Consider the following 144179-nt stretch of genomic DNA (forward strand, 5'->3'; position numbering starts at 1 on the left):
CGCCTCAAGTGAACAAATGTACAACTAAATGAAACTTTGTAGCTCCCTTAATTCGCCGACACATAGTGCTTAGCTCTGCCTTTTGTCGTTGCAGAGTTTTAAATTCCTAAAGTTGTGGTATTCTTTTTGAATCACCCTGTATAATGCACGCAGTTGTTTGATGATCTTCAGTTTTTGAATTTACAGGCTCCATAAATGCCAAGAGTGCAGTAGGTAAATATACATACCGCTGTAGGTTTGGATAATAAGTAACTATCTACGTATTCAGCCAGAACAATACAAACACCATCTTTCCAATTATATCCAGATAGGCATAATACCATACCTACCTTTCTCTACATTTTTATGAAAAAATTAAAAATTCTATACCACAGAACATGAGAGCTAAAATTACCATTGATCTGCCTCAGTATATTTTATCACTCACTCATATTTATCCTACAAATGTGTTTGTTCATTTCTGCGTTTCACTTTTTTCATCCTGGAATGTAACACACGTGTTCCACAGAAGTTACACAAGACTAAAAGTCTCTCATGCTCTACTGACTTCCATTTCCATTGTCAGAGATTATTCTCCTAGTGTGAACAGCTTGGGTCAAATTTTACAGCAGTCAAAAATTGTCAGTGCAAAAAATTTACATTAAAAATGTTGTATTTGTTTTCACACAGTTGGTGGGTGATGGTTCTGAAATCTTACAATGGGTGATTTGTTTCATTTGTGGGTGATACTGTTATCTGGGTCTAAATATATACTTGACACACAAGATTTTCAGAGGAAAAGTTGCCCCATGCCAACAAGATTCCAAAATTATGAGAAAGAATGCAACATTTGTTGTAAAAGCAAAATAGTTATATTTGAAGACTCCTGGCCATGTGTTTGTACAATAGATAATTATTTACAAGTAATAGTATGAGCAGTGTATATATTTACAAGTCAGTCATATGCAGACTTTCTGCCACAAAAAGTCGCAACATTTTGTTCAGATTGTCTACGGTGCTGAAGTCAATAGCATTGCGGTTATCACGGAATGTGTGCCAGACTTCAGGAAAGGCGCGTGGTATTATATGTAGTATGCGTACACCTGTAATAAAAAGTTATTTTTACTATACTGCAAATATTTGAAGAAAATGTAAAAAAAAAACAAAAAATATATATTTTAATGACTTAAAGCAAGATACATTTCAGTGACTTTTCAATGTATTTCTCTCTGGGAGGTGGTGTGGGAGAAAAACTGACTAATACCATATCTCAAGAAACCCAGTGATATTCACTATTTTGTCGTTGCGTTATTTAAAAATACAGATTTTAAATGTTACAATGGATAAATGATTTTGGACTGAAATTACGTTTTTTTTTATTGGCTGCAGAAAGCGCTGAGACTCTAAATACTCACAAAAATGTAACATTACTGTCATAAAAAAGCGTAATTTCTTGTTTATAGCAAAAGTTGAATCCAAGGAAGCTTTTTTGTATGCTCTGTTTTTCAATTCACAAATCAATTTTTCAACTTAAATGTAATTTTTATGAATAGTTTTAACTATAACTCTAGTAAATTAAAAATTCACAGAATTTCATACCTAACACATTTTACTTTTAGTCTTTAGCTCTGATAAATGGTTCACTACACCAAAAACATTTACAGTGTGTATTCAGACACACTCCAATTTCTGCACAGTATGTGTTACAAGTGTATTAATTATACTTATTTTTAAAGTATTATGTTAATAATGTGCTATAACTATCACACATTCAATGGCAGGCTATTAAGGAGTGCAGTTATCTGCAACAGAACTGAAAACCAAATTCTACAGATCATCTAAATTTGCACACAAACATTGAATAAATACAATGCCATGCAATGCCAGTATGGATGATATGCACAGATTACTTGAAGTTACAAGAGCCTAAAATTTACATTGAAGTAGTGCTGAAGATTCTTATGCTGGAAAATAATGAACATGTAGGACTGAACTGACTAATGATTGGTGTGAAGATTGCAATTGCTAAAAATTTGTTGCACAAAGCTTGAAGAAGAATTATGTGAATGGTCCTGAAAAATAATCATATTGCTAAAGGAGTCAATATACAATACGAGGCAGGTACAAGAAAATCACATTGGAACAATGTGGGAAGATGAATTGAAAATTCAGTAAGGGAAACTACTGAAAACAACAGTAGCATGAGGAGAAAAAACTAACACATTCCATAAGTTAAGATGGAAAATAGCACAGTAACTAATGACACAGAGTAAATTATATAAGCATTGCACAATTACTTGAAGTGAGTGTACAGTTCAATGGGTGAATAAAATACGCACGTAATGAATTATTAAACATCCGCAGCTCATGGTCGTGCAGTAGCGTTCTCGCTTCCCACGCCTGGGTTCGATTCCCGGTGGGGTCAGGGATTTTCTCTGCCTCGTGATGACTGGGTGTTGTGTGATGTCCTTAGGTTAGTTAGGTTTAAGTAGTTCTAAGTTCTAGGGGACTGATGACCATAGATGTTAAGTCCCATAGTGCTCAGAGCCATTTTTTTGAATTATTAATAACAACAACATTCTGAAGATAATGTCAGATGAGGTGCACAAAGGCAGTGAAAGTACGGAAAAAGGAAAGGCATGCTGTAATTATTCTACTTCACAAGAAGGGATGCAAACAAACAAATCAGGCCTTTCTCCTCCACATAACGTGCAAAACAATCACAACAATTTTATATAGCAGCACAGAACCACCATGTATTTTAATTAATCAAAGGAAAAAAAATGGCTTTTATGTAGACATAGTAAAATGATTATTTATAGGCTGAGAACTACATTAAAGACTAGAATGGAGTAAAGAATGTGAATTCTCATACTGCATGGGATTCAATGTGGGTTAAGCCCGTACCTACGTCTGTACTAGCAGCCCTGAAGAAAGAAGGTTTTCAAAAAAATATAGATAACATGGACACACCGCTACCAATGGATGCTTGAACATAAATGCAAATGCTAGCCAAGCATGCAGGTTGCAGCATGAATGACACTGTTCAATGTCATATACAATGGAAGTGCCAGATGTGGTCAGAAGAGTGTTCTGAGTAGTTGTGTGTGCTTTATGTAAGAGCTAAGTGAATTCAAATCTGCGTAAATTGTTGGTGCCCTTATGGTGTGTGGCTGCTTCCATAACCAAAGGAGACGAAGTGTTTGGTGTCTTAAGAGGCTCCTATCTAAGATTTATACCCAGTAGAGGGTAAACAGAAAAGCATTTGCTAAGTTACAATGTGAACAAAAGGGTGGCTCAAGTGATTTTGATAGACTGTCACTGAAGAAGACTATGACAAAGGATACACGGACAAAATCTGTGAAAGTCACTGCAGAACTGAATGTTGCACTCGTGAACCCTGTCAGCTTGATGCACCATGAAGGGAGCACTATAAACTGGGAATTCCAGGGTGAGCTGGAATTACAAAACCACTCAGCAGTGATATAAATACCAATAACAGAATACATGGTGCTGAAGCCATAAAACCTGGACAGTACAGCAATGGAAGGAAGTCACATGGTTGGATGAGGCTTCTTTCACATCGTTTCGAAATTCTGGTCGATTTTACTGAAACAAGGTGTGGGTTCGGTGACGACTGGGCAACCTTATTATGGTATTCCATGGGCCCCACTGTTACTCTGCAAGGTTGCATTACTGCTAAGGATGAGGTAACCGCTTTCACCCATCAGGTCCATCCCACGGTACAGTGTTTGTTCCTCAATGGTGATGCTGTGTTCCAAGATGACAGAGCCTAGTTCACTCAGGTCGCACTGTCCAGATCTGTTTTTGCTGGTACGAAGATGTACTGTCGCATCTCCCCTCACCTCCAGACCACAAAGACTCATCTCAATATTACTGAGCCTTTGTGGTCTAATTTGGAGAGAAGGCTGTGTAATCGCTATCTACCTCCACCACATTACCTGCACTTGCCACTATTTTATAGGTAGAATGGTATAAGGCAAAACCAAAAGAACCTGCATTTATCCGTTCTGAAATGTCAGAGCTGTTTTGAATGTCAACGAGTTTCCTACATCATATTAGGCACGACAATGTGTTGTGTTTATGGTGTTTTCATATTCTTGTCCAACCCATGCCTGTTTCAATGCTGCAGCTTCCATTAGACTCCATCAGGATAGTGGGAAATTCATGACAAAGGGGAGTGAGGCAAGGAGAATCCAAATCATCAACACTATTCACAGAATTCCTAGACAAAACTTTCACATTCTTAAAATAACAAATAATGGCTGAATTGAAGAGGATGCAAAGTGTAGACTGAATATAGCACAGAAAGCATTTCTGAAAAACAGGAATTTGTTAACATCTAATATAAATTTAACTGTTAGATGTCTTTTCTGAAGGTACTTCCGTGGAATGCAGCCTGGTACGGAAGTGACGTCAATAAGCATTTAAGACAAAAAGAGAATAGAGGTTTTCGAAATATAGTGCTACAGAAGAATGCTGAAGATTTGATGGGTACAACGTGTAATTAATGAGGATATAGAGAAAATAAATTTGTGACACATCTTGACCAAAAGACAGAATAGATTGATAGGACATATCATCAGACATCAAGGGAGCGAAAGAGAGGAATACAGCAAACAGGTTCAAAAGGATGGTGGTGGGAGTAGTTATTCAGAGATCAAAAGGTTGCACAGGATACGCTAGCATGGAGAGCTGCATCAATCTGTCTTTGGACTGAAGACAATGATTACTACTACTACTAAAACTACTACCACAAGCACCAGTTGTTTTCATTGCTAACATTAAGAATTTATATCTGCACATACAAACATACAACTATAATTAACTGTTTCAGTTATGACTCATTATTAACTGCAATGCTTTGGTACATTTTGTGTTGTTATATTAAATAATGCGTACATAAATAAATGTGAAGACACTGTTGTCCCCTGTGTTTATCAGATGATGGCTATGCTCTATTACCTCTTATTAAGAAAGGAATGTGGTCATCCTCAATCCCTGATGCAGTAGACATGAGTTGGAAATAACGTTGTTCAGGCTTCCCATTCGAGTATCTCTGTAGTTGTTTCAAAGCAGCTAGGCGTTCCTCTGTACTTGCAATGTGTCGGTAATACTGTTCGGTGTTCGAAAAATAACTGTAGAATACAGGATCAGGAGCACCCAATAAATCAAGCAAGACCAATACATCCTGTAAACAACAAAGCACACAATTAACAAAATCCACTATTATCGTCTCTGAGTTAGTTAGGTAAGTTTGTTTTACTTGTTACATAGATTACATACAAGACAAATATGGAACATGGAAGTTTCATAAGACTTCAGGTCAGTGTGAAAATTTCACTGAAGAGAAGTGAAGAGTATCACAGGAAGGAGATTTCTGCAATTGTGTTGCACATAAAATATTTACTTTTGATTGTCCTTATGATTATCCTTATTTGAGAAAGTGGTGGGAGATAAATTTTAATTTCTCTGTGCCATTCCTGCAGGGTACTGCTTAATTTTCTCTTCTAAATTACTAGCATTAATTTTCTCAACTTCTCTTAAAAGATGATTATTAAAAATGTCTCATGGCATGAAAGACTGAAACGAGATCTGAGGTGGTTTGTTCTGGTTTGAGCACATGGCCGTTCATCTGTGCAATGTTCTGGCATTTGCCAGCAGGCTGATGGGTGTGTCAATGGAATGTGGCGGTAGCAGCAGGACCCATATGCTTCTGTCAGATTTGCCAGCAACCAGGCATGATTGCTGAACTGCTGTTGAAATTGCTCGTCAATATTTTATAAAGTTTTAGTCTTCAGTTACTTATTTTAAAGTTTATTTGTGTTAATATTTGCTGCAAAAGTAACTTATTAGTGGATTTCCATTAATCTCAGTCTTCCTTCCTGTGTTATTGACTCGAGTGGTCTGTTATTCGTGAGTGTGCTTACATTGTTCATCCAAGCCTCACAACTCAGTAGTGTGTGTACATTATGCGGCGTGCAGCTGCAGCTGTAGCAGTTATAAAGCTAAGTACTGACAAGCTTATTTGTGCACTGTTATAGAGTTATTAAATTTAATAGTTTTCAGTGGCGTTTTGTGCTATTTGTGGCGAAATAACAATTTAATCAACTTTTGCAAACATTCACTCACTGCGTTTAAGAGTTTTCTGTGCATTGAAGTTGTTTAGTAAATTTCGCGCTTTAGTTTTCAGCTGACATTTATTATTGTTTCTAGTGAAATATTTCAGTAAAATTTTCATTCAGTGTTTTTAACTTCGCTGAGTGTTCCAGTGACTGCTTGAATTTTTGGTTTTAGCTAATAATTTTGTGAAGTTTTGTTGTATTGGTATTAGTTAATGTGTAGCAGTATTAATAGAAGTAGTTGCTTTCTTAGTAGACAGAGAATTTTGAGACCACTATTGTTAGTTCTGTAAATAGTTCTACTGGTGTAACTGAACTTTGGTAACATAGGCTTATAGTTTTTTTCATTAACTGTAAAATTTTACCACGAGTAAGAAGTGTGGGCTCTGTCGTAGGTTTGTGAGCAGTGGGTTATGGCGTGGGATTTGTTCAAGGTACTTTCATTGTGGAGAATGCAGTGGGGAAGCCATTGGGCATTCTAGCGAGATCCTCTCTTGGGAATGCAGAATTGTTGTTGTTGTGGTCTTCAGTCCTGAGACTGGTTTGATGCAGCTCTCCATGCTACCCTATCCTGTGCAAGTATCTTCATCTCCCAGTACCTACTGCAACCTACATCCTTCTGAATCTGCTTAGTGCATTCATCTCTTGGTCTCCCTCTACGATTTTTACCCCCCACGCTGCCCTCCAATGCTAAATTTGTGATCCCTTGATGCCTCAGAACATGTCCTACCAACCGGTCCCTTCTTCTCGTCAAGTTGTGCCACAAACTCCTCATTAGTTATGTGATCTACCCACCTAATCTTCAGCATTTCTCTGTAGCACCACATTTCGAAAGCTTCTATTCTCTTCCTGTCCAAACTATTTATTGTCCATGTTTCACTTCCATACATGGCTACACTCCATACAAATACTTTCAGAAACGACTTCCTGACACTTAAATCTATACTCGATGTTAACAAATTTCTCTTCTTCAGAAACACTTTCCTTGCCATTGCCAGTCTACATTTTATATCCTCTCTACTTCGACCATCATCAGTTATTTTGCTCCCCAAATAGCAAAACTCCTTTACTACTTTAAGTGTCTCATTTCCTAATCTAATCCCCTCAGCATCACCCGACTTAATTCGACTACATTCCATTATCCTCGTTTTGCTTTTGTTGATGTTCATCTTATATGTAGTAGAAATAAGTTGATAGAGGAGCAGGAGTGTAAGATCTGTGCCCTTCAGGTGCTATTACAATGTCTAAAGAAGGAACCAGGTAGGTTGAGGAGGGTGAAGGGTGGTGGGGAATGGGAACTGGAAATGGCAAGAAGGCAGCTACTAGGAGGAGGTATTCAGACAGTTACACTTTACGTATATGCAATAGATTTGACCACCTGTCAGAGTTGAGTGGAGAGAAGCCTCTTGTATTTGTAGATGTAGGGAGCATGCAGAAGACATCAGCAGTAAAGAGGCCTAGGTCAGCTGCAAAGTCTTAACAGAAAGAACAAGGTCACCAGCATTGTGAAGCCTAGTGCAGGGTTGGCTCAGGTGACTGAGAGCATAGGGGAGTTATGTAGGAATTTTCGGACGAGGATCAGGTAGTGATAGTGGGGAACAGTCTCGATAGGGACGAGGAATACGATGTAGGTGGTCATCTGGTAAAGATAGCTACTCCAATTGGTGGCTCTAATGTGCATTTCGTGCAACTGTTTCAGCGTCATGATGGGCCTCATCCTGATGCGACTGTTAGGTGCGTTAATATGGGGCTGGAGAAGGTGCTGATGGTAGAGGACATGGGTCACATTTAAGTGGTGCCAGTTGAGTCTATCAGTAGATCGGGTTTCACTAGGCATGGCCTGCACCTCCATAGGTATGGGTAGGGGAGGCTGGCAAAGCTTATAGGTGAGAGTGTGGTGGGTGGTGGTAGGATCACTCATGGAAAAATTTCTGTAGGAGTTGGTGTTAGAGCTGCACCTTTTCTGGATTGAAGTCAGCTGATAGGTATACCTGCTTAAAGGAAATCCCTCTAACAGGGCTCACCTTCAGTGGACATCATGTTTCCAAGTAGGGAAGGAACTAGCATATTTCATCAAAATATAAGAGGTTGTAGAGATAAAGTTAGTGAACTGCTTATAGATGTTGACTCTGAAATTATTGGTATATCGGAGCATTACTTAAATAATTTGACAATTCAGAGGCCTCCCTTACCAGGATACAGATCAGCTGGCTGTTTTTCAAGGAGTTTCTTGCGGGGTGAGGGAGTGGCTATGTACGTAAAAAAAGGTATTCCATTTGAGTCCACAGACATATCATGGCAGTACTGCACTGGACAGATATTTCAATGGTGTGCAGGGGCAGTTGAACTTAGTGAAAGTAAACTTCTAATTGTTGTTGTTTATAAGTCCCCTAACTCTGACTTCAGAGCATTTCTGCTCAAACTAGAGAGGGTTCTTGACTCACTTTGTAGGAAGTACCAGAAATTAGTTGTATGTGGTGACATCAACATCAATTTTGTATACGATGGTGCAAGAAAAACGATGTTGATAGATCTCCTAAAATCATATGATCTGATGCAGACTGTTTTTTTCCAACTAGGGTGCAGCCATAGACAATATTTTTACTCATTCTTCATTACTAGATGGCCTTTCAGACCATGATGCACAAATTTTAACACCAAAAGGCTTTTGTACTCAAACAAATGTCACATATAATTACAATCTATGTAGGAAAGTTAATCCAACAGCAATAGAGTTTTTTAAACCTTGTCAAGGAACAAGAGAGCAGGATGTTTATAGTGCCTATAACATAGATGATGAATATAATGCTTTCCTTAAACACATTTCTCATGCTCTTTGAGAGTTGCTTTCCATTAGAACATTCTGAACGGGGTACTAGCAGTAAAAGGCAGCCCGAGTGGCTGACTAGTGGGATGAGGATATCATGTAGAACAAAGTGGGAATTGTATCAAAATCAAGCTACAGTAGCCCATTAAAAACAGTACTGTAAGGTGCTTAAAAATGTTATTAGGAAGGCACAGAGTATGTGGTATGCAAACAGAATAGCTAATTCACAGGATAAAATTAAAACCATACAATCAGTTGGGAAGGATGTGTCTGGTCAGCAGCACAAGGCTGACAATATGTCAGTTCATAGTAAAAATATTTCTGTTTCTGATAAATCAGATATATGTACAGTATTTAACAATCATTGTCTGAGCGTTGCTGGTGAATTAAATAAAAAATTAGTTTCTACAGGGAATCATATAACTTTATTGGCAAATGCCTTTGAGAGATTGATGTCTCAAATACTCCTCTGTAATACAGACAAGGGGGAGATTGAGTCAATAATTAAATCACTGATGACTAAGGACTCTCATGGATATGATGGAGTGCCTAGCAGAATATTAAAGTACTGTGCTGCACATGTTAGCCCTGTGTTTAGCCATATTTGTAATTTTTCCTGTAGGAATGGCCAGTTTCCTGAGCGATTAAAGTACTCAGTAGTAAAGCCGCTTTATAAATGTGGAGAAAGAGATAATGTAGACAATTTTAGACCTATTGCTATGCCATCAGTGTTTGCTAAAGTTATTGAAAAGGCTGTGTATGTCAAGATAATTGATCATTTTATATCACACGATTTGCTATGAAATGTACAGTTCAGCTTTAGAAGTCGTTTAACAATTGAAAAAGCTATACTCTCTTTTCTCTGTGAGGTACTGGATAGGTTAAACAAAAGGTTTCAAATGCTAGGCATATTTTTTTATTTAACTAAAGTATTTGATTGTGGTTATTACAAAATATTGCCCCAGAAGTTGGACCAATATGGAATACAGGGAGTAGCTCACAATTGGTTCACCTCTTAGTTTAGCAACAGACAGCAAAAAGTCATTATTCACAGTGTTGAGAATGGCTGTCATGTAGGGTCTGAGTGAGGTATGGTCAAGTGGTGGGTGCCCCAGGGATCAGTGTTGGGTCCACTCCTGTCCCTCCCTTATTTATATAAATGATATGTTCTCTAGTCTTAGTGGTAGTTCTAAAATATTTCTGTTTGCTGATGACAGTAGCTTGGTAGTAAAGGATGTTGTGTGCAACAAAACCTGATATTTTAATTTCACAGAATGGGCATATGATGTGTGAAACTGAATGGTTCAAATTTCTAGGTGTTCAGATAGATAGTAAACTGTCGTGAAAAGCCCACATTCAGGATTTTGTTCAAAGACTTAATGCTGCCGTTTTTACTATTGAAGGGTATCTGAAGTGAGTGATCGTTCGACATGAAAATTAGTCTACTTTGCCTATTTTCATTCGCTTACATCATGTGGTATTATATTTTTGGATACCTATTCCCATTCTAAAACGATATTTTTGGCTCAGAAATGGGCAGTTTGGGTAATAAGTGGTGTAAGTTCACGAACCTCTTGTCGACCCCTGTTCACAAGTCTGGGTGTTTTACATCGGCCTCTCAATATATATATATTCCTTATGTCATTTCTTGTTAACAATATTAGCTTATTCCCAAGAATAAGCTTCTTTCATTCAGTTAACACTTGGCAGAAATCAAACCTGCATTTGGATTGGACTTCCTTAACTCTTGTGCAGAAAGGTGTGCAGTATACTGCTGCACCCATTTTCAATAATCTACCACTCGAACTCAAAAATCTTAGCAGTATCCACACACTTTCAAATCGAAACTGAAGAGTTTCTTCATGGGTCACTACTCCTACTCTGTTGAGGAGTTCCTTGAAAAATTAAGCTTATTCTTGTTGTGTTGTTGATTGCGTTTACTTAAACTTACGACTTGACTTTTTTCGGGTTCACAAACATTTTATTTTTATCTGTTTTACTTTTATGTTCCATAACCTTGGAGATTTGCTCCTCAATTTGATCCTACGGAACTTGACGTGTAAAAAAATAAATAAAAAAATAATATCACAAATGTCATTAGCAGTTAGCAAAAAGTTTTAGTAATACACAATTAAGCACTTGTGACACAAACAACTAAAAGTACAAGAAATTACAATCCGTCAAATTAAAAGAGCTTAATGAGACAATTATTTTAGTGTACAGTCTGCTTATGGATATGAAGTATTTAATTAATTAATTAATTAATGGAAAAGAAATTTGTAATGACTTATTGCAACAAATGTAATATCACTTAACCTGACTAAGCCACAAACAAGACCATCTGACCAAATGAAAGCACTTGTCAAGACAAGTCGATTGATCTACCCACATGTTTATTTATGCACTTAATTAGCTGATAAGAAACATTTGAACTAGTGCTTAATTAAAGTCTGCATAGATAATTATACAAAATATACAAAATAACACAAACAGATTGCATCGTGTGCTGGAGAATGCAACCACACATTATACGCAACATATAGATCGTAAATTTTGAGGGTTTAATTGCTGATTTGGTTAATTAAATAATTTTTTCAACACTTTTCCCATAACTTCAATCCCATTATAGCTACATAAATTTGGATGACATTAGTAGAAAGAGCAGCTGATTTTCTATGACACTGATGTGCCACATATATGTATTCAGTACATGTCCAAGGTACAATTCACTAAGACTAAATACAGTCATATTTACACAAAAATTGTTTTTAAAATATTCATCCTAAAATTTATTATAATTTATCATTTTAATCAGCATCTTGGTGTGCATATTTTATATCATTAGTTTTAAGACAGCACGTAAGTGTATTAAGTTGTAATTTGTACTGGTGAACAACTACACAAATTGCTTGTTACGATTAAGGAGAAAGCCAGATGTTATCTCTATAGAAGGCAGCCTTGGTTGGAATATGTTATTCGAGCACAGAGCTGGTTTGCTCTTTGAATTATTTCACAGAGTTAAACTTATATTTTTCAAGTTTCTTAATTCTGTGAACTTACAGATAGGTCAGTGGCACATTTACGAATAGTTTCCTTTAAATTTATAAACATTTTGCAACTCTATATGGGGGCTCGTGTCATATTCAGGTCAAAAATACAACAGCAATAGGTCATTCTTGACCAGTCCACTGCTGAATGTACATAATTCATTTACAAGTAGTGGCAATTTTTGTTTAATAATCACGTTGTCGGGGCACATCATTTGTACAGTATGTACCCAAACTAACAAACTTATTTTCCTGGTTTTGTATTTCAGTGAGATTTAATTTAATTGTTATTGAGAGGGACAGACAAGAATCGTAGTGACTATGACCCCTATGATCATATTGAGAAACACCACTGGCCAACTTCAACAGAGCAGGCCAAACCAGTAGCCAGCAACTTAGTAACATCGATACACCAGAAAGACAGTCCAACTGCAGCATCAGCCTGCCAGTTAGTACACCTCCAAGATGGGTTGTTTTGGCGTAAGTGGTTGGAAGCAGTGCTTTGGGAAAACAAGTAGACCCAAACCAACATAAATATCCATATTTAGCTGAAGAGATCTCAGTCTGGCAGCATCATCTATAACGGGAGTTCTACGCCAGGCAACATTGTTAGCTACAAGCAGCCAATACACGACTTTCCCTCCGTCACCAACAGGCTTACTGCTGGTTCGAAGTCCATCACAATGGACCCAGTGGCTTACAGCCGATCAGTCACTGCTGGGCTCACTCCAACTGAAACCGACCTTCTGCCCTGGAGGGCAGCAGCTGCTTGAGACCAGGGTGGTGCAGCTGTTTAACCATCTGTGACTGGGTTGACATAATGAAGCTGTACGCCTCCGCTCACAGTGGCAGACACCGCTGCTGAGGGCTGTCTTCCTCTACAAGAATCATGGCACGCCCTGCCTTGAGCTGCAGGGCCATGCCGAGACGGTAAATTTGCTGCCACAGACTCAACATCTCAGCATTCCTGCACAGCTACTGGCATCAAATAGTCCATTGCCCACTTGTTGCACCTCCGCCACTGCACTCGCTGTCGTCAGAATGCACACAGAGAGGCACTATCACTGCAGAGCATCACTATGAGTGATGTAGTTTGGTCTCCAATAAAATGCATGACTAATAATCACGATTACTCAGGCAACCATTGGTCATTATTCTGACAACCCACCAGCTCAACTCATCCCTGACACTATGTATACGTATTATCCACCCTGGGCCTCTAGAACTACGACACAGACGAGCCAAAGACTTTATTCAGTGGTTGCATTGAAACTCCCAAGAAAAATGAGTATTATTTAAAATTACACCACCCTATTATAGCCTGCAAGAAATGAACCACACTTTGTCATCTTCCCATTCTCCTTAATCTTCACGGTCTGCCTCTGTCATTCGTAACATTATTCCATATTGTTATCATTTTATTACCTGAACTGTCAATTAAAAATAACATGTTCTTTCTAAAAAATTTATTAATATTTTGTGTACCAATTATAGTGTGAAAGTGCTTCCACATCTTACTAATTTTTAAAGCTTTAGCTATTTTGAAGACATCTTTCTCTTGTTTTGGACACACACACACACACACACACACACACACACACACACACACACACAGAATAATTTTTTTCTCCTTGATTGGTACGTATTTATTTGATAAATGGTTTAAATAATTGAAAAGTAATCTATTGGGAAATGCTAGGAGTTGAGAAATTGTGTTCACTGTAAAGTCTAATAATGTTTTCTCACAATCTTTTTTTATTTGTTTTTCAGCAGAACATGGAGCAAGTAACATAATGAGGCTGACTGTGCATAATCATCTGACAAAATTCTCATGCTAGCATAACTTCAAGGTAGTTATATGAATACATCATCTATCAATATTCTACTAACCTGAGGTACTGAAGTAAGGAATTTGTCTATTAATACTACTTTATACGTGACTAATAGCATCTACAGACCACTTCTTTTTGTCACGCACATGTAACATCAAGTGTATATGCGGACAAAGAAAAAAATTCCCGTATTTCCTGGTTAAAAATACCCTTTCTCCTGGGGTGAAAATACACTTTTTCCGTGTTAAGTGACAGTATGCTTTTCCTCGGAACTGTAAAACTTATCAAACCATTGAATCGTTATGGTTCTACACCAGTGTAGAATTTCCCGGCACTTTACAAAACGAAACTTTGGGGAAAAAAACACGTTTTCGAGAGATCTGTGATGTGCAGCAACATGTAGGCTGCATTTTCGTATGACGAAAGTATAAATTCGAATTCCACGAAACACCGCATGTTACTACCTGAAGCAATGAAATCGAGATTGCGATGTGCAGCCAGTCATAGCTCATGTCACGTGATCTCGCCAGTCGATGACGGCGGATATTCAGAGCATAGGACACGTCATGTAGTCAGCCAATAGCAACATCATTTTTAAGTAGCGCGACCACACAAATAGGAAAAGTTAATGGTTTAAATTGATATACATGGTGTTGTTACAAGAAAAGCAAAGATTTCACGTATAATATTGGTCTCTAAGATTAATGAGCTGCAAGAGAACCTAAGTTTTCACATATAATTTTGATCTTTTTTGACATCATGCAAATGAGCCAGTAACATTTTTAATAACGACATAAATGTCTGATCGCCTGGGCTCGAAATTCTTCTAATAGTCGTCCACAAAGAGTTGATTTTTAATGAGAGTCAAACGCTCTGTGATTTAAGAAATTCATTGTACATTCTCGCACATAGTTCATCTTGCGTAAAAGCAAATTTGCTTTGAAAGTAACACTTTTCAAACCACCATTCGCAACATTTTCCAACAACTGTTAGAAATAGGTTCGTTTCAGCAGTTGCCACAGAGCGCCAGATAAAAGGCGCCACCTTGCTTACGCAGCTACGACGCCGCACGAAGCCCATATGTTTGTACACATCAGAGGGTACTCTAAGAGCATCGGAATTTCGTGAACCATACTAAAATGCACCATTTGGCTTAAAGTACACATTTGTATGTCCAGATTCGGATGTAAATTTTCTTTGAGTACCAGTACTGCATTATCATGTTAGGTATTTTATTATGGCATAATACCATACGTGCTAGAAAATGAAAATGTGCACGTGAAATGCAACGAACAGTTGAAACTAGCCAATGGTGTGGAATTAAACAATTCGTTTCAAATATACGGCCTGCCTCAGCAGAAATGGAGACTGCCCACCTCCCCACTACAACGCAAATTACTCTGTGTGTAAGTCCCGGATCTACGATATTTCCGAACCGGGGCAATACTAGATAGCGGCTCCCCCTCCCCCTCTCCAGCATTTGAGGTACAACGCCACAAATTTAACAGACTTTTCAAAAAATGTTCATTTTGTAGCGCACATGTCTCTGAAGAGTCTGATACATAAAACATATGTCTAGGAAGAAGTGTAAGACATATTATTTGGTCTTAAGTGTGCCAAAGTGCAGTGCCACGCATCATCACACATCACTGTATTTTGCTCTGTAATGGATGCCATCGAACTATATTCAGGACATTAGACATTAAAATGTCCTGTGGTGCCTCACCTGGTCCCAGTCAGTCGTTTTAACATCTTGTCCCTTTTTTTTTTTTCAAAAACCACCCCTCGCGATTAATAGTGGATGGGATTACTTGTAACCGGGAGAACAAGAACTCTTTACAAAATCTGCACTCTTTATTGTCTATTAGCTAATAACTTGCTGTTATGTGTGAGAAAATTAAACGTAGGATACATAAAACCACTAAAGACAAGACACAAACAAGACTACTCATTTCTTCAATCCTACGTCCTAGCAAATTGTTCTCCCTAATATTGCTACAGCTTTACATGGTGTGCTTTCCTTTCTGTGAAGGAACTATTACACCAAAGTTTGTCAAACATTTTGCAACACGAGAAAACGAAATGTCATTGTCTAATACTGAAAAAGCTGTTAATAAAAATAGTACCCAAGACTGGTGTGGTTTCTCGAGCTGATAACGTGTATTTTGTCACTGTGTGCTGGATAAAACAAAATAGACCTGTCTAATATTGCACAAGTTGTAATAGACACCAAATAAATGAGACTGTTTTGGAAGAAATGGTCATTTTTATGATACGACAGAATATAATTCACGAAGTACGAATATCAAATGTCTATTACGCCTACTACAAGCAAAAAGCTTTCTGTTAGGAAATAGTTTCACATTTCATTCATAGGCTCCAGCTTCTCAAGCTTGAGATTGAAAAGTAGTAGTACAAAATTTTTATACAAATTTGGAAGTGTCATATTCGTCTATAATTTGTGTGATGTCTCCGTTTCTTCTCCTTCCTTGTTCTAACAAACAATCTTGTCATCCCTAATTCTGTAACTATTCCTGCCAGTGTCAAAACTTATTCTTCGGTTAACTTCACTAACCCTGCCACAATCACCGGTTTAGTTACCCAGCATTTATTCTCCGGTTAGGTGTCATTACGTGTTCGTACAACGCCTTTTCCACGATACTCCCAGAATAGAACTTAAGCGCCTACTAGATGGGGAATGTACAACTGGCCCTCACTAGTGTACAGTCTGGTTGAAAACTTTCTGTCCAAATTTCATTTTCTTGCATACACTGAGAAGATAATATGTAATCTTTCTTACCTGTTATTAGTCGTTTATTTCCACTCTGGCTGTTTGAATCTATGGCTTTCGCTAGTAATTATAACAATGCTGATCATTCCAGACCCAGTCAACCACATAAACAGCAATTGGCATTCGCCCATTCGGCATTATTCCGCTCAGCTCGTATAGTCCACTGAAAAGTTTACTTTTAGATGCGACGAGGATTGCCCTGGCAGAGACATCATGTACACTGTGCACGCATTCAAAAATCAACTTAGAATGTGCAAAAATTAACAGGGATGCGTTTCAAAATCATATGAATAAACAATAGACCAATGTGTGCTGGATGCTTCGTGAAACAAGTTTTTTTTCCCCCACTCAAGAATATGAATTTGCTGCCCGGGGCAGATACCCCGGTTTTTCCTCCACCCCTTAGATCCGAGCCTGATGCACATACGTGAAGCTGGTAGCATCGGCAAACCAGTAAAATTTTTACGGGTAGCATCTAGCCACTTGATGTTACTGTTTATACAGTTAACAGCAACATATATGTAGCCAGAAGCAGGAATAGGTACTACAAATATGTGACTCAACTGCGCATGCACATGAGTCCGCTCGCAACTGCTCAAACAAATACAAACAGTTGTAACATCACACTCATCGGAGGCCACTTATTGTTCTGAAGCATTGCAAAGTGCTCTTAAAGCCTTTGACACTTTTTGCTCTTGGAAGACGCTTGTATGAGCACTGCTTTTGTCATTTTGTATATGATGCATTTCGTTTGCAACTTAAGTCCTATTTTCGTCTTTCTTCTCTCGTTCATGTTTTATTGCTGCAGTATTATTCTGCAGTACTGGGATACAGTAATATTCTTTGTTAGAATATTGGTCCTTACCAGTCAAAAATTACAAAAATCTAACTGAAAACTAAAACAATGAAAATTCCTGGAATTCGAAAAAATTCCCAGGTTTTTCCCCGATTTTCTTACGGATGAAAAAAATCCTGAGTTCTTCCCGAATCTCCCAGTTGTCCCGGGTCGCATGCGCCCTGAACATATTTACATCTTCACCATCACCAGAAATGGGGGTAAACAAGTGTTAACATTGCCATGAACAGTTCAGATTTTATGGTGTAGGGTTTGTACACTGTGAAACTAAGGTTGTCCTCAACCCAAAGGCTGGTCTGAAAATCAGTGCGTTGCTAGGTATCGTCCTATGGAAAAATGGTATGCCTGTGTCTTCCTCCAACCTTCGAACTTGCTTACTCCGCCATTTATAGGCGGCTAGTTTAACAGGCTGTAAACTAGTGTTTTCCACATACAAAAAATCACTGTCTGGGAGCAAAAGCTGCAATTACTGACAGAAAGGATCCTATGACTGATGGAGGAATCGACTCTATAAGTTTGGATTTGTGATCTCACACCTACCTGCACTTACATACTGTAATATAATTGTTAAATTTTCCAGTATTAACTCACAAGTACATTAAACTCAGCCTTTAAGCAGAATACAAATGGAAATGAACAGTTTTGACAAAAAGTTTTCCTTAATTTCCACCAATTAATATTCTGATGAGGGAAGTTTGTCACCAATCAGATTACATCTCTAAGTTGTCATTCTCTGCCAGTTTATTTTAATACTATCTGTTTGGACTGAATTTTTAAAAAGATTCTACATTACATAATGAATCTTATGGATCTGCCCTAGTATGATGGCAGGCTTCTTTATACTTCCTCCTAATTTGTCTTTGTCATTGCTATTCTGGTGTAAGCCATCTCCAAAGAGCACCCGCCAGAACAATAATAATAGAAGATCTCTCAGCCATGCAAGGAAGTCCACTAAAATGTGTAATCATAACAAACAATTCCCCCAGTCCAAGCTTCCATTTCATGATTTACCACATATGACTTCCCTGTCCACAACAGAAGGAGTTGCAGGTGCTGTATTCCTATTGCAATCCCCTGCTGCCACTTCCTCCCCTAACTATATAGCTGATAGTGTATGTGTGAAGATGTGTTCCGTTTGCTTCTTTGTCTGCACTGAGAACTGACATTTTCTAAATGCTTAGCTACAACTTCAACATTGTTTATGTGCCTGTCTACCGGTCAATGCCTTAACTACACAGCGAGTGGATGTATCTACATTCTTCCCACTGTTTTTATTCCACTCAGGAGTTATCAGTATCATGTTATCTCAATGTGTGGCATTTCGGTGTTTGTACGAGTTCTTGAAAACTGGAAACATGCATATTCCTTGGTGACAGGAAATCAGAAGATGTAATTCAATATTTTAGTATTACACAGTCAAGTGACATTAATGTGATCACCATCTAGGTTTGATGTCAACGTGCAGTAACCACTCACATAAGGCAGGCGGCAGCACTAACAGTACAGGGTATACAAAGCTTGTCAAGGGGACACAGAAAACAGTGTTGTCGTTATTGTAATGCAGAAATGGAGTGATTTATCTGATGTCCAAAAGCGCATGATCATTGGCTTTTGGGCCAAGGATAGAAACATTTTCAAAATGCCCAAGTGTGCACATTTTCACATGCCACTGTGGTTAAAGCATAGAGGGCACGACACAACCAGCACTGAGGTAACTACGGTGCACCACGGGCCACAGGTGACAGGGGTGAACAATGACTGCGGAGATGTGTACGGGCGAACAGTCGTGCAACTGACCACCGAGATGAACTGAGGGACTGCCAACGGCCTCTCCTCAATGACCATTCAGCAAACATTGCAGCGTACGGGCCTCCACGGCAGGCGCCCAGTTCACGCACCCGTGCCGAAACCTGTTCGTCGGTGATGAAGGTTGGAATTTGCACGCCACTACTGCAACTGGATGTTCACAGACTGGACACAGGTGACCTTTTCCGATGTATAGTGTCTTATGGTTCATCCGATTGATGGTGCGGATGGCATGAAACATCTGAAAGCAAAGAGTCCAGGCCGGAGGAGGGACAGTTATGGTCTGGGGAAAGTTTTCCTGGCATTTCCTGTAAGATTTCATCATTCTGGAAGGCACAGTCAATCAACACAAGTATGCATCTATCCTCAGGGATGATGTCCACCCCTCAGCATATCGTATCTACCAGCAGGACAAAGCAATATGTCACACAGCTTGCAGTGTACGTGCTTAGTTCAAAGATCACCAGGATGAGTTTACCGTTCTCCCTTTGCCATTTGCGATTTGCGAAGTCAGTCAAGAATCTGTGGGACCTCTTCAGTCAGACTGTTCGCACAATGGATCCTCAACTGAGAAACTTAGCACACTTGGCGACTGTGCTGGAGTCGGCACCACTTCACGTAGTCACATTATTGTGACTGGACAGTGTAGTGTGTTCTCCAGCATTTTATTGCCAGTGTGATCACCGTGTGAGAGCACAGGTGACTTCAATCAGGTTGTTGAGTTTACACAAGATAAAAGTTTTGGGAATTGTCCACCATATTAGCAGACAGACTTACTTTTGAATTCACGGAATGATTCTTTATTTTTGTTACACTTTCTTTTGCCTTTTTTTTGGCTGTTGAAATCTGAGATAAAGCTCTCTCTGATTTTGTAGCAACTTTTTGGCGAGGTTACTCAACTGGGTCTTCGCATGTAACTGTCTAAAGCATATATTTTGAATTTTAAATTTTTTTTTCTTTCATAAAATACAGAAATACAATTGTGAGCCATTTCCACCAATGCCTAATTAAGCACAGTAGTGTTCAAATGTACCTGCAGCTCGAAGAACAGTTGGTTTTGACTATTTATGACTTATTCAATAAGTGACAAATGTCAGCAGGTGCTGCCAGAATTATATTCTCATAAGATAAAAAAAGAAAGTATTGAACTGGACTGCCGTACCAAAGCGTATCAAGAGAAATTTTTATAAAACTGTAATCTGAAAAAATATATACGATTAGGATTACTCACAATTCTGTCCAGTTCTTTTGCACCACTTTTCCTTGGAGACCGTGTCTGTTCCCACTTTTGTGCCAAATGCCTTGCCCCATAAATTGAATCTGTAGGGCTCCAGTGACGGAAAGCTTCTTCTCCATCAAAGAAAATAAACATCAGACTCATGTCTTCCTAAATTACAAACAAAAAGAAAACTGTAAGTTACTTGCACATAAACAGATAAGAAAAAGTAATGTTGCATATCATAAATACATACATTTAATGAAACTTGCAGTAGTTAAAAGTTAATTTTATGTATGTTCACCCTACACTACTGACACTACTTTGGATGGATTCAATCAGCTTAGTGAACAGTTCCTACAGAATATTCCTTAGGTAAAGCTATACTCAGCTAAGAATGGCAACGGGGATGTTGATATAAATGGAAAGCATCTATTGTGTCATGGACAGGCACATTAAAAATGATTCAAGAGGAGCACACTGGCCGCGACATTTGAGTTCTACACTCAACATACTACACGTCGATAACAAACTGACCTCATAATGATGCACTATCAACCACAAAAAGAAGAAAACTACCAATAGCACTACCATATAACAAAACAGTAGTTGTAGGGATCTCTCACATGTACCTTTAACCCCACAAGGAAACCATTTTGGGTACACGGAAGTCAGAACACCTGTTAATGCCTTCAGTCAGTCCACCACCACTGTATTTTGGTGTTTTGCAGATTTATAGCTTATTTCATATTTCAGACCCACTAAAAATGTAAATACAGAGGTTTTCCTGCATTACACATTTGGGAACAGTGTAGTACTCCTATTAATATGCTCTAATCTAAAATGTTCTCCTATTCAATGTCTTTCTATTAATTGCATAAATCATGGTGGGCCAATATGCACAGAGTTTATCCTTGATTGAAACAAACCGTCAGTTTGAGAAAGAAATCAAACAGCATAATCCTGACACATTGGATCAGTGAACACAGCTGTTGGTTAAAAATTTACAGCAATCAGCAGAAATATTATTTCCACCTAATTTCATCTCGGTAAGTGTGAAATGCAAACTATCTTTAGTGCATCAAAATATTCGAGGGCTTAGAAGTAAAATTAATGAACTACTTATGTGCATTGATGAATTAGAGTCATCGAACCCAGTTGATATAATTTGCCCCTCTGAATATCATGTGACCACTGGTATAGACATGTTAAACCTTACTGAATTTAAGTTAGCCTCTTACTTCTGCAGACAAAATATGGAGAAAGGAGGAGTTGCCACATTTGTTAAAAACAGTTTTAAATTTAAGAATATTGACATTAATAAATTTTGCTAAGAGCAGCACTTAGAAGCATGTGCAACAGAGATAGGATTTCATAATATGTCCTTTATAATAATAGCCATATACAGACCATCTTCAGGAAATTTCAACCTGTCTATAAATGGTCTTGATGATTTATTATCTCATCTAAAATTAAAAAAAAACAAAGAACTAGTGGTTGCTGGTGATTTTAATATAGATATCCTGAAAAACACTGTCAGTGAACAGTTACTGAAATCAGTTACATTGTCATTCAATTTAATTTATACTGTAAATTTCCCAACTACGGTATACAAATGTTCTAAGACTGCCATTGATAATATCTTTATAGACAATTCTAGGCAACTAAGCCTCATTACAAAACCAGTAGTAAATCGGCTGTCTGACCATGACATGTAACACCTAACATTAAAGTTTGAAAATTGTCAGGGTAAAACATCTATCAGAACTGAGTACTGAAGGCCAATAAAACAGTCAAAAACTGAGAAGTTTAGGAGATTGCTCAAAGAAATTAATTGGATGGATGTTTACAGCATCTAAGACACAAATGGAAAATACAAAACATTCATTAATAAAGTTAGCACCTTATTTGAAAATTGTTTCCCCTGAAGGTAACTCAAATTAAGCAGAAGTCTAATAAGAAACCATGGATCACACAAGGGATAAAGATATCATGCGAGACAAAAAGGAAACTCTATCTGCTATGTAGAGACACCTTCGATACTAGCATTATAGCTCATTACAAAAATTACTGCAAAATATAGAAGAAGGTTATCCAGAAATCTAAACACCTGCATTATGAGAAGAAGATAAATACATCCAGCAATAAAATAAAAACAATATGGGATATAGTTAAGTCAGAGACAGGTAGGACCAGAAATTGGGAGGAACAAATAGCTCTAAAAATAAATGAAACCCTGGTAACAAACACGTTGTGTTGCAAACTATTTAAACAAGTATTTTGTCTCTGTTACTGATAGCATGGGGTTGTCAGGTTCAGTAAATAATGCAATGGAATATCTGAAACCAGTCAAGCAATCTCAGTAAAATGGAACTGACACTTACTTCACTCAAAGAAATAGAATCCATCATAAAGTCCTTGAGATCAAGCATTCTATTGGTTATGATAACATATAAACAAAGTTATAAAAGTGTGTTCATGTGAGCTTAGACATATCTTAAGTTATTTGTGTACTCAATCACTTACCACAAGAACATTCCCAGACTGGCTTAAATAGGCTGAAGTTATACCTCTCCACAAGAAAGGGGACAAAGAAATGCCGTCAAATTACCAACCAATCTCACTTTTACCAGCTCTTTCAAAAATCTTTGGAAAGGTTATGTTCAAGCATCTACTTAAGCATCTTTGTGAAAATACACTACTGGCCATTAAAATTGCTACACCACGAAGATGACGTGCTACAGGCGCAAAATTTAACCGACAGGAAGACGATGTTGTGATATGCAAATGATTAGCTTTTCAGAGCATTCACACAAGGCTGGAGCCGGTGGCGACATCTACAACGTCCTGACATGAGGAAAGTTTCCAACCGATTCCTCATACACAAACAGCAGTTGACCGACTTTGCCTGGTGAAACGTTGTTGTGATGCCTCATGTAAGGAGGAGAAATGTGTACCATCACGTTTCCGACTTTGATAAAGGTCGGATTGTATCCTATCGCGATTGCGGTTTATCGTATCGCGACATTGCTGCTCACGTTGGTCGAGATCCAATGACTGTCAGCAGAATATGGAATCAGTGGGTTCAGGAGGGTAATATGAAACGCCGTGCTGGATCCCAACGGCCTCGTATCACTAGCAGTCGAGATGAAAGGCATCTTATCTGCATGGCTGTAACGGATCCTGCAGCCACATCTCGATCCCTGAGTCAACAGATGGGGACGTTTGCAAGACAACAACCATCTGTACGAACAGTTCGATGACATTTGTAGCAGCGTGGACTATCAGCTCGGAGACCATGGCTGGGGTTACCCTTGACGCTGCATCACAGACAGGAGCGCCTGCAATTGTGTACTCAACGACGAACTTGGGTGCACGAATGGAACAACATCATTTTTTCGGATGAATCCAGGTTCTGTTTACACCACCATGATGGTCGCATCTGTGTTTGGCGACATCGTGGTGAGTGCACATTGGAAGCGTGTATTCGTCATCGCCATACTGGTGTATCACCCGGCATGATGGTATAAGGTGCCATTGGTTACACGTTTTGGTCACCTCTTGTTCGCATTGACGGTACTTTGAACAGTGGATGTTACATTTCAGATGTGTTACGACCCGTGGCTCTACCCTTCATTCAATCCCTGTGAAACCCTACATTTCAGCAGGATAATGCACGACCACATGTTGCACGTCCTGTACGGGCCTTTCTGGATATAGATAATGTTCGACTGCTGCCCTGGCCAGCACATTCTCCAGATCTCTCACCAACTGAAAATGCTGGTCAATAGTGGCCGAGCAACTGGCTCATCACAATGCGCCAGTCACTACTCTTGATGAACTGTGGTATTGTGTTGAAGCTGCATGGGCAGCTGTACCTGTACGCGCCATCCAAGTTCTGTTTGACTCAATGCCCAGGCGTATGAAGGCCGTTATTACGGCCAGAGTTGGTTGTTCTGGGTACTGATTTCTCAGGATCTATGCACCCAAATTGCGTGAAAATGTAATCACATGTCAGTTCTAGTATAATATATCTGTCCAATGAATACCCGTTTTCATCTGCTTTTCTTCTTAGTGTAGCAATTTTAATGGCCAGTAGTGTAACATACTGTCAAAGTCACAGTTTGGGTTTCTTACGGGTTCTGATATTGAGAAGGCTATTTACACTTACAGTGAAAATGTCCTTAATTCATTAGACAACAAATTAGAGGCAACAGGCATATTCTGTGACCTGTCAAGGACTTTTGACTGTGTGAATCACAGCATTCTTTTAAGTAAATTAAAATATTATGGCATCACTGGTAGTGCTGCAAAGTGGTTTCAGTCATATCTTACTAATACAAAACAAAGGGTGTCATTACGTAACACTTGAGCAGTAGGCAATCAGACATCATTTGACTGGGAAGAAATTAGATGTGGTGTTCCCAAGATTCCATACTAGGTCCACTACTCTTTTTTGTGTATATTAATGACCTGTCATCTGTTACATTACCAGATGCCAAGTTTGTCTTATTTGCAGATGACACAAACATTGCAATAAATAGTAAATCAAATATAAATTTAGAAAGGGCAGCTAATCAAATTTTTACTGACATTAATAAGTGGTTCATAGCCAATTCACTGTCATTAAACTTTAAAAAGGCCCTTATATGCAGTACAGGACTTCCAAGAGTTTTCCTTGTAGTGCGTGTATAAAATATGACGACATGGAAATAGAAGTTGAGAGTGTAAAATTCTTGGGATTACAACTTGATAATAAATTCAGTTGGGAGCGACATACTAACGAACTGCTAAAGTGCCTACACAAGTCTGTGTTTGCAATGTGAATGATGTCAGACATAGAAGATATAAATATTAAAATACTGGCATATTTTGCTTATTTTCACTCCATTATGTCATATTGTATCATATTTTGGGGAACTCCACAAACCGAGAAAACATTTTTTAGAGTACAGTAAGAGTAATGTGCAGTGTAAATCCAAGAACATCATGTCGAAACCTATTCAAAGAATTGGGCATACTAACCACAGCTTCTAAGTATATTTATTCCTTAATGAAGCTTGTTGTAAATAATACATCTCTTTTTCCTACTAACTGCTTAGTACACAGTATCAATACTAGGAATAAGAACAATATATATAAAGATTTAAAATCACTTACTCTTGCCCAGAAAGGTGTCCAGTATTCAGCAACATGTACTTTCAATAAGTTACCAGCAACCATTGAGAGTTTAGTTTCAGACAAGGCACAATTTAAACATAATTTAAAAGAATTTTTGGTGGCCAATTCCTTCTATTCCATCCATGAATTTCTCAACATCTGCAGTAGACCATTTTAATGAAAATTTATTGTACTTTAATTTTTGACAATACTTGGTTGTAACAGCGAAGTAACTACCTACTGTGTGAAAGATGGATGTATGGAAATCAGATGTAAGTTTTAAGTCTGTAAATAGTGGAAGTTTGATTTTAAATCTTGTACATAACTGTTCTTAACTGAGGATCATTGGAGTGAATAATTTACTTTTATTTTTGATAATACCTGGTTGTAATAGCCAAGTAACTAGCTACTGTGTGAATGATAGATTAAATGAAAGCAGATGTAAGTATTAAACCTGTAAATACTAGAAGGGTTTTTTGTCTTATTGAACATCCATGAGGACCATTTCATTTAGGATCTGTCTCAGGGATATTACCATGTCCCCCCTACCACCTTCTCTTTCTTTTTGATAATATATTTTCTTATTTTATGATATGTTCTACACTCTTGACAATCACTTCACTAGGATCTATCAAACAAGACATCCATCCAATCTAACCTAGACTTTTTTCTTCATAGCTTATGGCAAGGGGGTGGGCATGGATTGGATAGATGGGGTAAAGGGACCAAACTACGAACTCATCAGTCCTTCTATCCTACACGTCAAGCCAGGAAGTGTCTTCAGAGAGAAAGAACACTAAGAACAAATTCTGATGAACACGGTTGTAACAGAGACTCAATAAAAATGATACGAGCAAGTAGAATTGAGAGAGGGATAAGAGGGTAAAGGTGGGTGAGCTGCTCCACAGACAAGTTATAAAATCTCAGCAAAGAGAACAGGAACGACAACAATGACAGTAAATCAACAATGGATGTAACAGAATAAGAATAATTAAAAAGGTGTGAAGGGCAGGAGCCAGGCTGAACCAACGAACAAGGGCAGCCATAGGCCCCCAGCTCGGAGTAAGTGATGGGGGATCCTCCAATTCCTCCAGTGGTCAACGAGACCAATGTGCCCTACTTCACAGAGAAGAGCAGAAACCACATTCACAGGTAAAACATAAAACCAGATCAGCTGCTTTGACACCTTCTGCTAGTACCCAAGGTAGTGCATCAGCAAGCTTAAGATATTGTCATAAGGTGACCAAATCAGGGATGTGGACCACAGTCAGAAAGGCATCACACAAGCAAGCTGTGGGGCGGATCCTTACATTGTAGGATGTGGTCAAGAGTCAGTCAAGTGAAGCCAACAGAATGGTGCATTCCCTCTGAGAAGCACAAAGGGAAGACTGCCACATGGCTGTGATCCCCTTTATTGGTTGCAGTTTGTTGGGAGAAACCAGAGTACACCAAACCATGTTCAAAGCCACCAACTGATAGCACAGAGTCAATTGAAGGTCTGATTCCAATATCCCCCACCTCCAAAGTCGGCAATCTGTAGGTAACTTTGACAACTAGTCAGCATGCTCATTCCAACATGACCTTCAGTCCAGACACAGACGACCGTCCATCCAATTTACTGGAGGTCAGAGAGGTCATCCTGGATAGTTACAACCAATGACCAATGAGTGAAGAGAGCAGCACTGATTGATAGCCTGAAGATCACTCAAAGAGTCATTCCAATTTAAGAACGTCTCACCGGTGCACGAATTAACGTAACTGAGGGCTTGAGCAGTGGCCACCAATTCTGCAATGAATACATTGCATCCATTTGGCAAGGAGTGTAGTTCAATGCACTTTGCATGTTGTTGTTGTTGTTGTTGTTGTTGTGGTCTTCAGTCCTGAGACTGGTTTGATGCAGCTCTCCATGCTACACTATCCTGTGCAAGCTTCTTCATCTCCCAGTACCTACTGCAACCTACATCCTTCTGAATCTGCTTAGTGTATTCATCTCTTGGTCTCCCTCTACGATTTTTACCCTCCACGCTGCCCTCCAATACTAAATTGGTGATCCCTTGATGCCTCAGAACATGTCCTACCAACCGATCCCTTCTTCTGGTCAAGTTGTGCCACAAACTTCTCTTCTCCTCAATCCTATTCAATACTTCCTCATTAGTTATGTGATCTACCCATCTAATCTTCAGCATTCTTCTGTAGCACCACATTTCAAAAGCTTCTATTCTCTTCTTGTCCAAACTATTTATCGTCCAATGTTCACTTCCATACAAGGCTACACTCCATACAAATACTTTCAGAAATGACTTCCTGACACTTAAATCTATACTCGATGTTAACAAATTTCTCTTCTTCAGAAATGCTTTCCTTGCCATTGCCAGTCTACATTTTATATCCTCTCTACTTCGACCATCATCAGTTATTTTGCTCCCCAAATAGCAAAACTCCTTTACTACTTTAAGTGTCTCATTTCCTAATCTAATTTCCTCAGCATCACCTGACTTAATTCAACTACATTCCATTATCCTCATTTTGCTTTTGTTGATGTTCATCTTATATCCTCCTTTCAAGACACTATCCATTCCGTTCAACAGCTCTTCCAAGTCCTTTGCTGTCTCTGACAGAATTGCAATGTCATCGGCGAATCTCTAAGTTTTTATTTCTTCTCCATGGATTTTAATACCTACTCCGAATTTTTTTTTTTGTTTCCTTTACTGCTTGCTCAATATACAGATTGAATAACATCGGGGAGAGGCTACAACCCTGTCTCACTCCTTTCCCAACCACTGCTTCCCTTTCATGCCCCTCCACTATTATAACTGCCATCTGGTTTCTGTACAAATTGTAAATAGCCTTTCGCTCCCTGTATTTTACCCCTGCCACCTTCAGAATTTGAAAGAGAGTATTCCAGTTAACATTGTCAAAAGCTTTCTCTAAGTCTACAAATGCCAGAAACATAGGTTTGCCTTTTTTTAATCTTTCTTCTAAGATAAGTCGTAAGGTCAGTATTGCCTCACGTGTTCCAACATTTCTACGGAATCCAAACTGATCTTCCCCGAGGTCCGCTTCTACCAGTTTTTCCATTTGTCTGTAAAGAATTCGCGTTAGTATTTTGCAGCTGTGACTTATTAAACTGATAGTTCGGTAATTTTCACATCTGTCAACACCTGCTTTCTTTGGGATTGGAATTATTATATTCTTCTTGAAGTCTGAGGGTATTTTGCCTGTCTCATACATCTTGCTCACCAGATGGTAGAGTTTTGTCAGGACTGGCTCTCCCAAGGCTGTCAGTAGTTCTAATGGAATGTTGTCTACTCCAGGGGCCTTGTTTCGACTCAGGTCTTTCAGTGCTCTGTCAAACTCTTCACGCAGTATTGTATCTCCCATTTTATCCTCATCTACATCCTCTTCCATTTCCATAATATTGTCCTCAAGTACATCGCCCTTGTATAGACCTTCTATATACTCCTTCCACCTTCCTGCTTTCCCTTCTTTGCTTAGAACTGGGTTTCTATCTGAGCTCTTGATGTTTATACAAGTGGTTCTCTTTTCTCCAAAGGTCTCTCTAATTTTCCTGTAGGCAGTATCTATCTTACCCCTAGTAAGATAAGCCTCTACATCCTTACATTTGTCCTCTAGCCATCCCTGCTTAGCCATTGTGCACTTCCTGTCGATCTCATTTTTGAGACATTTGTATTCCTTTTTGCCTGCTTCATTTACTACATTTGTATATTTTCTCCTTTCATCAATTAAATTCAATATTTCTTCTGTTACCCAAGGATTTCTACTAGCCCTCGTCTTTTTACCTACTTGGTCCTCTGCTGCCTTCACTACTTCATCCCTCAAAGCTACCCATTCTTCGTCTACTGTATTTCTTTCCCCCATTCCTGTCAATTGTTCCCTTATGCTCTCCCAGAAACTCTGTACAACCTCTGGTTCTTTCAGTTTATCCAGCTCCCATCTCCTTAAATTCCCACCTTTTTGCAGTTTCGTCAGTTATAATCTACAGGTCATAACCAATAGATTGTGGTCAGAGTCCACATCTGCTCCTGGAAATGTCTTACAATTTAAAACCTGGTTCCTAAATCTCTGTCTTACCATTATATAATCTATCTCAAACCTGTCAGTATATCCAGGCTTCTTCCATGTATACAGCCTTCTTTTATGATTCTTGAACCAAGTGTTAGCTATGATTAAGTTGTGCTCTGTGCAAAATTCTACCAGGCGGCTTCCTCTTTAATTTCTTAGCCCCAATCCATATTCACCAACTACGTTTCCTTCTCTCCCTTTTCCTACTACCAAATTCCAGTCACCCATGACTATTAAATTTTCGTCACCCTTCACTAACTGAATAATTTCTTTTATTTCATCATACATTTCTTCAATTTCTTCGTCATCTGCAGAGCTTGTTGGCATATAAACTTGTACTACTGTAGTAGGTGTGGGCTTCGTATCTATCTTGGCCACAATAATGTGTTCACTATGCTGTTTGTAGTAGCTTACCCGTATTCCTATTTTCCTGTTCATTATTGAACCTACTCCTGCATTACCCCTATTTGATTTTGTGTTTATAACCCTGTAGTCACCTGACCAGAAGTCTTGTTCCTCCTGCCACCAAACTTCACTGATTCCCACTATATCTAACTTTAACCTATCCATTTCCCTTTTTAAATTTTCTAACCTACCTGCCCGATTAAGGGATCTGACATTCCACGCTCCGATCCATAGAACGCCAGTTTTCTTACTGCTGATAACGACATCCTCTTGAGTAGTCCCCACCCGGAGATCCGAATGGGGGACTATTTTACCTCCGGAATATTTTAACCAAGAGGACGCCATCATCATTTAATCATACAGTAAAGCTGCATGCCCTCGAGAAAAATTATGGCCGTAGTTTCCCCTTGCTTTCAGCCGTTCGCAGTACCAGCACAGCAAGGCCGTTTTGGTTATTGTTACAAGGCCAGATCAGTCAATCATCCAGACTGTTGCCCTTGCAACTACTGAAAAGGCTGCTGCCCCTCTTCAGGAACCACACGTTTGTCTGGCCTCTCAACAGATACCCCTCCTTTGTGGTTGCACCTACGGTAAGGCTATCTGTATCGCTGAGGCACGCAAGCCTCCCCACCAACGGCAAGGTCCATGGTTCATGGGGGGGGGGGGGGTCTTTGCATGTTGTTGTTGTTGTTGTTGTTGTGGTCTTCAGTCCTGAGACTGGTTTGATGCAGCTCTCCATGCTACTCTATCCTGTGCAAGCTTCTTCATCTCCCAGTACCTACTGCAACCTACATCCTTCTGAATCTGCTTAGTGTATTCATCTCTTGGTCTCCCTCTACGATTTTTACCCTCCACGGTGCCCTCCAATGCTAAATTTGTGATCCCTCGATGCCTCAAAACATGTCCTACCAACCGATCCCTTCTTCTAGTCAAGTTGTGCCACAAACTTCTCTTCTCCCCAATCCTATTCAATACCTCCTCATTAGTTACGTGATCTACCCACCTTATCTTCAGCATTCTTCTGTAGCACCACATTTCGAAAGCTTCTATTCTCTTCTTGTCCAAACTAGTTATCGTCCATGTTTCACTTCCATACATGGCTACACTCCATACAAACACTTTCAGAAACGACTTCCTGACACTTAAATCTATACTCCATGTTAACAAATTTCTCTTCTTGAGAAATGCTTTCCTTGCCATTGCCAGTCTACATTTTATATCCTCTCTACTTTGACCATCATCAGTTATTTTGCTCCCCAAATAGCAAAACTCATTTACTACTTTAAGTGTCTGATTTCCTAATCTAATTCCCTCAGCATCACCCGACTTAATTTGACTACATTCCATTATCCTCGTTTTGCTTTTGTTGATGTTCATCTTATATCCTCCTTTCAAGACACTGTCCATTCTGTTCAACTCCTCTTCCAAGTCCTTTGCTGTCTCTGACAGAATTACAATGTCATCGGCGAACCTCAAAGTTTTTATTTCTTCTCCATGAATTTTAATACCTACTCCAAATTTTTCTTTTGTTTCCTTTACTGCTTGCTCAATATACAGATTGAATAACATCGGGGAGAGGCTACAACCCTGTTTCACTCCTTTCCCAACCACTGCTTCCCTTTCATGCCCCTCAACTCTTATAACTGCCATCTGGTCTCTGTACAAATTGTAAATAGCCTTTCGCTCCCTGTGTTTTACCCCTGCCACCTTCAGAACTTGAAAGAGAGTATTCCAGTTAACATTGTCAAAAGCTTTCTCTAAGTCTACAAATGCTAGAAACGTAGGATTGCCTTTTCTTAATCTTTCTTCTAAGATAAGTCGTAAGGTCAGTATTGCCTCACGTGTTCCAACATTTCTACGGAATCCAAACTGATCTTCCCCGAGGTCGGCTTCTATCAGTTTTTCCATTTGTCTGTAAAGAACTCGCGTTAGCATTTTGCAGCTGTGACTTATTAAACTGATAGTTCGGTGTATGTAGTCAAAACTGATTTGTTTGTCGACTGTAGAGTTGTCAGTGTATACAACTCTTGAACCCAGATATTTATCAACGGCAACCTGTGTGAGGATCTTCGACTATCTTACATCTTCAGTGTACCAGATGTTGACTGGTTCTAGGCACAATACTTTTTTGCTTCATATCGCACTGCTCTACTAAAGAAGTAGCAACATTCCTCAAAAACGGAATAACAATTTATTATTTCTTCATAAACATAGACAAATACAGTAAAGTAGGACTGACCAACCTCGTTCTCACACGAGAAACAATTGAATTTTTTGTCGACATTCTGGTCAGCTCTACGTTCCAGTCTTCAGTGTTCTTTGGGAGCTGCACATGGCCTGGGGTCCCTTTGCTGCTACTTGCAATGACGTCAGGGGCAATCCGACTGCTCTCCGCACTGCAAGGAGCTTGAAAGGAATACCTCCAGGATACATGTCTTGGGGACATATGCAACCGCTGCCTGACAAGAGGTGACAGTGTGGGAAGTTGGGGTTCAGAACAGACACTGTGCGTGAACTGCTTTTGTGACTGAAGTCCTGGGTCTCTGTTCAGGGAGATGAATCTCTCTACCAGGAAAATGGACAAAGTAGTTCGGATGTTCACGGGAGGAGCTAATGTGTGTCAAATAGTTGAGCAACAGCCGTGCCTGACCTGCAGTGGAGGGATCCAGCCTTTGTGAGTGGGATGTATACCAGACCGGTCCGAAAGACTGCGTTAATCCGTGAAATTGTAGGGTGGTCTGCATCCCAGCTGGTGTTACTGAGACAGTGAAGAGTGTTAAGATGTGGCCAGCACATTCCCTTAAGTTGGCAAATATGGGGAAGACACATCAACAGGCCATTGAAGACCAGTTCCGAAAAACGATAAGGCTCCACCACATTGAGCAACTGGTCACTGACAAAGAGTTCTGGTTATGGATGGGCAATACAATGGCAAGAGAAGTGCATAACACATCTTGGTCACTGAAAACCAGAGGCCAAGGGCGGGATTAGGACTGTGCCTTTCGCAAGGCTTCCTGCAGTCTGCGTTCAACAATAACCACAGTGGAGGAGCAATAGTAAAAACAAAAATTGTCAGCAATCAGGGAGGGTGACACTGTAGACCCCACAGCTGCCACTAGACGATTTGTCATCACTAGAGAAAAGGCACACAAAATAAACAGCCCTGCAGAATCTCATTCTGTTGTATATGGGGGTACTGTGGGAAGCACTGACTCGAACCTGGAAAGTGCGGTATGACAAGAAGTTCTGGACAAAAATTGGGAGTGGGCTCCTGGGACCCCACTCAAGTATGGCAAGGAGGATGTGATGAAGCTATGTGGTGTCATAAGCCATTTGAAAATCAAAGGCAACAGTGATAAGGGTGTGGAAATCGGAAAAAGTTGACACAGTAACACACTCCAGGCAGACCAAGTTGTCAGCAGTAGAATGGCCTTGGCAAAAACCACCCTTGGATGGAGCTAAAAGACTCCGAGAATCGGTATCAATACAGCTGCTGGCCCACCATACAACTGAGCGACTTGCAAAGAACATTACTGAGACTAATCAGGTGACGGCTGTCCATCTCATGGGTGTGTTTACCCAGTTTCAGTAATGAGAATGACCACACTTTTTCACCACTGGGATGGGAACTTATCCTCACACCATATTTGGGTGAAAATAAGGACACGAGTTGGTAATCCACAGGTAGGTAACTGAGCATTTGACATGGAGTCACACCCGGGCAAAGGGCTAAGACACTGACGAACTGAATTCCCTCTCACTGAACAGGGCATTGTATGGCTCCAGGTGATGTGTAGTCAAAGGTAAGTAAATTCGCTCCACCTACTGTTTGAGGACATGAAATGCAGGCTGACGTTTCTCAGACACAGAGGCTCGAGAATAATAGACAGCTTCTGGGTCTATACAGACACCACCACTTAGGGAGACATCAGGTACACATGTGATGGGTTGATGTCCATAGAGGCATCAAACCCTTACCCAAACATTTGAGGAGGGGTAAGTGGTCCAATAGTCATTTTATTAGGTGGCAGAGCTGGACAAGGAGCCATTTAAAGGCAGTGAGGGCTCCATCGATGGATGTTGCTTATGGCATTGGAGAGCTATTGGCAATCTCTAATGGCCACAGTGATTTCTGAAGTCTACCAAGATACCCAAGATACTGACTTCGATCAGGAGGATCCCAAGGAATAGGGAATCACTAAATCTGATGCTGACAGAGTGGCTGCTGTTGTGCACTGGACAGACAGATGTATCAATACTTCCACATGGCAGGATATAAAGGGCAATGGAAGAGCCAAATGTATCCCAGTCAGCATTGTTGAATGCCCATCTGAGTGTAAACAGTTTTTCATTAATGTCATGCAGAGTAATGATCCAAACAGTGAAGGTGAGATATCTGTGAGTCTGGAGAATAAGGGTGGAAACTTTTTGAAGTTTGTATGGGACCAGATTGATGCTAACTTAGATAAAGGTGCATTCTGAAATAAATTAGCTGTGGTTAGTCAGAATTTGTATCCCAATTGGTGGAATGAAGTTGAAAGAAGATCTAACCAGGAAGCGTAATTTTGACGGCAATGTGTTTTGTGTTCCTTCTGTAACAAGTGATGTTAGTTGCGGCATGGAATCTATCCACTATGTTCAATCTGTACCTCACAACATGAGTAATCAAAGTAATATTATGATACTCGTAAAGTTGATAAAACTTTGTGAAGACTGTGAATGGAGCATTTGATGAAATTGAAAGTGATCTTTTGCATGAAGTGTCTGACAACAGAGACGATGATTTGGATTTTGAGTGTCCTTACATTAAAATTAAGATTTATCAGTGGGATGGCAACATTTTGATTGATACAGGTAGCCCGATTTGTGGTATATCTGAATAACTTAGTGACAAGGTCAGGTGTTGTAAGAATTTAGTGGAAATGCCCATTGTATGTGTAAAGAGATAAGAGGAGCTACAGGTAAGCAAAGCAAATTGGTAAAATCTCAGGTACTTTTAGTATAGAAGACAAGACCTTTAAACATGGATGCCTAGTGATCCCTAGTATGGAAGAAAATATAATTCTTGGTTTGGATTGGTTAGTGAAAGTCGAGGCTTGCTTTGCACAGAGTGCTAAAGAATTGCTTATTTTGAAACCTAAAAGTAATACTTGTGTGAGAACTAACTTCTTTATTTTAAACTGTGGGAAAAATTGTAACTATTTGCAAAACATTGTGAACCAAGGTGAGTACAAAATGTTTTGTGACAATATAAATTTTGATGAGACTGAGGATCAGGATTTTGAAAGTGTAGTAGATTCTAAATTGAGGGAAACTAAATCTCTTAATTACCACAAAAGGAACAACTTAGAAATTTGTTATAGGAGTTTAGAAATGTCTTCAGTGAACCAGGGAAAGTGAAAGGCTATCAGTGCATCATGCTTTCCCTTAGTGATCATCAACTTTCTTTCTCAAGCTATATAGTATACCATTTTCAAAAGGAAAGGCGTTGAGAAAGAAATTCAGAAAATGGAAACATGGGGAGTAAGTGAGAAAAGTAGGAGTGCTTACAATAATCCATTGGTTGTGGTAAGTAAGAGAAATGGTGGAGTGAGAATTATTTTGGACATCTTAATAAGTTTCTTATCAGAGAGAATGACCATCCTGAGAACATGGACGAGCTGTTACACAAATTTGATTATGTAAAATTCATGTGTAATTTCGACTTGACTTCTGGATTTCACCAGATTCCACTTGAAATTAATTGTAGAAAGTATACTGCATTTTTGTATGGAATTAAGTGTTTTCAATACTAAGTGATGTCATTTGGGCTAAATGTATCTGTAGCTGAATTCATAAGAGCTGGATTCTGTTTTGGGAAGTGAAGCAAGTCCAAAATTAATCATATATGTTGATGACATTCTGGTCACTGAAAGGACATAAGAACAACATTTGGATCCGTTTTTCCAAAAGTGAAATCAGGAGGTAAGGAGGTATGACTTTGAAAATAGGTAAGTGTAAATTTGGTGTGGAAGAAGTAAAATTTTTAGGACATGCGGCCAAGCTTTGAATGCTTCTTGCCTGTGTGAACTCTTGAAGAAGAATACTGTTCGGGATTGGAATCAGGAATCTCAGCATGCTTTTGATGAGATCAAAGGACAGTTGCATCAACGCCAGATATTGTTCAGACTGGATTTGTCTCTTCCTTTTTGTATTATGACATACGGTAGTGATGTTGGTTTGGGTGCTCATTTATTTCAGGAGGTTGAAGTTGAAGATGTTACTGAACATAGATCACGTGCATTTGCTAGTAGAGTATTGCAGAAGATTGAAAAGACATACACTGAGAAAGAACTTTCGGCTATACATTGGGCATTCAACAAGTTTAAGAATTATTTACTAGCTTACAAAGGCATCATCCATACTGATCAGAAAGCATTATGTTATTTCCAGGAATGTAAGCTGTATCATAACCGAATTATTCGCTGGGTCTTGTTTTTACAGCAATTCATTTATGAAATCAGATACATTATGGGTACAGACAACGTAGTTGCTGATGCTTTTGGGAGTGGATCATCTAACAATTTTGGAGAAGGAGAGAAAGAGTTTAAAATTATGTACTCGAGAAGTGTAAAAGAGGAAAAAAAAGTGAGCTTGAAAATTTGTAACGACATCCACAGGTATCAAAATCATGATTAAAATTGGAAACTGGTTAAGAGCATGTTGGGTAAGAAAGAAGGAGAAAAGTCTGAACAATATTATAAGGTACACAGGAGTATTTTATTCAGGAGACATAAGACTGACTCAGATGATTGGAAACTGTGATGGTCGGAACAATGTATTGATACTTTAATTACTTATACACATGAGAGTTTTGGTCATTGTGGATCAACCAAATGATCACAAAAGATTCAGGAAAACATCTATTTCCATAACACAGGAAGGAGAGTCAAGAAGATTGTCAGCTGTGACAGATGTCAAAGAGTGAAGGTAAGTAAACAAACAAAGTAGAGGTCAAATACAAAACACACTGCCTAATAGTAATCTAGGCCTCGTGTCTGTGGATGTCTATGGACCTTTGTCTAAGTCTAAGAATGGATTTTGTTATGTTTTTGTGGTGACTGATGTGTCTCCGAAGTTCATAAAGCAGTTTCCTCTTAAGAAAACTACGTTTGGAAACACTTATTTTTGTAAGGTAGGTATTCCTAAAACATCTTACAATGGCTTTCAGTACACATCACAAGCTTGGAAAGATTTTGTTGATCATGCAAAAATAAGGCATATTCTAACTTGTGTACCATCCATTGAGTAATCCTGCAGAAAGATATTTGAGAGAAATTGGAAGACTGATTAGAACATATTTTGGTAAGAATCATACCAGTTGGATAGATTATGTCAGTGATTTTGAGGATATAATAACAGCTTACAACATTTTTCAATGGGTGTTTCATCATTTGAAATCATGTTCAATCACAGACCAACTAACTTTATTTCTAAGAATATTGTCCACTATGTAAAATTCCATCACTGCAAGAGAGCGAAGAGTGTGCCATGGAGACAATGAAAAAGCAGGGCGATAGGAGAAAGCAGACACATGATGGTAGAGGCAGATTTTGTAATTTTGAGGTAGATCATTTTGTGTTTGGTGAAAGCCAAGGAGAGAAATCTAAACTGTTGACATCTGAGATAAAGAAATACGATCATTCGAAATTCTTGAAAATTCGCATCCTAATTCATACAGACTTGTGTATCCTAAATCTAAGATGTTGTTTGGATTATGCAATATCACTGAACTGGAAGCTTATAGACGTGATCCATATGTATCTTTTTCTTCCTTTCTCCATTGTCAGGAATGTAGTATGCAAGATGATGCGATTTCTTAAGTTCTGTTTTATCTATTGACTGAGTCTATCCCACACTATATTTGCAGGTTCAAAGAACATGTAATTCTGTTATGTAATAGATTTGTGCTTTAGATTTTGATACATATATGCCATATGATATGACTATTTTGGGTAGATCCTTCTACAATTTTGAAATGTGACAATGTCATTACATATATAGTGATAGATTTCTAATTTTAAAATGCTATTAGTGTTAAATATTATTATTATTCTTGTGTACTCCGCAGAAAATGATTTAATTTAATTGTCAGGAACAATTTTGCATGAAGTCATGGGTGTTGTGGTAAATTGAGGGAAGACTCGTTTTATTCATTTGTACTGTAAATATTAGGAATAGTATCTTGCAATTTCACACATGCAAACCAAACACATGTGTATGTTAAACACAGAATTCTTATGTCAGTACACTATGGACTATGGTCCATACCTCATGTTGTAGGTATTTGTCGGATGTTGTGTCAGTGCAGTCCAACTTGTCTTGCTTGTGTACATAATGTCTTTTAATCTGCTAATTGCTAAGTTAATGTTAGTTTGAGATATCTTTAGTATACACGTGTATAATACCTTACTAATTTTTTTTATTGCATTTAACTCTGTTTATTAATGTACCATGTGTGTGAACATTTTTGTAATCCATTCTGACATAAACCCCGAACACTAATTTTTTCAATATAAGATATGCAAAACATATGCCATGTGATGACAGGGTGGTATTGAATAGCACACTTAGTACATTAAACAATGTATCAGGATTCGACACGAAAGCTAGACAGGAAGTTACCTATCCACTGGAGTGTGTGATGGGAAATCTAGGGAAAAATCTAAAACACGTGGGTGGATCCATTCCCACACTCCTGTAAGGCTGCACCCTCATTGGTCCTGTTGAATTTCAAGAGGTCATAGGTGCTAGGCAATGTACACAAGCATTTGTCAACTACATCAGTCTTGTGACTGAAATTTGTAAATTGTTAGCCAAGAAATTGTTCTATATGCAAAATTCTTATATCTAATGAATTTCAAGGAACTATTTGTTTAGAAAAGAAGTCACTGCTATGGACAGTGTTATTCCATATACATGTAGGGATTACCTTCCGAATACAGTACCTAACTTTAAATCTTGTTTGACTTGAGTATAATGCTGTGAAAGGTTGATGTAATATGACTGATGATTTGTTATGTTCAACAAAGAAATGTGAAAACTTAAAAAGTTCAGGAGTACGTTCTATGAACCACACTCCAAATAATTATCAAAATCTGATAAAATTAGGCACTGTTAGATTATTAGTTATATATTTGAATGAATTTTCTTGTATCAACATTCAATACTTTTTTTAATCAATTTTAAACGAATCTTCTAGGTTTCTATGCACACTGGTTAGTTTGTATGAACAATTAGCAAATTGACATTTATGTTTGTGATCATGAATTGTGTATAGACTGTATAACAAGATGTATACACTGATTTTTTGTCCTCATGCTACTCAATTATGTCATCATTCCAAGCAATTGATGACTCTCATTATATGTATTTATCCTATGTACTGCATTATTGTATCTCATTGGAACTTAAGTTGTGTTCAAACCCATGCTTAAATCTGTTTTGGGTACCCCTGGTCATCGGGACTGTGTGCGTGTACTCAAGGAGAGTGAGCAACTACTGATTGAGGCTAGATGCTTCCTCTTATTATTCTTTACATATGATTGAACTTACTGATACATGATTATGAACATTATTCATTTTGCTGTATTTAGACATTTCTGCTGGTGTGTACCTGATGTGGTTTAGATTCATGGGTTGGTCCCCACATCGTAAACATAGGCCCTAATATTTTTCCATTATTTTCTCTTTTCATGAGTCAACATATCCTGACTGATTTTGTGCTATACGTCTACTTGTGACTGAGTGTATTCTTCTGGTCAGTACTCGTATTTGAGTTTTTCGAGTCGGCTCACTCATCGTACTCTTAGGCTCTGAATTTTTTTTCTTCTCTATTGGTGATTTTGAAGGTGTGACTTTATATATGTAAACTTGCAATTTGTAATTCTAGTACTTAACATTGCCTCTGCACTTATTTCTATAGTTTAGTGCTGTAATGTTGTAGTTTTGTCTTTGTATCATTTGTTTTTGGACAGAATGTTTCACAGATATGAAAATTTGAATGTCATGTACTCATATATGTATAGATTATGACTTGTATAGTAGATATTTTCTTACTTTTTCTATAATATTTTATGTATCAGATACTCCTATACATCTGAATTCTACTTTATGATTGTACTTGTGATATGTTCATTTACATTAGGTTGTTATGGTAACATTTTTCTATAGTACTTTATTATTCATTTTTACATGACATTAACAGACACTTAAACCTTATTCATTGCAATACTGAAAGAGACTTAAAGATTACACTAGATTAGACCATTCTGTACGAAGCTATGTTAGAGCAACTTAATGTCAGTTTTGTCTGTAATTTTGGAAATTGTTACCATATGTTAATTTTTCCATTTCAGGTTTCACACTTATTTGGCCTATAGACAAATTGTAAAGAAGAGCTCTGTCTGTTGTAATCAGAAATTTATCATATGCTATATATTTCCGTGTATACCTTTTGCAGTACTTCATAAGCCAACCTATACTTATGTTCATAGGGAAGTGATGATCATACAACCTAAAATTTTCTTGTTATTTCAGAATTTAACTTTGACAATCTGTATTCTATATTTTGGCATAATTTCGTACACCATTTGGCAAACCTTATAGTAGGTCACAAAATACTGTGAACACACTGTTTCCATATTATGTGAGGGGGATGTTGTAAGGGGACATCCTCCTCTAGCATTACTTTTCCTCAACAGCAGTTACCAATACCAGTATTATTTTTCATATTCTGGACAGATCAATATTATCTCACTTGCTTTTCTGAAAACTTTCGTATAAATTTATACGTAGTATGTTATATTTCAAGCTAATTTTTTTTTGAGAAAGTGTTGCTTTGTGGAATGTTTTAGTTTCGATGTTATAATCGATAAGTACTAGTTCTGATGTATAGTTAAAATTATTTTTTTAGAAACATTTGAAATTACAAATTATTGACACACTTAAAATTTTATTATTAATAGTGCAACAATGTAGTGTTTACTATGTTTATTTCTGGATTCATTTATGAAATAATAATCAAAATTATTAGGAATTCATTTGTTAAGAAAAACTGTAAATCCTTTGGAATATTGTTATTTCTGCAGTGTGGGAGAGTGGTAACCATGTCTCTGACGTGATCAGATTTATTTTTGCATTTTTGTGCGAACACTGTAATTTCGACTTCATTAACGTGAAAAATCAAAATACTGTATGATATACTAATATGTGAGAAAATATATCTACGTAAAAAAATGCTGCAACAATAATGTTAAAATTTATTTAGTTCAATCCAAACATGAGGACCAGATGTGACATTTTCAGCCTCAAGATTCAGACCCCGACACAAGAACTGGAGCCATCTCAACATGACAAGCTAAGTAAACTAGAATGATTATTGGAATCTTTGCTCCTCTCAAGTCTTCAGTCTTCATAAAAGACATTGTGTAATGTGGACTATAAATGGAAGTAGGGAGTAGGGCGTAGATTACAGGCCCCTGGGGGGAGGGGGCAGTGCGGTGCATCTCAAGATGGGAAGGAAGAGGAACAAGTGTTGAGGAGATGTTTTCCCACGCCCTCTGTTGCACTCACACCACCCTTCTATTTTTCTACTCCATGCCATGTTGTTCACAATAACCTTTATAGATTTTCTCATGTCAAAATTACTCCAAATTTTATTAACACAGCAAAACAGTAAGTTCTTGATAAAATATAAATATTTAAGGAGTACAGATAACATATCATCGAATACTTGACTACGGTACCAGTGAGCTCACTCTGGTTGCAGTCATGGTGTGTTTATTTAGGTAATTAACTGTTTATCTATCCACAAATTATTTTATTAAATTGATAATATCAAGCAGAGCCTCACAGCACATCTACAGAATGATAAAGATAATGTTGTTAGCAATCGACACAAACTTGAGAGTAACAGATGCATTCACAAAACAAAAATAGGATGAAAAATGAACTGCTCTACCCACTACTGAAACTAATTTATGCACAGAAAAAGATGAAATACGTAACTACAAAGTTTGACAATCTACGCATGAAAGCAAAATAACTGCCAGATAGCAACAGTGTTTTCAAGTGCAGGCTAAAGTTGTTTTTTCTTAAAACTCTTTCTGTGGCATAGAGGAATTCTTAAATGGAAATGAGTCAATAACAAACCTGGAATAAACATCGTCCACATAATCCCAAAAGTAGCAAGAGCTGGTAAAGTGAGAACTCTTGCATAATCAGCTTGATTGAGCTCTGTTAGATGACTATCAACTTGGATTTTGTGAAGGTAAGCCATCAGAAAACAGTTCTGACAATGGGACTGATAATGGAAGAAAGATTTTATAAAAATCAAGACACATTCATAGGATTCGCAGGAAAATCAAGACACATTGTTCAAGTTAGAAATGACATTCGACAATGTGAAATGGTGCAAGATGTCAAAATTCTGAGAAAAATAGAAGTAAGCTACAGGGAAAGGCAGATACTGTAAAATGCATAAAAACCAAGAGGGAACAATAAGAATGGATTAACGATGATGAAGTATTCAGATTAAAAAGAGTGTACAACAAGGATGTAGTCTTTTGCCCCTACATATACATCAACATAGCAATAAAGGGGGAAAAACCTCTCTCACCTGTTCACCTCCTGTCCCACCTTGGTCTACCACTACCCACCACCTCTACAACAACCTCCAAATCTCTCCCACCCCTCTCATACTTGATAAACCCTGCCCCACAGAACTACTACATTTACCCCACACTCAAAAGCTCCCTCTCACTACCATACGGAATCCAAAACCTTTCCTTCAAAAGCCTTAACCCCTCCCAAGTATCGGTCCTTTACAAAGGCCTCAACTTCTGCCCCACTCCCATATTCAATCATGCAGGTCTTGTTGAAGACTCTCTCCTTCTCCCTGTTCCTACACCCTGGCAATCAGATTCAACTAAACACCAATGCTGAACCCTGCCTGACTTCGTTCACTCCTCCATCTAAACCTGACCCATTCTCAACGCACCCAAATCACTCCCTGTTAACTTTCCGGAATTTCATAACTTTGGACCTTATCTCACCATCATCCCCCAAATCCCTCTACATGCAAACTAACCTTACAACCACAGAAAGAACCACAATCCACTGCCTAAAAACTGATCCCGATTTTATAATCCTACCTACTGACAAAGGCTCCACCACTTTTTTGAACCACGAGAATTACCTGGGACAAGGACTCTGCCCAGTGTCAGATTCATCCACCTACAAAACCCTGCCATAGTGACCCCATTCCAGAAATCCACCAGGATCATTAGTCTCTCCACAGATTCTTAGGCCCATCCTACAACCTCTCCCCAGATTTTCTCTCTCTCTCTCTCTCTCTCTCTCTCTCTCTCTCTCTCTCTCTCTCTCTCTCTCTCTCCCCCCCCCCCTATCCCTCACCTCTACCAATCCCTGCACTTCTACCTTCTACATGATTCCTAAAGTCCATAAACCCAATCACCCAGGGTGACCCATTGTTGCCGGTTACTGTGCCCTCACTGAGAGAACCTCTGCTCTCTTGTACCAACATCTTCAGCCTATTACCCGTAACCTACACTCCCACACAAAGGATACAAACCATTTTCTCAACTAACTCTCCACAGTTCCTTTTCCTTTACCACACGGTGCCACCTTCCTTTACACTAACATCCCTAATGCCCATAGCCTAGCCACAATCAAACAATCTTTCCCAATGACTGACCATTTCCAAAACTACAACCTCCTTCCTGCTGACCATGACTGATTATATTCTCACTCACAATTACTCCCCTTTTGAAGGCACCACACTTAAACAAATCTGAGATACAGCAATGGTCACCCACATGGCACCATCCTATGCCAAACTATTGATGGGGCCATCTACAGGAAACCTTTCTAACCACCCAGAATCCCAAACCATTCACATGGTTGAGATTCACTGATGATATCTTCATGAAATGGATTGAGGGTGAGGACACACTACCCTATTCACATTCCTTCAGAACATCATCTCCCCATTCGCTTCACCTGGTCCTTCTCAACCCAGAAGCCACCTTCCTCAATGTTGAACTCCACCTCAAAGACGGCTACATTAGTACCTTCCCATATCAAACCCACCAACCACCAGAAACACCTCCACTTTGACAGCTTCCACCCATTCCACACCAAGAAGCCCCTTCCATGCAGCCTAACCACCCATGGCCATCACCTCTGCAGTGATGAGCAGTGTCCCTCTAAATATACCAAGGGTCTCACTGAGGCCTTCACAAATGGTAATTACCCTCCCAACCTTGTACATAAACAGATCTTCCACACCTTATCTCTCCAGTCACCCCCCACCTCCCCAAGTCCCAACGTTTGGCTGCAAAGCATCCCCCTTGTGTCTCAGTACCACCCAGGACTGGAGCAATTCACATTCTCTGCCAGGGTTTTGACTACCTCTCTTTGTGTCATGAAATGAGGAATGTCCTACCCACTATCCTTCCCACCTCTCCCACAGTGGTAACTGGCCACCCACCAAAACTACACAATATCCTCCACCATTCCTACATAAACCCTGCTCCCAACCTCTTGCCTCATGGCTCATGTCCTGTAATAGACTTAGATGCAAGACCTGTCCCATATAACCTCCCACCACCACTTACTACCGTCCAGTCACAGGCGTCAGCGATCCTACCAAAGGCACGACTGCCCGTGAAACCAGTCATGTGAACTAAAAGCTAAGCTGCAACCACTGTGATGCGATCTATGTGGGCATGACTACAAACAAGCTGTCTATCAGCACAGATAGCCACCAACAAACTGTGTCCGAGAGACAGCTGGACCGCCCAGTTGCTAAGCACACCTACCAGCACAGTGTTCTTCACAGGGTGCCATTTGGACCCTTCCTACCAACACCAGTTTTTCTGAATTGCGTTAAGTGGGAACTCTCCCTGCAATATATATCCTATGTTCCGTAAACCTCTTGGCCTCAGACTTTGTTATTCATTGTCCATCACCCACCTATCCCATTCCCTGATCCCACTCCACCACTATGCAATCCTCTAACCCATCAACGAACCCAAAGCATTTTTACTTCTCTCCTTTTCCGCTGCCCCCCCCTTCCCACCTCCCCCTCCTTCCCCCGCACCCCATGGCCCTACCCACTGTCTAACCACCCAACTGCACCTAGCTGACGTACCCTCCCTCCACCTTGTCCCTGTATGCTCCCACAAGCAGCATTTTAGTGTCTCCCATCCTACCCAGCTATCCTACACCCTCTGCCCACCATAGACTCATCCTTATCCCCACCACCTAGATTGCTTCTCCAATCATGCGCAGCTCTCTGCAGTCTGGCATCGACACCCAGAGACAGTGGTTGTGGTTTCTTTGTGTGTGTGTGTGTGTGTGTGTGTGTGTGTGTGTGTGTGTGTGTGTGTTACTTGTTTGACAGTCATTTTGTTGTGCCGATCTATGATTCAACGTCTCCACTATCTTTTCCATAATACTGTCATTATTCCATCCTGAAGTTTCCATTGTTTGAAATGAAAGTGGGATTTAAAATACACGGTAAAAGGATATCAATGATAAGATTCCCTGATGACACTGCCGTCCTAAGTAAAAGTGGATAGGAATTACAGGACCTGTTCAATGGAGTGAACAACCTAATGAGTACAGAACATGAACTGAGAATAAACTGTAGGAAGACGAGAGTACTGAGGAGTATCAGAAATGAGATTAGTGGTAAACTTAACATAAAATGTCAAGGAATTCTGAAATCATGGAAGCATAACAACACACGGCAGACAAAGCAAGGCGAACCTAAAAAGCAGATAAGCACAGGCAAAAGGGCATTCCTGATCAAAAGAAGTCTGCTATGATCAAAAGAAGTCTGCTAGTATCAAACACCTGCCATAATTTGAGGAAGAAATTTCTGAGAATGTGTGTTTGAAGTACAGCACTGCTTGGTAGTGAATCATGGACAGTGAGAAAATCAGGAAAGAAGAAAATCGAAACATGTAAGGTGTGGTGCCTTAGAAGGATGTTGAAAATTAGGCAGAGGATAAGATATGGAATGAGGTGGTTCTCCACAGAGTGGCAAAAAAAGGAACATATGGGAAATACTAGCCAGAAGAGGGGGAGCATAATGAAACGTGTGAATGTTCCACCTACTTTTGAATGTGCCCTGTTGTTACCAACAAATCCTTGAGGGAGTATGTACTCTCAAACAGCAAACTTCTCATCCACAATGCTTGAACAATAGTGATGAAAAGTACCTTACCAAAAATTGTGCAATCACTGAGTACCTGCTCACCAGCGTCCATAAGTCATTTAAACATCCCATTTTCTGAGAAATTTTACTATCTCATAACCATAACACTTTCATTAAATCACTTCAACATTCATTGCACATTCCGCAGCTATCTAAAGTTACCATCATAATACAAAGTTACCACAATAACCGAGTAGGACCTATCTGTTTGTTTATTCAATGCAAAATAACAAATGTTGGTCACCTTATGGCTGGTTCGTTGGTTTAAAAGAGGGGGAAAGGGACCAAACTACGAGGTCATCGGTCCCTTGTTCCTAATAAAACAATGCCTCAAGTGTGAGAATAAAACAGACAAAACATATAACACAAAAAAAAGAAGACCACAAGAATGAAGGAAAGACAATGAACCCTAAAAGGATCAAAAGAGGAGAAAAAAATAACAGAGAGATGCAAGAAACAGTTAGAAGAGAGTTAAACAAGGAAGCAGATTACAGTGGCTCATTGACCACAGAAATAAAAAGGAAAAGCCAGCCATTCTGCAACACAATAAAAGCTCCACCCTAAAAGAGCTGGGGTGGAGGACATAGAGGGACAAAGGACATGCACTAAAACTCATTTGGTCACCTTACGTGTAAGAGCTCTGGTAATCACAATTATTTACGTTATGCTAAAATGGAGAGAAAGAGAGTTGTGCTGTCATTTTTATATCAAAACTATAAAAATGGCAGCACTGTGACAATGAAAGATTTCCAATATCAATATAACCCACACTGAAGAGGCAATGACAATATTAACTGCAAATAATAATAATAATCAAATCTAGCCTAGCTTATTGCAGCAAGTTTCATATAAAATTTATTTTTACTGGTATTATCACACAGAAATGAAGATGAAAACTAAAATCCTGTAACATGACTTAGATAAACAAAGCTTTTTTATTTAAACATTTTTATAGAACCTGGAAACATTGGAGAATAAAGATATTGACATCAATAGCATTTACATAGTGCTTTGCACTTCAACATCAAACTTACCTTATCTTTTAGTTTTGATAATTGTTTCTGCATGGTATACGCCAAATTTATCATCATCGCACATGGTACTGCTGAATCTGTGGCTCCCAAAAATTCTCCTTCACGAAAATATTTTGAATCATAATGGCATGCTAAAGTCAAGAAACTGTGAGCACTCGGATTCAATCTTGCAATTACATTTTCAAATGTAAGAGAGCCAAATACAGGCGTATTTGCTTTGAACTTATCAGTTTCTACATCCCAGCCTAGTTTTGTCATAGTCTGCACTAAAAACTGAAAAAGACACTCATTACTCATCAAATCTGTGAATAGGACCATATTACAGATTACATAGATTGAATCTACAAATTACAGCAAGCACTTAAAGACTATTAGGTACCTGCAAATGTGGATGTGCACAACCAAAGCATTTTTAACAGTGAAACACTTACAGTCATTACTTGAAACATAGGTAACCAGCCTCTGGCTGCTTTCAGTATTTCATCAATTAATTTAATCCACAGCCATGGAGCTCAGTCACCATTATCATCGATAAATTAAGTATTTTTTGTTTACTTCTTTTTTATGAATCAGTTCTGATACAAGAACAGTTAAATGGTCAGCACTTTAGAGCACTATTGCTAGATTAATAATAAATGCTGAATTTAAATTTAACAAAGATGGTGCTGCTGCCTGCTGGATTGAGATGGACAATCTTTGGCAGCATTCCCTTCTGGCAGTGTAATAACTACTCCCAACCATAATAATCTCTACTTCTGATGCCAGTATCTTTCCACAAATATCTATACCTTTTTCCATTCCCTGCCTCAACTTTCTAGTCATGCATAATTACACTATCAAAGCCCACACAGTATTTGTGACATTTAAAATTTTTCCAGGGTACTGATTAACCTAGACCTTATTTAATTGCCTCAGCTCCTTTTGCAAAATCCAATAACTCTGAAAATAACTTCCTGCATCCCATGTCTGAGAATGAGGCCCTTGCTCTTCTACAGTTTGAATAGCAGCTGCAACATCATCTGAGGATGCTACCCAGATATTAGTCCCAACTCTGAGAGCCCAAGAACCCATTATTGTCTTTCGTCTCCCACAACTTCTAACCAGTGTCTTCCAGTTCCACCATCATTGACTTACTCTGCCTCCAACAACCTCAAGAACCCATCTTCAGTCCCAATATAACAAACTATATGTGAACTCTCTACGTTTCACACATTATCTTCAACCTATCTACAAAAAACCTGACTCCCCTGGAATAACCATTGATATATTCGCTTCTTTGTACTTTCACTCATCTGAACAAAGAGTTCTTTTGCTCTCTTCCACTGCTTTTTATGACATATCACACAATACAATTTTGAAGAAAGCATATTGCATAAAAATGGAAAGAGCTGAGCAAAAGAGAAGTGCATCAGACATACTACGTAGGATTCTAATGCGTCATCTTCCTACAACATTAAAATTCCTTGACCCATAAGCCACGACAGCTCCAAACATCAAATCTTTGGTATGATGCAGCCATAACATGGCAGTTTTATGGGGGTTTCTGAATTGTGGTTCTCTTAGATACCAGAACATGCATGTCCTGCACTACCTCATTTATGGCATTGTGAATCTCAGCAAGCATTTGCAGCAGCCATTACCAAATGTTTTATGTACTCTGTTTTGCTTTGCGTTAAATGCTATGTGTTGTTTTCTTTTCTTATTTTAAAATGAGTGAAGAACTATCCCAGATCCTCCACGAGGTTCAAATACAACTCCTGCAAGACCAAAGAAGATCGCCTCAAACCAAGTTGCTCCAATTAACATGATTTAAGAAACTGTTAAGTTCCAATAGAAAGGCAACAAATCCAGATACTTCAAAACCATTGCAGTATTAAATTCCACAACAGAGTCTAAGTAATTCATATGAGTACGCCCAAGCTAGTTAAGATGGCAGATCTGTATGTAGGATGAATATATGAAATTCTGTACTGATGACACGTCTCTGCAGGCAGTGTTATATGTTCAAGTTTAAAAGAGCAACTACATAATTCAGCCCATATGCTGAGCTTGCTTTCTTCAAGGGTATATGGTAGCACAATAAGACTGCAAATAATGATACATTAAGGGCAAAAGATCCCTATTTTACACAAACATGTTACAGGTTAAATTGCTGCTAGTAGTTAATTTTAAAAGCATACAATCATTATTTTATTACAAAATATGGTATATATATATCGTGTGACTTGTTGTGTAATTAATTTATTCATAAGATGATTGCATTCCAGTTCCATAAAGCAAGGAAATAAAGAAAAATGCCACTGCTTACATTAGCACAGCTAGATGTAAAAAGAGAACATTTCTACTAACCTCCTCCCCCCCCCCCCCCCCCATTTTGGATCCAGTTTGTCATTTTTGCTAGACTGCAGTCCATCTCTGCCAGATGAATTATAAACCACAGCACCAGCATTGCACTGAGACAGAGCTGCACTGCTTCAAAATATTGAAATAGTTTCATACTGGACCACCACTAGCTGCTATAGGATATAATCTTTACTGAACGACTAATTTGGTCAGACAACTACTTGCTAGTAAACATGCATTGCAGAATAAAAGCCTCCTCTACAATGTTTCCTTACAACTTTGTGTGTTTCAACTGTGTTGTAAATTTTTTTGGTCCTATTGCATACAAAAGCAGCTTATGCGTAACACACTGGAGAGGTCAGTTTATATACATACAGGTAGAAAAGTGATTTCTATGCATACATTTTTAAAATTACAAATGGTACGCTTCACACATTTAAATATTTACGTAGTACACTTCATAAATATTACTTTAAAGCAAAATATTTGATCATGCAAATATCTGCGACTGAGGAACACATCCATAGAATAAAAATTCCACTTAAGGGTTGCCAGTGATTTCTTAATGTATTGCATGATCAATTTTGAAGCCTTTGAAGCCTAAAGCTTCACCTTCAGGTGCCACCACATAATGATGGGAACATAAATGTGGGGCAGTTGGGCCAGTCATGACACGAGAGTTCACACCCACATAAAGCAAACATATATGAGCATAAGACCAGCAACAACAGTGCACACCTGGACAGCACACCACTAAAGTGACAAAGAGAAAGAAGAAGAAGAAAGTTCAGACAATGATTTTCACGGATTTTAAAGGTCAGCTCAGTTTTATAAACTAACCATTTTTTTTAGGCTGGCTTTGGAATCTAATAATAAAAATGGTAAAAATGTTATTCTTTTAACAAACTGCTTAAAAATTGAGGTCAATCTTATAGTCAGTAGCATCATCTAGCCCATAAAATTTGGTAAATTTTCGATGGGATTCATGGTGGGTGATCAAAGATGGTCGAATCATTTGCTCGAATTTTCAAGAATGTTCTTCATACTAATTGCTAACAATTGTGGCCCAGTGACATGATATTGTTGTTTGGGAACATGAAGTCTATGAATGGCCGCCAATGGTCTCCACATAGCCAAACATAACTATTTCCAGTCTATGATCAGTTCAGTTGGACCACAGCATATTCCATGTGAACATAGCCTAAACCTTTAGCAAGCAACCACCAACTTGCGCAGTGCCTTGTTGGCAACTTTGGTTCGTGGCTTCACGGGGTCTGCGCCACACACAAACCCTACCATCAGCTCTTAGCAACTTAAATTGGGACTCACCTGACCAGGCCACAGTCTTCCATTCTTCTGTTCACTTACAGTCCAACTGATCTGGTCACAAGTCCAGGAGAGGCACTGCAGGTGATATTACGCTGTTAGCAAAAGCACTCTCATCAGTCACCTGCTGCTGTAGCGCATTAATGCCACACTGTCGTAACGGATATATTTGTCATACATTCCACGTTGATTTTTGTTGTTATTTCACACAGTGTTGCTTTCTGTTAGCACTGACAGCTCTAAACAAACCCTGCTGCTCTCTGTCGTTAAGTGCAGGCATGCACAGGAAAATTAACAGTTCAGACATACAAGGCAGTCATAACGACGGAAGCCCAGCTACAGCAATGGCGGATGCAACCACTGCCTTTTCCTTCATATGAAGGAATGGGATTTGTATGAAAAAATTATCTGCCAGCACTTTGCAGCTTTTAAGGTAAGAGATCCCGACACCATCAATTCACTTTTTCTCTCAAGGGTCATGCTTCAAATGTATAAACTGCTTGGTAAATTAGGACTGTTGAGAGAGACTAGAGCATTAACTTTTGACGAAATTTGTACAGTCCTCAGTGCATGTTAAAAGCAGCATTATCATATTGTTTTGGCACAGGCAGAATTTTATCAGTGTACAAAGTTTCCTAACTAGTCATACAGGGTGTGGGCAGCTGATCTCCACAGGCTTAGAAAATGCCATTTTGTGATGGCTAATCACAGAGTCTAACAATGAAAAATCCAGGATGGAAAGTAACAATATATGAAAAGGATAGTTGCTACTCACCATAAGTGGAGATGCTGAGTCTGAGAAAAGCACAACAAAAGGACTGCTGGAAAGTTAGCTATCGGTCAACAAGGCCTTTGTTAAAAGTAGACAACATACACACAAGCACACACACATTCTCACACAAACACAACTAACACACACATGACCACAGTCTCTGGCAGCTAGAGCCAGACTGCAAACAGCAGGGCATTATGGGGGAGTCAACCGTGTGGGGATAAGGAGAAGGCTGGGTCGGCGAAGGGGAGGAGTAGCAGAGTAGCGGTCGGGGACGGTAAAAGTGCTGCTGGAAGCGTGCGGGGACGAGGTGGAGAGTGGGGCAGCTAGGTGCAGACAGGAGGTTAGGCGGAGGTGGGGGAGAGGTGGTGGTGGTGGTGGTGGTGGTGGTGGTGGTGGGAGGGGGGTGTTAGAGGAAAAGGAGGGAAGTAAAAGACCGGGTGCGATGGTAGAATGAGGGCTGTGTAATGGGAACAGGGAAAGGGTTGGATGGGTGAGAACAATGACTAATGAAGACTGAGGTCAGGAGGGTTATGGGAACAGGTCCTGCAAAAATTGTAGTGGTGAATACCTGCAGAGCCTCTTCAAATTTAAAAGATTGGTCTTTGGCATTGTCACCCCACTGATGATATTCCAGCGTGTTTTGGAGCAGCTGCTTCAGAACTTGCCATCGTGCATACACTATTTGGACATTATCATGACTAGATCCACACTGGAAGAAAATTTAATGAACTTTGAAACCTTGTTCCAGGTCCTGCAGGTAAATGGGCTAGGCTGCAACTTACTGAAGTGCAACTTTTTAAAATCACAGATTGAATACTTGAGCCACATTATCTGCACCACAGGGGTTCAACCAACCTATGAACAAATAAAAGCTACAGCCACACTTCCCAGGCCAACTTAGGGCAAGTACCATACTACCGGAAGTTCTTGTGATCTGTGGCATATGCTATAAGGCCAATGCAACAGCTGTGTAAAAAAGGCACTTCATTCATCTGGTCTGATCAATGTGAACACGCTTGCCAGACAGTGAAACTATAATTACAGTCCACACCATGATTGGCCCGTTATCAGCCAGGGAAACCACTCTTAGGAGATGCCGACATCTCAGACCATGGCATGGGAGCAGTACTTGGCCACAAAAATTTGAACGGATCAGAACAGCTCATCACTTTTGTGTCCAAGTTATTGAATGCCACAAAGCAGAGATGTTTGCAAATACAGAAAGAAGCATTGGAAATTGTGTTTGCAGAAAAAAAAATCATTTATATCTCTACAAAAATACCTTTCAACATAACACTGACCACAAGCTGCTGGTCACACTGTTCAATGTGGCCGCCAAGATTCTGGACAAAACTCCTCATGGCCTCCAGAGGTATCCCAATATCACTATGCAAATGCTTCAGGAATACCTTCACCAATGCCAATGCTGATGATTTATTGCAACTGATCCCAATTTTGATCAGGACGAACACAAGATTTTTCAACTTGACGACGACTTGCAAATGACCTTAAATAACTTGCAATTGACCTTAAATAATTTTCCACTCACCAGTGAATTAATTGACAGGGACACTGAAGCAAACTCCATACTCTGGGTACTAAAAAAGTACATCTTACGAGGATCGCCAGAGTCGATGCTACGAAGAGGCAAATACTGAGCAATGTCAATCATAAGTCATAATCCCACCAACGCTTGACAGTGCACGCTGAAAATGCTCCATCAAGGACAATGGGGAGCTGCCAGAAAAAATGCTGTAGCCTGCAGTTTTGCTTACAGTCCGGGGATATGCTAGGACATCGAATGTATGATACAAATATGCTGTCACTGTAATGCGTCACGCAGCTTGGCGCCAGATGTTCGCCCCATGGCTGGCAGCTACACCCACCATGGGAATGAGTCCACATTGATCTAGCTGGGCCGTTTCTCAACATCATGTGGCTAATCATAATTGATGCATATTCTCACGTCCCTTACATTGTCAACTGTCGGTCTAGCATGACAGAACAAATGATCAATGCACTTTGCAAAGTTATTTTGAGGGTCTCCCTCACACTCCAGTTTCTGACAATGGACCACACTACTGGAGCCAAGCTTCCAAGGATTTCTGCACTCATAATTGGATCTGACGCATTTGGTCTCTCCTCTTCCACCACACTTGAATGAAGTGGTAGAGAGACTAGTATGCATTTTTAAAACCCAAAACAAAAAAATACATGGAAGAACAGTCAACCAAAGATGCGCTGCTTCTGTTCTTGAAAGAGTACAGGTCCATGTGTCCTTTACAGATGCCATCATCTGGTGGTGTCGCAGACCAACCATTCACCAGCCCTGCCGTCCAGCATATACCAGCTGGAAACACCAGTGTGGGCTTCGGGGTTTGGACAAAAGGCACCCTAGTTCCCAGCCACCACCATTCGTCAGCAAGGGCGGAGGTTTTCACCATCTAGGTGGGGGACCGAGAAGTCATCTGCGACTCCAATCAGCTCTACCTAAACCGTAGTGACATCCTTCAACAGATCTGATGATCTCACCCCCAGTTCCATGACTGGTGTACAGCTTCTCTTCTGCCTCAGCCCCTTCCACCTTGCCTCCACATCCATAATCCTATCACCCCCAACAACACCATGTCTCCTCTGGAGTTACACTATCCCTTGTTTTCAGTGGGAAATGCCCATCCCCATGTGAAGCACATACATGATCTGACATCACCATTTGCTGAGTCCCAGGAGCCATCTCCTATCAGCCAGCCTGCTGCCAAGCAGGGACTGACATCAGAGATGGCCACCGGCACCGTTTGGTGACACTGTCCCTGCACCCAGAGCTGCACATCGTAGGAGCTGTTGACGGTTCCCTCCCCAGGACACTTCTGGCTCTACATTCCTACTACAGCTAGCTGGCAGCTATTGCATGTGCACTGAATGCTATTTCACATCACAGCCATATATGAGAAGCAAGACAGACCAAGCAAGGAACTTTATCTAACTACTTCTACTTTGGCTGATCTGACAAAGAGATTAACAACAACACCACTAGGCACAGAATGCCGGGAAGATTCACTGGCTGGTCACAGAGGCCATCTTTGTTATGGGTGATAAAGTGTGAAACATCACAGCCTGGAAGCAGATCTCACCTTCAGCCACCACCACACACACACACACACACACACACACACACACACACACACACACACACACACACACAGGCGCAAATGTAAAGACTGCCCCTATTTAAATGAGCACTCACATGCTGCTACAGCCAGTTCACCTCCCTTCACTGTGCTATGCTATTACCGAAATCAGAAATCAAAAGTTTCGATCTTCACTGTCGATGCTTGGCCAGACTATCCAGACACTGTTTATCAGAACAGACTTTGGCTTATGAATTGGACTTCTATTTTTGTGGTGTGAGTAATAAAGATGTGTCAGGAACTACTTCTATGTTCTTTCAGTCATAACACAGAAAGTGGCAGTCTAATAATAGATTCAACTCATTTTGTTCAAATGATCCTCCAATAGATAACGGCACAGGAAAAGGAACCGATGAAGGCGCAAGCACAGACCTACAAAGTGATTATGGCTCAAATGCAAATCATGATGACTGAAGCCCTGTTACAGGAGGCCAACCACTGCCTTTCCCTTTGTGTGACGAAGCCAATGGGGAATGGGATTCATATTAAAAATCTATTTCCCAACACTTTGCAGCCTCCAAGGTAGGAGATGCTGACACCATCAAATCACTTTTTCTCTCTGGTAGTGCAAGCTCCAAACTTATGAACTGCTAAGTCTATTAGCATTGCTGACAGAGCCTACAGCATTAACTTTTGATGAAATGTATGCGTAGGCAATGCTTAAAACCAGAAGCAATGCCACGCTGTTTTGGCACAGGTAGAATTTTATCAGTGCAAGAAGTTTCATAGCCGCATATAACATGGTGCGAGATATGATCATTCAATCAGCGCCAGATAAACAATTCCAACATGACGCCCTGCAGTTAACTAATCCCATGTCAGAACAGGTGCTCGCGCTTGCCCATTCACACACAGTTTTGAATGTGTCAGGAAATGGTTAGAAACACGGGCACACACAGCAGCAGTCAACCATGACCTATAAAAGCTTTATATGTGGGACCATGAGGGAAGCGAACTTTCCAACCTAAGTCCAGAAACCGGTGACTACTTCCAACGACACCCTGATTGTTTTATTAAACATCAATTTGATGACTGCCTATACTGGTGGTACTTTTGTGATCTTTGCGACTGAGGAGAGCACATAGTGTCTGCCTGCAGAGCAAACATGCATCATCCCTTTTCCCAGCAAAGCACACCTACGGATGTTAAGAAGATTGAGGAAAGTAGTTCGTCACTGGCCAAACCTTTTTTTGATCTTACAATTAAGGGAATGGCATCTAACTACAGGTGGTCAATGGGGCTACAGACAGTCTGATTAGTTTGCCAATGCACATCCAATTGAGATTACCAAAGCTGACCCCCACACGGTGCCAAATTGTCAGCTACAACACACAGCAATTTCCATGAAAGTGCGAAGTCACTGTCTCGGCTTCTTACAGGAATATAATCTGATGGTTGGTTGGTTGGTTTGGGGTATAAAGGGACCAAACTACAGGGCCATCAGTCTTTTTTTTCCTTACGCAAGCAAGGCTCAAGGTACAAAAACACCCAACACCACACCTAAAAAGAAAATAAATGGAACGAACAAAAAATGGAGAAAACGTACACCACAAGGAAAAAGTAGAAGAAGGTATTAAAACCACAGAGCAGATGGTCTGGGCTGGCTGATCACAATAATAAAAGAGGATGAGTCAGCCACTCTGCAACACATTAAAATGTCCACCACAAAAAGACAAGGTGAGAGGAACATATGTAGGAAAAAGACGACCACCAAGACAAACAAATGCAAAGAAAGTGCAACAGAGTTAAAATGGAAAAAGGGTGGCGGCAGCAGAGAAGGCTAAATACCCACTCGTAGGTGGTACGATAAAAAGAGGGTAGGGTGCTGGGAAGGTTAAAAGTCTGCCACAGAGTGGCTAAAAGTGGGCAGTCCAACAAGATGTGGACGACAGTCATATATGAGCCACAGTGACACTGAGGTGGGTCCCCGTGATGCAGGAGGTAGCCACATACAGCCAATGCCGAGCCGGCAGAGGACCACAGAGTCCCTGAGACGCTCGCATGGAGGTCTTCCACACATTCGAAGACTCCTTAATGGCACACAGTTTGTTGTGTGTACTGAGATTATGCCATTCCATCTCCCAAAGCCGAAAAACCTTGCGGCATAATAAGGATCGCAGATCAGTTACAGGGATGCCAATCTCCAGAAGTGGTTTCCGCATAGCTTGTTCGGCCAGCCTGTCAGCAAGTTTGTTGCCTGGGAAGCCGACATGTCCTGAAGCCAAACAAACACCACTGAACGACGGGACCGGTCCAGGGCATAGATGGACTCCTGGATGGATGGTACCAAAGGATGGCGAGGGTAGCACTGGTTGATAGCTTGTAGGCTGCTCAAGAAGTCAGTACACAGAAGAAACGATTCCCCGGGGCATGAATGAATATACTGAAGTGCACGAGAGATGGCCACCAGCTCTGTAGTGGATCCACTGCAACCATCGGGCAAGGAATGCTGTTCAAAATGGCCTCTGTGGACGTAGGCGAAGTCAACATGAACATCAGCCATCGAGCCATCAGTGTATACCACTTCAGAGCCCCAGAACACATCAAGAATCGAGAGGAAGTGACAGTGGAGAGCGGCAGGGGTAATAGAGTCCTTAGGGTCATGCAAAAGGTCCAGAAGAATCTGCAGCCTAGGTGTACACCACGGAGGTTTATGCGGACGGATCTGGATGGGAGGTGGTAAAGGGAAGGACTCCAGTTCATACAGAAGGGATTGCACGTGAACTGCAATCATTAGCCCTGACCTGGGCTGCCAATGCGAGAAGTGAACTGCCGGGAGCAAAAAGGAGACAGTAATTCAGATGCTCAGGAGAACTACAAATGTGTGCAACGTAATTGGTGAGCAGTTATGCACGTCGGGTCTGCAATGGAGGGACTCTGGCCTCCACAAGGACGCTTGCCACCGAACTTGTCCTAAAAGCTCCTGTTGCTAGGGGAACACCACAGTGGTGCACTGGGTCGAGTGCACGCAACACTGAGGGCGCTGCCGAGCCATAAATCAGAGTCCCATAGTCAAGGCGGGATGGAACAAGGCCTTTATACAGCTGCAGCAGAGTAGAGCGATCTGCACCCCAGTTGGTGTTGCTCATGCAGCAGAGGGCATTGAGGTGCTGGCAGCACTTCCACTTAAGCTGACGAAGATGAAGTGGCTAAGTCTATTGGGCATTGAAAACCAGTCCTAAGAATCGAAATGTCTCCACTACAGTAAGTGGAACATCATAAAGGTGAAGTTCTGGTTCCGGATGAATGGTACGACACCGACAGAAGTGCATGACACATGACTTGGTGGCAGAAAACTGGAAGCCGTGGGTGAGAGCCCATGACTGCACCTTGTGGAGAGCCCATGACTGCACCTTGTGGATGGCTCCCTGAAGCCACCGCTCAGCAACACCAGTGCTGGTGGAGCAGTATGAAATGCAGAAGTCGTCTGCATACAGGGAGTGTGAGACGGACAGCACTACAGCTGCTGCTAAACCATTAATGGCCACCAAAAATAGTGATACACTCAATACAGAGCCCTGTGGGACCCCATTCTCCTGGGTATGGGGGGAACTATGGGAGGCACCAACTTCGACACGGAAAATACATAGCGATAGTTTTGGATAAATATGTGGAGAGTTTACAGCTCAGGCATCAATCAGCAGTGTGATCCCTGTGTTGTCAGGGAGCTACCACCAAATGGATACACGACACCCCTACCACAATGGACTGGCTACTGTGCTGGATACTTGGATACTGGGCACAGAGAAATCCAATATTGTCATGGGAGCAAAAGAGGACAGGAGACATCAGAAGATGACATACCCCGGAAAGTGTCCTCGCCCAAATAGTTGAATTGCAGGTGGAGATGCAAAGCCATGACAAGAGGTCCAGGAGATCGAATCTAAGGGTACTATGGATAACTCATGCACCACATAAGGCATCCTTCCTCATATGGCCCGGACTTCTGTAGAATTTGGAAAGTGGCAGGTCAAACCATAAAATGAGACCCAAACTTATAGGGCCAAAAAGTGTGAGACTCCTTTTAGTCACCTCTTACGACAGGCCACAAACAATGCTGACACATCAGAACAACCTATCGCTTTTATGCCAAGTCACTGAATGCCGTATAGCAGAGATATTCACAAGTACAAAAAGAAGCACTGGCAATTGTGATGGCGCTAAAAGAGTTTCATGTTTATCTTTATGGAAATGCCTTTCAGCTCACCACTGACCACAAGCCGCTGGTTGCACTGTTTGATTCAGCTGCCAAGATTCCGAACCAAACTTCTCCCCATCTCCAGAGATGCACATTATTCTTATCTCTTATCCCAATATCAGTACGTAAAACACTTTAGGAATAGCTCCATGCAAATCAGTGCTGATGTTTCATGTTGATTGCCAATTTGTCCTCACACTGATTTCGATCAGGATAAGCTCGTGGGTTTTTAACTAGACGACGACTTGCAGATGACTTTAGATAATTTTACACTCACCGGCGAATTAATTGCCAAGGACACAGGAGCAAACCCCATTTTTCGGGTAGTACAAAGGTACATCTTACGAGGCTGGCCGGAGCAGAGGAAATGAACAACTGCGTCATTATTTCTCTTTAAGACACGGTCTGTGGTTAGTGAATGGAGAAATACTCTTGAATACTGAGTAATGTCAACCCTGAGTCATAACCCCACCAACACTTCGCCAGTGCATGCTGGAATTGCTCCATGAAGGACATTCAGAAGTTGACAGAACGAAAGCCTTAGACTGCTGTTTTGCCTACTGGCTGGGGATTAGTCAGGACATCGAGAGTATAATACAAACATGCTGCAACTGTGCAGCGCATCAAGCAGCTCTGCACCAGACATTCGCCACTTGGCTGACAGCCACGTCACCATGGGAACGAGTCCACTTAGTCCTAGCAGGGCCATTTCTTGACGCAATTTGGCTTGTCATTATCAATACATGTTCTCTCTTCCCTTACACTGTCAACTGTCAGCCTGCCACCTCAGAACAAGTGATCACTGTCCTTTCCAAAGTTTTTTGATTGAGAGCCTCCCTCACACTCCAGTTTCCGACAATGGGCACCAGTTCCAGCGTCAAGCCTTTGAGTATTTCTTTACTCATAATGGATCCGACATATTTGGTCTCCCCCTTCCAAGCCCAACCGAATGGGGAGGCAGAGAGTGGTATGCACTTTTTAACCCATATGAAAAAATATGTCAAATAATAGTACCTGGTGATGTGCTACTTCTGTTCTTGAGTTGGTACAGGCTCATGCCGATGGGCAAGAAAAGTACAGTTGAAATCCTTCACGAACGCCAACCCTGAACCCTTTTTCATCTGCTAGTGTCACGGCCTGACCACTTGCTGGCACTGCCATCTAGCAGGTACCAGCCAGGCACACCAGTGGTGTGCACGGGTGTTTGGATGATAGGTACACTGGTCCCCAACCACCATCATTTGTCTGTGAGAGCAGGGGGTCTTCACCACACGGTTGGGGGACCAAGAGGTTAGCCACCGCTCCACTGAGCTTCGCATTTGCTGTGGTGACATCCTTCAACGGACGCACCAATCCCACTTCCAGTTCCACAACTAGTGACCGGCTTCTCTTAAACCTCAAGCCCGTCCACCCTGCCTCCAAATATGGCATCCTATCACTACCAACAACACCATGTCTCCTCTGGACTTCCATTGTCCTTCATCCCGGACGTGGAGATGACTCCGTGACAGTTCAGCGACCCTAACCCCAGTGCCCAGAGCTGTGCCTCCTAGGAGCTAACAGCAATCCCACACCGAACACTCTTACACAAGCCTGCTGGCAGCAATTGCGGGACATGGACGACCTGGCACTGGGAGAAGACCCCAGGTTGCTAGAGCAAATAGATGTTGCCCACATCTGGACCATCCCATAGCACTTTGATGGTCACTGAGACCCATGTTGCCACCTCGGTGACGAACAATTCGCGTTCTAGCCAGATATGAGAAGCGGGACAGTCTAAGCGGTGACAGCACCGTGTCTGGTTACTTCTACCTTAGCCAATCAGCCAAAGAGATTGGGATTACTATTATTATTAACAACAGTAACAACAGTAACAACAATAACAACAACAACAACAACCAACATTAGCCATAGCATGGTGGGAAGACTCATCGACTGGCCAGACAGGCTGACTTAGATATGGCCAATAGCGTGTGAGCCATCACAAGCTGGAAGCGAGTCGTGCCTTAGGCTACCACCAGGCTCACTCTACGAGCTGCCTTATTTAAATGAACATGCAGCCTGCCATAGCCAGTTCATCCCACTTCACTGTGTTACACTGCCTACCAACGCCAACAATTGAGAGTTACGATTGCACTCCAAATTCTGGACTAGCATTCTAGTACATTGTATCATTCACTGTCTATGCTGGGTCAGATTATTTGGACATTGTTCATCAGAACAGACTTTGCTTGCAAATTGGATGAGTAATCAACATACGTCAGTAATTGATTCTGTGTTCTTTCAGTCATTGTACCTGAAGCTACATATGAAAAACAGAGTGTAAAATACAGAAGAACTACTGCTAAGCTGTTTATGTCATTTACTAGCTTTGACAGACTGGAGCTCTCTTCCAGCATCCACACACTGCAACGAGGAGAAGTGCGATGGTACAGTTCCATGGTACCGCATAGTAGGACAACGAAAGGAATTAAATTCGATAACAGTGAACAGCAATTAAAAATGAGATAAAATTGACACATACACATCAAGATGACAGATTGTAGGTGGAGTAAAATTCAAAAGCAACCACATAGCACCCCAGTACAAACAAGTCCCATTACTGATCCTTGAGGTACATCAACAATATTATATTACATTATAATCTGATAACTGTCCAGAAATAGTTTTATGATTGGCATTGGTGTGCATGTAATTGCTGCTTGCTTATGATTGCTCAGAAAGCACCTGATCCAATTGTTGGACAAACACTGAACACCATATGTTTCCAGCTTTGACAGCAGAATCTTATGGGCCACGAAGTCATAAACTTTCAACAGATCAATAAATACTCCCATTAATTCCTGTTCTTTATTTTTACAGGTTTAGTATGCAATTTCATAACTCATAAATGGCAGTTCTAGTTTATCTCTTATTTCTGAATCCATGTTGTTCATTGCATAGGATTTTATTTTGTTTACTTTCACATTTTATTTACTTTTTCCGATATTTTTTAAATTCTGTGAAAATTGTGACGGACCTTTCATTATGTACATTATCCCTCTCACCTTCTTTTATGCATTGCAATTATCTTACATGCTTTGAATACATCAGGGAAAGTGTCTGCTTGAAGTGAGTGATCACATCTGCATATAAGTTTTTCAACAAAGTTTAGAATGCTTTCATTAAAATTGTTGCAGGGACACCATCAATGTCTGCAGAATGGAGATTTTTAAGCCATTTTATTGCTTTTGGATTTTCTTTTGATATTATGGTATTATCTGCAACACCTCTGAAAATGTTAAATGTGTTGGCTACTTCGAAAAGGTTTGTTACACTTTTATTTTCTTGTGATAGGGTTATATTTTTACACGAAGCTCTGTATTTACAAGTTTCACTTTTTTAAAACACTTCACATAGTCTTATTATGAAAAGGATAGAGTGCTACTCACTGTAAAATGACACACTGAGTGACACACAGTGAAATGCGCGCGCTCTCTCTCTCTCTCTCTCTCTCTCTCTCTCTCTCTCTCTCTCTCTCTCACACACACACACACACACACACAAAACAGCAGCAGCAATCAGGAGTGGGCCGGGAAGGGGGAGGGATAGCAGGGTGCTGGTGGGGGGGGGAGAGAAGTGAGAGCTGCCTGGCAGAGCTTGTAGGGACTAGACGGTGGCATGACAAGGCTACCTTGAGCAATGGAGCAAGTGTTGGAAAATTGGTGGTGAGGGGGCAGTAGAAAGTGGAAAGGAGAAGAGCAAAGAAAGGGAAAGATCGGTGGGCGTGTTGGTAGAGAGCGGCACACAATGAGGGTGAGGTGATGTTAACTGGGAGGAGACTTTGGGACAGAAGGGGCAGAAACCATTCGGTGGTTGTTGCCGGACAGGTTACCATAGGTTGACGATGAGATGATTTCAGGAGTGGAGAATGTGTTGTACGGATAACAACCATCTTCACAGTTCAGAAAAGCCAGTGGTGAAGGCAAGGATCCATATGGCCTGAATCGTGAAGCAGCCACTGAGAACAAGTATGTTATATTGAGCTGCAAGCTGTGCCACAGTGTGGTCCACTTTGCTCTTGGCCACAGTTTGGCAGTGCCCATTCATCTTGGTGGACAGCTGGTTGGAAGTCATACCAATACATACAGTCCAGTCACATTAATGCGACTACAGCCTATGTTCAATGGCAATGTGCAATAACTACTCTCAGCCAGCTTGTGCCAGCACTAGCAGTGGAGGGTATATAAAGCGTTTCAGTGTCACAGAATACAGCGCAGTCATCGTCGTAATGCAAAAACAGAGCAATTTATCTGACATCCTAAAGGGCATGATCATTCGCTTTTGGGCCGGAAGTGGAAGCATTTCTGAAATGGCTAAAATTATAAACAACTTGAATGCCAACATGGTAAAGTATACCATGCATGGTAAAACCGCACAATCCAAAATCGAACTGAAGCAACTGCGGTGCTCCATAGGCCACAGATGACAGGTGAACAATGGCTGCAGAGATGTGTAGAGGCAAATAGACATGCAACTGTTGAGCAAATGACTGCACAGGAATCAAGGGGCTACCAACAATACCTCCTCAATGAACATTCTGTAAACATTGCTGCATATGGGTCTCCACAGTGTGTGCCTGGCTCGTGCACCCATGCTGACTGCTGTTTACTAGTCACAAAGGCTAGAATTTTCACACCAATACCATAACTGGACGTTCACAGAGTGCTGACTGGTGCTATTTCTGATTAATCACATTTTATGCTCCATCGGACAGATGGTTGGTTATACCAACATCCATCATGTCCACAGTCTTGCCACTAACGACTGCTACCTCTCCTGATGTCGTATTGGCTAAGGTTCAATGTCCTTCAGTGATGACATCCGAATGGTTCCGCGGTCAAGAGCAGCTTTTTCCCCGCAGTTATACTGGCAAGTGCATTTATTTGTATTTCATTCTGTGGTCATGGTTATTGTATAGGCATCACATTTGACAACTGGCTTTTTAAGGGCCAAATAGTAAACACTGGAGGTTACATAGCACTAAAAACTCTTTTGTCTTCACCACAGGTGAAGTATCAGCTAATTTTCAACTCGTGGATTTTCCTTTCAATTTTATAAGCTCCACACTTCCTGCACTATGGTGGATGACCCCCGGAGCAGTATATACATTTCAGAGAAAGTGTACAAGGATCACCTGATTTGTGAGCTGAGCGTCCACAATTTTCACATGTAGCCCTCATGTTAAATGCTGTGGTGGTATGACCAAATCTTGGGTATTTAAAGCTTAGCAGTGGGCTGGGAGCAAACACATGAACCGTATGATGGATATAGCCTGCAAGAATATGTTCAGGTAGTTCTGGAGTGTTAAAGATTAAAATAAAGGTAGCAGTTTTTTCTCGTGTGCTGTTGACACTTCCCATATAGTTATGCACTTCCATGACTGACACGTCTTTCCATTCTTCACGTATTCCCTCACGGTCCATTTCCATTATATCAGAGTAGGTAAATATGCCTTTACAAAAGTTAAGAGCGTTATGCAATTCAGGCACAACAGGATAGTCACCTAAGATCTTCCATCCTCGAAGTTTAGATATTTGATGGGGCATGACAGTTTCAACTAAAACTGTTGCATCACTTTTTAAGAATCCAGAAATAACCTCCAACCCACTGCGAATAGAAAGCGAAGATATTTTCAAAGGTTCCCTCCGCTCTCTTGATTACAATGAAAGTGTTACAGTAGACAAGTGCTCTGTTACTGCAGTTCTGACAGCACCCCCATCCCATCAGGAGTAGATTCGAGTTGAGGTCATTCCACTGGAATCCCATGATCTGCTAGGGAAATTAATGTCAACCCCCAAACAAATGTCACAATTGCCTGAACAAGTCTTAGATAACGGGAGGGATGGGGGAGAGTATTAGGCACACCAGAAGTTACTTCCTAGAGACTATTTTACCTCAACAGCCATACATCCCACCAGCAAATAAAACACAGTCAGCTGGTAAAGCCAAGGCCCATGTTCCCTGAAATACAAAACACAACTCCACCATCCCCTACGATGGTCCCAAAAGTATACTCTGAGTCTATGCTAACATCAGCATAGCCCTCAGTGTCACTGGGGTACACAAACCCTCCCACCTGGCACTCAAGGTGTCTAGGACAACAGGTTAGGGAAGAAATTATTAAAAGTACATGTCACGTAAGAAACTTAAATAACATCGGCTTGTTTTACCCAAACCTACTTTTGTACAGGATTTCTAAGAGTTTTCAGTGAACTTCAGCCATTTATAACATCAGTATTGGTATTCAACACAAGTATATGTTTAAAACCTATTTAACAATGCTGTACGCATGTACCCACATCAAAAAGCAATTTTTTGGAAAGAATGAGATTTTGTCATTTGAGAATGAAAGTGACTAAATTCATTAACATAGTGCTTCAAAACTTAATGGTATTGGCCTATGTTTGCCGTCACCAGAATCATAAAATAAAGTGGCAAATGGTGGTGATAATGACATATAACACTACGTCAAAGCCGAGTATGGCAAAGGAGCGTGTGTCACCACAATCATCCTTTTGCTGTTTTATCTTACAGTTCTTATGATGATTAGTGTAGTCAGACACCAATCAACATTTTATGGTTGTGTAAAAAGAAAATAAAGTGTTAGCAATTATTTAAGAACAATTTTCTGACTACTTACTGATTTCACTACTTCATGGGTCGGCGTTCCAACTACTCTTGGTATCAATATGCTATCAAGCACTTCCTCAAAATTTGTAGTATTTGACAGTTTGGAAATAGTGATAATTTCATCATTGCTCAGTGATGAAGGTTGGTATCCCTGCTTTAAACAATAAAAACACAACTCATTAGTATATTTGTTAAATAACTACACAGGTTTCCAGAATGAGATTTTCACTCTGCAGGGGAGTGTGCGCTGATATGAAACTTCCTGGCAGATTAAAACTGTGTGCCCGACCGAGTCTCGAACTCGGGACCTTTGCCTTCCGCGGGCAAGTGCTCTACCATCTGAGCTACCGAAGCATGACTCACGTCCGGTCCCCACAGCTTTACTTCTGCCAGTATCTCGTCTCCTACCTTCCAAATTTTACAGAAGCTCGCAGGAGAGCTTCTGTAAAGTTTGGAAGGTAGGAGACGAGATACTGGCACAAGTAAAGGTGTGAGGACTGGGCATTTGTCGTGCTTCCGTAGCTCAGATGGTAGAGCACTTGCCCGTGAAAGGCAGAGGTCCCAAGTTTGAGTCTCGGTCGGGCACACAGTTTTAATCTGCCAGAAAGTTTCAACTACACAGGTGATTCAAATTAAAATCTTAAAACTGCAATAAAATTTCTAAAAGTAAATTTGTAAGATGCCAAGAGTTATCCTTGTATTGCAACAAATTACAAACAGTTGGCAGCCTATTGCTGCATCACAAAAAAGAAGGTTGTGTCTGTCCAAAAATTTCAGTCAATTGACTATTTGTTTGACAGATAGCTAAAGAATTACCAGCAATTAACCAATCAAAAACACAAACTACATTTGAAAGATGTAACAGAGTGCAAATAAATCAAATCAAAGGAAATAAACATGTTAACATAGGAGGAAAGATAGTAAATAGGGAACAAAGTGAAGTAACTCTTAAAAAATGTGGAAAGGTTATCAGATTAGAATGCAAAATGTAAACATGGGGAAGAAAGCAACCTACAACAAAAGATTAAAGAAGAGTGAAGAAACTACAAGTAGCGTATGTTTAGAAAATGTATTAGGCAGCAGGTTTCAGTTTCTGGTGCATTGTGTTTTGTATGCAATATAATACTCATCGCTGAAACACATGTTTTTGCAGATGAGATAAATGAAGTGGTAGATTTTTGCTTTACAAGCCTTTTTTGGTTCACCACTGCACCGCCCTCAGTGATTTGAACTTTCCTTCTACTCACTCACATGAGTCCATCTCTACAGTTCTGCAAGAAATTGGCTGATCAGTTAAAGCAAGTATATGAGTAGGAAGACTGTGTCCAGAAATACAAATTTTGTTTCGGGCCTTCTTTTATTGTGGTGTGTCTAAATTTATTATTGTTTCAATAAAAAAAGTTAAGATCAGTGGGTTTTCTGTTAAACACATAAGACACTAATTTGCAGGTTTCTAAGTTTAAATAGAGTATGCTAATTGCCTCTGACACGGATAAGATACACTTTTTTAAGGATAACTAGTTAGTAACGTAATCTGCAAAAGCAGTTTATCACACTACATTACTGTGATAAAGTCCATTTATCATACACACTGTGTGTTCTGTAAATCCCATCACAAAGAGAACCTTGTGACTTGTAATACCGCACATCCCTGATGACCCTCAATCACTGTGGTATCTTGGAAACACAATGTGAGTGAAAGAATTGGGGGCAAATGGGCAGCGAGTGGTGGATGGTGTGTGGGGAGGAGTTATTGCAACAAGGATTCCCCTGGTATTTTTTAGTTTGTTGGTGATCAACTAAGAGACGATACGGAAAGGAGCAGTAAAAATACTGACACATATAAGCAACTGGGTGATGCAAGTACAAGGCCAACTGGAGGAAACAAGTGGACGATTGTAAAGACAGTGAAAAATGAAGGTAGTTTAATATTCCTTTAATGATGATGTCATAAGGCAGAGCAAAGCTTGGATCCACACTCCACTCAAATGCGATTTCACTTCCTTAAACATTGTGCCACCTCAATACGTGAAAATTTCACCACAGGAAGTTACAGAGGCAGGATCGAATGCAGAGAAAAGAAACAAGTCTGAATCATAAAATGGTATGAATGAAAGAGCAGTAAATGAAACAGGAGCCAGCCAAATGAATTACCAGATTCAAGACAAAGTGTAGCACATATTTTCAACTGTCACAATGTATTTGTGAATTACATACAAGGTGGTTTGACAATAGGTAGCAGAAGAAAGACTGAAGGAAAAAAAACTAAAAATGTAAACAAGAGAATAAATACATTTAAAATGTCGAGAAAAAGGTAGCCATAAGAAAAATAAGAGTAGGGCCCTTGTGGAAATAGAAAAGGGAAAGCAAAAAACAGAGCAATGGCAAAATGGGGGAAAATTAATACTGATGGAAAAATCTGGAAATGAGATAACAGCCTTAGACTGCCATAGAGCACAATAATGGTAAACACCAGGCAGTTTACAAAAATTAATTACATCCTGAAAAAGAAAATCTATCAAAGAAATTAAGATTTTTTTTTTTTTTGGGAGGGGGGGGGGGGGGGGCAAAGGAGGAGTAGAAGTCATGTAGGTAAAGCTCACTTTGTGACTACTAAAGACAATAGGCTACTTTCACTGTGACTAAAAGTAAGATTCTCTACTAGCAGTGTGATCAACCTGTATCCCCGAAGAAAGCCTAACAACTGAAATTGCAAAAATAGCAGCAACTCCCAAACAAATTCTTGTGCACCTTACAACATTGTCCCTGTTTTTTAGCCCTGCCTGGTTTCCTTCCATTTCTGGTAATCAGCAGTGGCTATGAGGATTGCAGTGGTAACTCCTCACATGTTGGTCACTAACCGACAGATGATAAAATAATGGAATCTGACTGCTGTCATGGCTATTTCTTAGAATTATGTGGCTTTGAAATTATTATTAATTTCTATCTATTTCTGGTCAACATGGGACCTCCTCATTAACCCTTGAGATGCTGAGATACATGCTGCTCTGCTCTAGTATTAACTGCTAAATCTGCAACCATGAGTGAAACTCTTACTAAGGAATTTGGGACATAAACAATAAACATGAGCTTGCCTCATGGTGCTTCATGCAGACTACACGTAAACAAGACGAGCCTGGCTCGTTGTATGTCATTCAAGACAAACAACAACAACAACACAAATCAGACTCTTGGTCCAACAGTTCTTGATATTCTCTAACTTCAGTTGCAAGTACTCCTTCATTGCATTCACATGTGTTCTTCATAACTCCCTAAAATAATTAACCAACCCATATACCTATCATGCGAATAAAAAGAACATCTAATAACGATGATAGTAGCAACAAAAATTTTGTTATTGTAGACAGTGGTTTGGTAGATCCTTCCGACAATGATAGTGGTGGTAGCAGTATTTTGTTTCTTGTTCAAAAATGCCCAAGAAAATAAACCACTGAAGATGACACCGATGATGAAGACAGTATCAATCATCTATCACTGAAGCATTAGATTTGGAAAGAAGAAACTAAAGCAAAAAATCTGGGAGTATAAACGGACAGTTGGCATACAGAGTATCAGTTTTATAGGAGTTAGGTGGAAGTACAAGAGGGTTATATATTTTTTGTATATAATGTTTGACAATATGTTTTGGATAATACTGTCGTTGAAATGAATTGGTACGCAGAACAAACAAAGTTCAATGAAAATTGAAGAAACAAAATTAATGAGACATGAATACTTGTCAGTTACAAAGAAGTTCAAATACTCTTTAAATTATGCATAATAATGGCTCAAGTAAAAATTAAATAACTAAAAAATTCAGATGAGCTGGTCTAAAAGACACAGAAACGCCAAACTTAATGAAAACTATACCACTGAAAAAATGTGTGTAAATCATAAGAATTTTACAATTGGCAAATAACAATGACTGACACAATGGATAAATTATGTAAGATCATACTTGCTGCAAACTATTTTAATAAAAAATTCAGAGAAGTATAAGTAATGGGCGAGAACATCGCATTCAATGAATTGTTAATGAAATTTAAGTAATGCAAGTGTAATAAACATTTTAATCCTTCGAAGGGGACAGGATTTGGGATAAAATTTTATAAACTGTGAGAATCAGCTTCAAACTATTGCTATAAATTTAAAATATACTCAGAAAATGATAAAACAGATCTTGTTTACAATGCATCTGAAACAGTTGTGATGGAGTTATCAAAGTCAGTACTAAACAAAGGACACATTTTGTACATGGATAACTAGTATTCTTTGCCAAAACTGTTTGCAACTTCAGTTGAAGATGCACTGCATGTCATTGAGACAGCAGATTTCAAAAGAAAAAAATAAATAAAAATAATTACGGGAGATTTTGCTTTGCTAAAGCAAAATTTACAAAAGAGGGAATCCGTAATGAAAAGTTGCAACGGCATATTAGCACTGAAGTGCAAGGATAAACAGGATGCTCGTATTACTTCTACAAAGAAAGTGTAGAAACAATTGAACACAACAGAAGTCAATGGTACCCCACTTTCCAACCAAAATGTATTGATGATTACAACAGGAGAATGAATGATACTGACCGCTAAGATCAGAAATTAGCAGTTTCCCTGTTATGAGCAAAAACTTGAAAAGGTACCAAAAAATCTTTAATTACACATTTGGTATGGAATTTTATAATTAATATATTCTGTACAACGAAAACAGTATGAAAAAGAAACAGAATTACACCAAGCATGGACCTTAAACAGTAGAAGCACTATTACATATGATTAGTGAAACTGAACAGTTCAAATTTCTAGACATTCCGTTAGATAGTAAACTGTCGTGGAAAGACTTAATGCTGCTGCTTTTACTATTAGAACGGTATCTGAAGTAAGAGATCATTCAACACGAAAATTAGTCTACTTTGCTTATTTTCATTCGCTTATGTCACATGGTATTATATTTTGGGGTAACTTTTCATCAGCTTACTCCCAAGAATAAGTAGCTTTCACTCAGTTAATACTCAGCAGAAATCCAACCTGCATTTGGATCAGATTTCCTTAACTCTTGTCCAGAAAGGTGTGCAGTATACTGCTGCATCCATTTTCAATAAGCTACAAAAAGAATTCAAAAATCTTAGCAGTAATCCACATGTTTTCAAATCTAAACTGAAGAGTTTCTTCATGGGTCATTCCCTCTATTCTGTTGAGGAGTTCCTTGAAAATTTAAGCCAATTCTAATGTTATATTGTTGATTGTGTTTACTTAAACGTATGACTTGACTTTCTTTGGGTTCATAAACATTTTATTTTTATCTGTTATTACTTTTATGTTGTAACTTCATGTACTGACATGTTCCATGACCTTAGAGATTTGGTCCTCCATTTGGTCCTACAAAACTTAGTGTAAAAAAAAATTAAACAAAAAAATTGACATTTCATGTCAAAAATTTATAAAAGATAAGGACCTTGTTGGCAGGAGATCTACCAATGAGACTACACGTGCGACAGTGGAGTCTCCTCCCAAAATATATAGATCCCACACCCTTGAAAACTCATCCAACAAGAGCTTGAAAGCAGTAAAAAAAATATCAAATTGAGTTAAGTGTCATGAGGATGTAGAAACTGTCACTTTGTGTTACATGAGTGTCATTGGGCAATTGGGTGATAGTGTGTAGGTCAAGGGATTAAGACTGATGAGTGTACGTGATGTCCGAGTGGTTCTGGTTCTTCCGTTCCACAAAACAATAAGGCTATTCTTATTTGCAGTGGGTAACCTACACTGCAAGATTTTAGTCAATGTTCTTGACTTGTCTGTACTGTGTGTGGGTATAATCAATCATATCCAGACAGCTCTCATAACAGATCACTCAGACAATGGAGGACTACATCCACAAACAGATACTGGAGTCTTAAAATAACCCAATCTGTCTGATGGGACACTAGCTATTGCTAAGTCCATTGAAATAGTCCAAGCTAAAGATTGTGCCACCAAATTTCCAAAAGATAATGTTCTCACCATACTGATGACAAATAAATGCTGGGTACTGACCAGCTCCCACCAAGAACATTACACATTACTATCTAGGTTAGGGATATGTTTTATTAATAAAATATATCACTAATCTAGAATTTACAGTCACAGACAGCCCATGACTTAATTTTTATTAATACCATTTCCATCCAGCCATGATTGCTTCAAGTATCACAAAAGGATTGCTAATCCCCATTTGCGTACCTTGTAAAACATAGCAATCAACAATGACTGTTGCAGCACTACTGCACCTAATATATTTGGTTGCTAAAGGTGGATGCATCCACCACACAAATCATTGATTGACTGAAGTCTTCCAACATCAACAGATTTTGAGCAGGGGAGTCCACATGCCATGAAAAATGTGCACACACTGTCCCTAGATTACAAGAATTATAATCCCTTTATATTTTAAAATCATACATTAAAGACAGACCTTGCCAAGTTGAGGTGGCTTGCATGCCTCAACAATAGAGACAGCCATACAATAAGTGCAACCACAACTGAGGCATGGGTGTGGAGAGGTCACAAAAACATGTAGTTTCTGAAGAGCGGCAGCAGTCTTTTCAATAGCTGCAGGGGCTAAAGTCTGGATAATCGATTGATTTGGCCTTGTAACTTAAGCCAACATGATTTTGCTGTGCTGTAATGTAAATGGCTGAAAGCAAGGAGAAACTAGAGCAATTATTTTTCCTGAGGGGATGAATATGTACTGCACAGTTAAATGACGATGGCATCATCTTGGGTAAAATATTCTGGAAGTAAAACAGTACCCCACTCCAATTTCTGGGTGCAGCCTACTTAGGATGATTTCATTGCTAGGAAAAACAAAACTGGCACTCAATGGGTCGGAGCATGGAAGGTTAGACCCTTTGATTAGGTACAGAGGTTAGAGAATTTAAAACTGGAAATGAATAGTCTGAAGTTAGATATAGTGGGAACTAGTGGAGTGCAGTGACAGGAAGAACAAGACTTCTGTAACAGACACTCCCAAATAGCAGAAGTTTTAAAATTCCCCTGAAAAATAACCTTAGCCCTTATGGTAAAATTTTTTCAAACTTCCTCCATAGCAGATGCAGACATCAAAATGTATACCCCAACAATAATTAAAACTTCCAAACAACAGAGAGTGTGAACGAAAATGACAGTTGCCAATTAAACAACAACAATCCTTATCATACATTCAATACATTAATACGTGTAGTGTTTTGGTCTTCTATATAACTGTTTTTGAGTTGTTATATGAACGTTTGGTTAACCATACCAACCAAAAATAAATGAGAAAATTAAATTCTTACTAAAGTTTGAACCTTGTAGAAGAAAGTTCAAATCCTACATGCCAATATGTTACAGGGAATGAAATTTGGGTATTTTACTTCAAGCCAGTCACACAAATGACTGTCCACACAGTTGGCAGAAATCACTGTCCTTGCAACGACAGGGAAGTTATTTCATGTATGGTACTGTTTCCTGGAATGGAAAAAAGAGATTCTTCATGTTGATTACCTTTAAAAGGATAAATCGTAACTATCTAATCACGCAAAACACTTTTAAATCATCTGGATAAAACATTTCTGAATTGAAGACTGTATCTGGAAAAAAAAAGAAAACTTTCCTCAGGATAATGCATCTGCCAAACATTTTTCCACAACAGATTAGATTAGATTCAGTTTTCGATCCGTAGACCCAAAAAATGAGATGATTTTCCTGGGTGTGGAATGTGTCAGAAAGTATAACATACAACATTTGAATATAATACTTACTACCCTGATCTTTTGTCAGGAGAGTGTCAAAACAGAAGAATACATCGTGGTAAACTGGGACAGCCAATATTTACAGAATTAACATGTTGTCAGAATGAAACATTGTTATGCACTATTAATAAATTTATCATACACAAAATACCTAATCTTGACTGATGTGACCAAATGCTTTCAAAACTGAAATCTAATATACATTTTTACTGAAACTGGCTTAACAGTCTCTCTTAAGATATTCATCTATAGAGTAGGAGGAGACTTTCAAACTCTGGTTAAACTGTGCTTTATCAGAAACCAAATTTTTGATGGTTGCTGTCAATTTATTGAAAATGTGTGTTCCTAAATATTGGACCCCTTTTTGGACCAAGGTAAGTGATTTTAAGTCTTTATGTAGCCTAGATTGTTCTTGTTCCTAGTATTGATACTATGTATTGAGCTATTGGTTGGAAATAGAGATATATTACTTGCAACAAATTTTACTAAGGAATAAATATACTGAGAAACAGTGGTTAGAACACAAAGTTCCTTCAACAGGTTTCTACATGATGTTCTTGAATTTGCACCACAAATGATTCTTATCAACACTTTTGCACCCTAAAAACTTTTGCTCGGTTTGATGAGTTGCTCCAGAATATAACCCCACATGGCATAACAGAATGAAAGTAAGCAAAGTGTGCAAGTTTTTTTATATATATATCTCCTACATCTGACATCATGCCCACTGCAAATAGAGACTTGTTTAGGCACTTACGCAATTCTATGGTATGCCCCTCCCAACTGAATTTATTATCGAGTTATAATCCCAGAAATTTAAAACAGTCAACCTTTTCGAGAGTGAACTGAATGATAGGTTCCCTGGCCACAACATACAATACATAACCTATGACACCCACCTACTATTAAACACAAAGAAATTCATGGCTAGATGGTGATGTTATGGTAAATGCACAAGGGCATTTTAAGAACTTAAATCACACTGTGGAGTTGGAATACACTTGCTGGTAAAACTTTTGAAAAACTGTAATAACATGCAAGGGGATTAGGTAAAAAAAACACCTGCATATTTCATTAAAATAATTATAATAACCACAAAAAGATTTCCACTGTTAGGCTGAGAAATCTCCCTGCTGTGCTTCTAGCTTATTAGAAGGAAAGAGTAACTAATGACCATATGATAACCATAGTGAGGAAATAAATTTTTATAACTGAAGGCATTATCCTGAATGAAGGAAGTCACAAAAATGTTCATCATACTACAACTGAATTAAGCATTCTCCCTTTATCATCTGAACTTTTTTCTTACGGCACCTTGGGCACTATTTTACCACAAAGTAAACCTTGTTGCATGGATTAGATGAGTTTCTACAGGTTCATTGAAAATATCCAGTACTTTGGGACGAGCATATAACTGCATCTTGTTTTTGTTAGTGTAATCACAGAGGTTATACTAGACTAGAAAACCATACTTCACAATTAGTGAACAGAGTGCATTACAGAATTGTTTATTTATTCAAGGCATACCTGAAAGAAAGAAAAACTTCCATTTCCAGCAGATTTAAGCCATATTAATGGATTAAAGCCATATCCATAACTTTTCCACATTCCAATATGGAACTAAATTGTCACATGTGAAAATTAGGCAGTTTTTCCCTTTCATAAGTTAACATGGCAATACAAATCTGAATAAATTCTGTGTTCATTAAATCGCTGCAAAACGAAGCAGAGAGGATTATTATTTTAAAATTTAAAGCCAAAACATTAATGTAAACCAGAGAGAAGGGTGGTCATATGTAGATGGGTTTAAAAAATAATTATATGCATTATTTAAAAACTGTAAGAAATTTAAATACTTTAAAAGATATACAGAACGTCTTTCATTATTGGTGATATTCATTTGAGTCAAGGGGTTTCTAACTAGCATTAAACAGATTTATGAGAGAAATGAGTATAAAAGTGTACACAAAAATAGTGCCATAAACTGTCGGTTGTCAATACTAACTGACACAGTGAAAGTACATTTTTTCTATCAAACATGTCTTTCATCTTCTGGTCATAATAATAATAAATCATTTCGGCAACCATGAATCATTTCACAAAATAGCTTTTCATATACCATCTGCATACAGGTTGAGGAGGATGAGTGAACTCATCTTGAACACTAGCATTCATTGTCTGCGAGCTTTTACAAATATAAATGAACAAAAGCCACTGCATAGGTTGGAACAACAATAGTGGTTAATGACGTGTAAATTTCGCTTTAAAATACAATTTCTAGACGATAGTGGCTGGTGACATAACAACGGATTCAGCATATGTTTAATGGATGTTGCGAGAGAATTACGTCGCAACGAACGCTATACGTTTATAGACGTTATTAAGTGATCTCAAGAAGTAAATAATACATATGGACGCTAGACACCACGCCATAAAGTCGAAGTAGGTGACCAAGATCTATACAGTGACATACTTACACGTGCAGTTCTCTTCGACGGATCGCTGGTTGTAACACTTCCGCATAATAGAATAAAAGCTACACCATAGCACAAATACATATTTTCGTACTCTTGCACTTATCTGTATGTCAGCTTGCTTCTTTCGAACAGAACTTTTACGGGTGGACCTTGCCAAATTCGAAAAGACCGCTATAGTTTCACCGATTAGATGACCATATGGTTACTACCAACTACCACAAAGGCTATCAAGTGACAGGCCAACAAGTATTTACATCGAGGCAAAGATATTGAAACAGGTATAGGTAAACACATACCCTTCTAGATACACAAAGATCATTGTAGTTAAATTCGCAGAAGTGAAGGTTAAATGTCTGAAGTCTGTCGCTTCTCAAGCAGTTGCGTAAGTAAGATCTACCAACGTCGTAAAATCACTTTGTAAGATGTTAATGGCGTAAAATTGTTAGCTTTAGTTCTTGTGTGCCCACAACAGCATTAAAACGCGTGTATGTCTAATAAGTGCACTTTACTCATGACGTGGCTTAGTTCCTGACGATTAGTATTATGTTGATCAAGTGACTTGCTTTGTTGGCGACATTGTTATATCTTAAGATGGCAGCGGGAGACTTATGTCACAAGTTGTACTAGAAATAGTGGTTGCTTCACGTCGTGGAAGCGCGTTGGTGCTAGGCTGTGCAGCGTTTGCTGAATTTCAGAAAAGTAAGTAGTAATTAGGCTGTCGATTTTAATACATAACATGCAGACTGGCGAAGTTCTACGTACTTGATGATTGGAATTTAGAATGCTGATGTTCAGTTGCTGTTGACATTGTAAGCTGTGATTTCAGCGGCGTTCAGCATTTCGTGAGCAACAGAAGCCAATATTATCAGCGAAGGATATATATTTATTGACAATTAAATATGCGTCTTCGGTTTCAGGTGTCTGAAGATGTCTAACGGAGCACTGTCATCCGACACACCTGTTGCGCGGCTTTGCCATATAATACAGTGGAAGCATTTCGATGGTTATGGATTCAACTTACATGCTGAGAAGGGGAAGCCAGGACAGTACATCGGCAAAGTCGACGAAGGTTCACCAGCTGAAGCCGCCGGTCTGAAAGAAGGTGATAGAATAATAGAGGTCAATGGTGTAAATATTGCCAATGAAAACCATAAGCAGGTAGTTCAGAGGATTAAGGCAATCCCCAACGAAACAAAACTTTTGGTAGTTGATGCTGAAGCAGATAAATATTACAAAGCAAACAATATCACTATTAAGAGCGGTTCACCCGATGTTAAGTACCTGAAAACACCAATGCCAGACGCAGACAATTCAGATGATACAGATGAGAAGAAGTCTGGAAATAATGAAGATGGTCAAATTGATGCAGTCGCTAATGACAAGAAATCAAGTGATGCTGGAAGTTCAAATACTACTCCGTCAACAGACAGGAAAAGTAGTAGCAGTCATGTCTCCGAGCATGGAAATGATTCCAATACAGTGCAAGAGGTAAATTCAAAATCTCCTGGGGCAGGAAGTAACAATAGTACTTTAGAGCGCAGTAGTGCTAACAGTGGGATTAATCTGAACATGTCAGCAAAGGAACTGCGAGAGAAACTTGCATCTCGTAAAAAATACGATCCGAAAAAGGAAAGTATGGATTTCAAGAAGAAGTTCGAAATAGTGCAAACTTTGTGAGTGGACAATCAGTTGTTGATGAGAGTGAAACAAAAACCGCACAAAATCTGATCTGAAGGAAAGAACTTATTTTTAGTGTATTTTTAACGGTCGTCTACATTCCAGTTCGCTGCATTGAATAATGGAAATTTCTTATTTGGTTTGGGATGTAATGCTTAGTTAAGTTATACTGAATAGTAATTGGGTTTTTCACTAATTACAGTTCCATCTTCATTATGCACTGGAATCGTCTCTGACATTGTTTCCAGTTAAGCATTAGTTAATGAACATTTAAGACAATATTTGTCGTGGTAAACATTCCATTGTTGTGTGTTGTAGATATATTTTTAAAGATGAGGGCTTGCATTTTAATTGTTGCTCTCTGATGTTATTCTGAACTCAGCTGCAGTAAGCAAATAATTTTTTTTGTGTGTAGCTCAAAGAACTGCATAGTCTGGTGTAACTTCAAGATCAGACTGTCAAAACAACTCTTGATTTCCAACTTTTCAACCTAATAATTTTTCTCAGTAAGGCTCAAAAAGTTTTTTGCCCAACTCATATGTAGGTGAGGTGACTTACAAGTAGCACTTGTTGAATTGTGCACTGCTATTGATAAAATTCACTCACCTTGACAAGACTGCAATAGTCTTAAACAGCTGTATGGATAGAATCAGTATTGTCTATTAATGCTTCCTTATCTGAATATGGAGTCATAACATGTTTCTTGGTAGTGCCTATGGGCACGTTTCCAGTGGCAGTGCATTAGAAGTAAAAAAAAACTGCAGTAAATGATCGTATGTTAGCCCTAACTTAGTTTGGCCATTTTCTGGGTCACACATTGTGTTGTTGTGCTGATGTACAGTGCTTCAATTAATCAGTGCCTTATCTTCTAGTCTCAGTGCACATGTTAGAGCCAGTTTCACGAACTTTTCCTTGGAAAGGATAAATAGGTGCATTCTTGAAAAGATCATACGCTTCTGCAGCTTTTGCAGAATTGATGAATGTTTAATGATAACCTTGAGCTACAATGCTGTTATATTTTTGATAGTTTTTACATATATTGTGCGCACACTTCTGTGTACATTGAAAATATTTTATTAAACTCTATAATATGGAAATGATATACTAAAATGTTAAAAGGTTATGAAAAATGATGAATATTTTTGTAGTAAAATGCCGAACTATGGAATATAGTTAATTCTGCTTTTGTAGAATATTGAATGCAGCTCGTTGAAAATTATGCTGTAGGATTGGCAGAAATTGCCCCAGGAAAAATATAGTTTACAGCGTGATGCACAATAAGACTGTAACAAAGAGCTTCACTTAATATGAACCTATACTTTGAGATGTGACCATATGTTTTCAGAAGCATAGCTTTAACACCAAAAACTTTACAAAGTATTTGATTACTGTGTTTTATTGTTTCTTGAATTAGAATGTATCATACATCAGAGTCATATCAATATATTTTTGTCGTGACTTACAAGTGTATAAATATTATTTAAAATACATCTGTTTAAAGCATCAGCCACTCTCAGTGTTTGTTTGTTTACTGTGTGTGTGTGTGTGTGTGTGTGTGTGTGTGTGTTTACTTGTCAATTGTCAGTTCGCAATGGTGTCCACGGAGATAAGTAGTTAATAATGGTGAATAACTGGCTTATATGTTATTTGAGTAATTAATATGGGTGTTCAGATTCTCATTATGCACACAGCAATATCACAATATACATGTCAACACCATAGAAAACTGACTTGTCCAAACGTAGCATGTGTAGCTCTGTTAATGTTTGGTCTACCATTGAGAGTGGGTGATCAAAAATGTGTGATGCAAAGTACAAGCTGTAGTTTGTCACAACTCACCAGCTAATAGCATCAGTCTGCCCCATCTTGCCATAGCTTACACTTCAAGGAGTGCAAGCTATCCTTTATTACTGCACAGTAGCAATGACATCCTTTAGTGGAGTATAAGTTGTATAAAGCAACACAACTAGTATGATGTTAAGAAGTGGTAGCAATAACATTAAAAGTGCATAAAGTTTTTAGAAGAGAATGACAGGTACAAATGTGTCCCCATTTGGAGTGTAGCCTAGCATTACGGAGGTGAGAACAGCTGGTGCCTTCATAAAGTATTTACCATCTCTCACAGTGCAGAATTCACCACACAGCAACAAACTACTAGCTAAACATTCTTTTGAGAGATAGGAGTGCTGCATTCACCTGATGACCTGTTATCTGGTGTGAAGATATGTTGTTGCCTTTAAATTGTTTAACCATATAAAACTTGAGAAGAATTTAGTATGACGGGGAAAGGGAGCATGCGTATGAAAGATGTTTGTGTTTTTCAGGGTCATCTTAAATTTTCTTAATATCTTAAGAAATGCATATTTTTTTCCCTGTTGAAGTTTGCATGTACAGCTACTTCATAACTCTGCCGTCCCCCCCCCCCCCAACCCCCCCCCCCACATTTTTTTTTTAAAAAAATGTCCACCAAGCTGTTACTTGCTAAGCAACTGAATTTACGATACTGGATCTGGACATAACAAATAACTATTTTTGTTCTGCCACATGCTAATTATGTTTGGAATAGTGTGGTTAGAGGCGTCTCTGAAATAGTCTGTGTAGTATTGAAACTAACAATTTAACATGGGTACCATGACAGCTATTGTACTGTATATTGCAGAGGATACTGCCTTTTCTGTTCCATTTGTAAATTGAATCTCACATACTCAATCATATGCTGTTGTACTAGTACAGCAACCATTCACTTTATATATAACTTTATGTCAAATATGGAACAAGGAGCTATAAGTTACAGAATAAAAGACAACAGCAGTGTTCAAAATACAGTAAATAAAATTATAGTATTGGTGAAGCTGTTAATGTATTACATCACTTTAAGAAGAGTGAAAATATGCAGCTCATGTTAGCTTAGTGAAAGTTCATGGTGCATCTCGTAAGAATTTATAGTGGCTTTTTTTTTTTTTAGCCAGTTACAACTCTGGCTGCACACCAAATCTTTGATTTCATCCTGTAGCCCCACATAATATGAATTCTAAACATTTTGGTAGTATAAAGAATATGTCGAACCACTTGTGCATGCAATTTTTTTTGTAAACGCACAAACATGTCCAAGAATTCTTTAATAAAATTGTTTCCATTGACATAATATGGAAAATCGAAAATTTCATTTTAGGAGTCTAATTTAATTTTCAAAGTTGTTAATTAGATTGTATCAAACTATTGTTTTTGATGGTTACTTTCCTGTTGTGTGAATCCATCTCTAGTTGATTCACTGAGTATTACACAAATTCGTGCGTTGAGGGTAGTATATAAATAATCTTTTTCTAAGGAATGTCATCTGAGATTTTACAACTGTCAGTATGATGTACAGCCTCAGCTGTAATAGTGCTAACTTGTCTTTTCAGTTCATTCTTTTATAGTGTGGAGCGCATATTCAGAAAAGGCATAAAGAAGAGAGCTTTATTCTAATTGACAGACAGTTCGTTAGGGATACACTTGTGCTCCAGAATTCTAAGTAATGAGTAACATTTATCTCTTTGGACTTGTACAATGTAATATTTTCTACAATATTTTTTGGTAAGTGTTTCACATTTTTGGAATTTTGAAATGAAGTCTTCAGTCCTACTGCCCTAGCTTGTGTTAATGTACGTGGACTACTGTGATAGGTTAATAACAGAAAGTGAAGTGATGATAAATTACCTAATTGATCCTTTAGGGAAAATTTTGGCAATCAGCCTGTTTCAGTTTAAAAACTTCTTTCTGCAACAGGTGTTAGATAGACCAATTTTAATGTGAAGAAAATGTTTTTTGAGTGCTGAATGTTAAGAGGCGTTGTATAGTAAACCACTAGAATTACATTACTCAAAACTTCATTTTGTTTTGTGTCAGTTTCGACGTAATGAGCTACGTAAAAGATGCAGATTAGTAGAGATTGTATAAAGTGTGAGAATTTTATTGTCTATAGATGACTGTTTTTTTTTTCCCCTCTCGCAATTTTTGACTGTCTCAAATGGCAATCCTCAGATCCATGTGATGCACAGGACCACCACGTCGTGATGATGCATGGTCAAGTGCGGTACATGGATATGAGGATGGCTATTTGAGTTGTTGGAAAATAATAGTACACATTGTGCAATGATGATAGGTAGAAGTGTTTACAGTTTAGTGTTGGAAATAGACCGAGATAATTAGTTACAGAGAAACTGTTGAGGTAGGGTGGAGATGATTAATGAATTGACATCAAGCTTAAAATAGAGCTATCCCGGCATTCATGTCATGTTGTTTACGAATTCGTCAGTGTGAGTTCAGTAATTTGATCACTGCATCACCTCGTTTTGAGTTATAAAAATTCATTGTACTTGGGATGGGCCAACTATTCACATCATAATACCCTAAACCAGACGTATGCGAAGTTACAACAAGCAAGAAGTTACATGAACATTAGGAAAGGTATATAGCCATAAAAAACAATTACAGAGTTTAAAAATTGTATGAAAGAACCAATCAGTTGAAACAGTTTCACTGTGGGTATATCAATAAGATCTAATATCTTTATAAGAGGAGTTAGATAATTACTGCAGAAACAAACTTTGTGGTCAGATTGAATGTATTTAGTTCCCGAGATTTATTTAACGAGGAAAATAATGACCAAATGACACTTGCTTGTCAAATATGGATGTTTTTAATGGAAAACAAATCTTGTAGAATAGGTGCAGACCTTGTTCATAATTGTGGAAACAAATTGACACTATTAGTAATACTGAACATATAATTTTGTCATTTGTTGCAAATAGATGTAATGTTAAGAGGTTCCAGTGTGATTTCTAAATGCTATGGACAAAATATATTTTGTCCTTTTTTTCATTGAACAGACACTGTTAGTACTTTAAAAAGTGCTTTATAATATTTATAGTGTATGAGAACTAAGCTTACAAAAGAGCAGTATTGATAACAGCTTCAAAACACAAGACATTATATTTCCTGCTATAATGCTTGTGTTAACTATTAACACTAAAATTTCAATATACAAAAATTTCTCAGAAGTGTAATATTTACCTCGTTTGTTAAATATACCTCTTTCTGTGAACTGTGCAGTTTGATTGGTAGTTGAGGGGGAAGTAAAAAGCTTCAGAGCAAAAGCTTCCATGTGATCGTGGTAGCTAATGGAACAAAGAAAATGACAACCAAGATTGTTTCAGTGAAATAAGAAAAAAAAGTTTTTGTGCATATCATCCCAAAATATTAACTTAGTCATGAACAATTTGATGAATGTAGGCAGAAGTGAGCAGTAATGTGTAGACAGGGAGAAACTGTTTGCTTTCCAAATATACTGAATGATGCCAACCAGTTGCTTGTTTATTATTGGCATTTGGACCAGCCGCTTGTTGGAACTTTCCTTCTATGATAAGCAGTGTCAAGCATTTCACACATCTTCAGATTGCTTACGTTCAGTGTGTGTTTCGTGCAGTTAACCTCTTCATCATGTCAATTTTCACACTAAAACAAAAGATTATAAAATAAATTGAGTGGTTCATATTGTGGAAAATGACTGTAAATAGTGTTAACTATATTATAATGAAATTGTATAGAAAAAAATCTATTCACCAAGCAGTGGCAGGAGAAAACACACAAAGGTTAAGTAAAAGTGCAAGCTTTCGGAGTTAGTGTATGCCCTGGGTCATGGCAAACTTACCAGATGGTACATCTCGAATGACCCAGGATTTTGAGCAAGTTCTCCACACTCCCTCCATTTTCTAAATCTTGCCATTACTTTTGCTTCATCCCCCATCCTTCCCCTTCAACCTTCTGCCAGGAGGAGGAGCCACTAACTCCCAAAGCTTGCTCATTTACTTAACCTCATGTGGTTTTCCTGCCACCACTTGATGAGTAGATATTTTAAATCAATACGATAACATTATATGTTCAAAAATCTATTATTTTTGTTGATATATTAATTATATTTAGTAAGTTGTCTTTTCTCTAAATATATTAAAGTGACTAATTAACTAACATCAAAGGTGAAGTTGCACTACAATGGTGTGAAAGTGCTGTAGTTAAATTGCAGTAAAGAAAACTTGTCAATTACCACTTTTGACTGGTTTCTGGATAGTCACATTTTGTTGTGCACCACCGTGTTAGGGCATCGACAGCAAGTACATATAGCTGACGAGTCTGCTCAAGTTTGAACACTATTTAATAAAATTCCACTTGTGAACTGCACAGGTGACACACCCGTTGTAGTGTAATGTAGTGGGTGTACTAGAACACAAGTATGATGCAGGTTGTGCTTAATTGTAACATATTCTGGAAATGAGCAACTTACCGAGTAACTGGGTCTTTTTTTTGGGGGGGAGGGGGGGGGGCGCAATATTCACTTCTGTCATCTTATGCAATTATTATTCCTATTAAATTGTTAATTGATCATGTTTTGCAACCAAAGTGTGCATTAATAACACTCACTGATTGTAAACTGTTACAAGACAAGGAGGAGATACTGAAAATCCTGTCACGTTTGAAAGAAATAAAATTCATTTAATGAATGTGAATGGTTGCTGTTATTTCAGTGCAATTTATGTTTAAGAATTGTCACCGAATTTGACCTCCCTAACAAAGTGAAGCACGCAGAAGTGGAGGAGGAAACAAAGTGAAACTTCACGGATGGAGACTGTATGTAATCTTATTTCGGTGATTACAATATCACGTCAAATTTACAAAGAGCATGGGAGTATGAACCCACATATCAGTATGCTGAAGCACTCTCTCTGGCCTGGATGCAGGCACTGACTGGTCCCACATGTTATCTGGGGAATTACGGGATCCTTGCTGGCAACGGGCGTACTTAAACATCACACGTACAGTTCATGGAGACACGTGCCACGTGTGGACGAGCATTGTCCTGCTATACTGCTGCACGAGAGGTAACGCATGACGATGCACAGTGTGAGATATGCCGTCAGTTGCCTCAGTAACTACCAGCCACAACCTGAAATTGTGCTCTGCCGTGTCACTCCAAAACATAAGAAAAATAGAACCTTTCGCCAGGTCGCCACCATACTTGTTGACAATAGTTGTCCATGATCAAGATTCGTTGGTGAACACAATGCATTGCTGTTCATCAGAAGGCTGTGGTGATCACGGCACCCCTCCAAACACACGTTTGTGTTACGGTGCCCACTGCAGCCTACACATGACAGTAATTCTGTAGTCTGCCTGCTCTAGTTTCGACCAAAGGTACTGGATGATGCAAACCTTTGCAGGGAGTCCATTACTTGTTCTCAGCGGGCAGATGTGGATCGGAGGTGCACAATATAGTGATGCTCCTTTGTGGCAGTCGGACGTGGTCGACCAAAACGTTGCCCTCGCATTCCCAATAAGCCACTGTCAAATTCAGATACTCCTCATATCTAGATATTGCACAATTCGACCAGCTGGCCAAATGAAGATCCACAAATAGGTCCCCTTTCGACTTGTCAGGTGCTGATAATGCTGTCTCCGATGTGTCTCCATGTCCTTCAGTGCTGACTCAACCTCTGATGCTGTTCACACCCCTTATACACTGTAACAGCCCTGGTAACAACACTAATGCACTCTGCTGACTGTTCTACCTGTCACAGAGAACTGTGGCTCGAATCATTTACATACATGAATTACAGTGACACCTGACCACGTTGTCTGGGTGCTTTTCTTTTCTTGTCAGTGGTCCCCTTTGCCCCGAATTCTTTCAGAGTTATATGGTCTTGCTTATTTTCCACAATCTGGTACTGAACCCAAAGTGAAACTTTCCTATGATATGGTTTTGTACACACTAAAACCTTTTGCTTTTGTGGTAAAAGATATGCAGTGGACACTTTCTTGTAGTACCGCCTTGAAAAGAAAGCAGAAAACATTTAAGACAAAAAAGTGACATGTGGCACTATGGCCTGGTGTGATTCTTTAAATTGGTCACAACTTCGCCCACTCAAGTACTAGCCGGACCCAGCATTGCTTAGCTTCGTTGATCAGGCGGGAACTGGTGTTGCCAATTTCACTTTTAAGACAAAAACTAGTAGGGGAGGGGCAGACCAATGTGGTATAATATATCAAATAGCAGTTCAGATTCAAAGAAGTTTATAATCAGTTCTGAGTAAGTCAGTTTAATGAAATCAAACAATGGAAAATCTAGGATGTCTATTTGTTGTGCCTATCTGTGACTCGGCCTCTTCGATATATGGTCAGTTTAATGAAAGGCATTTCAAGTGATTTGGGAATGAAATGGCACCAAGAGGAGGAAGAACTGTCTCGTGCTGAATATCCAGTCATGCTCTAAGGCCGATTTCACTATTTCATTCTTTCCTTATTTTCCAAACTCTCCATATGCTCTCAACCATACTTTGTTAGACTGTCAGCCTTGTGAAATTACTTAAGTCACCTTAAGGGGTACTGAGGTGAATTCAGACAGCTCTTCAACTTCTTGACATACTAAAACTTCACACTGAACAGGAACGTGAACCCAGACTCTCACCTAACACTACAGTGTACACTGTTCTGGAAAGTGAAACACTTGCTTTGGGGACATTGTGCTGTTCCAGAAAGGTATGTAGAATAACTTGTGAAGAGTTTAGAGCATAGGGTGGAGAGGTTTTAAAAGGTTGAGCATCCAGGAAAGCTCCACAGTCCACATAACAGTTTCAATCACTGGGCGGGCATATTCTTTGTGAAATGCAGGGTTTTTCGTCCTGGAACAGCACAGTTTTAATCTCTCAAGAAATATGTTCATATTGTGCATATATTCTGTAGCTCCATTCTGTTCCTTCCTCCACTGTAATGTAGTGTCTATTGTTCTCTGGTTTTCTCATAGAAGTGAAAAGTTCAAGAAAACTGTGAGCCATTGTTCAGCAGATATCCAAGGAAACTATACAGTGATTTTCTATGCTTTCTTCAGATTTCTTCACATTTGTTGCTTTTATTAATCCAGTGCTTTATAGTTCCTTCATTTGCAACGAACAACCAGATAGGTACTGCTATATTGTGTATTGGTTTGTTCTCACTATGTTTTGGTAGGTCGTTTGCTGTTGGAAAGTAGTTTTTCCCACTCCGACTTTGGCCGTAGGTACTATCCGTTCTCTAGTTTGTCACCTGTTTCTGCTGTGATAAACTTCCTAAGAATAGTAACATATACTGCAAATAATAACAGGGATAGAATTTTTGGGTCCATATCAACCAATATTTTGTTTTTTATTCCTCAAAAATGTTCTTTACCTTTTGCATATTTGAAATTTCATTTTTGTTTCAATTGTGCTGAATGTTAACCATGTCAGGAAACAGTTGGCAACTATAGTTCTTACTGTATGTTATTTTGTATACTTATTGAAAGTGTTACTTTAGACAAATGTATTTTGGCAAGTGTGAGCTTCCTGTGATGTTAGTTGCTTATTCATCCACGTAACTTACAATGATATTATGCATATCAGTTTAAAACAAAAAAGAAAACAATTGAAAGTTAAGGCCGAAGCGTATCATAGCTTGAAAGAATATTTTTATTCACATACCATCGCCCCCCCCCCCCCCCCACCCGCCCCCCCATTCCTCTTACACACACACACACACACACACACACACACACACACACACACACACACACACACACACATACACATTATACCAGCTGTCGTTAGGTTCATGACGACACTCGGTCCGTCCACTATTATATTGTGCGTTTTCATCCGTTTGCGAAACTTGAGTCAGCATCGTTGAGCTCATGAATATGAAATCTTAGCATGTCCCGGACCTTGCAATTTTTCTTGTCAAAATTAAACATTTTGATTGAGTTCAGAGTTTGCAGCTGAGTTGACATTATCAGTGTTGCTTTAACTGTACTGCATACTCACAAATGAGATGATGGACTTTCTGTTGTGTTGTGTGAATTGTCTGGATGGTGATAAAAGTAGCTATTTGCATTATCATTTTATGACCTACAATGACTACAGCAACTTCCCAAATTTGAAGTCTGCCAGTGAATAAAAGACTTTACAGCACTTGTAACACTGCTGTTTTAAGATGCTAAATACAGTTTTGCTTGTGTAACATGAAACCGAAATATGCACAAAATAAATATTTCAGTGACTTTAATAGTTGCAAGGCTTCAGAAAGTGGTAAGAGAGGATGGAAATGGTAGACAAACAAAATGTTTTTAGGCTACATATCTCCCATAGAGATTTGGAGGTGCACATGTGAAAATTATGTAGTTACCTGCAAGAAAACGATGAAAATGACGTTGCAGTCAGTGATTGAGAAGAAAACAAAGATCTTTTTAAGGATGTAAAACAAACTGCGTTTTTATCCACTAATATTTGTTAATTACTAATAATTTTATATTGCAGGTCAAGTTTAAGTCCCAGGCACTGCTTGGGTCACTAGAGAGGCGCATGTGTAAAACTTGGACACACAGGTCGTATCATAAGCAGTGAAAACAACCCATTTCCACGCTCACTAGGATTTAGAATTATTTTTAAAAGGTCCTACCAAGAGCCCAAGGAATGGCATTAAAGTTTGAGGAGAGAGGGCAATTGATTTGTTACTTTGCGTGGAAAACTTATCGAAATGGCCCTGTTTCTCCTTAGGAGGCCATGATCGGGTAACAGCTGATTAGCGGCCACACTGCCTTTTTGTGGATGTTAGTTACTGCCTGATGATCGCCCAGTAGAAAGCGTAATTTGTTTGATCTCACTCTTAAACTACTGTACGTAGAGGTGACGGAAAACATGTACGAACAAGACAAAAAAAAATCTGCTTACCAAGTGTGAATGAATGAACAGAAGTCCCTTCATTTGGCAGAAGATAGGAAAATGTTGGAGGAGGAGATTAGTGTTTAATGTCCCGTCGACATTGAGGTCATTAGAGACGGTACACAAGTTCGGATTAGGGAAGGATGGAGAAGGAAAGCGGCAGTACCCTTTCGAAGGAACCTTCCTGTCATTTGCAATAAGCGATTTAGAGAAATCAGGGAAAACCTAAACCTTGACGGCCGGACGCGGATTTGATCCGTCGACCTCCCGAAGACAAGTCCAGTGTGCTAATCCCTGCGCCACTTCGCTCGATGGAAATGTTGGAGGAATTCAGAATGACTGATTATCAAAATGTCACAGGAACCAAAATCAGATGAGGCAACAGGCTCTGAGTTTTCAGAGTCTCTGTGACACCGCAGTGGATTACAGAAACAATGAGCACATGCGAGTAAGTTTAAATAACACATACTCAAAACTACTGCGCGTGACACATAGAAGAATACTCAGTACTTTTTATGAGCCACTTTACTTTGTGCTCCATTGCAATAGGGAGCAAAGGAAGATCTACTGTATGTGGCCAGTAACATGTTGTTTGACATGAACCTTCCGAAAAGTATTGATGGAAACTGTACCCAGTACAATTTTATGATCCGTAGCCCTTATCCGATTTGATGTTTACTCGCCTCGTATTGCTTCGTAGCATTTCTCGTTTGTTTAATCCTTGTGACAGAATCAAAAGGGTAATCACTAATGCCTATACGCAGTTAATGCCTTGATCGACATTTAAAGTGAGTTGTAATTCATTATACGAATTGAAACTGTGGACTGATCACCTTTCATGGATGGGGAAGTTTAATAGTTAGAATCTACAAGCCTTGGTGCATACAAACGCTGTGTGTCGAGAGAATGAGGCGTGTTTCACGTGACTCAATACACTTTCTAAATCAGTTTCCTCTAGAATCTAATAATTAGAGCCGTGACTTTCCACCACATAGCATTTAGATTCATACGTCCACAGGAGGATTAAACTTCTTTTGGATGCAGAATATTACCCTAAATGACATTAGTCCCCGAATAATCTTATTCATTCTGTTTATGTAAGGATTCCTTTGGATATCAAATAATTGTTTGAAACGGTATCCAGCCGAGGCTGAAGCCTTAGTTGTGATCTCAATAACTTATACGTCTAAATCTCTGTAAATTACTGTAAGGTGCATAGCAGAAGGTACTTTTTATTGTCACACATTGAGAAGTCTCCATTTGTGGAAAGTTCTGTGTATTATGTGCTACAAGCGTTATCCTACCTTAATAATGCCTTGGGACCAGCATGAAAGATGTACAATTCATTGAAATTTTCTAGTTAAATTTCCTGAAATAAATACGTTGCTCTTTGAATGTGAGGTAGCTTACGAGATACACAGAGTTGGGGGAGAAAACTGCATCACACACATTTCGTTTGTGTTCTTTCCTTCTTTCTTGATTTGTTGTATTGTGACTCTGAAACGTGTCTTACCTGTCACGATCGCATCATAAAAGTTTGGCACAATTAAACAATATTCGATTAATGCGTCATAGGCCATTACGAAGTACTTCATAAATAACAGTTTGGAGAAATTTACAGCTAGTACTAAAATGTATGCTACTTTGGCAGGCAGAAGGTAAGACCTTAGGAACCATACAACAGAAGGGAAGGTAGAAAAGAGAGGTGATTCCTACTATCGTTGATGGTGGGGTCACAGCATCAGAATGATCGTAAAATACTGCACGTCTAGCTAGATGTCAGCCCTATAAAACCATACTCGGGGCCTACAGACGTGCCTAAGAAAACAAGTCGTAGACTCTATGATTAGTGGGTAAAGTCGTATAGACATCCGATGATAGTCTATCTTCATCGCTCACTCTTCGGCAAAAAAAAAAAAAAATGCTAACCCTGTCACCCCCACTATTCGAACCGGTATCTTCTGGCTCGTGTGACACCGCGGTTTTCAGCAACGGAAGTGGTTTTCTTGAAATCGCAGTGGTCCAATTGCCTACTCGCGATGGGCAATTTAGCAGTCAGAACTAAATAACTGCTACTGTGGTCGAGACAGGCACGGGAATCCTCGTTTAATGCTTGCCATGACCTACACTGGGCCTGCGGCTTTCACAAACTGGCCGACTGGAGAATCGCTGGAAGCGGCAGGACAGGTGCAGTGAAGCAGTGGCGACTCTACAAGCTAGTTCCATCGAGGAAAACTACCCTGGTTCGTCAGGGAATGTGGTACTATTCCCTATTCAGAACAGTGAACGTAAATTTGAACCATTGTAGGTAACAGCAATATAACGTGGCATAATATCTACAGCGTATAAAGACGCTGACAAATGGAGAACCCAGGTTGCCGCCATCCCCCCCCCCCCCCCCTTGCCGTTTTTGAAACAGCCCGTAACTGTGTTCCACGATAACCTCTCTTTTCTGTCGCAACGTGCGACAGTTTGCATAATGCTGAAGACCAAGACATATTGTACCAAATTAACTAAATCCAAAGAAAGTTGCTGTATACAGGGTGATTCAGTGATCATGTTACAAACTTTCAGGGACCATGGAAAAGAGTGACTGTATTAACCTCTAGTAAGGCATTCCGGTCTGGAAACAAGCAAGTCGAAAATTATAAGGGAAAATCATTCTAATACTTCTGACAAGGGGGTACATGCACCAATACAATTGTACCTACAACTGTAGTTATATGGACCAAAGCAGGGAAGTGAGTCTAGTAAACATGCGCTCTAAAATGCATAATGTAAGAGCTATGGGCTCTTGTTTATCTTCACTACTGTGAAACACATCTCTTTTATTGAAGACATGTACAGGGTTACTCAAAAACAAGGAGCAGATTCCAAAATTTTATGCATTTCCCTAAGCATGTCCGACGGCACCTGGGTGACACCATTCCAGGACACGACTGGAAGAGGAGGAGCAGAAGATGAACTTCATCTCCAGTGGCCTCCCAGGCCTACCGACTTTTATCTGTGGGGTTACGCAAAAGACCGTATTTTAATCCCCCACCTTCCCCCCCCCCCCCCCACCCCTCCCATGCCTGACACTCTTGAAAGTCTGGGACATTGCATTGGTGAAGCTGTGAATTCGATAACGATGGGCATGCTGCTTCTTGTGTGACAGAAAATAAGCCACAGTTTTGATATTTGTCGTATAACACCTGGTGCTCACATTGAATGCATAAAAATTTGAACTTTTCTAATCCAGGACTGTTGGAATTGTTTCTGTCTTCGTAGTTTGGAAGCAATAAATGTTCGAAATCTGTATTTTAGAGCCCATGTGTACTGGAAGAATGACGTATACATCTTAGAACCCATGTTTATTAGATTTTTTTGTTTTGGCCCATACTACCACCACCTCCAAAAGACGCCCATCCTACAATCTTAGCATCAGCCGTACCAGTATATGCATATATGCATTCCACTGTCAGAAGTATCAGAAAGATTTTCGCGTATAACTTTCGACTCACTCTACCAGCATCAAAGTCCGTCACAATTACCCTGTATAGAAAAGAAACCATGCAAAATGAAATATACGCAGTGCATCTGGTAAGTGCTAGCATTTGTCACAGGAAACAACAGCAGCAAGCTCTGGTTTGATAACCATAGTGTGGGCTGATACCCAAGTTCTGCAAGATACTTCTGTTAGTATTACGAAGCGTAGTGCAGATTTTTTCTTTTTTTTTTTTTTTTTTTGAGGTCGCAGACCTAGATTAGAGACATCTACGTCTACGTGGCTACTCTGCAAATCATTTAAGTGCCTGGCATAGGTTTCATCGAACCACCTTCACAATTGTCTATTATTCCAATCTCGTATAGCGCGCGGAAAGAACGAACACGTATATCTTTGCGTACGAGCTCTGATTTCCCGTCTTCTATCGTGGTGATCGTTTCTCCCTATCTAGGTCTGTGTCAACAAAATGTTTTCGCATTCGCAGTAGAAAGTTGGTGATTGGAGTTTAGTGAGAAGATTCCGTCGCAACGAAAAACGCCTTTCTTTCAATGATGTCCAGTCCAAATTCTGTATCATTTCAGTGACCCCCTCTCCCATATTTCGCGATAATACAAAACGTGCTGCCCTTCTTTGAACTTTTTCGATGTACTCCGTGAGTACTATCTGGTAAGGATCCCACACCACGCAGCAGTATTCTAAAAGAGGACGGACAACAGTAGTGAAGGCGGTCTCCTTAGAAGATCTGTTACATTTTCTAAGTGTCCTGCCAATAAAACGCAGTCTTTGGTTAGCCTTTCCCACTACGTTTTCTGTGTGTTCCTTCCAATTTAAGTTGTTCGTAATTGTAATTCCTAGGTATTTAGTTGAATTTACGGCCTTTAGATTAGACTGATTTTTCATGTAACCGAAGTTTAAGGAATTCCTTTTAGCACTCATGTGGATGACCTCACACTTTTCGTTATTTAGGATCAACTGCCAATTTTCGCACCATTCAGATATCTTTTCTAAATCGTTTTGCAATTTGTTTTGATCTTCTGATGACTTTAGTCGATAAACGGCAGCATCACCTGAAAACAACCTAAGACGGCTGCTCAGGTTGTCTCCCAAATCGTTTACATAGATAAGGAACAGCAAAGGGCCTATAACACTACCTTGGGGAACGCCAGAAATCACTTCTGTTTTACTCGATGACTTTCCGTCAATTACTACGAACTGTGACCTCTCTAACAGGAAATCACAAATCCAGTCACATAACTGAGGCGATATTCCATAAGCACGCAATTTCACTACAAGCCGCTTGTGTGGTACAGTGTCAAAAGCCTTCCGGAAATCCAGAAATACGGAATCAATCTGAAATTCCTTGTCAAAAGCACTCAACACTTCATGCGAGTAAATAGCTAGTTGTGTTTCACAAGAACGATGTTTTCCAAACCCAAGTTGACTGTGTGTCAATAGACTGTTTTCTTCGAGGTAATTCATAATATTCGAACACAATATATGTGCCAAAATCCTGATATGGACCTGTAATTAATTAGATTACTCCTACTTCCTTTCTTGAATATTTGTGTGACCTGTGCAACTTTCCAGTCTTTGGGTACGGATCTTTCTTTTTTTTTTTTTTTTTTCTTTATTGTTATTTTCAAACCCGTACAAACAGGCAGGCTGTCAGCAGCATGGTACGCCGCTCTTCAGCCGTAGAGGAGATAAAGATAGAACAGAAAGAATACACAAATGTGACATAACGGTGGGTAATAAAACAGTAGACACATAAAGACAAACACGGAGCCGTTCACACTTGACGAAAATTCACTACAAACTGTTGTCACGACGCACTAACACTGAAGATGGCGATGGCACAGGTGAACGATGGAGGATGACGGGAACACTGAACACGAAACACGACGGCACTCACGAGACACTGATGGCGACGATCTCCGGCGCGCGAATGTCCACTCAGCGTGTACGAGTCCGGGGAACGGATCTTTCGTCGAGCGAACGGTTATATATATAATTAAGTATGGAGCTAATGCATCAGCATACTCCGAAAGGAACCTAATTGGTATACAGTCAGGACCAGAACACTTGCTTTTATTAAGTGGTTTAAGTTGCTTTACTACTCCGAGGATATTTACTTCTACGTTACTCATGTTGGCAGCTGCTCTTGCTTCGAATTCTGGAATACTTACTTAGTCTTCTTTTGTGAAGGCATTTCGGAAGGCTGTATTTAGTAACTCTACTCTGGCAGCACTGTCTTCGATAGTATCTCCAATGCTATCGCGCAGAGAAGGCATTGATTGTTTCCTGCCGCTAACATACTTCACATACGACCAGAATCTCTTCGGATTTTTTGCCAGATTTCGAGACAAAGTTTCGTTGTGAAAACTGTTTTATAAGCATCTCGCATTGAAGTACGCGCTTCTGCGAGCTTCTGCAAAAGATCGCCAATTTTGGGGATTTTGCGTCTGTTTAAAACTGTTTCGTTGTTTCTGCAACAGTGTTCTGACCCGTTTTGTGTACCAAGGAGGATGAGCTCCGTCGTTTGGTAATTTATTCAGTATAAATCTCTCAATTGCTGTCGATACTATTCCTTTGAGTTAAAGCCACATTTGGTCTACACGTATATTATTAATTTGGAAGGAGTGGAGCTTGTCTCTCAGGAAGGCGCGAAGTGAATTTTTATCTGCTTTCTTGAATAGGTATACTTTTTTTTTTTTTTTTTTTTTTTTTTTTTTTTTTTTTTTTTTTTTTGAGGCTTTGGGAGTTAGAGTATTGTAACTCCCTACGAGAACCCTGTGTTCACTAATCCCTGTATCGGCTTTGATGCTCGTCATTAACTCAAGATAGTTGTTGCTATGAGGTCAAGTGTGTTTTCACAACCGTTTACTATTCGTGTGGGCTCATGAACTAACTGCCCGAAATAATTTTCAGAGAATGCGTTCAGCACAATTTCGGATGACGTTTTATACGTACCCCCGCATTAAACATGATTTTCGCCAACATATCGAAGGTAAATTAATGTCACCACCAACTATAATCGTATGAGTCGGGTACGTGTTTGAAATCAAACCCAAGTTTTCTTTGAACCTTTCAGCAACTGTTTTATCTGAATTGGGAGGTCGGTAAAAGGATCCTATTATTATTTTATTCCCAACACAGCTACGACAATTTAAAACTGTTATACCAATGGTTCCTGTATCTATGTTCTTCCTGTGTTCGACCTGCACCCATTGTGATTGAAGCCCTTCATGTGTTTTCCCGAGACCCTCTAACCTTAAAAACCGCCCAGTTCACGCCGCACAGCCCCTGCTACCCGTGTAGCCGCCTCCTGTGTATAGTGGATACCTGACCTATTCAGCAGAATCCGAAACCCAACCACCCTTTGGTGCAAGTCGAGGAATCTACAGCCTCGGCTCTGTACCAGAGGTCCGCAATCGGTCCTGTCTATTATGCTGCAAATGGTGAGCTCTGCTTTCATCTTGCAAGCAAGACTGGCAGCCTTTACCACTTCTGTTACCTGCTCGAAACCAGAGAGAATCTCTTCTGATCCAAAGTGACACACATCATTGGTACCGATGTGAGCAACCACCTGCAGTTGGCTGCACCCTGTGCTCTTCATGGCATCAGGGGAGACCCGTTACAGATCTGGAATGACTCCACCAGATATGCACATGGAGTGCACATTGGTTTTCTTTCCCTTCTTGGTAGCCATGTTCCTAAGGGATCTAATAATGCACCCAACGTTGGAGCTCCAACTATCAATAATCCCACCCTCTGTGATTATCCGGTTTTTTTTCAGGCTGGGAGGTTTTCTCTGAAACAGGACAGGCGACAGGAACTGGCTCAGTGACAGTGTGAGCCACAGACAGCACCTGGAACCTGTTTGTCAGACAAACCGAGGAAGCCTTACATGCGGCCGCCTGGGAAGTCTTTCGCTGCCTGCTACGCCTCAGGGCGACCTCCCCTTCGACCACAGGTGAGGGGTCAACCTCAGTGTGAGCAGTAATTGGGTTGCCCACCAGTAAGGACCGATTGGAGGACTCGGATGTGCTGGATGTCTGGTGTACCCCCATGGCCAGCCGACAACAGTGGTGCCCATCCACCGCAGGCTCAAGCTGTGTAACCAAAGCCATCACAGCCTGAAGCAAAGGGCGAAGTGTCACCAACGCGGCTTGCATCCACACGCAGCAGTCACAGTCCCTGCCCGTACTAAAGATTTTGGAAAGCTAAACTATGCAGATAAACAGACTATCAGCAAATGCTGTGCAACTCTACCGAGACCCTGACGAAAATGCAGGAACTGTGTCTAATGCAATAAAATCTATTAGGTTGCCTTTGTGTATAAATTTGTTTATTTTTCTGGTTGTAATAGTAGTAGTTAGTATACAATATTATGAAAAGGAAAGTTGCTACTCACCATACAGCAGAGATGTAGAGTCACACATAGGCACAACAAAAAGACTGTCACAAATAAAGCTTTTGGTCATCAATACCTTTCTCAACAACAACAACACACACACACACACACACACACACACACACACACACACACACACACACACACACCACAACACACCTGCAGCCTCAGGAAACTGAAACCATACTGCGAGCAGCAGCACCAGAGCATGATGGGAGTGGTGACTGGGTGAGGGTAAGGAGGAGGCTGGGGCAGGAAGGGATAGTATGTTGGGGTGACAGACAGTAAAGTGCTGCTTGTTAGACGGAGGCAGAAGAGAGGTGGAGAGGGGCCTCCCCTGACTCCACAGTTCCTGCACCTTTACCACATGGTGCCCTGCTCATCACTATTGATGCCACCTCCCTTTACACTAACATTCCTAATGCTCATGTCCTTACTGCTATTGAACACTACCTTTCCCAACGCCCAAAGGATTCCAAACCAACAACCTCCTTCCTAGTCGCCATGGCCAACTATTTACTCACCTGCAATTACTTCTCCTTTGAAGGCATTACCTGCAAATGAATCAGAGGTACGGCTATGGGCACCCACATGGCACCATCCTATGCCAGCACCTGGTCCTACTCAACCCAACAAGCCACCTTCCTAGACATTAACCTCCATCTCAAAGATGGCTACATCAGCACCTCTGTCCATATCAAACCTACTAACCACCAGCAATACCTCCACTTAGACAGCTGCGACCCGTTCCATACCAAGAAGTCCCTTCTGTACAGTGTAGCCACCCGCAGTCATTGAATCTACAGTGACGAGCAGTCCCTCTGGAAATACACTCCTGGAAATTGAAATAAGAACACCGTGAATTCATTGTCCCAGGAAGGAGAAACTTTATTGCCACATTCCTGGGGTCAGATACATCACATGATCACACTGACAGAACCACAGGCACATAGACACAGGCAACAGAGCACGCACAATGTCGGCACTAGTACAGTGTATATCCACCTTTCGCAGCAATGCAGGCTGCTATTCTCCCATGGAGACGATCGTAGAGATGCTGGATGTAGTCCTGTGGAACGGCTTGCCATGCCATTTCCACCTGGCGCCTCAGTTGGACCAGTGTTCGTGCTGGACGTGCAGACCGCTTCATCCAGTCCCAAACATGCTCAATGGGGGACAGATCTGGAGATCTTGCTGGCCAGGGTAGTTGACTTACACCTTCTAGAGCACGTTGGGTGGCACGGGATACATGCGGACGTGCATTGTCCTGTTGGAACAGCAAGTTCCCTTGCCGGTCTAGGAATGGTAGAACGATGGGTTCGATGACGGTTTGGATGTACCGTGCACTATTCAGTGTCCCCTCAACGATCACCAGTGGTGTACGGCCAGTGTAGGAGATGCTCCCCACACCATGATGCCGGGTGTTGGCCCTGTGTGCCTCGGTCGTATGCAGTCCTGATTGTTGCGCTCACCTGCACGGCGCCAAACACGCATACGACCATCATTGGCACCAAGGCAGAAGCGACTCTCATCGCTGAAGACGATACGTCTCCATTCGTCCCTCCATTCACGCCTGTCGCGACACCACTGGAGGCAGGCTGCACGATGTTGGGGCGTGAGCGGAAGACGGCCTAACGGTGTGCGGGACCGTAGCCCAGCTTCATGGAGACGGTTGCGAATGGTCCTCGCCGATACCCCAGGAGCAACAGTGTCCCTAATATGCTGGGAAGTGGCGGTGCGGTCCCCTACGGCACTGTGTAGGATCCTACAGTCTTGGCGTGCATCCGTGCGTCGCTGCGGTCCGGTCCCAGGTCGACGGGCACGTGCACCTTCCGCCGACCACTGGCGACAACATCGATGTACTGTGGAGACCTCACGCCCCACGTGTTGAGCAATTCGGCGGTACGTCCACCCGGCCTCCCGCATGCCCACTATACGCCCTCGCTCAAAGTCCGTCAACTGCACATACGGTTCACGTCCACGCTGTCGCGGCATGCTACCAGTGTTAAAGACTGCGATGGAGCTCCGTATGCCACGGCAAAATGGCTGACACTGACGGCGGCGGTGCACAAATGCTGCGCAGCTAGCGCCATTCGACGGCCAACACCGCGGTTCCTGGTGTGTCCGCTGTGCCGTGCGTGTGATCATTGCTTGTACAGCCCTCTCGCAGTGTCTGGAGCAAGTATGGTGGGTCTGACACACCGGTGTCAAAGTGTTCTTTTTTCCATTTCCAGGAGTGTATACCAGAGGTCGCACTGAAGCCTTCACAGACCGTAATTATCCTCTCAACCTTGTACAAAAACAAATCACCTGTCCCCTATCTTTCCAGTCTCCCACCACCTGACAAAGTCCCACCGTCTGGCCATAGAGGAGCATTCCCCTTGTAACTCAGTACCACCCAGGACCGCAGCAACTGAATTACAGTCTCCACCAGGATTTCGACTACCTTTTGTTGTGCCCTGAAATGAGAAATGTCCTGTCCACTATCCTTCCCATCCCTCTCACAGTGATATTCCGCCATCCACCAAACCTACATATATACTTGTCCATCCTTACACAGTACTTGCTCCCAACCCCTTATCTCGTTGCTCATACCCATGTAATAGACCTAGATGTAAGACCTGTCCCATACATCCTCCTACCTCTACCTATTCCAGTCCTGTCCCAGGCAGGGCTACCTGTGAAACAAGTCATGTGATCTACAAGCTAAGCTGCAACGACCTTGCTGCATTCTACACCACTAGCCATTAAAGTTGCTACACCAAGAATAAATGTAGATGATAAACGGGTATTCATTGGAGAAGTATATTATACTAGAACTGACATGTGATTACATTTCCACGCACTTTGGGTGGATAGATCCTGAGAAATCAGTATGCAGAACAACCACCTCTGGCCGTAATAACGTTCTTTATATGCCTGGGCATTGAGTCAAACAGAGCTTGGATAACGTTTACAGGTACAGCTGCCCATGCAGCTTCAACACGATACCACAGTTCATCAAGAGTAGTGACTGGTGTATTGTGACGAGCCAGTTGCTCGGCCACCATTGACCAGACGTTTTCAATTGGTGAGAGAACTGGAGAATGTGCTGGCCAGGGCAGCAGTCGAACATTTCCTGTATCCAGAAAGGCCCGTACAGGACCTGCAACATGCGGTCGTGCATTATCCTGCTGAAATGTAGGGTTTCGCAGGGATCGAATGAAGGGTAGAGCCACGGGTCATAACACATCTGAAATGTAACGTCCACCGTCCACTGTTGAAAGTGGCGTCAATGCGAACAAAAGGTGACCGAAACGTGTAACCAATGGCACCCCATACCACCACGCCGGGTGATACGCCAGTATGGCGAACACGAATACAGGCTTCCAATGTGCGTTTACCGCGATGTCGCCAAACACGGATGCGACCAACATGATGCTGTAAACATAACATGGATTCATCCGAAAAAATGACGTTTTGCCAATGGTGCACCCTGGTTCGTTGTTGAGTACACCACTGACAGGCGCTCCTGTCTGTAATGCAGCGTCAGTGGTAACCGCAGCCATGGTCTCCGAGCTGATTGTCCATGCTGCTGCAAACGTCGTCGAACTGTTCGTGCAGATGGTTGTTGTTTTGCAAACGTCCTCATCTGTTGACTCAGGGATAGAGACGTTGCTGCACGATCCGTTACAGCCGTGTGGAAAGATGCCTGTCATCTCGATTGCTAGTGATACGAGGCCGTTGGGATCCAGCACGGCGTTCCATATTACCCTCCTGAACCCACCGATTCCATATTCTGCTAACAGTCATTGGATCTCGACGAACTCGAGCATCAATGTCTCAATACGATAAACCGCAATCGCGATAGGCTACAATCCGACCTTTATCAAAGTCGGAAACGTGATGGTACGCATGTTTCCTCCTTACACGAGGCATCACAACAACGTTTCCCCAGGGAACGCCCGTCAACTGCTGTTTGTGTATGAGAAATCGGTTGGAAACTTTGCTCATGTCAGCACGTTCTAGGTGTCGCCACCGGCGTCAACCTTACGTGAATGATCGGAAAAACTAATCATTTGCATATCACAGCCTTTTCTTCCTGTCGGTTAAATTTCGCGTCTGTAGCACGTCATCTTCGTGGTGTAGCAATTTTAATGGCGAGTAGTGTATGTGGGCATGACAACGAACAAGCTGGCTGTCCACATGAATGGCCACCGACAAACTGTGGCCAAGAAACAAGTGGACCACCTTGTTGCTGAACACGCTGCCAAACATGACATCTGTCATTTCATTGACTGCTTCACAGCCTGCGCCATCTGGATCCTTTGCATCAACACCAGCTTTTCTGAATTGCGCAGGTGGGAACTCTCTCTGCAATACACCCTACGTTCCTGTAATCCTCCTGGCCTCAACCTTCGTCAGTTACTGTCCTCACCCACCCAGCCCCTCACCTGTTCCCATTCCAGTATGACACAGCCATCATTCCACCATCACTCTGTCTTTTTACTTCTCTCCTTTTCCACTACTTGCCCCCATCCCCACCTCTCCCCTGCCCTCCGTCTAACCTGCAGCACTTCACTGTCTGTCACACCCATCATACTATCCCTCCCCCTCCCGTGCCAGCCTCCTCCTCACCCGCGCGCGGGTGTCCCTCTGTTGTTGATGAAGACCTTGATGGCCGAAAGCTTTATTTGTGATAGTCTTTTTGTTTTGCCTATCTGCGACTCAGCATCTCCGCTATATGGTGAGTAGCAACTTTCCTTTTCATAGTATTGTTACATTCCATTCTGGATTTTCTATTAGTAGTTAGTATAGGTAGATTTCGTTTCCTGGTAGCAAACCACAAACAAAATAGCAAATAAAAATTGTCACACCACACTTTAGTGGAGGAGATAGCTGACGACCTTGAAAAAGACTAAAAACCTCGTTCATGGTATAGCAATGTTGTTCTTAGGTCTTGTGTAACAAAAAGATAATTAAGTCTCGTCCATGTCAAACACACAGTTCTTAAATTCTCACAGATGAATAGGTTTCTTCACTGCTGCTCAGTCTTCAACGCTTACAAGTTTAGTTAGTGAACTGCAAAAGTGTATTGAGTATGCCCGATAGCGCAACACTGTAGTGGAAAATGAAAAAGAACACCACGAAGCTATGGCTCTCGAGAATTAAGTTGTATCCGTAGTGCAGTCTATATAATCATAACCACACGCTCATAGACCTACTGAAAGATTATCTGAGAAGAGTTTGAGCATTATTTTGGATGCGCCTAGGTTTCATGCAATCCTGCAATAGTGCTTACATACGTTCGTAGAGGTGTCGGTTAAGAGTCTAAAGAGTAATGCTTCACGCTGCTTTCACAACTGGTCACGGAATCTTGCCGACAACATAGGCTGCACCAGACGTGGTCGCACACTTGTCTACTGGCTGTCCTGCCCAAAGGATTAAAAAATTTGGGAGAATACATCGGGCAACGTCAAAAGTGTGTGCACTTGCAGTGTCCTGGTGGATGAAAACACCCTCGTGATCTTAGGACCAGAACCAGATATTTTAGAAAGTGAAGTCGAGTGGGGCCCAAGAAAACATTGTGGAGACAAAGCTAGTGGGTATGATGGAATTACAGCAGAATTGTTCAAACTTATTGGAGGGAATGCAGCGAAAGTGTTGCCCTCATTACTTGTATGTCAGTAAAAATGGAGAAACTAACAGTGGCCAAAATACTGAAAAAGTTCATTATTCATCCCAATTCCAGAGAAGGGAATTTCTAAAGAGTGTTCGAATTACCGACCAGTCGCACTTATCTCACATGCTAACAAAGTCATGCTTAAAATCTCAGAAAATAGACTTCACCAATATATAAACCGAGAGCTATTCGAAGAACAAACTGGATTTCGTAAAGAAAGAGGAAGCTGAGATTAAATTGCCAGCATCCGCTGGATTATGGAGAAGACAAGAGAATTCTAGAAAGAGCTGTATCTCTGCTTTATTGATTATGCTTGAATCTATGTGTAGACAACAGTAAATTACAGGAAGTATTGAGAAACATGGGAGCGCCAGATCACCATATTTACTTTATGCGAAATGTATAATGACTAAGAAGCCACAGTGAAAACTGTTCAAGGAGCAATTAAATGGGTCAATATTCAGAAAGGAGTACGATAGGGTTGCATATTGTCACGTTATTCAGTCTGTTTGTAGAAGACGTTATCTGGAATGCCGGATTAGATGGAGGACTGGAATTAAAATAGCTGGGATAATTGTAAATAATCTTAAATATGCTGGTGGCTGAAAGTGAAGAAGAGTTAATGGTCCTGTTATTGAAGGAGAAAGAAGAAAGTGCAGAGAGTAGGTTAATGTTGAATGTCAAGAAAACGAAAATTGTGGAACTACACCTATAACTTCATTGCATGTAGGAGGAGAAACAATAAAGACAGTTTCCACGTCCAGTTATCTCGGGTCTTAGAATTGTGCTGTTGGCGATTGCAGTCACTAAATGAAGAGACGTTTATTACTTGGCAGAAAGGCAACGTCCAACCTTGCCAATGTTTTAAGGAGTAACTGTAACTACGAAGACCCGTTTAGTAAGGAAGACGGCATTTTGCAGTTGTGATGTGAGACCTGGATCATAGCAAAGATTCCTTTGAATTGCTGTATTTGAGGAAACTCGTTAAGAGCTCCGTGGCTCGCGAAGAGAACGAATACAGGTCGGTATTACAACTAATAAAACTAGATTGCTCCTTGGAAGGTCTGCTAGTGAAACAAAAGCTAACATACTTTCGGCATTATGAGAATACACGATTCGCTGCAAATTACTTTAATGCTGGGGAAGATAGTAGGCTTAAGGAGGAGAGCATGCCAAAGAATGAGATGGATTGATGGTATCACCGAAGTGATGGGTTCCAACCAGGAAAGTCTTTGGGACATATGCAAGTCAGAAAAAAATGGCGTGCTCTAGTTTATAGGGTCACAGAGTCGACATCGACCAAATGAGCAGAGAGAGAGAGAGAGTACAATCCCACATAATAACGCCAAAAAATGGCTCTGATGGACATTGAACCTGCAGGCGACAGACAGTGCTTGTAAGGCAGAAACTATCCTCCTAATTAAACACTAACGTGCTTCATTCATCCCTCCAGTTGCGCCCCACGAGATGGACTGTAGTGATGCGGTCTGACTGACAGGCCTTTCTCGGAGCCCATCTTCCAGTAGTCGTTTCCTGACGATTGTACGTGGCATTCAGGGTAACTTCCTTGCCCTAATATGTACACGGTTATTTTTTCTCCCCTCAACGAGTTTACGATCATTGTACACCATGAATTCTCATACAACGATGTCTCGCCGCGCGGGATTAGACGAGCGGTCTATGGCGCTGCAGTCATGGACTGTGCGGCTGGTCCCAGCGGAGGTTCAAGTCCTCCCTCGGGCATGGGTGTGTGCGTTTGTCCTTAGGATAATTTAGGTGGCAACAAAACGACTATTCACGTTGGTGTGTAGAATATATGAGTCTGGCGACATACCATCTGACTTTCGGAAAAGCATCATCCACACAATTCCGAAGACGGCAAGAGCTGACAAGTGCGAGAATTATCGCACAATCAGCTTACCAGCCCATGCATCGAAGCTGCTTACAAGAATAATATACAGAAGAATGGAAAAGAAAATTGAGAATGCGCTAGGTGACGATCAGTTTGGTTTTAGGAAAAGTAAAGGGACGAGAGAGGCAATTCTGACGTTACGGCTAATAATGGAAGCAAGGCTAAAGAAAAATCAAGACACTTTCATAGGATTTGTCGACCTGGAAAAAGCGTTCGACAATATAAAATGGTGCAAGCTGTTCGAGATTCTGAAAAAAGTAGGGGTAAGCTATAGGGAGAGACGGGTCATATACAATATGTACAACAACCAAGAGGGAATAATAAGATTGGACGATCAAGAACGAAGTGCTCGTATTAAGAAGGGTGTAAGACAAGGCTGTAGCCTTTCGCCCCTACTCTTCAATCTGTACATCGAGGAAGCAATGATGGAAATAAAAGAAAGGTTCAGGAGTGGAATTAAAATACAAGGTGAAAGGATATCAATGATACGATTCGCTGATGACATTGCTATCGTGAGTGAAAGTGAAGAAGCATTGAATGATCTGCTGAACGGAATGAACAGTCTAATGAGTACACAGTATGGTTTGAGAGTAAATCGGAGAAAGACGAAGGTAATGAGAAGTAGTAGAAATGAGAACAGCGAGAAACTTAACATCAGGATTGATGGTCACGAAGTCAATGAAGTTAAGGAATTCTGCTACCTAGGCAGTAAAATAACCAATGACGGACGGAGCAAGGAGGACATCAAAAGCAGACTCGCTATGGCAAAAAAGGCATTTCTGGCCAAGAGAAGTCTACTAATATCAAATACCGGCCTTAATTTGAGGAAGAAATTTCTGAGGATGTACGTCTGGAGTACAGCATTGTATGGTAGTGAAACATGGACTGTGGGAAAACCGGAACAGAAGAGAATCGAAGCATTTGAGATGTGGTGCTATAGACGAATGTTGAAAATTAGGTGGACTGACAAGGTAAGGAATGAGGAGGTTCTACGCAGAATCGGAGAGGAAAGGAATATGTGGAAAACACTGATAAGGAGAAGGAACAGGATGATAGGACATCTGCTAAGACATGAGGGAGTGACTTCCATGGTACTAGAGGGAGCTGTAGAGGGCAAAAACTGTAGAGGAAGACAGAGATTGGAATACGTCAAGCAAATAATTGAGGACGTAGGTTGCAAGTGCTACTCTGAGATAAAGAGGTTAGCACAGGAAAGGAATTCGTGGCGGGCCGCATCAAACCAGTCAGTAGACTGATGACCAAAAAAAAAAAAAAAGTTGTGTGTAAGCTTAGTTAAGTCCCATAGGATTTCACATACATTTTTTTGAACAACGATGTCTCATTGGCTGCTGTATGTCGCTGCCTAGAAAATTCTGACAAGAACAGAACTCAGAGATGACTATCACAGAAACTTAACTGGCAGAAGCCGACAGCTCGCGGTCTAGTGGCTAGCGTTCCTGCCACTAGATCACGGGGTCCCGGGTTCGATTTCCGGCCGTGGTGGGGATTCTCTCTGCCCGGGGACTGGGTGTTTGTGTTGTCCTCATCGTTTCATCATCATTCGTGACAGTGGCTCGATTTGATTGTGTAAAAAATTGGACTGTGTAAAAATTGGGACTTGTACGACCGCTGATGAGCGCGCAGTTGAGCGCGCCACAAACCAGACGTCATTAACTGTCAGACTGGAACTGTGACTCGGAACCAGAACTTTGCCTTTCGCTGCAGTGTTCTTACCGCCGCTTTTAATCTGTATGAAAGTTTCAAAACAGCGCATACTCCTCTGCAGAGTGAAAGACAGAAACAATCCCCTAGGTTGTGGCAAATCCATGTTCCCATAGTATCCCTTCTTCCAACGGTGCTAGGAGAGTTTCTGTGAAGTTCGGAAAGTAGGAGTGAATTTTGATGGAATTAAACCATGCATTCAGTTGGCAAGAGTGTTGCCCGCAAAAGGCAAGATGCTGTATTTGACTCCCAGTTTGGCACACTGTTTTAATCCGCCAGTAAGTTTCAAAACAGCACACTCTTCGTTGCAGAGTGATTCATTCTGGAGACCATCAGTGACTCCTAGCCAGAGACTCGTCTGTCACATTTTTTTCAGCGTTCCTCCTCCTATTTGGGTCTCTCGCTAGATAACCAGAGTGGGACTGCCAAATGATGATGTGGTGCGATAGAACGCCTGGTGATTGTCACCCTTGCTCTTAGCCATCTTTCTGATGGCCTTGTTTGACACCCTGGATGCAGTATTGTCCCAAATTGATGCTGCGGTTGCCGTGCAGTCAGTAGTGACCATTCGTCTTAAGTGGCGATGCAGGAATAAATCTATAGGGTGAGGCACCGAAGAAAGACCACCTCAGATGTCTCCTGAACGAATGAATGCCTCGAGGTGCGGTTTTATCAAAGTTATAGCGGAAAATATGGTGCGTTTCCTGACATTCCCAAGTAATTTTTATCGTTACTAGTCGCCGAATTACGACATCGACTTTGTTTGTTTTGTAGTGGAATGGCACATTATTTTTGTGGAATGTGGAAGAAGCTTTGAAGAGAACTTCAGCAACATAAAGCGTATGGGACATGAGCAAATCATATCAATCACCACAAACCATTTTCCCGCCGTCAGGAGAGGAGGTTCCACAAACGTCTGTCCTGTTATACCAAAAATGTAAGCAAACATTGAAACTAAGGTATAGTTCCTGTGTTATTGTCACAGCCGTTTTACCAAGTGCCCCAGATGTTGACCTTGGGCATTGCTGTACCCTATACAGTGATTCTGGAAAATCAATATTAAACATTGAATGTCATCTGGAGTTAAAGGCAGTACAAAACTGTATTGTAAGGGTTTTCATGCATTCGGGCATCTTAGTTTTTTGCTAAAGGTATAGCAGTGTAAGTTTGAAGAGTGTGCAGACCATATGCGTTTCCTGAACGACCGTTCTATTGCTCTGCAAATGTTCTATTAAGAGGATCTGTCATTTACATGTACGAAACGGTAGGGACATCCGTCATGCTTGTACCACGTCGATCGCTTAATGTCCAGTGGGATGGCTTCCAATAACTGCTGCAGCAACACATCTTAGGAAGTCGAGACATCTGGAATTCCCAGGACGAATATCTTGCCAGTATCGATAACACGCGAAAATCGTTGAGATTCTCGATTCCCAGGATGGATAGTTCATCCATTCGTTCCTGGAATTCCAGTTGTTGTTGTTGTTGTGGTCTTCAGTCCTGAGACTGGTTTGATGCAGCTCTCCATGCTACTCTATCCTGTGCAAGCTTTTTCATCTCCCAGTGCCTACTGCAACCTACATCCTTCTGAATCTGCTTAGCGTATTCATCTCTTGGTCTCCCTCTACGAGTTTTACCCTCCACGCTGCCCTCCAATACTAAATTGGTGATCCCTTGATGCCTCAGAACATGTCCTACCAACCGATCCCTTCTTCTAGTCAAGTTGTGCCACAAACTTCTCTTCTCCCCAATCCTATTCAATACTTCCTCATTAGTTATGTGATCTACCCATCTAATCTTCAGCATTCTTCTGTAGCACCACATTTCGAAAGCTTCTATTCTCTTCTTGTCCAAACTATTTATCGTCCATGTTTCACTTCCATACATGGCTACACTCCATACGAATACTTTCAGAAATGACTTCCTGACACCTAAATCAATACTGGATGTTAACAAATTTCTCTTCTTCAGAAACGCTTTCCTTGCCATTGCCAGCCTACATTTTATATCCTCTCTACTTCGACCATCCATGTTTCTACGGAATCCAAACTGATCCAGTACTGTATCAAAATCACTACAGTAGTTCCTCGAACTATCTCGGACATACTAAAGAAGCGAGCAGTGGACTCCAGTTTATATATCTAGAGAGAGAAGATACAGTAAAACATTTTTATTCACTTACTAAAACATGACTGCAACTTACATTTTATGTTTTCGTGCAGTAATGGTCATCTGTTATGCTCTTGATGGATGATGAAAGCAATGTGTGTTGAAATGGCCAAAGGTATTTTTATGTGATATAACTACAATTTGACTGATAAACCTTGTTTCTTGCCAAATTTTATGATTCTAGGTCAACGGGAAGCACCCTATAGGTTTTGATGAGTGAGTTTTCCGGTATCCAAACAGTCGTACTGTACTGTTTGGTTGAAGTGACTTAAAAGCTTGAAATTTTACACTGCCAAGAGACCACAGACCTTAATATGTTTCATTAAATTTGAATTAAATACGTCTAACCGTTCCTGATAAAATAAAAAGCACTCCGTCTTCAGGCGACAAGTGGCCCATCGGGACCATCGGACCGCCGTATCATCCTCAGTTGAGGATGCGATAGGGGGGGCGTGTGGTCAGCACACCGCTCTCCCGGTCGTTATGATGATTTTCTCTGACCGGAGCCGCTACTATTCGATCGAGTAGCTCCTCAATTGGCATCACGAGGCTGAGTGCACCCCGAAAAATGGCAACAGCGCATGGCGGCCCGGATGGTCACCCATCCAAGTGCCGACCACGCCCGACATCGCTTAACTTCGGTGATCTGACGGGAACCGGTGTATCCACTGTGGCAAGGCCGTTGGCCGTTCCTGACAAAAAAGGTTTTTAACAGTCGGACGGAGAGACAGACCGACGATAAAGCGATCCCATGACTTCGTTTTTACAGACTTAGGCACTGAACCGTAAAACCGAAGTCGTGTCGTAATTCGACAACTATAAACAATCAAAATTACTTGCGAACGCCCGGAAACTCGCCGTATTGTCCGCTATAACTTGGCGAATACCAAGCTTAGATACATTTATTCATTCTGGGTGTACAGGGTGTATATAAAGTCTGGGAACACTTTCAATTATTTATTGCAAAAGAACTAAACATTGTACAGATGTCATACATATTGCATTTTGAAGAGAAATTCTGAAACTTTTTTTATTTTTTTATTTTTATTTTTTACAAATATTCGATGTGCGAACCATGAGTGACCCAGCAGACGTCAATACAGTTATCGAATTCTTGCCATACCCGTCCCAGCATGGCATCGTCGACTGTGTCAGTCGCTTTCCGTACTCTCTCCCGTCATAGCGAATTTGTGGTGCCAGTAGTGAATGGCCTTCCTTGTTGGTGGCTTCTTAACGTACTTAGCTCGAAACATCCGTTGAACAGCTGTAGCAAACTTGTTTTTGTCGAACTCTAACACACAGAAAGCTCGCTCTGCACCTGAACTCGCCATGTTTGCGACTGGCGCTGACTATCGGCAAATTACCAAACTATGCTGTGGCGGTATACATGAAAAAAAAAAACTTTCAGTGTTTCTCTTCAGAAGGACATATGTATGATATCTGTACAATGTTTGGTTCTTATGAAGTAAATAATTGAAAGTGTTCCCCACTTCTGTACACCCCGTACTTTGAGGTAACGTGCCGTAGCTGCCTCGCTCTGTGCTGGCACCCCAGTCTGGAATAAAGCCAAGGAGCATGTGCGCCTTACATGGGTATTCGGTACCAACATTGTTAGGCAGATGTTACATCGTGACAATCATAAATTCAGCCAACACGAGACCATCGCGAACGCTCAGCAGAGGAAAACCTTTCATACCCGTACCCAGCAAGGTGAGGGTCGGGTGGATGGTCAGGGCCAGGTAGCTGTGAGCTCTCCGTATAAAAATGATCTTCGCAGACCGACCTAGCATCCTCCCACGCAGACCTAAGCGTAGACTCAGTATCAGTTTGAAGAAAGGTGTAACGTGTAATGACCGCTAAGTAGTAGCAAGTGTACCGGGAACCATTCATCGTGAAATTTCAAATCTATTGCGCCGTTCAGGTCGAACTTAACGAGCGCACCATCTCCTTCGAATACAGATTCTCTAAATTTACCGAACAGGGTTTCGCGAAAAGTTATTCTACCAACAATTCCCATTCGAGTACCCCGAGCCCTTCGGTTACACTTTCGTTTGGCCTATACCGACCAATTATGATCATAGTAGCGCGTCTCTAAATTCTTTCTATGTGTATAACTTGTCCACTTGATAAGGGCTTCAGAACACTGAAACAACAGAATTGCTCGCACAGGCGTCTAGTATGTGACTTCCATTACAGATGTGCCGCATTTTCCCAGAATTCTTCCAACAAATCTGTCATTCATTATCCAATTCCAATACTGATTTATGGGATCGCCGTATTTTGTTTTGCATCTTAATACAGGGTGATTCAAAAAGAATACCACAACTTTAGGAATTTAAAACTCTGCAACGACAAAAGGCAGAGCTAAGCACTATCTGTCGGCGAATTAAGGGAGCTATAAAGTTTCATTTAGTTGTACATTTGTTCGCTTGAGGCGCTGTTGACTAGGCGTCAGCGTCAGTTGATGCTAAGATGGCGACCGCTCAACAGAAAGCTTTTTGTGTTATTGAGTACGGCAGAAGTGAATCGACGACAGTTGTTCAGCGTGCATTTCGAACGAAGTATGGTGTTAAACCTCCTGATAGGTGGTGTATTAAACGTTGGTATAAACAGTTTACAGAGAATGGGTGTTTGTGCAAAGGGAAAAGTTCTGGACGGCCGAGAACGAGCGATGAAAATGTAGCACGCATCCAGCAAGCATTTGGCTGTTCCCTCAGCTCGAACAAGAAGCACAATAATTCATATTTCAGCAGGATGGAGCGCCACCACGTTGGCACTTACCTGTCCGTAACTACCTGAACGTCAACTACCCGAGGCGATGGATCGGCCGCCAGGCAGCCCGTGACAGAGCACTTCATCACTGGCCTCCAAGAAGCCCTGATCTTACCCCCTGCGATTTTTTCTTATGGGGGTATGTTAAGGATAAGGTGTTTCGGCCACCTCTCCCAGCCACCATTGATGATTTGAAACGAGAAATAACAGCAGCTATCCAAACTGTTACGCCTGATATGCTACAGAGAGTGTGGAACGAGTTGGAGTATCGGGTTGATATTGCTCGAGTGTCTGGAGGTGGCCATATTGAACATCTCTGAACTTGTTTTTGAGTGAAAAAGAAAACCTTTTTAAATACTCTTTGTAATGATGTATAACAGAAGGTTATATTATGTTTCTTTCATTAAATGCACATTTTTAAAGTTGTGGTATTCTTTTTGAATCACCCTGTATTACTCGTAAAATCCTACATGATTTGACGTGTTCAAGACGTTCACCACTAATCTTGTTATGAGACACTATACTGTCGTTTCTGTTTGTTACAGGTACTGTGTTACATTTTTCTATATCTAAACAGAGCTGCCATCCATTACAACAAATGGAAATTTTGTCCAAGTTTTTCTTTAATTCGTTACTATCGTCCACTGGCGGTACTTTCTTGTGCATAGGGTAACTGTTAACGAACAAACGGTTCATTTATTATCCATATTTAAGCGTTAAAAATTGCAATCGATGTCGCCTTTTGTGTACTCTCTCTCTCTCTATCTCTCTCTCTCTCACACACACACACACACACACACACACACACACACACACACACTTACAATTCCATAAAAAAACATATGTGTAAAAGATATTTTCGATCATTATGTCTAGCAAAATACAAAATTGTCCATCATACTGCACGTGATGTTATTCACATATATAAGTTGCATCGAAATGAAATGAAACTATATTAATACTCAATATCAGCTTTAGGGCACATTTTGAACTCTTCTGGTGTACAAAATGCTTTCTGTCTAAGCCATTTGTGTGTGGCGCTTTTAAACATACTCAGTGACAAATTGAGTGCCCGTATTGGCAACATGTTAAAAGTTTTACCCCTTGTACCTATAACTGTCTTGAGTTTTATTAAGTCAAGGACCTGTGATGTCTGTCTTTAGTTTTAGGTGTGTGTTATGTTGATGAACAGATTGTCGTAGCTTGTGAGTGTGTTGGTTTTTTTTGTATGCATCAGACAACTTAATATAAAGAAAGACGTAACTGTTGGTTTTTTTAAAAATATGTTGTACAAGACTTGCTATTTCTGACTCTACAGATGCATCTGATTACCTTCTTTTGCAAATGAGAACTATTTTGCTCCATGGAATTTCTCCATAACAGAACGACATATGTCAAGTGGGCGAGGAAAAAGGTGTAGCATGCATTGAGAAATAACATATCACTAACACAAGACGTTAGTTTACCTAACAAATCTGTCACACACGCTAACTTAGTACATATATAACCAGTAGGACTCTTCCACGTTAATTTCAAGTCAAGGTGGATCTCAATTAGTCTAGCTGAAGTGTAGTCGTTGCTTTCATCTTTAATACATTAGCTAAAGAGGATACTTGCAGTTTTTTCGAGATTAATAGGCCATTTCATTGATTTGAAATTACTGGCGGCTCTGACTCGATCCGTACTTTCCTGCTGTAATGTTTCAAAGTCTTTCTTCGCTGTAACAAAAGTAAAGTAATCTGCATAGAGCGTGGATTTACGGAACGTAGTGCTAGGCAAGTCGTTTACTTATACATTCTAAGACAGAAAAGAAAAAAGGAAAACGACGCACCACGAAGGAATTACCTGAGTGGGGAGGAAATCAGTGGATATGATGTACATGCCAAGGCAAATAGATGATTACAATTTGAGAAAAACCGGATGATGTATTCGAGACAGGTATATTCGCAAACTGAGCGAGTCAATAACTTGTTGGTCCACCTATGGTCCATCTGCAAGCAGTTTTTCGGCTTTGCATTGATCGATAGAGTTGTTGGATGCCCTCCTGGGTGTATCGTACCATATCCTGTCTAATTGGCGCGTTAGACATTCTAAATCCCGAGACTACTGGAGGGCCCCGCCCACAATGCTCCAAACGTTCTCAACTGGGGAGAGATTCGTAGACCTTGCTGGCCAAGTTGCTCCAAGACAAGCAGTAGTAACTCTCGCTGTTTGCAGTTGCGCATTATCTGTGATGTAGGCCCGGGATGGCATGCCACGAAGGGCAACAAAACGGGGCATATTAGAGTATCGTCGACCTATCGCTGTGCTGTAAGCGTGCCGCAGATGACAACCAGAGGAATCCTGCAATGAAAAGAAATGGCACCCCAGACGATCAGCCTTTGGTTGTCGGGCCATATGGCGGGCGACAGTCAGTCTGGTATCCCACCGCTGTCCAGGGCGTCTTCGGCCTGGAATCTCATTGACTGGAGTGGAATTGTCTTCAGTGATGGGATCCCGCTTCGAAGTGACACCCTATGACTAGCACAGACGTGTCTAGAGATGCGCCGCTCAGCGGTGGGATGGCAACCTGACTGTCGCCTGCTTTATGGGCCGACAACCAGGAGCAATGGTCTGGGCTGCCATTTTCTTTTTCTTCATAGCAGAACTTCTTTGATTTTGATGCGTAGCACTCTTACAGCACAGCGATACGTCGACCGCATTCTACACCCCGTTTTGTTGCCCTACATGGTAAGCCATCCTGGGCTTACATTGCAGCAATGCAGTTCCTGTCCGCACACGGCAAAATTTTCTACTGCGTGTCTTCGTGCTTGCCAAAACCCGCGTTAACCCGCAAGGCCGCCGGATCTCTCCCCAACTAAGAACGGTTGGAGTATTATGGGGAGCGCTCTGCGACCAGCTCAGGATTTTGACGGTGTAGGGCATCAGTTAGAATATGGCACGATATCCCTTAGGAGGACGTCCAACAGCTCTGTCAATCAATGCGAAGCCGAATAACTGCCTGCATCAGGGCCGTAGGTGGAGCAATGCATTGTTGACTTGCTGAGTTCCTGAAACTCTTTCTCTTGAATAAATGATCCAGTTTTTCTGAAATTGTATTCGTTAGTTTGTGTGTACATATAAATCATATCTAATGATTTCCGCCCCATTCGGATAATTTCACCGTGGTGCGGCGGTTTTTCTTGTGTTGGAGCGTTTATGAAGAGTAAAGGTGCCTTGAGACACGGTTAGTGCTGTTGATCCTGTCTGATAAATCTCGTAAGTTTATTGAGAACGTTAAGCCTCCCACCACGTTTTCTTGGGGTACACTGTGGTGTTTCAAAAGTCTAAGCAGGAAACATCGCGTTTCGTTACCGCTTGAGCAACGCCAGGTAAGAAATGTTTATATATATATATATATATATATATATATATATATATATATATATTACTTATCGCGAATGGACCCAGAAGGATCACGCAAAGCTTTCTGACGTCGTTTCTTCCATACTTCTTTCATTCGTTCTCCATGTTTTCTTTTCCTTTCTTCTGTCCATTTTGTTCCTGGTCTCTTTAGTGCTTCCTTCTCCGACAATACAGTCCACTTTTCCACCTTATTTCTAAAAGTTTTTCTATCTTTGACATTTTTAAGTTCAATATTTGCTTTTTGTAAATCTAATTTTACTTGGCTAATCCATGGTGTTGTTGATTTGACTTTTTCTATGTAATTGTTCTGTTGGTGAGTCGTGTGGGGGGAAGTCTAGTGACATGTCCATAAAATTTTAATCTTCACCTTCTTATGTCTGCTGCCAGGTTTGATATAGTTTCTGTGGTTCTTCTTGATTGTATCCGGTATCCTTCTTCTGTTAATTTTGGACCTAAAATCTTTCTCATAATTTTGCGTTCTTCTTTTAGTATTTTTTCTAAATCACATTTTGTGTGGAGTATGAGCGTTTCACTAGCATATAGTGCTGCTGGCTTAATTACTGCGCAGTAGTGTCTGATTTTTGTGTTCGAGGAGATGCATTTTTTATTGTATATTTCATGTGTCATACCATATGCTCTCTTCATTTTCTGTTGTCTGATCTTCTGTGCAACTTTCTCTCCTCCGGTTGGCTCCAAAATTTCACCTAGGCATTTAAAATGTTTTACTCTATTTATTTTTCCGTATTTTGTGTTCAAACTGTGTATATGGAATTTCGTACAGAAAAATTCTGTCTTTTGAAACGAAATTTGTAAACCTACTTTATCCGCGCATTCCTTAAGGATCTCTATTTGTTTGGTGGCGATTTCTTCATCATCTGCAAGTATGGCCAAGTCGTCCGCGAATGCTAAACAAGATATCTCCACGTTGTCTTTGATTCTACCAAGATGGATTGGTTTCCAGTAGGATTGATTTTTTAATTCTTTTTCCCATTCCTTAATGACTTTATCCAGGACTATATTAAACAGAAGTGGAGATAGCCCGTCACCTTGACGTACTCCAGTTTTTATGAGAAAAGGTTCAGAGATTTCTCCCCTGAATTTAACTTTAGATACAGTGTCTGTCAGTGATTCTTTGATAAGCCTTAGTGTTTTGGAGTCAAGTCCAAGTTCCTCTAAAATGTTAAACAAAGATTGCCGGTCAATTGAGTCATAGGCTTTCTTAAAATCTACAAATGTACAAATTATGGGGGCATTTCTAATTGCTTTGTGTTTTAATATTGTATTTAAATTAAATATTTGTTCTATGCATGAGCGACCGGGGCGGAAGCCTGCTTGATAATCACCAATTTGGCGTTCCAGCTGCTCTTGTGTTCTTTTCAGCAGGCATGTTGAGAGAATTTTGTAGGTGACTTGTAAAAGTGAGATTCCCCTGTAGTTATTGACATTTGTTCTGTCTCCTTTTTTATGTAACGGGTGAATAAGGGCACATTTCCAATCCTCTGGTAATTTTTCTGTTTCCCATATTTTTGTTATTATTTTTGTGAGCTCTTGCAACGTCTTTGGTCCTAGGTTTTTTAATAGCTCTGCAACAATGCCATCTTCACCAGATGTTCTATTATTTTTTAAGTTTTTAATGTGACATTTGATTTCTTCCTGTGTTGGTGGTAATGAATCCGGTTGAGCGTTGGCACTGATTTGTTTGGGAAACCTTAAACTAGGTTCTGGGCAATTTAGTAGGTTAGAAAAATATTGAGCCAATACTTGACAGTTTTCCTGGTTTGTTAGGGCTAATTTACCATCTGGTTTTCTGAAACATAAATTTTGAGGGATATATCCTCGTATTTTATCTGCGAAAGTTCTGTAGAAGTCTCTTGTATTATAGTTTTGGAAATTTTCTTCTATGGCATCCAGTTGTGCCTTTGTGTACTTCCTTTTTGCTTGCCTAATAGATTTTTAAACCTGTTTTCTAACCTCGTTAAATAAATGTAGACTTTCTTGTGATTTTTTACTGTTATATTCTTGAAATGCCTTTTTTCTCCTTTCCAATGCATTTTCACAGTCTGAATCCCACCAAGGGTGTTTGAATATCTTTTTCAAGGGAATAGTTTCCTTAGCTATTCGCGTGATTTTAGAATGAAATTCTTCCCATGTGTTTGCCTTTTCCTTCTCCTATTCTTCTTTTACTTTAGATTCTTTAATCTTCTTGGTGTCATATTTCTGTATTTCTGTTTTCTTCTGATGACTTCTTCGTGCTGTAAACTTGATTTTAATTCTAGTTAGGTAATGGTCTGAATCAAAGTTTGCTCCTCTGCGTACTTGGACGTCGTAAATTTCTTTTTGTACTGGGTATGAAATCGCCACATGATCTATTTGAAACTCGCCAATTTGTTGTATAGGAGATCTCCATGTCTTTTGTTTTCTTGGACATTTTCTTAGAGATGTTGACATTATCTTCAGGTTATTCTGCTTACATAGTTCGACGAGCCTTGTACCATTTTTATTGGTAAATTTATGTGCAGGATATTTGCCTACGGTTTTTTGGTGGATTTTCTCTCTACCAATTTGGGCATTAAAATCGCCGAGTAGAACTTTTGTATCATCTTTTGGAATCTTGGCCATTATATTCTCCAAATTTTCCCAGAACTTTTCTGTTTCTATGGGGTTTTTCTTGTTGTCTCCGTTTGTGGGAGCATGAACATTAACCATTGTGTATGTTTTGTTGGCACATTGTAAGCGCATCGTCATTATCCTATTATTTACGGGAGTAACTTCCTTGATGGAGCTGAGCACGCTCTTGTGTATGATAAACGCCATCCCGAGATGGGGGGCTCCTCTTCCGATTCGTTTATCCGTCTTGCTCTTAAAGATGCGATAGTTGCCATAATCTGATGTTTCTTCATCTGTAAAACGTGTCTCCTGTAAAGCTAGTATTACTATCTTTTGCTTTTCAAGTTATGTTGTAAGGTTTAGAAGTTTTCCTGGTTGGATTAATGTATTTATGTTAAAGGTTCCAATGTATGTAGGTGTTTTAAGTGGAAGTTTGCCAGAGAGCTCCGACTTTCTCAGATGTAATCGTGTAAGTCCAGGTTCCCCAGAATCCGAATTCCTGGTTGCCATCTGTTGATGGGTGGATTGGTTACCACCTGGGGTAATGTTGTTATTACTTGCACGAGTCATACTTGCTTGTAATCAAGTTGGTCCAGTGTTTCCACTGGGTGTTTAGAACCAGGGATTGTTAGTTCCTGGCGCATTATGACCAGCCGCACATTGTGTGAACAGACGCTGACCAGGATGCCGATGGTTCCCACTTCAGACGCGTCCTGGATTTGGGTGTTGACAGTGCTTATTGTAATGGCGGCACTTACTCGCCATGACACAGCAGCGTCTTCGGGTTCTGTGGTTTTTGAATGAGTGTGACCCTTGCCAAAAGTCACCCTCCCACACCCTCGTGATGCTGCCGCCTCGGTCCGGGACTGCTTATTTGGGTTTCCCCTTATTCGCAGCTGTCCACCATATCTGATGGATCGTTCGCTATCCGCCACCTGCGACCCGCCCTGTACCTGAGGCTCGGCTAGGGTATATATATATATATATATATATATATATATATATATATATATATATATATATTTGTAGTATGTTAAGTGTAGACTTGTTATTTAAAAAGATTTTGTTTCTTTTCTTTCACATCGAGCGTGGCAGCAAGATGATCCAGTGGGGACTCCAGGCGCGGCGGCCGACGAGAGCTAACCACTATTGCATCGTAGTCGACGGCCGGCGGCTGGAAGAACCGTTGAAACATCATGCTGACCATTATTAATATATGTTTTATGCTTTTTTTTATAAAAGGAAAAGGAGTTCAATGTTGAAAGTGGAAGGATAAAGTTTGTAATTGAATGTCTATTGGTTATCAACTGTTAAATAAACTTCGAGTTGGAAGTTGAAACACACAGTTTGCTCTGTTGTTACGACATACATCGTTAATATTACTTATGTGTGAAATTTGACAAATTTTATTAAAATTCAGACTTCTTGAAGAGGTTCTGGCAGAATTTTACCAGGAGTGTGGACGATCTTCAATAATTAACTAGTTTAAAGTTTTGTTAATGAGAAGTCGACACGTATTGACATTTTGAAAATAGTCGATACTGTGAAGTGTATTAAAATTCTGTTTTAAAACTTTATCGGCGATTGTGGTCAAGAAGATCGGTTTTAAAGTGGAATATTTCGTTAAATGAATACAAGATTGATTCTTTAGTGACATTAATTAATTATTCAAGGAAAAATTAGGAGCATTTCAATTTATTCTGGTAAAGATATCAAGGAGTGTCAGACGGCACAACGAACATTAAAAACTGTACGATTTCGTTGAACTGTCAAAAAAATTTTTTACGATAAAACTTTTCTACAACAGGGACTGGTGGATTTTGCTACGTCTATCCTTATCTTCTAGGTTGAATGTGTTGGAGCCTAATGTTTTTCTTTATGGAATTTTCAAGTAGCTGGGAAAAGAACTTATAATTTGATCTGCGGCGGACCGTCGATACTGGGTACACGGTTAGGCTGTTGTGAAGCGTGTTGGTTTGCAGATTGCCTTTCTTTCCCCTGACGCAGACATCGTTGCTGAGTTGCTGCGACAGGATCGGCGGTTCAGCGCAACACGCAATGTTAGTTTCGTTGCTGTGGAACATTCAGAGTCCAGTATAACATACCTGATTCTGTTAGTCGAATGTTCCTCGATCCAGTAGCATATTTGCGAAGGTAGTCCACTGGATGGTATTTTTAACACAACGAAGCTCCTGTTCCGCTCGATTGGCCCTTTCCTGTTGTCACGTCGACAGCGGCAGTCGGCATACGGAGCTCGCGGTGTGCTGGTAGTGACGCAGGCGTACTATCGTGGAGGTAGAATAAGGGGAGATGGCGCTACAGACTTAACGCTGTACGTTGTTTTGAAGCCAATGGGCTGGACCTGCCGCCATCTTGGATCCCCCTAAACATTAGCAGACGAGTGTATACAATTGCTTCTTGTTCGTTATTTCTGTCGTGTGCACGCGACATTTACTTTCTTTAGTAAATGTTACACTGTTTTAGTGAACAACATAGCATAAGGAACGCAACTTCAAACGTTTTGCTGGTCTTAAATGTGCATTCGATACAGTAATACGACACGAAAATATGACGCCTCTGCCATCAGTACTGTAATTGCTTTTTGTTTATATACTTCGAATAACCGAGAAGAGAAGTACGTGCCATGAAAAGCGTGCTTTCGTAATCCATTTCTATTCATTTTCATTGTGTTTATCTCGATAATTGATAAAGCCAGAACTCCAAAAGCAACGATTGATAGTTTAGAGGCACCGACTTGTATTCGTCGCATTTTCAAGTCAAATGCAAATTTTTAATCTTCAAGTTTGCAAGAAACTTACCTTATTTCCTGTGGTGTCCCATAGATATATGCAGGGATGATATAAACAAGCCAGCTGTCATGTCAACAAAGTGAAAGATTCGTTAAATTACGAAGTAAAATAACTGAATTTAAGACTGTCAGGCCCATTGCAGTTTACACATCTGCTTTGTTTTTAAATGGAACCTATCAAGTGACATTCAGTGTGGCAAATAACACGAATTTACAGGGCAACGCGACAACACAGTGATGATCTATGTAGCCTGCACTTAGATAGGGAACTTTGCTTTAACAAATATGTAACTCTTTAAGTACTTATAATTTAACCACTGGAACAGGTGTTCCACACATTTTACTGAGGATTTACTTAACTACATGTAGTTACATTACTTTTATATTAAATTATTGCATTTTAAACATTAGTCCCCATTTCCAGGATATTTCTTGCCAGGACTTTTCCGTTACTTGGGAATAACCAAACAATGAAAACCAAGTGCATTGCTCACCTCCAGAGAGCTCTTCACGTTGGATTGATAGGAAATCTGAAGTCAAATCACAGAAATAAAACCATTCTGTAAAACTTTACAGTGCATCAGAATTTAAAGAAGATGTAAATTTGGTACGGTCTTCAATGCGAGATGCCTTTAATAGGTTCCACAACGAAACATTGTCGCGAAATTTGGTAGAAAATCCGAAGAAATTCTGGTCGTATGTAAAATACACAAGCAGCAAGACGCAGTCAATACCTTCGCTGCGCAGTGCCGATGGTACTGTTACCGACGACTGTTCCGCTAAAGCGGAGTTCCGAAATTCCTTCACCAGGGAAGACGAATGGAGTACTCCAGAATTTGAAACACGAACAGCTGCTAGCATGAGTTTCTTAGAAGTAGATACCTTAGGGGTTGCGAAGCAACTCAAATTGCTTGATACGAGCAAGTCTTCAGGTCCAGATTGTATACCGATTAGGTTCCTTTCAGATTACGCTGATACAATAGCTCCCTACTTACCAATCATATACAACCGCTCGCTCACCGACAGATCTGTACCTACAGATTGGAAAATTGCGCAGGTCGCACCAGTGTTTAAGAAGGGTAGTAGGAATAATCCATCAAACTACAGACCTATATCATTGACGTCGGTTTGCAGTAGGGTTTTGGAGCATATACTGTATTCAAACATTATGAATCACCTCGAAGGGAACGATCTATTGATACGTAATCAGCATGGTTTCAGAAAACATCGTTTGTGTGCAACGCAGCTAGCTCTTTATTCGCACGAAGTAATGGCCGCTATCGACAGGGGATCTCAAGCTGATTCCGTATTTCTGGATTTCCGGAAAGCTTTTGACACCGTTCCTCACAAGCGACTTCTAATCAAGCTGCGGGCCTATGGGGTATCGTCTCAGTTGTGCGACTGGATTCGTGATTTCCTGTCAGGAAGGTCGCAGTTCGTAGTAATAGAGGGCAAATCATCGAGTAAAACTGAAGTGATATCAGGTGTTCCCCAGGGAAGCGTCCTGGGACCTCTGCTGTTCCTGATCTATATAAATGACCTGGGTGACAATCTGAGCAGTTCTCTTAGGTTGTTCGCAGATAATGCTGTAATTTACCGTCTAGTAAGGTCATCTGAAGACCAGTATCACTTGCAAAGCGATTTAGAAAAGATTGCTGTATGGTGTGGCAGGTGGCAGTTGACGTTAAATAACGAAAAGTGTGAGGTGATCCACATGAGTTCCAAAAGAAATCCCTTGGAATTCGATTACTCGATAAATAGTACAATTCTCAAGGCTGTCAATTCACCAAAGTACCTGGGTGTTAAAATTACGAACAACTTCAGTTGGAAAGACCACATAGATAATATTGTGGGGAAGGCAAGCCAAAGGTTGCGTTTCATTGGCAGGACACTTAGAAGATGCAACAAGTCCACTAAAGAGACAGCTTACACTACACTCGTTCGTCCTCTGTTAGAATATTGCTGCGCGGTGTGGGATCCTTACCAGGTGGGCTTCCAATGGTTCAAATGGCTCTGAGCACTATGGGACTTAATTTCTGAGGTCATCAGTCCCCTAGAACTTAGAACTACTTAAACCTAACTAACCTAAGGACATCACACACATCCATGCCCGAGGCAGGATTCGAACCTGCCACCGTAGCGATCGCGCGGTTCCAGACTGTAGCGCCTAGAACCGCTCGGCCACCCTGGCCGGCCCAGGTGGGATTGACGGAGGACATCGAAAGGGTGCAAGAAAGGGCAGCTCGTTTTGTATTATCACGTAATAGGGGTGAGAGTGTGGCAGATATGATACGCCAGTTGGGATGGAACTCATTAAAGCAAAGACGTTTTTCGTCGCGGCGAGGTCTATTTACGAAAATTCAGTCACCAACTTTCTCTTCCGAATGCGAAAATATTTTGTTGAGCCCAACCTACATAGGTAGGAATGATCATCAAAATAAAATAAGAGAAATCAGAGCTCGAACAGAAAGCTTCAGGTGTTCGTTTTTCCGGCGCGCTGTTCGGGACTGGAATGGTAGAGATAGTATGATTGTGGTTCGATGAACCCTCTGCCAAGCACTTAAATGTGAATTGCAGAGTAGTCATGTAGATGTAAGAAAATAGCGCTTAAATAAGTCCACTTAGGAATGAAATCTGATTTGTTTAAACTTTCCAATCAGAACGATTAGTACACCTGTAAGCGACACAGGCTGGCATTTTTTTTATCAAAACACTTCACGGCTACTCGGAATCAAACCACCAGCAAGGAATGTTTTGGGGTAGCTAACATGGCGGATCTTCACTTGGGTCAAGTTTATGACGTCATGACAACTCCTCTTATTTTTACCTCCATGCGTTCAAGGTAATCGTAAAATGCGTTTTAGACAGGTACGTGCTGAGTAAAACTGTGAGGGACGGGAAAAACTCACCGTGGTTGAACAACAAAGTTAGGAAACTACTGAGAAAGCAAAGAGAGCTTCACTCCAAGTTTAAACGCAGCCAAAACCTCTCAGGCAAACAGAAGCTAAACGATGTGAAAGCTAGCGTAAGGAGGGCTATGCGTGAAATGTTCAGTGAATTCGAAAGTAAAATTCTATGTACCGACTCGACAGAAAATCCTAGGAAGTTCTGGTCTTACGTTAAATCAGTAAGTGGCTCGAAACAGCATATCCAGACACTCCTGGATGATGATGGCATTGAAACAGAGGATGATACGCGTAAAGCTGAAATACTAAACACCTTTTTCCAAAGCTGTTTCACAGAGGAAGACCGCATTGCAGTTCCTTCTCTAAATCCTCGCACAAACGAAAAAATGGCTGACATCGAAATAAGTGTCCAAGGAATAGAAAAGCAACTGGAATCACTCAACAGAGGAAAGTCCACTGGACCTGACGGGATACCAATTCGATTCTACACAGAGTACGCGAAAGAACTTGCCCCCCTTCTAACAGCCGTGTACCGCAAGTCTCTAGAGGAACGGAAGGTTCCAAATGATTGGAAAAGAGCACAGGTAGTCCCAGTCTTCAAGAAGGGTCGTCGAGCAGATGCGCAAAACTATAGACCTATATCTCTGACGTCGATCTGTTGTAGAATTTTAGAATATGTTTTTTGCTCGAGTATCATGTCGTTTTTGGAAACCCAGAATCTACTCTGTAGGAATCAACATGGATTCCGGAAACAGCGATCGTGTGAGACCCAACTCGCTTTATTTGTTCATGAGACCCAGAAAATATTAGATACAGGCTCCCATGTAGATGCTATTTTTCTTGACTTCCGGAAGGCGTTCGATACAGTTCCGCACTGTCGCCTGACAAACAAAGTAAGAGCCTACGGAATATCAGACCAGCTGTGTGGCTGGACTGAAGAGTTTTTAGCAAACAGAATACAGCATGTTCTTATCAATGGAGAGACGTCTACAGACGTTAAAGTAACCTCTGGCGTGCCACAGGGGAGTGTTATGGGACCATTGCTTTTCACAATATATATAAATGACCTAGTAGATAGTGTCGGAAGTTCCATTCGGCTTTTCGCGGATGATGCTGTAGTATACAGAGAAGTTGCATCATTGGAAAATTGCAGCGAAATGCAGGAAGATCTGCAGCGGATAGGCACTTGGTGCAGGGAGTGGCAACTGACCCTTAACATAGACAAATGCAATGTATTGCGAATACATAGAAAGAAGGATCCTTTATTGTATGATTATATGATAGCGGAACAAACACTGGTAGCAGTTACTCCTGTAAAATATCTGGGAGTATGCGTACGGAACGATTTGAAGTGGAATGATGATATAAAAGTAATTGTTGGTGAGGCGGGTGCCAGGTTGAGATTCATTGGGAGAGTCCTTAGAAAATGTAGTCCATCAACAAAGGAGGTGGCTTACAAAACACTCGTTCGACTTATACTTGAGTATTGCTCATCAGTGTGGGATCCGTACCAGATCGGGTTGACGGAGGAGATAGAGAAGATCCAAAGAAGAGTGGCGCGTTTTGTCACAGGGTTGTTTGGTAACCGTGATAGCGTTACGGAGATGTTTAGCAAACTCAAGTGGCAGAGTCTGCAAGAGAGGCGCTGTGCATCGCGGTGTAGTTTGCTCGCCAGGTTTCGAGAGGGTGCATTTCTGGATGAGGTATCGAATATATTGCTTCCCCCCTACTTACACCTCCCGTGGAGATCAGGAATGTAAAATTAGAGTGATTCGAGCGCGCACGGAGGCTTTCCCCCAGTCGTTCTTCCCGCGAACCATACGGGACTGGAACAGAAAAGGGAGGTAATGACAGTGGCACGTAAAGCGCCCTCCGCCACACACCTTTGGGTGGCTTGCGGAGTATAAATGCAGATGTAGATGTACGCTCGCGGTGTCGCGGCTGAGAGCGTCGCGCAACCGCAGACCTTTGCCGCAGACGGGCCGCAGGCGGCCTTGGGCCACGTGCCCGCTGCCTGCTGGCTGTCCTGTCCGCCTGCTCGCCTGCTGCCGGATACGGCCGGCTCGGACTCGGCGTGACCCACAGCGTAGCGGCGGCCGCATCCCAGGCACGCGCTCCTTCCCGCTGCCAGCTGGGCCCGCAAGTGGGGCGGCCCGCGCTCCGGCCCCACTTCACGTTACGCCGCCACGGGCGCCAACAGTGATGTTCTCGCGCCTTTAGATGGCCAGAGGAGCCAAACCCTCATCGACAACTACGAACAAAGTTTTCACCGAAATTTTAAATTAGTATTCTTCAAATGGTCTCTCACTCAGCGCAGGTAAAACCCACTACATTAGGTTCCACACACCACAAACAGATCTTGAAGGAATTAACGTAACGAGTAGAGATCAACCAATACAGGAAGTTGGGGATACAACATTCCTGGATGCATATACAGAGTGAATCACCTAAAACTTGCTCGCATCTCGTGGTCGTGCGGTAGCGTTCTCGCTTCTCACGCCCGGGTTCCCGGGTTCGATTCCCGGCGGGGTCAGGGATTTTCACTGCCTCGTGATGGCTGGGTGTTGTGTGATGTCCTTAGGTTAGTTAGGTTTAAGCAGTTCTAAGTTCTAGGGGACTGATGACCATAGATGTTAAGTCCCATAGTGCTCAGAGCCATTTTGAGCCAGCCTAAAACTTGCACCGCAGATACTGCGGAAATGAAAAGTGCTATTGACGTGTGGTTTTCACCGAATGTATTGGTAGTCAGGGGCTCGTATTGTACGCGGGTGAGTCAAATGAAGACCTTAATATTTTTTAAAATATTATTTATCCCTGCGGCAGGTGCGTTTAAGATTGTTGCGTCAGCGAGCGCATGCGGCACTCAGTACCGCCTACATTTAAATACACTCCTGGAAATGGAAAAAAGAACACTTTGACACCGGTGTGTCAGACCCACCATACTTGCTCCGGACACTGCGAGAGGGCTGTACAAGCAATGATCACACGCACGGCACAGCGGACACACCAGGAACCGCGGTGTTGGCCGTCGAATGGCGCTAGCTGCGCAGCATTTGTGCACCGCCGTCGTCAGTGTCAGCCAGTTTGCCGTGGCATACGGAGCTCCATCGCAGTCTTTAACACTGGTAGCATGCCGCGACAGCGTGGACGTGAACCGTATGTGCAATTGACGGACTTTGAGCGAGGGCGTATAGTGGGCATGCGGGAGGCCGGGTGGACGTACCGCCGAATTGCTCAACACGTGGGGCGTGAGGTCTCCACAGTACATCGATGTTGTCGCCAGTGGTCGGCGGAAGGTGCACGTGCCCGTCGACCTGGGACCGGACCGCAGCGACGCACGGATGCACGCCAAGACCGTAGGATCCTACGCAGTGCCGTAGGGGACCGCACCGCCACTTCCCAGCAAATTAGGGACACTGTTGCTCCTGGGGTATCGGCGAGGACCATTCGCAACCGTCTCCATGAAGCTGGGCTACGGTCCCGCACACCGTTAGGCCGTCTTCCGCTCACGCCCCAACATCGTGCAGCCCGCCTCCAGTGGTGTCGCGACAGGCGTGAATGGAGGGACGAATGGAGACGTGTCGTCTTCAGCGATGAGAGTCGCTTCTGCCTTGGTGCCAATGATGGTCGTATGCGTGTTTGGCGCCGTGCAGGTGAGCGCCACAATCAGGACTGCATACGACCGAGGCACACAGGGCCAACACCCGGCATCATGGTGTGGGGAGCGATCTCCTACACTGGCCGTACACCACTGGTGATCGTCGAGGGGACACTGAATAGTGCACGGTACATCCAAACCGTCATCGAACCCATCGTTCTACCATTCCTAGACCGGCAAGGGAACTTGCTGTTCCAACAGGACAATGCACGTCCGCATGTATCCCGTGCCACCCAACGTGCTCTAGAAGGTGTAAGTCAACTACCCTGGCCAGCAAGATCTCCGGATCTGTCCCCCATTGAGCATGTTTGGGACTGGATGAAGCGTCGTCTCACGCGGTCTGCACGTCCAGCACGAACGCTGGTCCAACTGAGGCGCCAGGTGGAAATGGCATGGCAAGCCGTTCCACAGGACTACATCCAGCATCTCTACGATCGTCTCCATGGGAGAATAGCAGCCTGCATTGCTGCGAAAGGTGGATATACACTGTACTAGTGCCGACATTGTGCATGCTCTGTTGCCTGTGTCTATGTGCCTGTGGTTCTGTCAGTGTGATCATGTGATGTATTTGACCCCAGGAATGTGTCAATAAAGTTTCCCCTTCCTGGGACAATGAATTCACGGTGTTCTTATTTCAATTTCCAGGAGTGTACATAAAGGATTTTTTTAATTTTTTGGTGGAATTAATTTATTTATTGTTTATAACATCATTCTTAACAGCAACTTTTAATATGATCTGTATACATATATCCAAGGTGCATGGGAAAAGTAAAATTGTTACAGAATATCTGACATACGTTTTCAGGATATTTCGTAAGCCCTACTTCAACAACAAATTCTAAATAAATTATAACCACAGGTATGATTCGATTGTTTACCATTGTTAAAGCAAATTTTACAAAAACGTGTAATATGTATAAAAACTTTCTAATAATAATTAAGAATAAGGCAGTCAGTTAATACATATCAAGAATCACACACTTTCTTCCTCCGGAGGAAAATGGCAACCATCATGTGGCATTCCTAACACATCATTCCCGTCAACGCATGACTGCTTAGATTCGCTGGAATGATCTGCAGTTTCAATTATTTCTGCTTCCTCATCGCTGTCAGAGAAATCTGCGTAATCTTCTTCGTCAGAGGATTGCAGAAGAAGACACTCAATTTCAACTGGTGTTAGTCCTTTCCTTTGTGTGGGTCTGGGAGACAATAAAATAATTCCAATTCCAAAGCACTGTTAATAACTAAATCATCATTCACCCACAGAGTTGTAAAACAAAGCTTCTCATCATCAAAACATTCGACAGTGGTACGGCTACATGTACTCACATTACGGGGCGCGTGCGGTACGCAGTGCCGTCTCGGTGCAGTCGTCCACTTTACAGGTGAGTCACAGCTGTCTGGTGGGTATAATGACGACGCAATAATGCAGTTTGGCGCGTGAATAAACAATCGAAGCATATCTAGCACCACTGTTGTGTACTCGGCGCGCTGACGTAATTATTGCACGAAAACGAAATTGGCGGCACTGCATGCCGCCACGCGCCCGCCGCAGGGTTATTGTGCAGAAGTGGTACAAAGCTGTATCACTTTGTCCTCCAGCGCTTACAAAGTGCATAAATTCCTTTAGAAAAAAAAAACTCTCTGGGTAGTCCGTGCAACCACTCGTGCACCGCGTGGCGGACCTCTTCATCAGAACGGAACTTCTTTCCTCCCATTGCGTCTTTGAGTGGTCCAAACATATGAAAATCACTTGGGGCAAGGTCTGGTGAGTATGGTGGATGAGGAAGACACTGAAAATGCAGGCCTGTGATTGTTGCGACTGTTGTACGGGCAGTGTGGGGCCTTGCATTGTAATGTTGAAAAAGGACACCTGCTGACAGCAATCCACCTCGCTTTGATATGAATGCAGGCCGCAGATGATTTTTTAGGAGATCTGTGTATGATGCACTGGTGACAGTGATCCCTCTAGGCATGGAATGCTCCAAAATGACGCCTTTTTTGTCCCAAAAGAGAGTGAGCATAACCTTCCCTGCTGATGGCTCTGTTCGAAACTTTTGTGATTTTGGTGATGAGGAATGGCGCCATTCCTTGCTCGCTCTCTTCGTTCCCTGTTGGTGGAAGTTCAAAATGGTTCCAATGCCTCTGAGCACTATGGGACTTAACATCTGAGGTCATCAGTCCCCTAGAACTTAGAACTACTTAAACCTAACTAACCTAAAGACATCACACACATCCATGCCCGAGGCAGGACTCGAACCCGCGACCGTAGCAGTCGCGCGGTTCCGGACTGAAGCGCCTACAACCGCATGGTCACACCGGCCGGCTTGGTGGAAGTGAACCCAGATTTCATCCCACAATAACGATTCTTGCAAGGAACCCATCACCTTCTCGTTCAAAGCGCCGAAAAAGTTCGTCACAAGCATCAACACGTCGTTCTCTCGTTTCAGGAGTCAGTTGCCGTGGCAGCCATACTGCAGACACTTTGTGAAACTGGAGCACATCATGCACAGTGTGGTGTGCTGACCCATGACTAATCTGTAAACATGCTGCAATGTCATTCAGTGTCACTCGGCGGTTTTCCTTCACCATGGCTTCAACTGCTGCAATGTTCTGTGGGGTCACAACTCGTTGTGCCTGACCTGGACGAGAAGCATCTTCCACTGAAGTCACACCATTTGCGAACTTTATACTCCATTCGTAGACTTTCTGCTGTGACAAACATGCATCACCGTACTGAACCTTCATTCGTCGATGAATTTCAATAGGTTTCACACCTTCACTACGCAAAAACCGAATAACGGAACGCTGTTCTTCCCTCGTGCAAGTCGCAAATGGGGCGGCCATCTTTTATACTGCTACTGCGACGGTATGTGTGCATCTGCTCTATGTTGCCACCTACAGGCCATTCTGCACACTGTTTGTAGCACGTTCACCAACTTACAGGATAACGGCGCGAAATTTCGATTTGTTATTACAAATTTAAGGCTTTCATTTGTCTCACCCTCGTAATAATGCTCAGAAAATGCATTTTTTATGCAGACATACACATATTTACATGCAACAATGCCTGTTAACAGTAACAGACTAAAAGTAGGGTAAATTAGAATGTTCGTGATATTTGTTGCGGGAATACAGTGCGAGCCGTTTACGAGATTTCGTACTGTGCAATGTTTGCACACAGGCTTTTGTTTGTGGCATTCAACACGTGTAGTTGCTAGGTACGATGTTGTTATGTTTTCTTACAGCGTCCTTCTGTGTTCCTTGAGTGCAAAGCGACTTGTTAGTCAGTTCGTGTGTGACAGACCAAGCAGTATGTCCTGAGTGGACGATGGTATTTACCAAAGCAGAAAAAGCCGACATGCTCATCGTGTACGGAGAATGTAGGAAGAATGCAGTTCTTCTACGGTGTATCCAGCAAGATAACTCAAGTGACGTCAACCATCTCGGCAATTATTTATCAACCTCTTCAACCAGTTACGTGAAAGTAATCCTGTAACACCTAGACAACGTAACAGAAAACCGCGCGGGACTAGCCGAACGGTCTAAGGCGCTGCAGTCATGGACTGTGCAGCTGGTCCCGGCGGAGGTTCGAGTCTTCCCTCGGGCATGGGTGTGTGTGTGTGTGTGTTTGTCCTTAGGATAATTTAGGTTAAGTAGTGTGTAAGCTTAGGGACTGATGACCTTAGCAGTTAAGTCCCATAAGATTTCACACACATTTGAACATTTTTGGGCCGTTATCCCGTTGGAAGATGCCGTCGCTGTCAGGGAACACATCAGGCATGAAGTGACGTAGGTGTTTACGTAATTCATGGCACTCATGGTGTCTTCAATTACTACCAAAAATACAATGGAAACCCAGGAGAAACCACTGTAGCATAGTACTGCCCTTACTAACCTGCGTCCTTGGTCCGGTGCATGTTTCGAGCTGTCATTCGCCAGGTGTCCATACACGACCATCGACCTGTTGTACCAAGAAGCGTGAGTCATCCGACCAGGCGACACGTTTACATTCATTCACGGTCCAATCCCAATGCTCCTGTTCCCATGGCAATAGGTACTGACGGTGCTGTTGGCTCAACATGGAAACGCATAGCGGGCGTCTGCTGCAGAGGCTCCTATTCTACGAGTGCTGAACGGAGTGCTCCGAAACACTTGCGCCTGCACCAGGATTTTGCTCTGTCATCAGATCTGCCTTGGACCATCCGACACCTGTCCAGAGCAGGCGATCCTCCGACCCCCACGTTCTGGGGTGTCCAACGACTTGTCGCCTTCTCGTACTGCGCTGGATAATCCGTTGACATTCCATGGACGCTCACGATAACAACACGCGAAATGCCGAACAGCTTCGCCGTTTTGGAGATGCTCATTGACAGACGTCGGACCATAACGATCTGCCCTCTGATAAATTCACTTATGTTAGTGGATCTGCGTGTTTGCGGCTATTATCGTCACTGGAATGATAACCATTCCTCTCGGCACTGTTTATATATTTTCCTTACCGCGCCATGCGCTCGCAAGATCACCAGACTGCATTCAACCACGCGGTGGATCCTGACCGTACTGTATTGGTTCATCAGCGTATATGAGAAAATTAAATCTACTGGGCCCTAGGTATAAAGTTGTTGTTGACGTGATCGTCAGTCCGAGGACTGATCTAGTTCAGCTCTCCAGAATAATCTATTCTGTGCATAAATACTGCAACCAACATTCATTTCAGCCTATTGGTATCCTCAGGTCTCTCCCTTTCTCTCTCTCTCTCTCTCTCTCTCTCTCTCTCTCTCTCCCCAAAGCTCCCCTCCCCTTCCCCTCTCCCCTCGCCCAAGGCACACTTTCCTTCATTACCAAATTGACAATTTCTTGATACCCCAGGATGTTCAAATGGCTCTGAGCACTATGGGACTTAAAATCTTAGGTCATCAGTCCCCTAGAACTTAGAACTACTTAAACCTAACTAACCTAAGGACATCACACACATCCATGCCCGAGGCAGGATTCGAACCTGCGACCGTAGCAGTCCCGCGGTTCCGGACTGCAGCGCCTAGAACCGCACGGCCATCGCGGCCGGCCCCCAGGATGTGTCCTATGAACTGATTCCATTTTTTAGTCGAGTTGTGCCATAAATTTCTTCCTCCCCAATTTGATTCCGTACCTCCTCTTTAGTTTTTCGATGTTTCTGTCTAATCTTTAGCAGTCTCCTGTAATATCTCATTTCAAAAGGTCCTAGTCTCATATTGTCTGAACTGATTATAGTTCACGTTTCACTTCTGTATAAGGCTTGTAGTGGGACGAAATTAAGCGTCACCCATCCAACAATGTCAGCCCAGTTTGCAGGTGACTATAAGTTTAATTTAGTTTTGTTTATGTATATTTCTTAATATTTGTAATAGCTGTGAATTATCTAAAAGTTTTGTAATTTTTTTTATGTGTTTCATGTACGGAGAGGGCGGCGCAACGAACGAAGACAGTATCTTCGTTGCCGCGACCAGAGAGGAAATTGCTGGCCGCTATACGTCGCGGGTCGACAGCCAAGGAGCAACAGAAGATTCTAAAACCGATTTGTTGCGTCGTGCTTCTAAAAATTAAAAACGAATTTTTGTACTCTTTTTGTACAACAATGACGTCATATGGAGCTTAATCTTATTGAAAATTCAGTCCTATTTTGCCAACGGTCAAGTTCACATCTGTATGTGTAGGAAGCCAATAAAATAGTGTATGCTACTAAAGTTGAAACACGTGTTCTGAGGATTTATTTATGAAGAATTATGTGAACGCATTAATAATATATTTGACAAGAATATTGATGCTGACAGCGTTCATCGAAACTTTAAATCTCAAAAGTTTATTTAATGTGTGATTCTGATATCGATTAGATCATGATAACGTGTGTCAATATAACTTCTGAGGAGAAACAAACGAAATTTAAATCGAAAAAGTTTATGAAAACCAACTGGCCCAAGTGATGTAATTCTTTGCATACGACTCAACTGATGTTTTACAATTTCGTTCAAGAACCATTCTATGACAATTTAAAAAGAATATAAATCATTTTGAAGTGGGTTGTAACTGACGTAGATGACGAAGTCTGCACATGGTCATATGTCCAAAGAAAATCAGTTATAATAAAAAACTTACGTCGTTACACTACAGGCTCCACTCAAAGGACTTCCTAACACTATAAATTTATATTCGCCAATATCATCTTTCTCTCTTTCAGATACGTTTTTCTTGCTGTTGCGAGTGTGCGTTGTGTATCTCCTCTGCTTCGGCCATCACCAGTTATTTTGCTAAGCAACTAGCAAAACCCATCGATTACTTTTAGTGTCTCATTTCCTAATCTAACCCACTCAGCGTCACCGGGTTTAATTCGACTGTGTTCCATCACCCTTGTTTTACGTTTATTAATGCACTTCTTTGCCTTCTCTGATAACCTCTGTTTTTATTTCTTTACTCTGAACTTTAACCCCCATTTCGAATGTCTCCTTGGTTTGCTTTACAGTCTTCTCAATGTACAGACCGTTTGACGAGAGTGGACGAACTGTTTATAAACAATCAAATAAAAAAAAAGAAATAAAAAACAATTCGCTAAGGGATTAATATACTTTTGACTTGCCAAGCTTTTCTAGACCGATGTGATGAAGGGATCTTTCGTTGCAACGATCGCAAAGAGTCATAGCTATAAACTCAATTTCCTTTACCAGTGACAACCATTTAAATAAGCTTTTCCTGCAGACTTTCACTCTATGCTGCTGCTGATTTTCTTGAAGCAGTCATAATTCAAACTTATCCGCAGTCCTTCTCATTGCAGTTCCTTTGACAGATCAGGTCCACATGAAGCATAACTTACACACAAGGTGTTGTAAAGATCTTCAATGGTCCACCTACAGTCTTGCATAATCATGTTCTTTACTCTTCTAGAATGATTTGTTTTCTAGTGTGACGGAAGTTGCCATTTGATTGGTTCAAATGGCTCTGAGCACTATGGGACTTAACTTCTGGGGTCATCAGTCCCCTAGAACTTAGAACTAACCTAACCAACCTAAGAACATCACACACATCCATGCCCGAGGCAGGATTCTAACCTGCGACCGTAGCGGTCGCGCGGTTCCAGACTGTGGCTGTAGTGCCATTTGATAGTCGGGCGGAACGGTCGGCACCAGTAATCGATGTTCACCCGCTTTTGAAACGTTTGTATCAGTCGTAAGACTATGTCTGACCTAAAGAATTGCGTCTAAAAGCCTGCTCCAGCATTTTTTGTCTTTCTGAAGTAGTTTTCCCAAATTCAAAACAAGCCTTTATAGAAAAGTTTATACAGATACGCTCCTCTAAATCAGCCATCGAAAACTCATGAAAAAACGACAGTGCAAATACTTCCACCAACAACCAATCAGACCACTCAACTCGCAACCATTTTCCACAATGGCCCAAGAAAGATGTATGGGAAGACACCTAGCTGTATTACGTGTACTCGTTACCATTTGCGCGTTTGATTCAAACTTCGAAACTTTTGGATACCACTTCGTATTTGGGTGTTAGAAAGTCTTTTCTGTAAGTTTTTGTCTGGCGTATAGCTTCTTATGGAAGTACAGATGAACGCCGAAGGTTAGATGGGTAGATCGAGCAGATAATGAAGAGATATTGCATCGAACTGAGGGGAAAAGCTCTCTATGGCACAACTTTGCTAAGGAACGGAATAGTTAATTTGGTCACATAGAGAAGCGAGAAGGGTAAAAATTGTAGACAGAGACTTAGACTTGATCACAATAAACAGCTAGAAGTGGATGCAGTAGTTATTCAAAGATGAAGAGACTTGTACAGGATGGACTAGCCCGGAGACTGCATCAAACAAACCAATCTTCAGACTAAAGACCGCAACAACAATGGAGGATCCTAAACTGAGTGTTAGGGGACTGGACAGAAATATGGAAACACCACAAACGCGACACATTAACATTCCTAATACGATGTAGGAAAACCGTTGACATTCAAAACAGCTTCTAGTCGTCTCGGGATGGATAAATACACTACTGTGTGGTTTTCAGGGGAATCTCACGTAATTCTTCTGGCAAAATAGTGGCAAGTTGAGGTAACGATGACTGAGGTGGATGGCGATCGTGCTGCCTTATCTCCAAAGTAGACCAAAAGGGCTTTGGTGGCCGGGGAGATGTGACATTTCATCCTCGTGCTCACAAAGCCAGTTCTGGACGATGCTAGGTGTGTCAACATGGGCTGTGTCGTCTCGGACACCAATGAGAAGCCAACTTTCTACCATAGGGTGGACATGATCAGCCAAAATGGTCACATTATCCTTGGCAGTAATGCGACCTTGAGAAGTATAAATTAGTCCCATGGAATGCCACGATGTAGTTACACAAACCATCACCTAACCCCGTTGTCCTAATCATCATCATTTCATCCCCATCGACGCGCAGGTCGCCGAAGTGGCGTCAAATCGAAAGACCTGCACCAGGCGAACGGTGTACCCGACGGGAGGCCCTAGCCACACGACATTTCATTTCATTTTCACCTAACCCCGTCCATGTTTCACTCTTGGGCCGTAAACTCGGCCAGAAGTTGGAAACAGTCATCCGTCCAAATGACTTTCTTCCATTGCTCCACAGTCCTCTGATGTAGCAAAGGAATATGGTTTGGCACCATAATCTTCCGACTTTAAAGATGAGCGCAATTACACTATACTCTATGGCAACCAGATGGAAGGGTGTGGGTTTGGTGAATGCCTGAAGAACGTTATGTGCGATGCAATGGTTTGTGAGCAATAATGTGGTTTGCCCAGAGTCCCAATCTGAACCCAATGGAACATCTGTGGGATGAGTTGTATCGTCGACTTCGTTCCAGACCCCAGCGTCATAACTACCTTTTCTAGTTGCAACCCTTGAAGAAGAATGGGTTGCCATTCCTGTAGAGACATTTACACACTCATTGAAATTTAAACCAATCGAAGAGTGGATGGACTCACCCATATTACTTTTAGATAATAGATGTTCCAATACTTTCAGCCATATAGTGATAGCGGAGAGATGGCTTGCCATCATGAGAAAATTACCCTATGTGCGCGGTCCCAATGTTTCGACGATGTACAGATTAGTAAAAAAAATGTCAAGGGTCTTCAGACAAAAAAGATGTAGAAAACCAAGTGTTTTAACTCAGAGTAAAACTGACGAGTTAGAAGCGGTCTTGGAAAAAAGTCCGAGAAAATGGTTACGCCATGTAGCACCTCAGTAGCATACGATCGCAGAGCTGTTCAAAAACTCAAACTGAAACCCTGCAAAATAACGCAGGTGACTGATTCAGCTAACAGCTATTGCATTCTACGTCTACGTGACTACTCTGCACACTTAAGATCCTGGCAGAGGGATGCTTGATAGAGACGGTGCTACTGAAATGCTATTTTCTTTTTTTGATGCGTGGCTACATTTATCGGGGTGTGTCAAATCGCACAATAATCTACTATTGAATGGGAAAACTGCAGTGTGAGATGCAACACAAATTACTGGACATATCATTTTCCAATAACTCATTTCTGCTGATAGGTATGTGAAGAAAACACTGCAATGTTTTTACAGAACAAATTGTTAATGAAAAAACCTGTGATTATTTCCCGCCGAACAGTGCAAGCACACCAGCCGGCATTGCTTTTATGGCAGCGTAATGAGAGGTTCGCGATAATAGAATCTTTGATTCTCCTCCTCGTCCCCCCTCATGTAAACCCATGCGCTTTTGTCTTTGGAGGATGTTCAAAGACGAGGTGAGCTTAAATGGTACCCATACGCTCGAAGAATTTGAGGACAGTGTTCGGCTTCTCATTCAAGAAATTCGACGAGTGTTTTACAACGTGTTCAGAAAGTATCAGGGTGGTCTTGTCCCAGAATTACGTCGTTTTGAGCGTCTATTGTACACAAAGTTAAGACTGATTCAGACGGGCTGAGTTTCATGTTAGTTTATGCTCAACTCAGGGCAGACGCACCGATCCGTTCAAATGGTTCAAATGGCTCTGAGCACTATGGGACTTAACTGCTGTGGTCATCAGTCCCCTAGAACTTAGAACTACTTAAACCTAACTAACCTAAGGACATCACACACATCCATGCCCGAGGCAGGATTCGAACCTGCGGCCGTGGCGGTCTCGCGGTTCCAGACTGTCACCGATCCGTCTTCAGGCGGGGAACCAGCAAGTGCAAATACCGCGCGCATTGCGGGCGTGGGCTTGCGTCGTGCGTGAAACACCCTTTATCTCGTATCCATGAAGACATGTTTATCCGTCTCGTTGGTTAAGTGTCAGACTACAGATGCAAAGCTTCCGACCTTGGTATTGACAGCGGCATTAGACTGTTTGCCGATGATGCTGTAGTCTACAGGAAATTAGTATCACACGGAAGTTGTGGTAAAATCAATGAGGATTTGCAGAAAATAAATTCGTGGTGCAAAGACTGGCAGTTATCTCTCAATATTATTAAGTGTAACCTACTGCGTATAACAAGGCGAAAATCCCCATTAATGTACGAGTACAAAATAAATGCCCAGTCTTTGGAAGCGGTAACATCCGTCAAGTATCTGGGTGTGACTATTCGAAATGATCTCAAATGGAATGGTCAGATTACACAAGTAACGGGTAAGGCGAACTCTAGACTGCGGTTTATTGGTAGAATTCTGAAGCGATGCAGTCATTCAACAAAGGAAATAGCTTACAATACGTTAGTTCGTCCAGTCTTAGAGTATTGTTCTTCTGTATGAGACCCTTACCAGTTGGGTCTGATTCAAGAGATTGAGAAGGTCCAAAGAAGAGCGGTAAGATTCGTGACTGGTACATTTAGCCATCACGAGAGCGCTACAAATCTCATAGAAAGTTTGAAGTGGGACACACTTGCAGATAGCCGACGCGCTAAACGGAAGGGGCTGCTCACTAAATTCCGAAATCCGATCTTCGCCGAGGATGTAGTGCATATATTATCACCACGAACTCTCAAATCGCGCAATGATCACCATTCAAAGATAAGTGAAATTAGAGCTCGTACTGAGGCATTCAGACAGTCGTTTTTCCCTCGCGCGATCCGCGAGTGGAACAGAGGGGTGGGGGGTGGGGGGTGGGGGGGGGGGGGAGGGTGGGAATATGACTTTGGCGCGAATTATGCCCTCCGCTATTGGTGGGTAGTGGAGGATATGTGTAGATGTAGACTTTCAGTCGGTCCTAGGATTATTTGAGTCATTATGACCTCTTCTCCTCTGCCAATGATTTGTGTATTTGAAAATGCGAAGTTACGCTATGCTTCTAAATCAGAGTTCTGCTGTAGATACCCCTGTAACTGGCTGTATAAGTCACTTCAAAGATTAGTGGAGGACAAGGGCATATTACTTTCCATAGGCCCATGCACAGTAACACGTTATGGTGTCCAAATCAACCTTTGGGGTGAGATTATTGTAAAATTGTGCATTGCATTTATCGTCGTTTTTGTCCTTTACGAGGGCAGCTAAAAAGTGAGGTCTGTCAATGAATTTTTTTAGGTCAAAATACACTTTTTACTCTTTTTGTCCAACTTTTTCCAGTGAGTAAATTCCATTCTGCTAAATGTGAGCTAGGGGTAGCGTCTAGGGGTAACGACCTGGGTTTCGACTTCGATCACATAAGTCCTGTACAAAAATCTTCAGATCTCCCGGCAAAAAATGCCACCCTCATTCGCCAATAGCTTTGTCAAAGACGGCGGAAGAGCTGGTACACGTTTCGCGATTCCTCTTTCTCTCGGGGTGGGAAACTGGCACTAAAGAATCTGCAATGATCGACGGCCTGAGGGCGCAGAGGAAAATGGAAAGCACTTAATATCTATCAAGAAGACGTGTGGTCTGTGATTGAAAAAGTAGCGGGCCTTATCAAACCACTCAGAACACTGAAGGCCGAAAGATTAAAAAAAAAGTTCATTAATGTAGTTCTGTGCGCGGAGAGCTGTGATATACCAGTCTACTGCCGCTAAAAGCCCTTTACTTGATTCAAAACGTTTTCCAGCCACTTAATTCTTTGGATGAGGGAATAGGCAGAACTCTTCAAGGAAGTGGATGTTCCTCAGATGTCATACTGTCAAAGCAGTTTTTTGGACAGATTCGTAGTCAGGATGAAAAAGCATATTTTTTACTTTTTAATTACTATTTAGGTATGTTGTCACATATTTCTTCATCTGGCTGGTTCTTAGTATTCGACAGTAGCCTCTGATATGTTATCGATTATGTTAATTCTTTTCGCATCTCAAAAAGCACTAGCCATAGTTTCTCTGGCAGATGAAATCGCTTTCATCTATTTTTTTGGTGAAGCCAACGGCCTCCACCAACTGTTTTAATGGCTGTTTCGTTTGTGGCTTGTAAAGATACTCTCTAGTTCATTTACAGTAACAAATCAGTAAGATTATTTTTGTAACGGGGCATTCAGTGCTGAGAATTCGGTTTTGGCTTTTGCTTTACACTAGAATATACTCGACACCCGCTTTGCACAAACCTATACAATTTTTTTCTTTGTATAAATATACTATAATCCTTCTGACATGCCTATGGTGTCAGGTATTTTAGGCACCTTCACCACCGGTCGTCCTGTGTCTGGTCTTTTAATTGTGGCTGAATTTTAAACTGTGAATACGAAGTTACGGAATATTGGTAATCATTCATCATCTTTGAACAGCCATTAGTAATACGCCTCCCAAAAAATAAATAAATAAATAAATATATACACACACACACACACACACATATATATATATATATATATATATATATATATATATATATATATATATATAACTGAACGGAATTTCAGTTCGTGGATATGAACAAAAATCCAATGTAACTAAACAAATTTTTTATTGATATGAATGCTATTTCTGAAGCACACCAAAAACTTTCAACCTTATCTTCGTAATGAGAATCGCTGTAGAAGGGTATAACGCACAATTTGCGAACGTTAAGACATTGTTTCCTACGCTTGGAAGTGCGTTTGGATGGTTTTCCATTCGCCTTTAGTCGAATATCGCCTGGTTCGGCATCTGCGTCTCAGATTCGCATGTTGGTTACAACTAAAGAACGAAAACACAACTAAAAGAGACTGTACTATTCACTCGCAGGTGGCCTGTTCCATTTACCTCTGTAGTGTAGGTTAAGGTGAAGTTGTGGCGTCAGGAAGGGCAACCGCTCGCAAATGCCATTAACGGAGTAAAACGCTGGCGAATGTCTCATCGCTCGACTCCGTACAAACAAAAACGCCGCATATCGCAATAGGGACAGGTCTGTTCAGAATAAGCAAAGTTTTAGGATGAAATCTGCAGTGGCTCTGTGTGAGAACGGAAACCGAGGAAAATCTGTAAGAACCGTTGGACAAAGATTTAAACCGTGCACCTCCGTCCTTTGACCACAATCGGTCGTCGACACAGTTTAAAATACGAACCTGAAGATGACGTACGGTGATGATCCCTTATGAAGTTGTCACAAACGTTTGTCACCTGGGCATAAGAAACAAAATTCGCTCGATTCTAAAGTAACAATTTGTTACATCTTGGGTTAGAAAAACTCGTTGCCAAAGACAAAGTACATGGTGAGCATAGAACAACGGTCATCAAAGACCCGTAATAGTTCCACACCCTTACACGTGTTACCTTCGTTGTGATACGAACTTCTGTGAAATTACGCGCCAAGTGAGTCCGATTGCGGAGGACACCACTTCACGGATGATACTGTTGTGTGTAGAGGTCACAACATTGAGAAATTAATAGCGAAATGCAGGAAGATCAGCAGGGAATCGACGCTTCCTGCAGAGGTTGGCAATTAACCCGCAACACAACAAAAGTAAACGTATTGTCATACTGAGCGGTTATAATTATAGTGGAAGTACTCACAGAGGTCCATTGTGGGCTGTAATTATCGTCTGGTAGCGAAAGTTGATGTATATTCTAATGCGTTACCGCGGAGCCGATTTATTAAGCAAAACGTTATTTCCAATTGTGGCCACCAGGTGCAAATCTGGCATTGCGAATGCGAGAAGTTTCGCTGCGAAACCCTTACCCATTCAGTCCCGCTCTTTCTCAACGCGATTTCCCTATTTTTCGGTCCCTGAAGAAAGACATTCGTATGAGGAGATTACAATCATGGTTCTGTAGGCGACCGCAAACATTGTTCCATGACTGCTTTGACCATTTCATCTCACAGTGGGATAAATGAATTAAAAGTTATGGCGGATACTTTTAAAATAATAGATAGTTTACTTACCTTTTTCCATCTGCCTTTTTTTTTCATTTGACTGCCCCCTACGTTTATGTGAAGAACAATAAGGAATCTGTTGCTTTAATATGGAGACTTGATTCAGCACTCAGTAAAGCAGACTTATATCTGTTTATTAACAGTAAATAAATAAGCAGTAGAAGAGTAAACATAGGAGATTCGCTGAAAGATGATATTAGCACAAAATGTCCTCAAAGATCCTATGTCAACATATGAAAATTATGAAACTAATTCCTATGTTTTCGAATACCACTTTCCGTAGAAGACTGCAAAGTAAATATCATGGCAGTATTCTAGTCACAATATTAAATTCCATCGCTCTTCCATCCTTAACTTTATTCAATCAGACAACACCAGATAACGGTGGATTTTCGATGGCTCCTTAATTCTATTTCATTTCATTGTTGGTAGTGGGCAATGTTGTGATTAGGTTCCATGACTTGCTGACTATCGTCTTGAGTTGTCCAAAACTTCTGGAGCATGCACCATCAGACTGCATGACTGACATTTACATGTCCTCTTTACGGGATTAAAACGCTATTTCCCTTGCACCTCTCCTCCGTGCAGATATCAAAACTTACGGTTTCCTGTTCTGTGCCTCGTACGTGCCGTTTCTTATTGCTCTTTTCGTGATAATTCTTTCAATGTAATAATGTAGTTAGCTGTACATTATATGCTCTCACTTTTCTTTGTTTCACCTATTAGCAAGAAAACAGATTAATGTCTGCTGACAAATTCTTTCACTGCATGTGTGACTGAACCCCAGTGACCATTCGTCGGAATAAAATTTTCGGACTCCAAGAAAGACCCTTTTAATTCAAAAGATATTGTATCAGCCAACGGAAGAATTCGCTACTACTACATCAAAGCCGTGTTTGGGTCAAGAGCTTTAGGAATTTAACAAATGATGCATAATTGCTCTGAGCTGTAATAGCTGATGCTCTAAATAATAGACGTTTTTAAATAGAGCAACCAAGTTCTCCACAAGGATCTATAAATTCTCCATTAGCTAGGAACCATGTAATAATGCAGTAGTGAAACATGACACCAAAGATCATGGTATAACGGACGCGACAGTGTGGGTCAGCGTTACGTGATGGAAAAACTGCCTACTGGCCTACTGGACGTCCCTAAGGCCAAACTAGTAAATGGAACCCACGACACTTTTGCCGAACTGATGCGCAGTAAGTATTCTGATGTTACAGTCAACGACAAAAGTGATCAAACAAAAGAACTACAAAGAGATTACACGAAGAACTGAACACATTTGCGAAAATAAGCCATAAAACTCATAACTGAATAACATAATCATATTCCATGGATTTCAAGCAGAGGACTCGTACAATGAAATGACTCACAATTGTGAAATATTATTGTATTTTAATGCTAATATTAATTCTAAGGCAACACAAAACAATTTTAGGATTTTCTGTAAAGTCACTCTTCAGCAAGATAAAAAAGTTGCCCAGCATTTAAGTTCTTTCATTCAGTTTTGGACTCCATCACGTTCTCCATAAGACGTTCAATATGTCCTTATAATGTTAAGCCTCATATTGCCTTTTAAGAGGATGAGGTGCCCATTTTACAATTTACTTTTCTAATTATAATTCTCTATTTTCTTCTCAATGACAATAAGCATGCAGTCATATTTAAGTAATTTTGAAGATAAAACCGCTTCAGGTACTTTATTTATAAGTACGACTGGTTTCGCAGCATTTTAGCTGCATCATCACCTGAAATAAAATCACGTTCTGATTAGGAAACTGAGTGGGATGACGCAGCGTTGATCGTCAGCTGGGTCATCCCATTCTCTTTTCTGGTCAGAACGTGACTTGCTTCTATTCCACCTGACGATGCAGCTAAAATGCTTCGAAAGACAGCCGTGGTTATAAGTGAAATACAGCTGAAGCGGTTTTATCTTCAAAATGATAATTCAAGCTGGTAGCTGTCCTGACTACAGTCTTCTCCGCCTTTAAGTAAGCTACAAGTAAGTTTGTAAAATCAAAAGTGTTCAAATCCAATAGTGTCCAGACTAATATAATTTTGGGAAAAAAAACATCCAATGGTGTCGAGACTAAAATCATTTGGAAAAAATAAAAACGAGGGCAATGCCAGTTTCAAGTATTGTGATAAAGTGTCGCTACAAAGGTAATTTCAAACTGCTTCCTTTTTGGATGTTAACTTAAGTAAACCGAGTGTAATGTGGTCTTTGTATTGGCGATATTGTACCTCATCTGCGACTTAGCTTCGTTGGAGCAACTATGAAATCGTGACTTTATGGACTATAATCACTACTATCACAGTTTCTTCACTTGAAAGCTACCTCATTAGGAACCAATACAAGACCAAGTACATTTCGATGAGAATTAAATGAATGTTTAACATTCATGTGGTCAAATGAAATGATGTATCCTCTTCTTAGATGATAACACAAGAAAATGGGAAAGATTTGCTGAAAAACGCTCAAGTGAACCGGAGGCAAGTTCGGTCAGAGATTACTGCAAGACACAATGTGAATCATGACGTGTATGAACTGGAGTGTGGCGGCTCAGACACTTCCTTCGAGAGCGATTTACCTACGTTATTGTGGCGTGCTGTTACACTGATGATGAAGTCCTAGAGTCCTTTGCAGAGCATAGGGGAACGTCGCGGGAGACCCCCGCCGCCGTACTAGACAAGGTCCTAGTAGAGGTTGTTTGCCATTCCCTTCCTCCGACCGTAATCGGGATGAATGATGATGATGTTGAAGACGACACAACACCACCCAGTCATCTCGAGGCAGGTGAAAATCCCCGACCCCACCGGGAATCGAACCCGGGACCCCGTGTTCGAGAAGCGAGAACGCTACCGCGAGACCACGAGCTGCGTACATAGACATTGTAGGGTGTCGCTGGCCAACAGCTGAATAAAGTGTCGCGACCTGCAATAGCTGGGTAGCTGCTCACCTGCGTCTATCGCTGCGCTCGGATCCCGCTCTTGCACGCGCTTGACCTCTAATTTCGGTTTGTCATCAGCTTGTTGACGTAGAAATCATTGAATACGGAACGCTCACCGATCAACGTGATTGTGACACTGTACTCGATCCCCAAGTACGTTTTCCAGGGGTGCTTTCGGCTCTGACTCCGTTTATACGGATGACAGTGCGCGACCTCAAAGAACAGCACAGGTGAAGGACGTCTTGGAACGGGAGCATATTTGATGAATGGACTGGCCTGCCCTTTTCACTACTTAAATCCCCTTCGAGCTCGCGTGGAACTCGTTGCGAAGACGCACTGCAGCCCGTCCACACATACCAACGAGCATTCATCAGTTATCAACCGAGCTCTTGGAGGTACTGAACGCACTACCGTAAGAATTACTTGTCAACATTGTGGCGAGCATGGGAGCACTGCCGCCCGTGGTCGTCACACAAGCTACTAAAAACCATGTCCCACCGTCTGTAATGTCCAAGTGATAATCACGAATCGTGGTGATTTAAAAATAATTATTGTGTTTGAGTAAAAGTATCATTTCTGCTCGTCTCATTACTATTTCTTTCAGTTATCCTGTGTACTGAAAATGCTATAGTCTCTTTTCTCTGTGAGGTACTGGATGGGCTAAGCAAAAGGTATCGAACGTTCGGCATGTTCTTTTTTTTTATTTAACTAAGGCATTTGATTGTGTTGATCACAAAATATTGCTCCAGAAGTTGGACCATTACGGAACACGGGGAGTAGCTCACAACTGGTTCACCT

The 144179-nt window shown here is 41.0% G+C and overlaps 2 protein-coding genes and 1 pseudogene across 4 annotated transcripts; 1 reads left to right on the top strand and 2 right to left on the bottom strand.

The window, feature by feature from the left end:
• Window positions 1-828: 828 nt before the first annotated feature.
• On the bottom strand, window positions 829-76500 carry LOC124776364 (glutaminyl-peptide cyclotransferase-like). Of its 2 annotated transcripts, none has more exons than XM_047251315.1 (6): window positions 76215-76500; window positions 65977-66120; window positions 47465-47737; window positions 20513-20668; window positions 4966-5191; window positions 829-1082 (listed from the first exon to the last, which is right to left on the bottom strand). In XM_047251315.1, the coding sequence occupies exons 1-6, from the start codon at window positions 76293-76295 to the stop codon at window positions 928-930; spliced, it is 1035 nt and encodes a 344-aa protein (XP_047107271.1). In that variant the 5' UTR covers window positions 76296-76500; the 3' UTR covers window positions 829-927. The 2 variants fall into 2 exon arrangements, with proteins under 2 accessions (XP_047107271.1, XP_047107273.1); XM_047251317.1 differs by having other exon boundaries at window positions 65977-66117; window positions 76215-76499.
• On the top strand, window positions 76479-79397 carry LOC124776366 (Na(+)/H(+) exchange regulatory cofactor NHE-RF1). 2 transcript variants are annotated; one of them, XM_047251319.1, is made up of 2 exons: window positions 76479-76596; window positions 77132-79397. In XM_047251319.1, the coding sequence occupies exon 2, from the start codon at window positions 77142-77144 to the stop codon at window positions 77889-77891; it is 750 nt and encodes a 249-aa protein (XP_047107275.1). In that variant the 5' UTR covers window positions 76479-76596; window positions 77132-77141; the 3' UTR covers window positions 77892-79397. The 2 variants fall into 2 exon arrangements, with proteins under 2 accessions (XP_047107275.1, XP_047107274.1); XM_047251318.1 differs by lacking the exon at window positions 76479-76596 and adding an exon at window positions 76628-76913.
• A 29192-nt stretch (window positions 79398-108589) lies between these two features.
• LOC124778750 lies at window positions 108590-108707 on the bottom strand (annotated as a pseudogene).
• Window positions 108708-144179: the final 35472 nt, after the last annotated feature.

The sequence above is a fragment of the Schistocerca piceifrons genome, chromosome 2 (assembly GCF_021461385.2).
Source record: "Schistocerca piceifrons isolate TAMUIC-IGC-003096 chromosome 2, iqSchPice1.1, whole genome shotgun sequence".
In the NCBI taxonomy this organism is placed as follows: Eukaryota; Metazoa; Arthropoda; class Insecta; order Orthoptera; family Acrididae; genus Schistocerca; species Schistocerca piceifrons.

Excerpts from the sequence above, each read along its gene's own strand:
- LOC124776364 (XM_047251315.1), bottom strand. The coding sequence starts at position 76,295 with ATGTATTTGTGCTATGGTGTAGCTTTTATTCTATTATGCGGAAGTGTT. Across the intron at positions 47,738-65,976 it reads CCCATGAAGTAGTGAAATCA|TTTTTAGTGCAGACTATGAC; the intron begins GTAAGTAGTCAG and ends TGTCTTTTTCAG. Across the intron at positions 20,669-47,464 it reads TATCAAAACTAAAAGATAAG|GAAGACATGAGTCTGATGTT; the intron begins GTAAGTTTGATG and ends TTTGTAATTTAG.
- LOC124776366 (XM_047251319.1), top strand. The coding sequence starts at position 77,142 with ATGTCTAACGGAGCACTGTCATCCGACACACCTGTTGCGCGGCTTTGC.